This window comes from Mangifera indica, chromosome 6 (genome assembly GCF_011075055.1).
Source record: "Mangifera indica cultivar Alphonso chromosome 6, CATAS_Mindica_2.1, whole genome shotgun sequence".
NCBI classification, from domain to species: Eukaryota; Viridiplantae; Streptophyta; class Magnoliopsida; order Sapindales; family Anacardiaceae; genus Mangifera; species Mangifera indica.
In genome coordinates, this window is record NC_058142.1 from 3,708,700 (window position 1) to 3,828,134 (window position 119,435).

Sequence of the window (119,435 nt, forward strand, 5' to 3'; positions counted from 1 at the left end):
ATATAATTAGGTGATTTTAAAATATGTGTAATCAGGTGATTTTAAAATATGTGTAATCATATGATAAAAAAAATCAAATCACATGACAATACCTCATCTGTGTATATAAATTATGTACTAAAAATAGATATACATAATTTTATTGTTTATATATATGATATTTAACATATGAGAGTTTTTAGATACTTTACGTTGTGAGAGTAAAATGATATTATTTACATAGGTTTTTTTTCCTTCTCATTTTTACCATGTATTTCCCTAAGTAAATTCAACATTATTCAATTTCCGTCAACGCCTTCTTTAATCTATTAGGCTAAGTTCGTTTAACTACTGGTTACACTTGTATAACCCTTGCAGTGTTGATTAAAATCCCTGAAACTATTTTAATATGATTAATATAATTTATTTTCCAAAAAATAATGTGACAATTAGATATTTTTTCCCTTCCTCTTGTATTAGCTTGAACTTAACAATGTTATGTTTCATGTGTTAAAATTTTCTTTTAAATTCTTCATGATTTAGTAAAAGAAAAATTAACAAGTACAAATGTTTTGGTAAACTGAATCCCTCTTATTTTCTTTCTGCAATCATATTCATCCCGTGTTTACACTATTTGTTTGGTACAAGTAGGTTAGAAAAGATTGCCCCTGTGGATAATTTTCTTTGACATTACAACTATCACATGTGAACTCATGGATTCTCATAATTTAACAACCGGTCCTCAAAACCAAAGCATTAGAACCAAATCAACTTAAATTAAAAGAAATTGATTCAATTGAAATTTAAATAGAAAAAAAAAAACTTGTTTGAATTTGTTGTTATTTGGGTGGTAGACCACGAGCTTCTAGAATTTCTACATCTCATTCTTAGCAATGATTCGTCAATGCTGGTCTCTGCATGAGGGTTTTGATTTTTCTTAATATTATGCCTACCCACCACTCGCCCGTCTTCTTTTCTTCTTCTCTTTCTGCTGACAGCTACCATTTATATTCTTGTTCTAAAGTCTGACTTCTCTTCCTCACAAACCAGACCGAACCACTAATGGCCACCCTTTGAATTTCTTACATTCTGAAGCCATTACATTTTCTAGATCTTTGTCTTCTTCTGTATCAATTCATTTCATTTCTCAGAGGAAGGCAAATGAACAATATCTTCAAGAGCCCAGTTGATGCTTTTCTTTTTTCTTTCATTTTTCTTGCATGTTCGTTCGCTTATTTTTGCCATGGCGCTAACAACCTTACGAAAGGCCAGTCTTTAGAAGACGGGGGTGACACCTTGATTTCCGCCAACGAAATCTTCAAACTCGGATTCTTCAGCCCGGGAAATTCTAGTCTAAGATATATTGGTATATGGTATAACAAGATTGAGTTAGTAACGCCTGTGTGGGTTGCAAATAGAAACAGGCCAATCTCCAATGGAAACGGCACTTTAACCATAGATAACGATGGTAATTTGGTGGTTTTAGACGGCAATAGCATTCCAGTTTGGTCATCTAATGCTTCAATTGAGTCAAACAACACAGCTGCAACGCTTGGAAATGATGGAAATCTTGTTCTGTCAAGCAGTGAAAACATTGGTAATATGGGGAAGGCCTATTGGCAGAGTTTTGACAATCCAACGGATACGTATCTACCAGGCATGAGACTTCAGTTTAATCCTAAAAGTGGGGAGAATCGTGTTTTCACTTCATGGAAATCTGCTTCTGATCCTTCACCAGGAGACTACTCAATGGGAGTTGATGCTGAAGGTGCGCCACAGATAGTGATGTGGGAGCAATTAAAAAGGCGGTGGAGGACTGGGCAATGGGATTCTCAAATATTCACAGGGCTTCCCTTCATGGCTGCTTTAACAAATTTCATTTATGGGTTCAAGCTCTCTTCTCCTGCACCTGATGGAAGCATGTATTTTTCATATAACCAAATGAATTCGTCTGATTTGTTGAGGTTCCGTCTTACCTGGGATGGATTCGAAGAGCAGCTAAAGTGGGATGAGGGTAACAAGAACTGGACTGAGATACAGTCAGAGCCGCTAAACGATTGTGAGCTTTACAATTTTTGTGGGAATTTTGGGGTCTGCAAGGTAAATAGTTCTCCCAAATGCAGTTGTATGGAAGGTTTTGTACCGAAGGATGGGGAGCAATGGAAAATGGGAAATTGGTCCGGTGGATGTGTTAGGAGGAGTGAGTTGCAGTGCCGGAGGAATACTAGTGAAGCAGAGCAAAGCGGTGGAGCAGACGGTTTTAAAACCTTTAAGGGCATGAAGTTGCCTGATTTTTACACCGAAGGATCTGTGGGGGATTCTGAAACTTGCAAAGACAAATGTTTGCAGAATTGCTCATGTAATGCTTATGCGGATGTTGATGGAATTGGTTGCATGTTATGGCTTGGGGATTTGATTGATGTTCAGAATTTTGAAGATGGTGGAAATACACTGAACATCCGACTAGCTCATTCTGAATTAGGTAACTTTTTCTCCTCTGTTTAAGTTTGTTACTGTTAGTCTCTACTTCCATTGTCCTATTGGTGAATTTCACTTTCTTTTGAGAAATAGGAGGCAGCAGCAGATTATCCAAAGCTGCAATAATATCAATTGCCTTGATTGGATCATTCCTGGTGGCTTTATCTTTGTGGCTTTTGTGGAGATTCAGGGGAAAACTGAGAGGTAAGATAATTAGTATATTCCGCTGTCATTGCGAGAATAAAATGTTCTTTACTGGGCAGGCTGCAAGAAAATTATGTTGTTTTTTGTTATCCCTAACTGTTTTTTTCCTAATTCTTCTCATTTTTTATAATGTAGCCATTGACAAAGTCTCATCATTATCATGCTGCAAGAGCAACGGGGACGATCTGCCAATCATGGATGTGAGCAGGAATGAAGAATTCTCAACAGATCTTTCCGGACCAGCTGACATTCTTATGGATGTAAGTCAAGTAAATGGTGCTGATTTACCAATGTTCAATTTTAGTAGCATAGCAATCGCTACAAATAACTTTTCAGAAGAAAACAAGCTTGGGCAGGGAGGATTTGGTCCTGTCTACAAGGTAAATTTTTATATTGATCATGTCCATAAATACTTAAATTGCTGGTTGAGCTGATATGTACTAAAGATAAATTTATATCTTTTGCCAGGGAAAGCTTCCCGGGGAACAGGAAATAGCAGTAAAGAGGCTTTCAAGTAAATCTGTACAAGGCTTAGAGGAGTTTAAAAATGAGGTTATCCTAATTGCCAAATTACAGCACAGAAATCTTGTTAGACTGCTGGGCTGCTGCATTCAAGGAGAAGAAATGTTGCTAGTTTATGAGTATATGCCAAACAAAAGTTTGGATTTCTTTCTATTTGGTAAGTGTTTTTTGCCCCATTAGAGCGATTCGTTATAGATATTCCTTACGCTTCTGTATTCATGTTTGAATTTGATAAACATAATGTCAGACCCAGCAAAGCAAGCCCTCCTAGACTGGAAAAAACGTTTTGCAATTATTGAAGGAATTGCGCGAGGCCTTCTCTATCTTCATCGAGATTCAAGACTTAGGATAATTCATCGAGATCTAAAGGCAAGTAATATTTTGTTGGACGAAGAAATGAACCCGAAGATTTCAGACTTTGGCATGGCTAGAATATTTGGGGGCAATCAACATGAAGCCAATACAATCCGAGTTGTTGGCACATAGTAAGTATATACCATGCTTGCACAATTTAATAAGCGGCTTTCTTTTAACTAAATATCACTATGTCTTCCAATGCAGTGGCTACATGGCCCCTGAATATGCAATGGAAGGCCTATTTTCAGTAAAGTCAGATGTATATAGTTTCGGGGTATTGTTACTAGAGATCGTTTCTGGCAAGAGGAACAATAGCTTCCGTTCATCCGAATTCTCTAACCTTATTGGATATGTAAGTAGATTGAATTTCCTTTCTAGTTAAACTTAATATGATACAAGTAGCGAGTGACATAAACAATTCGGAATTGTTTTAGGCATGGACACTTTGGAACGAGGGTCGAGCAATAGAGCTGGTGGATCCTAGCATTCAAGATTCATGTTCTCAAAGTCAGGTGTTAAGATGCATACATGTAGGGATGTTATGTGTGCAAGATTCTACAATGCATAGACCAGATATGGCGAATGTGTTGCTGATGCTCGAGAGTCAAACTCCGACACTACAAAAGCCTAGAGAACCCACTTTTACATCTATGAAGCATTCCGTGGATGTTAATTTTTCCTTGGAAGCTCACGACACCGTATCCTCAAATGATTTGACTGTTACTATAGTATCTGGGAGATAGAAACTCCATGAAAATACAGATTCTTTTCATCATAAATACATACATAAATACATACATATATATATATAGGCACACATACAAGCTGTTTTATTCATGATTTAATTTCCAGATTTTTTTGTGGGTTTGGTTTTTCGTTAACAATGGTGTTATTAGATGGATGTTTCAATATCAAAAGAAAAAGAGACTTCGACATCTATTTGAGTTTAAGCTGGTTCAGGGACAGGCATGCGTGGATGGACGCAGGAAACCATCCCTTTTAACAAGACCAAAAATGTATTAGTAATGGAATCGAATATCTCAAATCAAGCTTGTAAGATATTAAAAATTTTGGATGTTATCAATACTCGAATTGCACGTTTAATTTGTGGAGGTATTTGTATAGAAGCCGAATGATTTTATTTATCAACTTTTCAATACAATCAGAAAATATATCATGTGTAAAATGGACAGCATATTGTATCATCTTTCTAAAAAATGCGGATTACACTTTTTATAAATACCAATTAGATATGATAATTTAACCTATAAAACTGAATCTTCAACCGATCTCTCACCATACAAGGGAAGGATTTTCTGATAAAAAAAAGAGTGAAAATATTTGAAATCCCCACAGTTAAGGACGGGACAGGGATAATGATAGATATATTTTCAATCCATCATTTCCCTAATCCCTTTCCTTTTCTCGATTTGTCTTCTCAATTATATATTTCTTAAACTTTATATATTGAATTATTTTTAAAAATTTTAAATTATTACAAATGTATTATAAAACTTAACAAATATTATATTAATTTTTTAACGGGAATGAAGTGAAGAAAGTGTGAAGAAATTTTCATGCAGGAATGGAAAATGAAGAAAAATTTTCCCTGCAAAGAGGGGACAAAAATTATCTGTCGTCTTTGTATCGAGAAGGAGGCAAAGACAAGAAACGTTTCTTCAATGACGACAGAAATGGGAATTAAAGTATTCGATCAACCCACTCGGTTGTCCTCTAGCACCAATTCTCATTCTAAACTGCACAATGCAACTTGCGATTAAATTATGGACATTGTTAGTTGAGACAACAACTTTTGGCTGAACACGATTTTTATATTCGATTAGTAAAGCCAACAACTAATATAATATTTAGGCAGCCAGATGACGATTACCTGGAGACAAAAAGATTAATATTAAACATGCAATACTTTAAGTAACACACAGCGAAATGACTGGACAATCTGGACAGGAAAGAAGAATTGTATTAAATTATAAAGCTATAAATTATGAAAGAATAGTTTACTTATGCCAACTAATAAGTTTTATATAAAAGCAATTTTTAGTTATATGTATCTAATTAGATATTTAAATAATATGTTATTATAATAATACGTTAATATATCATTTGAATATCTAATTAAATATTTAAAATTAGATACACTTAATTTTATAATAAAATTATATGTATCAATTTTGAATACATAAATAGATACACGTTTATATCTGTGATTAGATGATTTTAAATTAAAGATAAAATAACATTTAATTACATAATAATATATATAATTATATATAATTATATGTTTAAAGTGGATACATATAATATTGCTCTCAATTTTATTGTTAATATAAAGTTTAACACTGATTACTTGATTTCCATGTTTTCGGCCCCTTTGTCTTTCGTACTTCTTCGCATATTTTGGTTTATAATTGCTCTGAGGGCCATAGGACCTATTCCCACCCAAGTTTTAGTCAATTCCCAATTATTCACCGCGAGATTTCAAAATCTAAATACCTACCTATTATTCAATTTTAATTAGAATTTTTAATTAGTTATAAAGATAAAATTATTATTTTATCATTAATATTAAAATAAATAAAATTATAATTCATTTCCTCCCCAGCCCCCTTCCCCTTTCCCCTTTTAATTTTAAAAATTAATAATTTTTCTTCTACTTAAAAGATTGAAAACTTACATTTTACCTACAGGATTTAATCTTTTCAACTTTGGCAACCACTCTTGGAAGGCTATTGGCCGACCTTCCCACTACCTTCCTCTCTAGTGGTTTCTCAATATGGAAACCATCGAAAAGTTGACCAAAACGATTGACGATTTTTGTGACATCCGACCATTTGTGTGTCAATCAAACTATGCACATAGATGGCACTCATGTTTGTGCATCATCCAACTGACGCACAAATGACTATATGTCACACATATTTGTGCGACGTCGCACAAATCATTGGTCATTTCAATCAAAACTTTGATGGTTTTCACGTCAAAAAACCACCTAGAATGAAGGTGGTGGAAAGACCAGTTGATGACCTTCTCAGATTGGTTGTAGGATTTGCCAAAATCAAACTCTAGGAGAAAATGCAAGTTTTTCAATTTTTAGATAGAAAAAATGTTAGTTTTTTAAATTAAGAAAAAAAAATAAGATGTAATTTTATTTATTTTAATATTAATGATAAAATAACGATTTTACCCTTATAATTAATTAAAAATTTTAAAGAAAATTGGATGATGGTTGAATTTTAAAATCCCACAGGTGAATGATTGAAATGGACTAAAACTTCAGCCTTACTTTGAACGATTGATTATCCAGTGGACAAGGCCAAACAGTACTTTAGACAGAAAAATTTAAAGGATCAAAAAGGCCAAAGAACTATTTCCCACCCAAGGTATTTTTTTTTTCAAATTCCCCCCATTAACTTTGAAAATCCCATTTAACCACCCATGGGCCGTTAAACTTAACTGAGTCCGTTGATCATATCATTTTTCCCCTCAAACCCTAAAAACTAACACTTTCCCCCCAACCCAAGTTTTCAAAAACTGCATTCCCCCCCTAAGGTTTTCAAACCTTTAGATCCAATTTTTTCAACAACGATTGACAATCTCCAAACACCTACTCTTCCTCTTTGACGGCCTCTCCTTCTGGTCGTACACTTCCAAAGCTGTATAACGACGACACCTAGGAGGGGAAGATGTTGCACGGTCGGAAAGAGGAGACGTCGAGGAGAAAAAGACGTCACCTGGAGATTGTCGATCATTGTCAAAAAATTCAATCCAAAAGTTTGGAAACCTTACGGGAAAATTATTGTTTTTGAAAACTTGGGTTGAAGGAAAATTATTAGTTGTTAGAGTTTGGGGGTAAAAAAAATTAAATTTAAGTTTATTTTTAATATTACAAATAAAATGATGATTTTGCCCTTAAATTTGTCAACTTGATTTTTTTTTAACAGTTCATGAGTAGATAAATGGGTTTTTCAAAATTAACCGGGGGGACAATTTACAGAAAAAATATACCTTCGGTGGGAAATAGTCCTTTGGCCAATCAAAAATTATATGTACTTGTTTCAAATGTTGATAATGTGGTCAACTTAGCACGCACTTATTTGCGTGTATACTTGTTTCAAATCATCGTCAATGGCACACAACATTAAATCAAATTAAAGTCTTATCTTATGCCAATTGTGACTCTTGTTTTGTTGTTTTGCTGCAAGGGTAGGGGCCATGCAAGTTGTCCCAGCAGTCCAATTACCTGTCATTATACTTCAAGAATTTATGTATTAATATGACTAATATAAAAAAATAATGTTAAATACATTTTCTCATTTAAATATATGACACTAATTTCTGTAATGTTTTGCATTTTAATTAATTCACTGAGTTCATAATCTTATCAAATATATATGAGTGATTAATATTTTCCCACCTAAGGTTTTACTTAAAACAATTTTTTTTAACCCATTGGATTTATAAATTAAATCACATTTTTTTCACTCGAATACCTAGCTTTGTTAAACGGAATTAGACTTTGACATAATACAAAGATTACAATTACCATGTAATCTCTTTAATATTCATGTGATCTCTTTAATCTTTTCAAGAATCATCAATAGAATTGTATCCTACCATTTAAGCCAACTAGCTACTTACACAAGAAAGAGAGGAAAGGCAAAAAAAAAAGGGCAACTGCTACTGCAAAAACAAATATGGCCTAAGCTAAATGAACACTCAACTTTTTGTGTAAGATACGATAATTGATTAAGTCATTCTACCCAACAAGGGTTAATCAATGAGTAACACATGTATAGAATCATATCAGTAAACTTTAACAGCAAAGAACAAAGTCAAATACGAAGAAAGGACTTGCCAGCTATACCTAATTGGAAAAATAAATGTATAGATGTTCACACAAAATGCAACTGTGTGCACACATACAACATGGGAAATATGTGCATATGAAGAGCAAAATGTGATCACAAATTTTCATAGTTTGTTATATTCTTATAGATATATTACTATTGAGCATCCCAAATTGGTTGTCAATTAAATTGGGTTCGGGTATATACAGTGTGAAAGGTAGTCTCCCCATTTAAGATAACTTTTAAGGTAGAAAATACCTAATGGTATTTTTGTGGAGGATTAACAAGTGTTATCAAAACTTAAGATCAATCCCATCCAAGTTGATGGGAAGTCCCAAACCATGTGATTTCGGTTTTAATTTTTGTAAAATTCTATCCATAAAGGTCTAATTAAGGAGAGATTTCACATACCTTACTCTCTAATTAGTTTGATTGAAAGGAGATTGTTGGGTTGTGAATGGTGTTGTACCAATGACCTAATTTATGATTTAGGGAGAATTGATAAATATCTTACATTAGTTGAGAATCAAGTTCGGTATTAGTATATAAAGTGTAAAGAAAATGCTCATTTTTTAAACTAGTTTTTGGAGTGTAAGATGACTAGTAACATTTTTGGTAATACAAGATTGCATGCTTTAGCTCGTATAGAAATAATCAGATATTCAGAGTTAAAGTTGGATGACTATAATCATACGACATGTTCTCAATAGTTTTAGTTGCCTCACTTGCATGTGACTTGTCTTATGATGGAAAATTTTTTCTCGTTTGTGTGAAAATTTGTTTTTGTCTTCTACTTGCTAGAACTAATCTTCAAATCTAATCACGGAATATCAAGACAGGGATGGCTAAAATACAAATGAATGTTAGGTTATCTTCCTACTTGAAAAATACAAATGCTCCCGAACTCATAAGCCCAAGTTAAGCCCAGCATAATTCTGTCATCTCATGTGTTTTATTTTCATACAAGTTTGACTTAGGTAACTTTTGTCTTTTTTAAGGATCGTTCAAAGCAGAAATAAGAATGGCCAAGACTTAAAAAAAAAATAGAGGAAACGGCGAGTCCATGGCTCTATTTCTTTTTTGTTTTTCCATCAAATAATTACCCAAATGCTCGCAGGCTTTTGTGAGCGAAAGAAGGCTGAATGAAGAACATGAGGAATATGCCCAGGCGCCATTGCTACACCATTTTTGTATTCTTGACACTAATCATTTTCTTCCCAACAATTGCTACCTCTGCAGATTCCATAACACCAACTCAAAGCCTCACCAATGGCCAAACTCTTGTCTCTGAAGGTGGTGTCTTCGAGCTTGGACTTTTCTCACCGGACAATTCAGGGAAATGGTATGTTGGTATATGGTACAAGAACGTCCCTGATACAACGTATGTCTGGGTTGCTAACAGAGACACCCCGCTTGCAAATTCATCCGGAACCCTCAAAATCTACAACCAAAGCATTGCTCTTTTTGATCAAGGAGGGACAATTGTTTGGTCCTCAAATCAAACTAAGGCCGTCAACCCTGCTGCTCAACTTCTAGACTCTGGAAACTTTGTTCTAAGAGAAGATAATGGCAGTGAAATTCTGTGGCAAAGTTTTGATTACCCGACGGATACTTTGTTGCCAGGCATGAAGCTGGGGTGGGATCTTGAAAAAGTTTTTGAGAGGAATTTAACTTCATGGAAAGGCAAAGATGATCCTTCATCTGGGGACTATACTTTCAAGGTGGATTTTAATGGATACCCAGAAATTTTCTTGTTGAACAAACAAAAAAAAATGTATCGGAGTGGGCCGTGGAACGGGCTTAGATTCAGTGGTGTCCCAGAAATGGCACCTCTGTCTAACATGAACTTCGAATTCGTTATAGATCAAGATGAAGTGTATTATTCATTTAATGTAACAGACAAGAAGTTGTTGTCAAGATTGACGGTTGATTCATCCGGCCGTCTTCAAAGATTTACATGGGTTGAAGAGAATCAAGAATGGAACCCATTTTGGTACGCACCAAAAGACCAGTGTGACGATTATCAGGAGTGCGGTCCATATGGGATATGTGATGCAAATGATTCACCTGTCTGCAACTGCATGAAAGGATTTCAACCTAAAAATCCCCAAGCCTGGAGCTTGAGGCTCGGATCAGATGGGTGTGTCAGAAAGACAGAGTTGCAATGCTTGAAAGACAAGTTTTTGCATTTGAAGAATATGAAGTCGCCAGATACTAGCACCTCATTTTTTGACATGAAAATGACTCTGAAGGATTGTGAGGAGTTATGTTCGAGGAATTGTTCTTGTACAGCTTATGCAAACGCCAATGTAAGCAACGGTGGCTCTGGTTGTGTCATATGGACGGGCGACCTCCTTGACATGCGGAAATATGCAGAAGATGGCCAAGATCTCTATGTTAGATTAGCTGCTTCCGATATAGGTACCATTAAATCTCTACAATTCTCATATCATTTAGTCATTTTATATAATTGAATGTTCATAGTATTGGCCCATTTTGTTAAGAAACATAACTAGAAACAGTGAGGAGCTCTTAGCCGTTCAACTTTCCGTCACCTGAATCCATAAACATAATTCAGATTTGTGACCAGAAAGCGTTAAGATTGTCTGTGTCTGGGATGGGTATCCCTGATTTCAGGTGATCTGTGCGATAAGACAACTCACACAAACAAATTATATAAACTTAGTTGAATTAACTAAGGTGATCAGGTGATTTATTTATTTTTTAATTTAAAATTACTTAATCAAATATTATTATTTTTTGAAGTCCGGGGCCACAACAGAAGCTTGGTTGTGTACTCTGTGGGCCGACATATTTGACAGTAGAATTTTGCCTGGGGCAGGTCCAATAGCCTTTTCTAGGACTTAAACATCTAAGACGGGAAGAGGACAACAACTCTAGGGGTCCTACTGAAAAGGTTTTTTTATCAAACGAGTCCTTAAAGTCAACTCTTAGAATAATGGAGGGTTTTAAAGTGATAAAGATATAAGAAAGGTAGGTTAGCTTTTATTTATTTGTTGGTTTAGGTTCTATTCACACAAAACCCCACCCACCCACTCAATAAAATCTTATTTTTCTTTCTTGTATTTTTTCAAAAGTATGCATATTTTATGTGATGGTCAAAAATTTTGTGCCATTGTTTTTCTATTTTCTTTTATACTGGGGTGTTCTCTATTTTCTTCTATGTTTTGCATATAAATTGTTGATTAATTTGTTTCTGTGTTAACATTTTAAATGCCTACACCTTAAATTGTAGAAATCTTGGTTAGCAATAGGTCCAAAATGATACAATTGTAGGACCCAAACTGCATCCATACAGAAGAAAATAACACTATGGTTTGCACAACGTTGAATAATTAAACAACCATGTTGTCATGTGGCAAATTCTATTTCAAAGGGCAGCTTGAATCACTGACTTATTGGTTGTGTTTGAAAATATGATGGCCCCTCTGTCATTGAATTAGGTGTAAATGTTTCCGCATACATCTCTGTCATCTCGAATGGAGCACAGACTTGATGGCAGGAATAAATGTTTAAATTTTGAATTAAAAGAATACCAACCACCAATGTAGTGTGTAAGGTACTTTATTTATTGGGGTAGCATTAATCATCAAGCACGGCTGAGTTAAAGAATATTGTCAAATTCGCCAACCAAATTGATAGTGTCTGCTTTGAGTTTCATACGAAAAATCCTTCACTCGAAAGCATATCTTAGTAGCAATGCAAACCTAAACCTTATGAACTGAATTCACCAAGTCTTATACACTGGATTCCTGAATTTATTAGCTAGTAATAGAGATGCAAGATGTGACAAATATTATCTTTTTAACATTATAGAATTTGAAGAATTCTTGGTTGCTAAGAAAGGGTTGATAATGATGGTTTAGCCACAAACCCATCGGATTTTTTTTTTCTGCAATGTTAGGTCTATCGGCAATTTTATATATATATATATATATACGCATACATGGCATAGAATATCTGGTTTGGGTGGAAATGTTGAAAATGTTGAAACTTGCTCATTTATAATGTCAAAACAAACAACACTAATGCATTTTTTTAGGCCTAAATAACAGTGAAACTGATCACAAGCTTTGCATTTCAGGTGATGGAAGGAGTGCAATTCCTCTGATAATAGGCTTTACAGTTGGTGGTGTCATTTTGGTTTTAGGAGTCGTTGCCTTTTTTCTATGGAAAAGGAAATTGTTATTTACAGGAAAAGGGAAGACACAACAGAGAGGTAAAAAAGAATACGTTTCCATTTAGTGAAAATGAACATAAAATTGCAGTTACCCATTTTGTTTTTAAATACTCCTGTATCAGGTCCTCTAGAAAGAAGCCAAGATTTACTACTGAATGAAGTGGTTATCTCTAGCAAAAGAGACTACTCTGGTGAAAAGACAGACGAACTTGAATTGCCATTATTTGATTTTGATACCATAGCAACAGCCACGGACAACTTTTCTGAAGAAAGTAAACTTGGACAAGGTGGCTTTGGCAGTGTTTATATGGTAAATCCCATGTCATATAATACACTGTCCTGTACAAATTAAATGCTGTAATTTAGCTTATAGATATATCTTTGAACAACTCAGGGTAGGTTAGTGGAGGGTCAAGAGATAGCAGTAAAGAGGCTCTCAAGAAACTCTGGGCAAGGCATTGAAGAATTCAAGAATGAGGTCAAATTAATTGCCAGGCTGCAGCACAGAAATCTGGTTCGACTGCTTGGTTGCTGCATTGACATGGATGAAAAGATGCTGATATATGAGTACATGGAACATAGAAGCCTTGATTCTATTTTATTCAGTTAGTCCTCTCAGTACTTGATGAACTTTAAATTAGGCTATTTTTGAATGGCATTAGAAAAATTGATCTTGACTTTGGTTTACTTGTTTTGATTCAAATTTTGTTTTAGATAAAGCAAAAAGCAATCTACTGAATTGGCAAAGGCGTTTCAATATTATTTCTGGGATCGCTCGAGGACTTCTTTATCTTCACCAAGATTCTAGATTTAGAATTATTCATAGAGATCTCAAAGCAAGTAACATTCTACTTGACAAGGACTTGAACCCAAAAATATCAGACTTTGGCATGGCTAGAATATTCGGAGGAGATCAAACAGAAGCAAATACCAAGAGAGTGGTTGGAACATAGTATGTTTCATAAACTAGTTTTCTCTACTCATTTACAACACAGAATATACTTTACTCAATTTACTAATATAGTTTTATTTTTTACCTATAGTGGCTATATGTCTCCCGAATATGCAATGGATGGACTCTTCTCAGTGAAATCTGATGTTTTCAGCTTCGGAGTTCTGTTGTTGGAGATTGTAAGTGGCAAGAAGAACAGAGGATTTTACCACTCAAACAGCGAGCTTAACCTTCTTGGACATGTAAGTACATAAGTATCAAATAATTCTTCTATCAGTAACATGTTATAATTTGAAATAAAACTGAAAAATAATTAAAACTATCTTGTTTGCAGGTATGGAGAATGTGGAAAGAAGGAAAGGGGTTGGAAGTAGTAGATCCAGCAGTGGGCGATTCATATCCTGCACATGAAGTATTGAGATGTATGCAGGTTGGGCTGTTATGTGTCCAGGAGAATGCAGAAGAAAGGCCAAAAATGTCAGCTGTGCTTTTGATGTTGGGCAGTGAAACTGCAACAATGCCCCAGCCTAAAATCCCTGGATTTTGCCTCGGAAGAAACCCTCCTGAAACCGATTCATCTTCGAGCAAGCATGATGAATCATGCACAGTAAACCAGGTCACAGTTACAATGCTAGATGCTAGGTAGTGAAAGGAAAAACCTAATCTGGTAAATTGTATATTTGGAAAACTTTTGGAATTTTCTTTGTATATCTTCTGCCGTAATTTTTACTTTGGAAATGAGTCTTTGTGGTTTATCCCATAACAGATATCTTCATTTAATCTGTCTCAACAAAAATGAGCTAGTTCACAATGTAATATTTATTTCTCAGGGGGTCAGAATTTTGAAATACACACATATTCTTCATAAATGTCTCCTGCTGTCATGAATTGTATTACACTACAGAGCACCATAAATAGAGGAAGATTCAACTAGAAGCTAACTTTACTTCCCGATTAAATATCACATTTGATCCAAAAAAAGGCCTTCAATCTTTTTTCTTGTCAGTTATCTCTCATTTTTCTTTTATGCTTCTCCTTCACTCTTCCATTTTCTTTTGTTTTTCCTAGTCAATGAAGCCTGCAAATTGTCAAGACAAGTCTGACATTTAAAGCTTGAGCAAAGTCTCATAATCCTAATTATATGCATGATGAATCTTATGGAGTTTAGGTAGAAAAAAGAGAAGGAAAAACAACTCTCTAGCTAGAAAAAAGTGGGTAGAATTCTAAGAACAACTGATTAAGATGTTAAGAAAAATGAGACCCAGAATTTGAAAACAAGAAGTTGGAAACCTTCTATCAGTGTACTAATATCTTTTCAAGTGAAATTAAAGATCTTCATTGCAGTCAAGTTTTGGTAGGCCACCAAATATTGTGTATGGTTGATTTTAATTCATATGTTTGTTTATCTTAACATTATTTCCATTTAATTTATTTGAATAAAGTGCTTGAAGGTGATTACTCCAAGAGAAAATAAATTATTCTTACAAATTTCCAAGTGATTGCAAGAGTAGGTGTTGTAAACACATCATGTGTTTGAATGATTTCACATCTCTCTATCCATATTTTTCTTTGATCAAAACTGATTATTGTTTCAATCATGTAAGTATTCAAATGTATATTATGATCTTCTTCTATCTTTTGCGCTCTTCAATATTTCTGCTATGAACTCTCGCATTCATCTCCTTGACAATGAAGGACTGAACTGCAAACTAGCTCAAGCATAGGAAAATAGTGGCTTTTATTTTGTAGTATACTGCTTTTCTCCCTGAAAAAATCCTTGTAAGAAGAATATTTTAGGTCCTTGTTGGCCATACAATTGCCTCAATTGCATACAACTTAATCCCTGAAGGATTTTCAACCAAACATCCATTAATTCATAGACATATCGCCACTCCAAAAACGTCTGTGTGATGAAGCAAACACACAAAAAAATGTAACATTTTGGTCCAAAAGGACAATTCACTGATAAGATATTGTTCATTTTAGATATACAATCTATTAGGGGTTTGTTTTTATAATCTAAAATGCATCTTAACAGCTAAAAGAATCAAAGATTATTTAATGAGTATTATCTTAGTATCCCAAATAATTAGGAATGCATATACAAATCTAAAATCTAATTTGTGTTTGCTAATGTAAGATTTGCCTAGAGATATCACATTCATCCCCTTACAAGACTTAACGTCTTCTTTGAGATTTGTCCCATCGTCACTCAAAAAGACACATATGATAGATATGATACCATTTGTAATATCCTAATTCAATAGTGCAATTCATTGTCAACATATTATCCACTTTGGACACACAAGTCATCATGTTTATCTCATAGGAAAAAATGATTGATGTAAAATATGATCACAAAGCATTTTAATCTCTGTATACCCTGTTCTTTTTGAGCAACTTCTTTGACTTACAAATGTTTAAATGGAGGCTATTTTTTCTTCAAAATTAACTGTCGAATGACAATGGAATTCCAGTCATCTGTATTTTAGCAAACCACTCTGAATTATCTCCATTGCAACTCTTCGGAGAGAAACATTAACCTTCAATTCTTATTTGAATGTCAATTTGACATTTGGCTATTTCATGGCACTTTAATCAAATCAAACCATTTCTGGTTAGCTTCAGAAGTTTCTAGCTAAGCTGCCTTTAGTTTTGCATAAAAATTATGTACAATAATTATGAGTACTAATTATGAGTTGACAATAATATGCCAATATATAACAAGATGTTATTTTTTCTTTAATTTAAAATTATACAATCATATAGTGACACATCATTATCTTAGTTTACGTAGATTTATTATTTAGTTTCCTTCCAAAGTTTTACACAAATTTCTCGTACTACTTTTTTAAGTATTGTCATGTTACCTAGACATCAGTTCTAGTCTTCTAAACGTGTACAAAGGAAAATTTGAAGCTAGCATCATTTATCCCCTTATTTTCACTAAAAATAAAATATTTAGACTTCAAAAGTTAGTAAAATTGATAAAACATTAAAATTTTCAAATTCTTTTCTCATGCTTATAAAATTTTGATTTACCTAATATAGTAATTATAAGTTCGATCACTGTGTTTCAAGTTTATGGATGGGTCTCCGGTTAAAAAAATATAATAATAAATAACATACTTCTGATAATGTCGGTGGATATGCAACTTTGTCAAAAGATCTTGATTCAAGTAATTCCAGTTATTTTTATATGTACCTCGATATAGAGTTGCTTCATTAATTGTTTCACCCAAGTAGTATACTTTTCACAATACTAAGAATGATGTAATCTTAAGAATTGCAACAAATAAATCAACATGCCTCCGCAAAGAAAAATCTCATCCACAGTAATCAAATTTTCTAATAAAATCATGGTTCCAGTTGTTAACTTGACACTGACATATTCAACTTTTCCATCTTACAATATTAACTTTCTCCTGTTGTGTTGTAGTTAGGTGTTGCTCTTATTTCTATGTCACCGTCAACATTAAGTGTTTTATATAATTCCTGCCACTTAATTACCATTAAGAATGATATAATTTTTTATTTAAAGATGAAATATGAAGATGGATGAAAGTAGTGCAAATAAAAAAAAAATGCCTGATTTTCTTCATTTCTAAATTTTGATTGTTGCAGTTTCCATGTTTACTGCAGAAAACACTCTGTATGTTGCAGTAGCTACAAGGATGGTTCTATTTTTTCTTTTTAGCATGGTTTTGGTTCAAAATCTAGTCCCTCTCCATGGAATCTAAGTTTATATATTTGTTTTTAGTTTCCAAGGAGACGGAAAGCTGGCCCCATGACATTTAACTACTCCGCACTTTAATAAGACTTTGTATCCCTTAATTGTTCAATCATGAGTCTCAAGTCTTCGTCTTTTTTTCAAGTGGAAGAATAAAGTGCTACAGGCCAAGTTCTCTTTGCAGATGAGGCATGGAAAAACAAACTTATGGAAAATCTTAAGAACAGCTCTCCCTCTTTGGCGGTTTTCTGGTTTTTGGCATTCTTTCTTGCAAAGATCTCAATTGCAAGTGACACTGTAAGTCCAAAACAGTCCATCAATGGCAGCCAGACAATAGTTTCATCGGGGAAGAAATTTGAACTAGGTTTCTTCACTCCTGGCAATGCCAATGATCAATATCTAGGAATATGGTACAAGAATATTCCGGTTAAGACTGTTGTTTGGGTTGCAAACAGAAACAAACCCCTTAGAAATTCTTCTGGCATTTTAACATTCGGCAAAGATGGAATGCTGGTCATTCTCAACCAAGAAGGGGATGTTATTTGGTCCTCAAGTTCAACGCATACCGCAAAAAGTCCGGTTGCACAGCTCCTGGATACAGGAAATTTTGTTTTGAAAGATGCATCTGATAGCAAAGTTGAAAACTATGTGTGGCAGAGCTTTGATTACCCATCTGATACTTTGTTACCAGGCATGAAGCTTGGATGGAATTTGAAAACTGGCCTGAATCGATACTTGACATCCTGGAAAAGCTCAGATGATCCTTCATTTGGAAACTATTCTTATGGTTTAAATCGTGGTGGACTTCCTCAGTTTGTTCTAAGTAGAGGATCAACTGTGCTGTTCCGAAGTGGACCCTGGTGTAACACACAATTCAGTGGAGCTCCAGCTTTTATGGTAAACCCCATTTTAACACCAATGTTTATATTCAATGCTGATGAAGTGTATTATGCATTTGAAATCACAAAAAATGTCAGCTCAAGGTTTCTGTTAAGTCACTCTGGTGTAGTTCAGCACCTATCATGGAATGAACGGGTTGGTTGGTATCAATTGTTCACCGTTCAAGAAGACCGGTGTGACAATTATGGCTTGTGTGGTAGTTATGCCTATTGCAACACTGACAAATCTCCAAACTGTGAGTGTTTGAAGGGCTTTGTACCGAGATCATTGCAAGACTGGAAGATCTTCGACTGGTCAGGCGGGTGTGTTCGAAAGGATCCAAACATTTGCAGAGGAGACAGATTCTTGAAAATTACCGGACTGAAACTGCCAGATGCAATGCAATTTCGGGTGAATGTTAATATGACCATCAAAGACTGCAAGGCAGAATGCCTGAAGAACTGCTCTTGTGTGGCTTATGCACAACTGGGCAGCAGCAGCAGCAGCAGCGATGACAAGGAGTGTGTGACATGGTTTGGAGGCTTGATTGATATAAAACAAGTTGCAGAGAATGGACAAGATCTTAACATAAGAGTTGCAGCTTCTGAAGTAGGTGAGATTATTGTATATTTACCTCAAATGTTAAGTAGCACTTGAAATTATACTAATATCATCTCTCTTTTGGTCATCAGAATCTAATGCTGACACAAGTAAAAAACAAGGTAGTTTGGTTATTGTTGTTTCTATATCAGTGGCATCAGTAATGATCATCTTCTCTTCAATCAGTTGGTTCCTGATTTGGAAAAAGAAACAAATTGGAGGTATAAATATCACAGTTATAGACATTATGTGATACTTTTGATGAAATTTTGGTCTCTTGTTTTTCAACTCATTGATTAGTCCTTGTTCTGAAAAATAGGTAACCAGACAGACAATCCGATCAGCATTAGCATGTCTAAAGAGCAGGAGGATAATATTGATCTTCCTTTGGTGGAATTGGCCACTATTGAAGCTGCCACAAACTTCTTCTCTGATGCCAATAAAATTGGAAGAGGAGGATTTGGCCCTGTATATAAGGTAAATTTTCATTAGCATAATGGCTTCAGAAGAACTTTCATTTACCTTCAAATGTAAGTTCTTACTGTTTCACTTCTAATTTTACTATCGCTGTGTAGGGAGAGCTGCAATCTGGACAAGAAATAGCAGTAAAGAGGCTAGCAGAGAATTCAGGACAGGGTCTTAAAGAGTTCAAGAATGAAGTGATTTTGATCTCAAAACTCCAACATCGTAATCTGGTGAGGCTTCTTGGTTGTTGCATCCAACAAGAAGAAAGAATGTTGATCTATGAGTATATGCCAAATGGAAGTTTGGATTCCTTCATCTTTGGTTTGCATCTTAACTCTTTATAAAACTTGTTGCATTAGTTAACACTTCTTATTTTTCATTTACTTTGACAAACGGGATTTATATTCAATCAAGCTCTTAGTCCAAAGTTTATGTCACTGAGGCAGATGAATCAAGGCGTCATTTACTGAACTGGCAAAAGAGAGTTGACATTACTGTGGGGATAGCCCGAGGCCTTCTTTATCTTCATAGAGATTCAAGGCTTAGAATAATACACAGAGACCTTAAAGCAAGCAATGTTCTACTAGACCATGAGATGAATCCCAAAATTTCAGACTTTGGAATGGCAAGAATGTTTGGGGCAGATCAAACTGAAGCAAATACAACCAGGGTAGTTGGAACCTAGTAAGTGTATATAAGTAACAACAAAACTATGTGTATACATTTTTACTGATAACATATTATTTGTATACCTAATTGTATACTTCAAAGCACATGCACATGCTAGTTGTTTCCGATATTTATAGCTTTCAACTCAGCCTCTCAAACATCACTTTAATGATATTATGGATGCAGTGGTTATATGCCCCCAGAGTATGCAATAGATGGACATTTTTCGTTAAAATCTGATGTCTTCAGCTTCGGAGTGATACTATTGGAGACTGTGAGTGGCAAAAAGAACCGGGGATTTTTCCATTCTGATCACAAACTCAACCTTCTGGGACATGTAAGTAACAGTTCATTAATTTTGCTAAGTTGGGTATTCTGCATTATGATACATTGATTGAACTGGTTATAGGCATGGAAATTATGGAGTGAAGGCAGGGCCCTGGAGCTGGTGGATGAAGTGGTACAAAAAGAAGTTCCTGATTCGGAAGGATTAAGATGTATACAAGTGGGGCTTTTATGCGTCCAACAGCGGCCAGAAGATAGGCCAATAATGCCGTCTGTGCTGTTGATGTTGGATAGCGAGACTGTGTCGTTGCCTAAACCAGGAAGGCCTGGATTTTATGCGGAAAGGTCTTTGTCAGAGACAGATACATCGTCTCTTGGAAAACTGGTTTCCAATGAGATGACTGTTACATTTTTAGAAGGTCGTTAATTTTGCTACCTACTTTCATTTCTTGTAATTTGAGTTGGAACTTTATGAACATATTCTCCTGTAAGTAGCTGATATTGTGCTTATTGTTTAAGATGCAACCATTTTTAAATTAAGATTATCGTCAATAATAAGGTGTTGAATCTCATAAAATTATAATTAAAACTATAATACTCAGTATCATTTGAACAATTTTACGAGTTGTCAACAATGTTTAATCCTCAAAGTGATATATTCATTAAAACGTGGAAGAGTTTTCATTTAGTAATTATACATTCTTTAGTTTTTTAAACACAAAGTTAATTTTTTAAAAATACATTTCTAATAAAAAATTCAATGCACCAAAATGTGATTAAATTTATTCAATCGACATTTATTTTTTATTAGGTTTAGGATGAACAATAATTTAGAAAGTTCATCTATTTAAATATGATATTTTTTTTGAAAACCATAAATTAAAGGTCTTTATTATTATTTTTATTATTTTGTTTAAGTTTTAATAATATATCATTTTCCCTGTGTATAAGAAAATTAATAATGATGCACCAGAAATCTCTATATAATATAGTGTATAAGGTTTTTGTTATAAACAGTCCAACAGATATTGTCCGCTTTGGGCTTCAGACCCGTACGGTTTTGTTCCTAAAACGCGTCTGTTGAGTTAAGGGCTTCTGGCCCTTGTCTATATACACGCTCAGTGGACTGCACAGGAGTGATGTGAGACTTCAGGTCACAACACACCCCCCATCGCGAATCGTGCTGATAACGTGTTATAAACAACCCAACAGATATTGTCCGTTTTGGACTTTAGGTCCGTACGGTTTTGTTCCTAAAACGCGTTTGTTGAGTTAAGGGCTTCTAGCCCCTGCTTATATACACGCTCAGTGGACTGCATGGGAGCGATGTGGGACTTCAAGTCACAACACACCCCTCCATCGTGAATCGTGCTGATAACGTGTTATAAACAACCCAACAGATATTGTTCGCTTTGGGCTTTAGGCTCGCACGGTTTTGTTCCTAAAACGCGTCTGTTGAGTTAAGGGCTTCTGGCCCCTGCCTATACACACACTCAGTGGACTGTATGGGAGCGATGTGAGACTTCAGGTCACAACAGTTTTAAAATTATTATGATTATCTAATATTTAATAATATTAATTTGTTATAACATTTATTAAGATTTTAAGATGTAATTGTGTTGACCCGTTTAGTCTCAAATATATTTAAATAACTCAGAGTAAATAATTTCTTTGGGAGATTGATTTAAGGGCAAAAGGTTTATTCCCACCCAAGGTTTAGTGTAAATGGAAACTCACATCCACTAATTTTTTAAAATTTAAATATCATCCGTTTGTGAAATTTTACTGTTACTGTTAGAGATAAAATCATCATCTAGCTAAAAATATTTAAAAAATTGAAATTTTATCATATTTCTCTTTAGTTTAAAAATCTAACAATTTTTTCTATCTAAAATTTGAAAAATAACCATTTTCCCCCTGGGCTTTTTTCATCATCTCTCTGATAACCATTTGCCATCTCCAACCTTCAACTCTTTCCCTCCCAGTCACTCTCTTTTTCCTTTCCGACCGTACTTATCTTAGACGAAGATCGTTCGTCTTTATCTTCGACAAAGATACTCAGAGAGGGAAGGGAGAGTGATTAGGAGAGAGAAAGTCGATAGTTAGAGATGGCGAATGGTTTTGGACATAAAGATCTGGAAATTGAGGTAGAATAGGGATGAATCTAAAATTTTTTGGAAAGTTAAGAAGCAGTTATATATGAGAAAAAAATAACAGTTTGTAATTCTAGATTTAAGGGGGAAAGTTATTTTTTAAACCTAAAAAATATAAGATTATATGACAAAAATTTAAAACTTAATAATAATCATAAAATATGAATTTAAATAAAATTTTTAAATAATAATTTTACTTTTAATAGTAACAATAAAATTTAACAAGTGAATAAGTATTTATATTTTTAAAAATTAACAAATATAAATTTGGAGTGAGAATAAGTCTTTTGTCTTGTTCAAATACAATTTTAAAACATTTTATTGATTTAACAAGTGATTATTTTAATAGTCGCCATCGGGTGTTGTTGGCACATCAAAACTGCTTGTTCATCAATGGGGGCCCTTTAAGAGGTCAAAGACAACAAGTGGAAGACAGTGTACGCAAGTATGTTGTGAGAAGTCTACTCAATTTGTTTCATTCGACATCAATTATTACTTAGAGAATTGTTCATGCGACAATAATTCACTAATTATTTAATTTCCAGTTCAATTAATAATAATTTTTACCGTTTTCTTTTTTTTTTAAATAACACACATCCATAAATTTTATATCAATAAATTATAAAAAAAAAAAAGTTAGATATGTGTGTATATTTTATACTGTTTGATAATACTAATATATAAATAGTTAAATAGTTTATAAATTTTTAAATTATTAATATGTGTTTTAAATTATAAAATCTAAAAATAAAATCATGATACACGGTATATTTAAAATAAAAAATATTTTCATGATAAATCGGTCTATTAAATAAGGAATGTTACGTTAATTATTTAATATTGAACCGAAATTGTGGAATGTGGATTTTTATGTCATGAGTTTTATGAAAGTTCAATCGGAAATGTGGAATGTGGACTTTTATGTCATGAGTTCTGTGAAAGGAGACATTTATGACCAGTAAAAACACACTTCGAATGTAAAGAAGACCTCACTTTGAACGTAAAACTTTTTATTTACCTCACTTTTCCCTTGCCAATTTTTCCACAACTCTCTTATTTTTGTGGGGTTGTAATTTCTTGATCCATACATTTGGTTTAATTTAACATACTTAAAGATATTTAAGTGAAAAATATCTTCTTTTATTATTAACAAACCTTACCAATTTTTCTACAACTCTCTTACATTTGCGTTGGCATAATTTCTCGATCCATCATTTGATTTAATCTAATATATTTAAGTGTATAAAAGTGAAAAATGTTTTTATTTATTATTAACAACAAAAAAGTATTTAAGTGAAAAATATCTTTATTTATTAACATAAAAAAATATCGTTAATTCACTATTAAGAAATTATCTAACTTTAATAGTTAATTTACTAATCGTTTTGTTTTTTAATTTTATAAGTTAAAATATATTTTAATAGTTTAATAAGTTCACATATTATTTAATCAGTTTCATATTCTTATTTTTAAATTATGTAAGATATACATATATATTTAATATATTTTTTAAATTTTATTGATGTAAGATTCACTTAAAGATGTCATAATTATTATATGATCAAATAATTTTAAATTAAAAAATACTCAATTATATAATAATATATCATTATAAGGGTTGATAAAATAACAAAACTCTTTAACCCTCAAATTTGGATAATAAAAGAATATTCAATATTGTATGCAAATCTAGGAAGTGGACCTGGCAAGAAATTCTGACGTCAATCCAGCAAAGAGGCTAAAAGCTGTATATTTATAATGCTGCCTTTTTCACATTTGCTCTTCACATATCTGAGCTTCACGATCACTAAACTTGATGATAAGGAAAAGGTAGCCCACTCATTAATATAACAACTACTCCAAAATAAAATCTTTCAGAAACCAGATTGCGTCCATCAAATGAATCAAAATCGTCGACACGAGAAGCATCAAGCCAATTGGTGAATGATGGCTACGGTAAGACGCTTACTGAAAACTTTCCTTGTCTTCCACCTTCTGCATCTTTCGACTTCCATTGACACTATATCATCAACCCAATTCATTAAAGATGGCGATTTAATTATCTCTAGAGGCAAAATCTTCGCTCTTGGATTCTTCAGCCCTGGAAACTCCGTTAAACGCTATGTTGGAATTTGGTATTTCCAAGTTTCGGAACCGACGATTGTGTGGGTGGCAAACAGAGACAGTCCTGTCAACGATTCATCCGGGATCCTCTCAATCGACACTGACGGAAACCTCGCCCTGTTTGAAAGCAACCAAACTGTTCCTCTCTGGACCACCAACATTTCCGTCGTCCCCGAGAAGAACGCCGTAGCTCAGCTCTTGGATTCCGGAAATCTTGTTCTTCTTCAAAACGATACCGGCAAGTTACTATGGCAAAGCTTTGATTGTCCTACACATACTCTTTTACCATTTATGAAACTCGGGCTAAACCGACGAACGGGTCTGAATCGTGAGTTAATTGCTTGGAAATCCGCCGATGACCCTGGAACGGGGAAATTCTCTTACAGAATTGACCCGACTGGGTTTCCTCAATTGACTTTATACAAGGGTACAACGAAATGGTGGAGATCCGGGTCATGGACGGGTCAAAGATGGAGCGGCGTACCCGAAATGACTAGTAATTACATCTTCAACGTCACGTTTATTAATAATCAAGATGAAATCTCCATTGTTTACGGAGTAACTAAACCTGTCACTACGAGGCTGATGGTAAATGAGTCAGGCTTTGTTCAACGCTTCACCTGGAGTAATTCGGATCATAGATGGATCGGGTTCTGGTCCGCCCCGAAGGAGCAGTGTGATTATTATGATCATTGCGGGGCAAATAGTAATTGTGACCCATATCATGCAGATAAGTTTGAGTGCACATGCCTACCCGGATTCGAACCGAATAGTCTGGACGAATGGTACTTGAGAGATACATCGGGTGGGTGCAAGAGAAAGAGAGATATGTCGATGTGTCAAAAGGGAGAGGGTTTCGTAAAAGTGGCACATGTGAAGATACCGGATACGAATATAACACGTGTGGAAATGAGTTTGGATTTAAAAGCGTGTGAAAGGGAATGCTTGAGGAATTGTTCTTGTTTGAGTTACTCAAGTGCTTATGGTGAGAGTAAGGGAGGGATTGGATGCTTGATGTACCATGGAGATTTGATTGATACAAGAAGTTACACGAATGCTGCTGGTCAGGATTTATATTTGAGAGTTGATGCTGCGGAATTAGGTATTTGTCTATTTTCAACTAACTTATTTATTATTATTATTTGGCCAAAGAACTATTTCCCACCTAAATTTTAGTCACCCACTTATTGACTAACTTCTATTAAAGATAAGGATAAAATTTTTATTTTACTACTAAACCCTAAAAATTTATATCATTTTTCTCTTTTAGTTTTAGAAAATTAACAATTTATCCTATGATTAAACTTTCAAAAATTGATTTCCCCCTTAAGGTTTCAATTTTTCAAACAACTTCTCCCTCTTTGGCAACCTGCACCCTCCAGTCATCTCTCTTCTTTCTTTTGGTCTCTATCTTGTCGAAGAAGATGAAACTTCATCTAAATGAAGACAAATTGTCTAGACGAATCGTCGAAAATGAGAAATCGCCTTAGTTGAGCGACAATATGATCGAATCTTTGAACTATGATGAGACTGAAGTGATGATGGGACCGAATCAACAATGAGACTTGATCTTCGAGTGATGAAGATGACGAGACTAGATCTTTGAGCGACAAAGATGAGTTTGTTTAGATGAAGTTTCCTCTTCTCCAATGAGAATGAGACCGAAAGAAAGGAGAGAGACGAGTGGAGGTTGTCAGTTGTCAGTTGTCAGTTGCCAAAGAGGGAGAGATTGCTTGAAAATTGAAATCCTAAGGGGAAAATGCAAGTTTCCAAATCTTAGGTGAAATTTGGTTATTTTCATTTTAACTGTATATACTGAAAGATATTTTTGTTGTTTCACTTTGTAAGGATAAATATGTTATTTTAACCTTACCCTAATAGATATCAACCACATTTATGACTCATGAATGGGACTTTAGGGTTTTGAATTGGAGTGGGTGAAATTTTAGGATTAAACTAAACTTAGGTGGGAAATAGTCCTTTGGCCCTTATTATTTATTCTTGCACAAAAATGATTTTTTATCAATAAAATTATATATATCTATTATAAGTATACAAATAAATACATACTTAATATATATTATCATATGATTAGATGATTTTAAATTAAAAATAAAAAAATTTTATTCATATAATGACATATAAAAGTGTGTATATATTTATATATTCAAAATGTGTATACATAATATTATATTTTTTATTCATTATAAATACTAACTTGCCAAGTGACACCAGGATGTTTTATTTTCTCCTTAGTTTAAACAATACAAGCAGTCCGAATGCAATGGAAATTTCACATTTTTACATCCCTTGTTTACTTCACGAAGCAGAAATTACGTAGGATGTTTTTACTACTGTTTTTGGCTGATGTAGGTAGTAATAACATCCAATGAAATAGAAGTTAATTTTAAAAATCATCTCTCATAATGGTGATAATTAATAAATAATTATAGGTGTTTATTTATGAATTATGATTACATGAGTGATTTAGGCAAAATAACATTATTTTATCAATGTGCCACAAAATTCGACCATTAATTTGAATCATGAATTCAAATTACCAATTCAAATCATGAACTTAAGCGGAATTATTTTTTTTTTAAGTCATACTTAAGTCACCATTAATTTTGGCTCAACAAACTCAAATTGGATCATATTTCATTCTAATCAAACTCAAACGAGTGGATATTCAGGTTCAGTTCAATTCAAATCTACCTTTAATCCCCGTACTCGTATTTCTTGTTGTGCAATTTATAAAAGCACAAGCATTATTTTATTTTATTTTTTCATGTTGGGAGCTATGTAAAAGATTAAAAATTTAGATCAATCGAAATTTCCTACTAGATAAGATGCCATATATAGACTGAATCCAGATAAAAGAGTTCATCCCATTGCATGCCCTGATGCATTCATTCCAGCAATCTTAAATTTAAAATGTCTTGAATTTTTTTTTCTTCTGCTTAGCTTTGTATACGAAGAAAGGTTCACTCAGTAAGAAGACCATCTTGGCCATTGTCCTAGTCATTTCCGTTGCAACAATTCTCTTGGTAGCATTTGTTTTTTGGTTATTCAGAAGAAGAAGAAGAGCAGGTAATAAATCAAACTTCTTCAGCGTTTTCCTTGTTCTTCATTCTACCATATCTCTAGTTTTGAAAAATTTTGGTTAACATTATTTGCCCACGTCTTGTATGTCAGAGAAAGCAGGTGATGGCAAGAACATCGAATTTAACTTTACCTCAAGCTTAACACAGTTCGAAGACTCCATGAATGTGAATGAGCCAGATGGAAATAGAAGAGATTTTGATTTACCAATGTTTCAGCTGAGCACCATCGTCGAAGCCACAAATAATTTCTCTGTTGATAGAAAACTCGGAGAAGGTGGCTTTGGCTCTGTTTATAAGGTAACTGATTTGTATCACATTAATTTCTTTTTGTACAAAAAGTTCTGTTTTATGTTACACTCAAACTTAAACCCTAAATCCAATTGAAAGTGAAATGTTAGAACCATATATGATTGCAGGGTATACTTCAAAATGGAAAAGAAATAGCGATTAAAAGACTATCTAAATATTCGGGACAGGGAATAGAACAATTCAAGAATGAAGTTCTACTTATTGCAAGACTCCAACACAGAAATCTTGTAAGCATTTTAGGTTGTTGCATTGAAGGAGAAGAGAAAATGTTAGTCTATGAGTATTTGCCAAACAAAAGCTTGGACGCTTTCATTTTCGGTAAGTTAATTTCTCTTAAATCGTAGGAGTTTATTTCATTTTTTCATCATTAAACAAAATGACTCATAATATGGATTCAGATGAAACAAAAAGGGCAGGCTTGGATTGGAGTAAACGATTTGAAATCATTTTTGGGATTGTTCGGGGAATCTTATATTTGCATCAAGACTCGAGATTAAGAATTATTCATCGAGATTTAAAAGCCAGTAATGTTCTCATAGATGCTACATTGAACCCCAAAATTTCTGATTTTGGAATGGCTAGAATTTTTGGAGGAGACCAAATTGAAGCAAATACTAATCGTGTGGTTGGAACATAGTAAGTTCTCACCTAAAAGCCTTAAACCCTAAACTTCAAGTCCATATGATTTTGATTACGTTTCTCTCTTATACAGTGGTTATATGTCACCTGAATATGCAATGGAAGGACAATTTTCGGTAAAATCAGATGTTTATAGTTTTGGAGTTTTACTATTGGAAATCATCACAGGCAGAAAGAATAGTGGGTTTTATCTGGAAGATGCAGCCTCTTCAAACTTGGTTGGACATGTAAGCAAGCCAATATTCCATAAACCTGACCTTAATTTGTAAATTTTGTAACTCATTCGTTTTGATTAACGTGTTAGATTTGGGATCTATGGAGAGAAGGAAGGAGCTTGGAGATGGTTGATGAATTATTAGGAGAATCATACAGTACACAGGAAGCCTTGAGATGCATCCAAATTGGTCTTCTGTGCGTGCAAGAACAGCCAGCAGATCGACCAACAATGGCAATGGTTGCCTCCATGTTGGGCAACGATAAAGATCTTCCTGATCCAAAACGACCTGCATTCATTGCAAAAAGAGTCACCAATACTGATGAGAGCAGTGGAGGAATCAGCTCTGTAAATGAAGTCACAATCTCTATTGTTCGTGGTCGCTAGAACTTCAGGCTCTATCTCAATCTGTATGTAGAAGTGCCTCAAAACACGATGTATCTCTTTGAATTAGCGGTCACTAATTTATTGTAATTTTAGAAGGAAGATTAATAAAACTAATAGAATATTAAATATTATAAAGAAAAAGTTTGAGTTTAAATCTCTTTCACGTTTGTAAAACTTTCTAATCAATTACAAACGTTATTTTAGTAATTTAATTAATTTAATTAATATGTTTAAATTTGGTTGTAGTAATGTACAATATTTAATATCGTTTGTAAAAAGTTTGATGTTGTTCTACCATGTCAATTTTACCTTATATTGCATATAATTAATAATAAAATTATATATACATAATTTTAAGTATCTAATTAAGCATTTAGGTTATGTGTTATCATATGATTTTGTGATTTTGAATTAAAATAAATAATATTTAATTACATAATAATATATTATTTAAATACTTAATTAAATATTTAAAACTAATTGCATGTGATATTATTCTATAACTAAATATATGTATAATATTATATAGTATAAGGCATAATTCTATTATCTAACCTTCAAAATAAAATTATAAAGAGTAATACTCCAAAACGAGATTGTGTGTGACGCATATAACCTATCTAAACAATATAAAATTTTATATATTAAAAAAATTAGGCAGAGATGTTGTCTGGCTTTCCACCTGGTCTTTTGCTAGAATCCTTATCAATTCATAAGTGAAGCGTTAATTGCGAGTGTTAAAATGGGCAGCAATTTGCAAACCATTGAGATGGTTTTCAACTTTTTAGACGAATAATATTACGTGTATATACATATTTTTATATAATTTAAATATATAAATTATATTATCATATAATTATTTATAAATAATAAAAATTTTAAAAAAATATTATAAGTGGTGCTTTTCCAGCACATGAGAGAAAAAATATTATAGGGAATGCATTAAATGAAGATGGACACTGGAACGAGAGCAGTGGACTTTGCACTCAACATGTATTGTCAAGCAGGAAAATTTCCCTATACACCTTTCTCTCCTTTTAATAAAGAGATAACGCATTCCTTTCAGTCAGTTTATTATATTTTATTATCTATAATCCTTCTGACTTTTCCAATTTTGACTTATTTACTAACATTTATAACAATTTTAAACATAAAAAATATTAAATTTTTTAAATTAATTGGACGTATAAACTTATAATATAGTAAATGCTCTAATGCTCACATTTGCTCTTCACACGTTTGAGCTTTACAATCACTTCACTCGATGAGGGAAAAGTATAACTACTCTTAATAAATGAAATCTTTCAGAAACCATATTACTTCCATCAAATGAACCAAAATCATCAAGCCAATCGGTGAATGATGACCACAGTAAGACGCTTACTGGAAACTTGCCTTGTCTTCCACCTCTTGCATCTGTCGACTTCCACTGACACTATATCATCGATCCAATTCATTAAAGATGGTGATATAATTATCTCCAGAGGCAAAACCTTCGCGCTTGGCTTCTTCAGTCCTGGAAACTCCATAAAACGCTATGTTGGAATTTGGTATTACCAGGTCTCGGAGCTGACGATTGTGTGGGTAGCAAATAGAGACAACCCTGTCAATGATTCATCCGGGGTCCTCTCAATCGACACAAATGGAAACCTTGCCCTGTTTGAAAACAACCAAACTGTTCCTCTCTGGAGCACCAACATTTCCGTTGTCGCCACGAAGAACACCGTAGCTCAGCTTTTGGATTCAGGAAATCTTATTCTTCTTCAAAATGATACCAGCAAGTTACTATGGCAAAGTTTTGATTACCCCACAGATACTTTTTGACCTTTTATGAAACTCGGGCTAAACCGACGAACGGGTCTGAATCGTGTGGTAACCGCTTGGAAATCCGCTGATGATCCTGGAACGGGGAACTTCTCTTACCGAATTGACCCGACTGGTTTTCCTCAATTGTCTTTGTACAAAGGCACAACGAAGTGGTGGAGAGCCGGGTCATGGACCGGGCAAAGATTGAGCGGCATGCCCGAAATGACTATTAATTACATCTTCAACACCACGTTTGTCAATAATCAAGATGAAATCTCCATTGTTTAAGGAGTAACTGAACCTGTCACTACGAGGTTGATAGTAAATGAATCAGGATTTATTCAACGCTTCACCTGGAGTAATTCGGATCAAGGATGGGTCCGGTACTGGTCCGCCCCGAAGGAGCTGTGTGATTATTATAAACATTGCGGGACAAATAGTAATTGCAACCCGTATCACGCGGATAAGTTCATGTGCACGTGCCTACCCGGGTTCGAACCGAATAGTCCGGATGATTGGATGAGAGATGTGTCAGGTGGGTGCAAGAGAAAACAAAATATGTCAACGTGTCAAAAGGGGGAGGGTTTCGTAAAGGTCGCAAGCGTGAAGATACCAGATACGAATATAACACGTGTGGATTTGAGTTTGGGTTTGAAAGCGTGTGAGAAGGAGTGCTTGAAGAATTGCTCATGTTTGGGTTACTCACGAGCGTATGGTGAGACCAAGGGAGGGATTGGGTGCTTGATGTACCATGGAGATTTTATTGATACAATAAGTTACACGAATGCCGGTCAAGACTTATTCTTGAGGGTTGATGCTGCGGAATTAGGTATTTGTATTCTTTCAACAAACTTATTTATTATTAGGCTAAAGAAATATTTCCCACCCAAGTTTTAATTTACTTTTAAAAACGTCTCAAAATAATTAAAAAAAACAAATACTCATCTGTAAATTAGTTTTTATTAGAAATAAAAATAAAATCATCATTTTATTATTAAACTAATAATTTTTTCTATGATAAAAACTTTGAAAAACTATAATTCTCCCTCTCTCCTTAAGATTTTAATTTTTCAGATGATTTACTAGTATCCAATAGTTTGACAAATTCAACTGTTAGTTGAGAAGAAGTGTCAATGAGGGATTTAATGGAGAAGCACCCTTCGTTGACTCGTCTAAAGGATGAAGCATCATCCAGATTCGTCGTCTATATATGGACGACTATGCATCATTCATAAACGTCAATGAAAGTCGCATTGAGCTATCAAATTCTGGTGGAGCATCTGAAAAATTGAAACTCTAAAAAAGAAAATTATAAGTTTTCAAAGTTTTATTATAAAAAAAAATGATTAGTTTTCTAAACTAATGAAAGTAAATTATATAAATTTTTAAGATTTTAAGTTCAATAATAAAATAACTATTTTATCTTTATTTTTAATAAAAAATTTCTAATTAAAATTTGATTATAAATAAATTAGAGTTTTAAATTACCATCGATATATTTTTAAGATTTAATTAAAACTTGGGTCAGAAATAGCCCTTTAGCCTTATTATTATTATTATTTTACTTGCAGCAAAACATACTTTTTATTCGTTATGAATGCCAAGCGACACCAAAATGTTTATTTTTTCCTTGGGCCAAAAGACTTACTTCCACCCACGATTTGTTAAAATCGTAAATTAGTATTAAAACCCAAACACTTATTAGCATACTATTTAAAATTATTATTTAATCATAATATATTAAAAAAATATTTTTTATATTTTTCCCACTGTCAGTTAGTTGCAAGGTTTCGTCTTGAACCCATCTGCTTCAATAGTCGAAATCCGATTGTGATTTTTCTTTCTTTGCCCCCAGATGATCTCTGAAAACCTATTTACTTCAGTCTAGCATTTTCATTAGAGATGAAGACAACATTCTTGTTAGGCTACCTTTTGCAACTGTTGTAGCTCCTCTGATTAGGATCTTTGTCGTCCGACCACCATCCCTCCATCCTCCACCATCGTTTCATTTTCACTACTCCATTTGCGCGTGGTAAAGTCTAGTTTTGTTCGAAATATATATTGAGCTTATAAGTGTAAAAATTGAAACTCATGTTACATAAAACCAATTGACTTGTGTTAAAGTTCAATTCACACACTTATATACCACTCTTTTATGTTATATTCATTAGATGTGTGACTCTTTTTCTTTCCTTTTATTTGAGTCTCCAACACCCCTGCTTAAGTGTAAACATCTAGACTGTTAAACCTGTCGTTTGGCTCAGTCGGTTTTTGGTTGGGTGCATTGTCACTTGTATCCAGGAATATTTAGACTATTAAACCTGTCGTTTGAGTCGTGTTTTGATACCATGAACAGTGGATTGAGTCAAGATTGGGACTTAGCTAGGTTGAGGTTTGGGAAAATTTTCTGAAAAACAGTAGAGGAAATACGAAAAGAGAAAAAAAAAATACCTGAAAATTCCTTTTCTGCCTCTTTTTGGTTAATTGAACTCTTTTGTTTAGTTACAACACATATATATTCACAAGTACAATAGAAACACGTGTATATAAAGTGAACACACTTTTTGTCTAAGATTACTATTCTACCCATTAACAGTTGTACTAACATCGCCCCTTAAATTGAGCAATCTTTCAATTCTGCCACAACTTCAACTCACACTTTTAGCAACATATCTAACCATACCAACAAATGGTTCTTCACCTTTGCACAATTATCTTTGAGTAACTTCAATAGTTACCTACTTCACCATATCAATATTTGAACATCTGATGTAGTAATTAAGGCAGACAAAATTCAACAACCCAAAATTCAACAATGGCTGGCTAAATCCATAATGACTAAAATACTCAATAACAGTAGCTTTTAAATCACTGATGCATTACCCAAATATTAACAACTTCAACTGAGCATAGAAATAATTGAAACAATTACTGTTAAACAGTAAACATCACCTACTGAACATCACGTTCTGAAATGTCAGTGCTCCAGTAATTACACCACACATCTCCTTCTGAACAATTGATGTAATAACCAAATAGTAACAAAAATATAAATTGACAACTGTCTCAATGCTTACCACAACTGTCAAAACTCTCCCAATGCAATACCTTATTCAACTGCTAATACCAATAACCACATATGTTGTTATAATACAGATCTTCATACTATCAACCTTGTAGTAAGTGGTCTATAATGAGTTCAAGATTTATTGTCCAATCTCAAATAACAATAGTTTTCTAGCTTTATTTTCCTTCAGCTTTTGGTGTTCCCAGAGTATTATTATTACTCACAGTGGTATTTAAAGACAGAGTCTTATTGGACAATGATATAAAGTGCTCTAGACTGCACAAATTCAGAGCATCCCTCAAAGTTGTAAACTGTTCAGCTGCTAGAGGTTTTGTTAAGACATCTGCCTTTTGAAATTCAGTTGGAACATACTGAATGACAAGTTGCTTTCCTGTGACCTGATCCCTGATAAAATGGGCATCAATCTCAATATGTTTTGTTCAGGAATGATAAACAAGATTAGAGGCTAATGAACTTGCACTTTGGTTGTCACACCACACAACAAAAGGTGCAGAGAATTGCAGGCCCAACTCAGTGAATAGACTTCTTACCTATGCTATCTTAATGGTTGTTTGAGAGAGAGCCCTATACTCAGCCTCACTAGAGGATAGTGCCACCACATTCTATTTTTTTAGAATTCCATTGAATAAGATTTGGACCAAGGAAGAGACAATATCCAATGGTTGTTCTCCTATCATAGAGGTTGTTTGCCCAGTCAGCATCAGAAAAATAATTTAGCTGTAGCATGTTTCTTGGAATGAATTGTAAACCAAAACTCATAGTCCCTTTTATGTACCTAAGTACCCTCTTGTAGGCCTGCCAGTAAGTGTGGGTTTTTGCAAGAACTGACTAAGTTTGTTAACTGAAAAAGCAATGTCAGGTCTAGACAAAGTCAAATACTGCAGGACACCTACTATACTTCTATGTAAAGAGGGATCATCAAAGGCGTAACTGTCATCTAAAATCAGTCTAGAACCAGTTACAAATAGGGTTGTACAAGGTTTAGCATCAGCCGTTTTGGCTCTTGTCAACAGATCTTGAGCATATTTGGTTTGATTTAAGTGTAAACCAATGGTAGACCTTGTAACTTCAAATCCCAAAAAGTAATGCAGTCAACCCAATACTTTGAGAGCAAACTTTTCATTCAAGTGTTGAACTAAACACTTTACCAAATCACTATCACTTCCAGTTAGTAGTATATCACCAACATATACTAACACATAAATCACCTTGCCTTATTTGTTATATAAGAACAAACTTATGTCTATTACTGCACTTGTGAAACCCCAATCAACCAAGACAGTTTTCAACTTATCAAACTAGGCTCTAGGAGCCTGTTTTAATCTATATAAAGCTTTATTCAATTTACACACCAATCTCTTGCCTCTGCAGTCAATTGTAAAACCCTCAGGTTGATGCATATACACTTGCTCCTCTAAGTCACCATTTGAAAATGCATTATTTATGTTTATCTATTGAATATCCCAACCATAATGCATAGCTAAGCATAAAATTATTCTGATGGTGGCAGCCTTAACAACAGGGCTAAATGTCTCAAAGTAATCGACACCAGCAGTTTGTTAAAAGCCCTTGACAACAAGTCTAGCTTTGTACCTCTGAACACTACCATCTGGATTATATTTAATCCTAAAAACCCACTTACAACCCAATAGTTGCATATTAGCTATATGGGGCACCAGAGTCCATATGTTATTGGCCATTGAAGCATCATATTCAACTTTCATGGTAGTTTTCCACTCAGGATTTGATAATGCATCAAAAGCATTGGTAGGTTCTATGTGAACATAAGACTCAAGACTGGATGTTCTAGTAGAGGAGAAAATTGTTGGCTTGAATGAATTTAGGATGGCATAGTTTGGAGGTCTAAGTGTGCTTGTTTTGGTTCTTGACAACATATGATGTTGATTAGCCAAGGAAGGTGATGTTATTGTGGTTTCAATTTGTTGGTTCAAAGGTAAATTAGAAAAAGTGTTTAGGGTAGTATTATTGTGACTAGAAGAGGAAGGTTCAGATGGTTCAATGTTTTGTAAAGAGTTTGAAATGGAAGTAATTGGTTCAGACTCATGTGTAGCAAAAATATCATGTGCAATTGAAGAATCATACTGCATATGAGATATGTCAAGACTAGACACTGAACGCAATTTTGTAGTGCAGGATTTTATGTTGGCAGTAGGTTTAGATTTTGGTTCAGGAAGCTGTCAGCTTGTTCTATCTAACTCTAAAATGTTTATAGGTTGAGTAGTAGATTTCTTTACAAAATTATGATCACTTAGGAAAGGAAAGTTAGTTTCAAGATACTTCGAAGCTGGAACAATGTGCAACCTACCATTTGAATCAAGGCATTTATATCCTTTGTGAAGTAAGCGGTAACCAAGAAAGATGCACTTATTTGAGTGGTGAGAAAATTTATGAGAATTATATGGTCTGAGATATGGGTAAACTGCACAGCCAAAGACTTTCAATTTAGAATAGTCAGGTTGTTTTCCAAATAATTTGTAAAAGGGAGAGTCAAAGTTCAAAACTGATGAGGGCAGCCTATTGATAAGATAAACAGCGGTCTAAAAGGCATGCCACCGGAATTTCAGAGGAAGGTTTGTCTGTGCTAGCAAAGTTAGACTGTTTCCACAATGTGTCTATGTTTCCTCTTAGGGTTGCCATTTTGTTGATGAACATATGGACATGGGTGTCTAAATGCAATGCCTAGGCTGTTAAGTAATGGAACTAAGCTTTTGTATTCCCTCCCCTCCCCCCTCCCCCCCCCCCAATCTGATTGCAAACATTTGATTTTTGTATCAAATTGTCTTTCAATAAACTTGCAAAAGAATTGAAAAACAAATATTTTTTTAGATTTAGCTTTGAGATGGAATATTCGTGTGAATATACTAAAATCATCAATAAAATGCACATAGTACTTACAACCTTCAAATGTGGATATAGGGGAAGGACCTCATAGGTTAGAATGAATCAATTCTAAAGGTTTGTTTGTTTTTGAATTAGACTTGAGAAAAGACGATTGACTTAGTTTTCTGAGTTGGCATGCATGACAAAATAAAGCAACATCATGAGAATTAAAACTGTTATTCATAGATTTTAACACTTATACAAGAACTTTATTGTTTGGATGACCCAACCTAAAATGCCACAAATCTATATCTGTTTTAGAAACAACAAAAGACTTAAATGCACTATCTTTATTTCCTAAATGTAGACTGTCAGAGAGAGGAAAATCATTTAACATGGAAGTAACAAAACTATTCTTAGCGTCATCACAGTTGGATATAACACTAATTTCTTGAAACTAAAGAAGATCATGTTTTTGGTCAGGATCACAAGAAGAAGTTGAACAGATTTGAGTAGAAGGCATTGGCTTGACTCTATGAGTGAATTGGGAAGTTGTGCAGTTAGGAATGTGGAGTTGATATAGTCCATCTCTAAGGTGTCCTTGCAACAAAATTGCTTGAGTGCGTTTGTCCTTAATAACACAATTGTCAACATAAAATTTAACAACAACATGATTATCTTTGGTAATTTTAGAGATACTTAGTAAATTTCTGGTTATACGAGGCACACACAAGATTTTTTTAGATGAATGGCTTTAGAATGAAAATTATTGGGAACTAGAACATGACTAATATGAGTTATGTTCAGAGACTCACCGTTGCCAACTTAAAGCTGATCATTTCCCTTGTAGTTGGTTTTAATAGTCAGCTGAGAAAGGTTAGGTGTAACATGATCAGTGGCATATGAATCCATGTACCAAACATAATCTTGAGCAGTTGGATAGGTGGCTATTGAAGTTGGTTGTGTAATCTGTGCAGTGTATTGAGTAATGTAGGCTTGGGGACTATTGTTAGATGGGTGAGATTGATTTGTAGACAGGGTATTTGTATAAGATTTGCTAGGTTGTGATGGATGAGGTAGTAGTGGTGAGGTGTTTTGTTATGGTAAAGAGGGTGATATGGGTGTGTTAGGATAATAATATCCTGGGAAGTGAGAATTTGTAAGTGTAGGTTGAGTTGGAAGAGGATTAAAAGCTTGTTTAAACTCCGTGGCTGTTGGAAAATAGCCAAATGCACAGTATAAAATTGGGGTATAATAGATAGATTGTTATAGGTAGTGTTATACCTGTAGTAACACTGCACAATAGTATGCCCAACTTTATTGCAAAGTTGGCAAACTACTCGGCCTTTACCAGAAAATCTCCCTCTACCTTTCCCTATAGTTGAGACTTGTGGATAACCACCATGATAGCCAAATTAATAGGAATGGTTTACGGGATTCTAAGACTTCGGTTGAGGTGCTGGTCTAGGTTGGCTCTGTGGTACTAAGAATGTAGGCTCACTATAGTATTGCTCATAAGTTGGATCAATAGTAAACTGACTAAGCTGTCTATGAGAGTAAGCACTCACACCTACATTTTGAGGTTTAACTAAACTGGCAGTGTTGACATACCCATTATGAAAGTCTAAGGAAACTATAGAACTCAAAACCAAATTGGCTTTATTTAGTCTCATCTCATGCTTTTGTAGGATATACAAATCATCTTGTAGATAAAGCATCTCATGCTCTGATACTATGTCGGAAATAAATATTGGGTTTTTAAGTGTAAAGATTGAAACTCATGTTACACAAAACTAATTGGCTTGTATTAAAGTCCAATTCACAAACTTATATACCACTTTCTTATGTTTTATTCATTAGATGTAAGACTCTTTTTCTTTCCTTTTATTTGAGTCTCCAACAAGTTTTATAGCTCTATTTGTTTGGTTTTTTTATTTGTTTGGTTGTGGGTTAAAGTTTGCTTGAATTAATTTATGGGTTTGGAGTTGTTTGTTGATATACGGGAGTTTGGTTTTGGATGTTGTGGTGATTGATTCTGGCTTTTGAACGCACACTTCTCGTTTGTTGTACTGCTTGTGAAGCTACCTACCAAGTGTTTGTGGTGATTATTTTTTTTATTAACTGGGGCATCTGTATTTGTTGGATGGTAAATAAGAAATATAGTGATTAGATTCATAATCACTATATTAGGCAAGATAAAGTTTATAAGTGTGACAGAGATTCAAATTCAAACTTTTTTACTTTAAAAATTCTAATGTTTTGCCAATTTTGCTAATGCGTAAAGTGAGTGTTTGGTGATTTGCTTGTGAAGCTTGCTCATGGCAACCTCAATGCCTGATTTATCCACCACTTCCAAGCCAGTCGCTGCAACCACCATACCTACCATAGCTTATGCTTCCAAACCACTTGAGACGTCCACCAAACCTCTAGAAATTTGATGCAAAACTAGAGAGAAAGATGAACAGTAATCGGACGGAACAATAGCATTGTCGAGTAACGACCAGAGACAGACGAACAGGTCGGGCAGATGAAACCAACGTCCGTCTAGATTTGAGATAATTTTCAGAAAACCCCATAGATAAGTTTTCAAAACTTTAAAAAGAAAAATTATTAATTTTTTAATATAGATAAATAAAAAAATTTATTTATTTTAATATTATTAATTAAATAATATATTTATTTTTAAAATTAATTAATTTTATTAATTTTAATTATTTAATATTTAATATTTAACGATATCAATTTGTAATTTCAACAAATCTTAGATAGGAATAGCTTTTTTGGCCTCCTCATTCGTTAAATCTATACACGTAATTCCAATGCAATCCAAGTTTCACATTTTTACCTCCTTAGTTTACTTCGCAAAGCAAAACTCCTATGCTTGGCACCGAGTCACCCACTCTATAAAAAAAAGGGAAAAATACTATTTTCCATCCAAATTTTAGTCCAATTTCAAACCCACACCTACGGAAGATGATAAATCCAAACTCCCACCCATGGTTGAATTTCTGTTAATTTTTTCTATCAAAGAGAGGGGTAAAATAGTCATTTTACTGTTTATATTAAAAGTTACAAAGTTTATTACTTTTTACCCCCAGATTTTAGAAACTAATATTTCACCTTTACCTAAAGTTTTTAAACTTTAAAAAGTAACATTTTCACCCCTAAACCTAGAGTTTTCATATTTTTCAAAACTCAGCCACCCCTCATAACTTTCAAAAACAATAGCTTCACCCCCATTCTTCAACTTCATCTTCCGACGTCGTCTTCAGCTTCCTCCTTCTCTTGGTGTTACGATGGTGGTGCAATGAAGAGATCTTCATCTCCTCGTCGCACGATGCAATAAAGAGACGAAGAGATCTCTCTTTGTCACACAACCCAGGTGACGAAGGACGATGCATCGTCCTTTGTCGCTAGTCACATCATCCAGATGAGACGACAAAGGGCGACAAAGTGTCGTCCTTCGTCTATTCTTCTAGATCTGGATGATGAAGGTTCATCTTTCATCGTCCTTTGTAGTCAAAGAAGGGAGATCGGTGGAAAGAGTCAGCTATCGATGGTGGCTGGAGAAGGAAGCAAACCCTAAGAGTGAAATCTAAATTTTTCAAATATTAAAGTGTTAGTTTTTAAAACCTAGATGGGGGAAATGATAAAAATTTTGAAGTTTTAAACTTTATAGATAAAATGATGATTTTACCCTTATCTCTAATAAAAAATTTGGATGACAGTTTGGCTATGAGTGGGAGTTTGGGTTTTTTATCTCCCGTGAGTGTAACTTTGAAATTGGGCTAAAATTTGGGTGGGAAATAATCCTTTTCCCATAAAAAAAATTACAAAGGATATTTTTACTACTTTCTTGGCTGATGTATGCAGTAATATCATCCAATGAAATAGAAGGTTTTTTTTTTCTAAGCAAATAGAAGTTAATTTGAAAAAGACTAAATTACATTTTTCCCACGTTAAACCCTAGTTGGTTAAATAATATTTTTATTTAAAATAAAATATAAATAACATTTTTTTCTCCCAAAAAACTTGGTTAATAAAACAAACAGTATTAAAGAATAAAATTATTTTTTTATCTCTTTTATTTCAATCTTTCAAAATTGCCATATAAGTCTAGATTTGAAAAAAAAAATTAAATATAACATTTTAAACATCTAAATTATATAAGAAGTTTTTTATTCTCAATCATTTCACTCTTCACTCCTTATGTAAATTGTAATTTTTCAAAAATACTGGTGGTCTTTTTTGAAAATTTTGAGGGGTTATTATAAATTCAAAATTTTTTTTTGAAGTTTATGAAAATTTTAAAATATTAATCTTCGTCTGATAGTTTTAAAAATAATAATTACATTTTTAAAGAATTGAATAAAATACAACAAACTATAGATGTAAATATCATATTACAACCATTGAGGTCATATAGTAGTTTTAAAATATATAAGAGTTTGAAAAGATTTTAAAAATTTATTTGTGAGTTGTTAAACTTTTTAAAGTGTTGGATTGTTACATTTATAACGTTTAGATCTAATAAAAAAACTATTATTTTTTAAATTTTTTTTTCAAAATTAATAGAATATAAAATTATTATTTTGCCTATATAACATATGTTTCTTTTAGAAAGAATTTGATTTTGAGTAAAAAAGTGTTATTCATACCAACTAAATGTGAAAATGTATTTTTAAGTCAACCCTTGCGTAGAAAAATGTTATTTACTCTATTAAAAATCATCTTTCATAGCGGTGATAATTAATAAATTATAATACAATAAAACTATGTATACCTATTTTAGGTATATAAATATGTATATATTTATATATGTCATCACATGATTAGATGATTTTAAATTAATGATAAAGTAACACGCAATCATATGATGACATATATAAGTATATATATAATTATGTATCTAACATAGATACACATAGTATTATTCATGACAATATTACGACATAATTAATAAATAACAAGAGGTAATAATTTATGAATTATGATTACATGAGTGAACGGAGGAGAAAATTTTACAAATAAATAACAACATATGTTATTAGATCATTGGATGGTCTCCCATACAAGTAATTCTTGTTGTGCAATTTCTAAAAGCATAAGCATTAATAGTAAAGAATAATGTTATACAAATGTATTTTTAAGTATATAATTGAGTATATAGTTGATATGTCACATGTGATTTAGTGTTATTTAATCTTTTAATTCAAAATTCTCAATCATATGATGACACATCAAATATATACTTAATTGTGTACTTAAAAATATATACATATTGTTTTATTGATTTTTATTGTTTTTTTATGTTGGTAGGAGTTATGTAAAAGATTATACATGTAAATCAACCAAATTTCCTACTAGATAAGATGCCATATATATACTGAATCCGCATTAAAGAGTTCATCCGATTGCATGCCCTGATACATTCATTCCAGCAATCTTAAATTTAAAATGTCTTGAATTGTTTTTCTTCTGCTTAGCTTTGTATGCGAAGAAAGGTTCACTCAGCAAGAAGACTATCTTGGACATTGTCCTAGTCATTTCCGTTGCAACAATTCTCTTGGTAGCATTTGTTTATTGGTTATTCAGAAGAAGAAGAGCAGGTAATCAAGCAAACTTCTTCAAAATTTTCTTTGTTCTTTATTCTACCATATCTCTAATTGTGGAAAATTTTGGTCAACACTATTTGCTACTGTCAGTGAAAGCAAGAGATGGCAAGAATGTCGAATTTAACTTTACCTCAAGCTTAACACAGTTCGAAGACTCCATGAATGTGAATGAACCAGATGGGAATAGAAGAGATTTTGATCTACCAATGTTTCGGCTGAGCACCATCGTCGAAGCCACAAATAATTTCTCTGCTGATAGAAAACTTGGAGAAGGTGGTTTTGGCTGTGTTTATAAGGTAATTCATTTCCTCAAGTGTCTTAATTTCATCACATTAATATCTTTTTATACAATAAATTCCATTTTATGTTACGCTTGACCTTAGACTTTAAACCCTATTGAAAGTAAAACATTAAAACTTAAAACTATATATGGTTTCAGGGTATACTTCAAAATGGAAAAGAAGTAGCGATAAAAAGACTATCTAAATATTCGGGACAAGGAATAGAACAGTTCAAAAATGAAGTTTTGCTTATTGCAAAACTTCAACACAAAAATCTTGTGAGCATTTTAGGTTATTGCATTGAAGGAGAAGAGAAGATGTTAGTCTATGAGTACTTGTCTAACAAAAGCTTGGACTCTTTCATTTTCAGTAAGTTAATTTCTCTCGTATTCTAAAAGTTTATTTCATTTTTTCGTCTTTAAACAAAATTATTCATAATTTGGATTCAGATGAAACAAAAAGGGCAGCATTGGATTGGAGTAAACGATTTGAAATCATTTGTGGAATTGCTCGAGGAATTTTATATTTACATCAAGACTCGAGATTAAAAATTATTCATAGAGATTTAAAAGCTAGTAATGTTTTACTAGATGCTACTATGAACCCTAGAATTTCTGACTTTGGGTTGGCCAGGATTTTTGGAGGAGACCAAATTGAAGCAAATACCAATCGTGTCGTCGGAACATAGTAAGTTTCTCCGCTAAAATCTCTAAGTCCTAAACTTTAAACCTAAAAAAATTATAAGTTAAGTTCTTTTTTTATACAGCGGTTATATGTCACCCGAATATGCAATGATAGGACAATTTTCAATAAAGTCAGATGTTTACAGTTTTGGAGTTTTACTGTTGGAAATCATCACAGGCAAAAAAAATAGTGGGTTTTATCTGGAAGATGCAGCCTCTTCAAACTTGGTCGGACATGTAAGCAAGCCAAAATTCCACAAGCCTGACCTTAATTTGTAATTTTTTAACTAATTTTTTTCACAAATGTGTTAGATTTGGGATCTATGGAGAGAAGGAAGAAGCCTGGAGATGGTTGATGTATTATTAAGAGAATCATACAGGACACAAGAAGTCATGAGATGCATCCAAATTGGTCTTCTGTGCGTGCAGGAACAGGCAGCAGATCGACCAACAATGGCGATGGTGGTCTCCATGTTGGGCAACGATAAAGATCTTCCTTCTCCAAAACGACCTGCTTTCATTGCAACAAGAATCACCAATACTGATGAGAACAGTAGAGGAATCAATTCTGCAAATGAAGTCACAATCTCTATTGTTCTTGGTCGCTAGAACTTCAAGCTCTATCTCAATGTATGCATAGAGGTAAGTGAAAACATGATATATCTATTTGCATTAATGGTCATTGATTTATCGTAATTTCGTAAGAAATATAAACAAAATTAGTAAGATATTAAAATTTATAAAAAGAAAACTTAGGTTTCAGTGTTTTTCACGTTTGTGAAATTTTTAATTAATTACAAACATCATTTGTGGTAATTTACTTAATTTTATTAACATGTATAAATTTGGTTGCATTAATGTACAACGTTTAACATCATTTGCAACAAGTTTGATGTTGTTCTACCAAATCAGTTTTACCTTATATTGTATATAATTAACAATAAAATTATATATACTTAATTTTGAATACCTAATTAAACATTTAGATTATGTATCATCATATAATTTTATGATTTTGAATTAAAAATAAGTAATATTTAATTATATAATGATACATTATTTGAGTTCTTAATTAAATACTCAAAATTGATTATACATGACATTAATTTATAACTAAATATAAATATAATTCTATATATTGTAACGCACACTACTAATCTAGTCCCCAAAATAAAATTATAAAGAGTAATAATCCAAAAAGAGATTGTGTGCGAAGCATATAACCTATCGAAACGTAATAAAATTGTATATATTAAAAAAATGAATAATATTATATATACTTATTTTGAGTATATAAATAGATATATATTTATATGTGTCATCATGTGATTATATATTATTTTATCTTTAATTTAAAACTAATCAATCACATTATGACATATCTAAATATATACCTATTTATATATTTAAAATATAGACATATAATTTTATTGTGAAAAAATTAGACAAAGATGTTGTTCGGCGTTTCATCTGGCCTTTAGCTAGAATCCTCGTCACTTCATAAGTGAAGCATTATCGAACTTTCTATAAATACCTCCTTATGCTTGGTAAATTATATAAACTTGTTAATACAAAAGCTTCTCTCCCTCGTTTATAACATTTAGGCATAATTTTTTCTATAAAACTATATTTCCTATTTAAGTAAATGAGTGATTAAATATTAAAAATATAATAATATTTAATTATATAATAATATACGTAAATATATATTTATTTTTATATTTAAAATAGTTATTTATATTATTACTCTAATTCTTTTCGGTTCCTCTAATATCAATGCAGTGTAATTTCATCTATTTTACTTTCTATTTATCGTACATCCGGTCATCATATTAATAAGAAATATTTCTAACACCGTAAAATATTTTGTCAAATATCCATGTTAACATAAAAGATGTTTTTGTCAAAGTATAAAATGTCCAACAACACATTAAAATGATGACATCAACGTTTTTAATAGAAACAGCTGTCATGTGATACGCTATTTAACTACTGTGAAAATTAAGTATTAAAGTGATATTTTTAGTAAAAAATAATAAAAATTTAATTTTTTAATAAAATATTTAAATAATAATAATAATATCTCCGTGTATTATTATATCATCGAAAATTGTAATAAACTCATATATTTATGACTTTACTACTTGTTAAATTTATAATATTTTATTTTATTTTTTTATAAATTCCTACTGTTAAATCAGATCTTCCTCAACAAAAAGTAAGATTATTTTGTTAATTTATTTCTGCTTAGTTGTAATTCCTACCAAACTTCGTGACCTAAATTTGACCAAAACGAATATGACTGAAAAGTTCTAAATAAAACTCCAAGTGAAAAAAAAAAAAAAAAAGGCTAAAGGATAATTTCCCACCCAAGGTTTAGTGAATCATTAACTTTTAAAAACTCAAATATTTATTAATTTATTAAAATTTATTGTTATGAATAAGGGTAAAATTGTTATTTAGTTAAAAAATAAAAATAATTTATTTCTCCCTAAGTTTATAAATCTAAAATGTGCTCCCATAAAGGTTTGAAAAATCACCTTTTTCCCCCTAAGGTTTTAAAACTGTCATCAGAGATGGCAGAGTTCGCTGTCTTCGGTTGCATTCTCTCTCCCTTCAGCTTCTCTCTTCCTCTTGAACTAAGACCCTAAACCCTAGTCAGAGATCATCAATGTCAGACGCTGCTTCCACTTCTAGTTTCAGATCTCGGATCTCAACATCGCTTCCACTTCTATGAATCTTGGCATTGTTTAGAAGCATCTTCGATGAGTAGAAGCATAATAGAAATGGCTGAGATTCGTCATGGGATTGATCTGCACGACGGATCTTCGATGACGCTACTTCCATTGTCTCCTTCGTGGCCTCTTCGTGACTGCGTCTTCGTCATGAAGGCTAAAGGGAGCGTCGACAGATGGAAGGGCGACCAAAGAATATCATCTAAGAAGGAATGAAACCTTAAGGGGGAAATGACTATTTTTTAAACTTTTGATGAGAAAAATTTTGATTTATAAACTTAAGGAAAAAAATGTAATAGGTTTTTAATATTTTTAGTTAAATAACAATTTTATCTTTAATTTTAATAATAAATCTTAATAAATAGATAAATACTTTAATTTTTAAAATTTAATTAATAGAAATATAGCCTTTCATTAAACCTCCGTTGGAAAATAGTCTTTTTTGCAGAAAAAAAAAAACACAGGGGAAAGTTGACAAATAATTTTTACATCATCGAAACCAAAACCTTTATTTTATTCATAATATATAAAAATATATATATTATGTATATTTGTTCCTTTCTAGAAAACGTGAATTACTTTCTTATGTTTATATGCTTTTATTAAAATAATAAAAAAACACGTGGCAACAAACGGCTGTTTGGTGGGCACACCAATTAAGACTTTAGACAGTTGACTTTCAACAGTCACCACTGCTCACACAAGGGCAATTTAGTGATTTCCCTTTGCCAAAGATGCCTGCGATCCTGTTTCTCCTGTGACTGTAGTCTTATCCGCGTGCCACTCGGCCACTCTCCCTTCTCTCTTCATCGTTGAAACGGATCGCAGCATAATTTATGATCATATGTGAGATTCCAAAAATACCCTTTGGAGGTATGTCGCTAAAAACATGGCTTTTCTTGTCATATAATAAAAAAGGAAGGTTTGATGACTTTTTTGCCCTCTCAAAAGGAACCCTCTTTATTTCAGGCAAAAGTATCCAACAATATTCCTTAGTTTGCAAGTACAACGTCTAATTTTATTCCTTTTCTATGCTATTAAAATCCTATTTGGATTCTACTCAAATATTATAATCATATCAGTATTTTATAATATATAACATATAATATATATCTTATGATATAATAAATATATTAAAATATATTATATAAATATAATATAATAAATATAATATACAATATAATATATGTCCTATAATATGATATATATAATCAATAGAGATTAATACATCTTTTTAAAAAGATAATAATATATAAAAAATTTATATTTTTAACTATGATTGTAATATTTTTTTAAATAATAAATGTTAATTAAAATTTTTATTATTTTATTATATTTTATTTTTTGAATAATATATTTAAAATATAATATGATATATAATATAAAAAATTAAAATTTTAACATATAATAGCAATAAGTAATCCGATTATTATGTTTAAAAGTGTCATTTTTTTGTATGTAATTTAACATATATTAAGAACTTTTTAAATTTCGCTCAGTCGTTAAATTATTTATTGACCAAAATACCCTTCCTCACATTTTATGCAATTCTCAATCAGTGACAAGGACATTTGAGTCAATTTGTAAGTTAATTCTAGCCGAGTTTGTGCCTGAGCTTCTCAAAGCCAGGGTCCTGAATTACTTGACATATGAAACAAGAATTCTTCTCACCAACGCCTCTCAAAACCTTGTAAACCCTCCGGAAACTGAGTAGGAATCGAGTTGAAAAAATGGCGACTCAGTTCCCTGATGATTTCAAGTGTCCGATTTCCCTCGAAATCATGTCCGACCCGGTTATCTTATCATCGGGTCATACATTTGACCGTGTTTCAATCCAACGTTGGCTTGACGCCGGTCACCGTACATGTCCAATTACGAATCTGCCTCTGCCAGAACAGCCGTCTCTTATACCCAACCACGCTCTCAGATCTTTAATTTCCAAGTTTACCCATATTCCTTTACCCAATTCGCAATCCGACTACGCCAATGCCAACCCTCATACACTTATTTCCATTCTTACGTCTAAATCCTCTCCTATCCACTCCAAACTTGAATCCCTCTCCCAACTCGCCAAGCTCTCGAAACGTGACTCAGCTTCTCGGAGGAAACTCACCGAGTCGGGTGCCGTTTCGGCCGTTTTGAACTGCCTCAATTTTGACTCGGACGATTTTACTCTTCAAGAAAAAGCTCTTTCTTTACTACTAAATTTATCTCTCGACGATGACAATAAAGTCGGTATCGTCGCTGAAGGGGCAATCGGTCGGGTCGTGACTGCGTTACGGGGCGGGTCGCCCGATTGCCGGGCTATAGCAGCGACTATAATAACGAGCCTAGCTGTGGTAGAAGTCAACAAAGCGACGATTGGAGAATACCCATTGGCGATAGAATCATTAGTTGGGCTTTTGCAGAACGGGAAACTAATCAGAGAGAAGAAAGAGGCAGCCACCGCTTTATTCGCTTTATCTTCATTTCCTGGAAACCGGAAAAGGCTTGTGAATTGTGGGGCGGTGGTGATTTTGGTGCGAATAGCTGAGTCGGGGCTTGAGAGGGCCGTGGATGTGTTGAGTATTTTAGCGAAATGTAAAGAAGGAAGAGAGGAGATGATGAGAGTTGAAGGGTGTGTGGGAGTTTTAGTCGGGATGATAAAAAATGGGAGTTCAAGAGCGGTTCAGTGTTCGCTTTTTACATTGAATTGTTTGTGTCGTTATAGTGAAAAAATATGTGTGGAAGCGAGAAGAGAAGGGATTTTAGAGATGTGTATGAGGTTGGTGGAAGATGAAAATGATGATGAGAAGCTTAGGAGAAATGCTAATAATTTGATTCAAACGTTAAGTGGAAACCATTCTATGCAGTGATGGCCCAATGGAGGTGAGTTGGGTTTCTTTGTTCAAGGTAAAAAGAAAAAAAATTCTTGTTTACATTTTGTGCTTAATGGATTATATTTTGTTAATTAATAGTCGTTCATGTAAAAATGGGGGCTTAGAATTTGGTGGAATAGCCTTTTCTTTTTTAATCTTATTTTGTACATGAGAATAAATGTGTGGTTGGTGAGCTTCTCATCGATCTGTTCATTAGATGTTTCAATATAGAAAGTCTTAAACTGTTAATCTGAATTGTAATTTGCCACAAGTTGGAAACTTTACGTTTTGTTGGTGCATGACTTTTGTGGAATCCGTTTTCAGCTTTTTCTTTTGTATACTAAATTGTTTTCATTCATTTCTGTAACTGATAAGCCATTGAAATGAAAGTGAAAATGGAAAGAAAAGTAAACTCAAAATTCTTGCAAAACAAGCAAACAAACTTTTGTGTTGTCTTTGTTTTGCCAAAGTCAGTCATTTAAAAGAGCTACAATGAGAATAACACACAAGTGTTTTTACAATTAATGTAGTTGGTAATTTCAATGCTTGTGATTAATGAATGTCTGATCTATTTTTTGTTATTCCATACTATTCGGTTTGATTACGGTTAATGGAGTGAAGCGAGTGTTTAACTGCTTGTACTGCTTTCCTTATTATCTGGGTTGTGCAACACCTTCTTTATCTCATTCAACTGTTGGTTTTGTTATGGTGAGATAAAATTGGAAATTGGACTGTCAGGCATCCTCAAATAATTGAAGTGGATAAGTATTATTTTTTCTCTCTTCTATATCAATGACTGTGATTGGTAAGAAATCAAACATTTATTGATATCATGGTTTCTGCTGAGTTAAGTATTCATATTATATATTCTGCTAACTGGGATCTTGTTTAATTTGTTCATATGGATCTTCCTATTTGAAACTGAGTAAAAATCAGAATGTTATACTTTTCCTGAAATGGATCACTTAAATCAATGCCAATCACACTTCTGCTCTATGGTTTTGTTATTAGGGTTGAAAATTTTTTAGTAGGATTTGTTTACAATGAATAAAGTAAAACTGATTTGATTCCTTCTGCTGATGCTCTTGTATATTGGTGGTTTGTAATTTTAGAGGTTTAAGTTGGATAAACTTTGTTCGAGAGTCCCCACTTATTATGTATGAATTCTTGTGATAATATTAGGAGAGATCGAATTTGATGTTTATAATGATTTGATTTTCCTTCCATAATTTGGGAATTTTTTCTGAGAAAACAACTGGTGAAGTATCTGCTAAGCGAGGCTCTTGAATTGTCTATTATGATTAATTTTTTCATATTTCTTTCTCTCCGTTTGCTTGTATGTTTTGAACTCTAACTGTTAACAGATGATTGCAGGAATGCACGTTGTATAAATTGTTCTTGTCTCGTTGGGCCTTACGATTTGTTTTTGTCAATTATGTGACATGAAAGTCCTCTGTTTGGTTGGTAGTTGCATCTGGTGGGTTGTTTATGTTAAATTTTCCTGTTTGAATACCATTTCAATTATTTAAATAGAGAAAACAGGGGTGCCACCTCTAGTTACCCAAAATGGGCCAGCTTTCATGCTTGTCATAGTTCCAATATCTCTCCGTGTATTAAAATTGATGATTTTATCCATTCTTTGCTACTGGCCTGATGGTGATATGTTGGATAACCAAACTTTATTTAATTATTATTATAAGGTTTTTAATTATAACAGGAATTATATCCGAATTGAACCATCCGAAGGGCAGATGGTGATTTGTTGGATAACCAATGAGGAACTCCACCGCCCCTTTTGGGATTGACCCTACAATTAGAGGATTAAATAAGTCAATAATTTAATCTTAAAATATTATTAGAGAGGATTAGAACTATATTTTTTATGTATGGAACCTCTTTCATTGCCATTCAAGTTAGTCTCTTTAATGTTCTTGACTGGGCTACTTTTATTCAACCTGAGCAAAGATGTATAATTTGTACTTGAATGCATAAAATATCAGTCGTTAGTCCAACTTCATTAGAGCAATGGGTTAGGCATTTTAGCTGTGCCTTTGAAATTCGCTTTTTGACTTGCACGCTGAAGGAAATGAAGCTGTATAGGGTTGTTTGGTTCAGGAATTCAAATATTATTTTGATAATATTTTATTATTGATATAAGATAATAGATAATCTGATTATTAAATATATCTTAGATATTAAAAAATTATCAAATTAATTTTAATTTTATTATAATTTTATCTTAATTATAATTTTATTATAATGTTAATTTTTTTAAATTAAAGATTATCTAAGCGAATCACACCCTTACTGGGATACTTAATGTGGGATTAAGAAGATTAAAGTCATCTAAGTCACCATTCTTGTCCAAGCTGGATTCAACATCTGGTTTGATTGGTACTGTCATTGGCCTTGGTGTTGGTTCATGATTCGAAGCACTTCTGAATCCAACTCAGACCATCAAGACAGAAATGGAATCCAGGTTTCTGATTTGGTAATCATGTTTTTTTAACTTAATGGGGTCAAAAAAAACAAAAAAAAGAAATTGGTAGTATTGCACTTCAACATCAGCCCTTTGACCAGGTACCATATATAAATAAATGCATATTAATTTGTAGTGGTGCACCCATCAAGAGCAACAATGCTCCCACGAAGCTGTATCTCGAAAGCCCAATACCGACCTCCACAAATGCCAGTTTTAATGCGATGATTGTGGAGAAGAAGCTTCAGGTTTTTTGACCAAAGACATGAAATTTCAGATTTAGACTTTTGGTCTCCTTCCTTCTCTTGACAAGCAATTCTGAGTTGGAATAGATTATGATGAAAGGGTCATCATCTATGAGCATTCGTGCAGCAAAAGCCATTTCCCTTAGTAATTAACTTGTGGGTCCAAATCCAGAATGTGCTTGAGCGTGTCTATTAAAATTATGACCATTCATTAATTAACAAATAAGGATAATAATATGATTCATTTTAAGTACTCTTTTTAGCTTTCCCCATTTCTTGTGGGTGGACGGCCTATTATTTCAAACACCACAATGAAAGAAGAAAGTAGTTTGCTTTTGGAATTATTAGGTTTGGTAATGCTCCAACAGAAGAAGATTTCGATATAAAGAAATTGTTGCTCCTATGGTGGTAATAAAAATGATATGTTTGTAAAAACATTGGTGTCATCATCCCCATTGTGCATATAAAGAAGTTCAAAGTAATATCAACATCATGGGATACACATAGAGAGCCCATTTTTAGGCAAAGTTGGAGACACTAATCATAGGAGTGTGCGTGAATGGGATAAAATAGAGGGCGTAAATGTTTCGTAATAAGTTGAGAAGCACGCATTAAGGCAAAGGATATCTATTCAGATAGCTATATGTATCTAATTTTAAGTATTCAATTAGATATTTTGATATTGAATGCACATAATTTTATACTTTTATTTATTTATTTATTCTATCTTTAGATTTCTCTGTTTCACGCACACACAAACAATTACAAGTTTTCAACTTTCATTCTCTCATCAAAATCTTCTTTTAAGTTTATTCTAATAATAAATTTATCAAATTTTAATTAAAAGCCTTTCATCACAAACAATGATTTAGTTGAATCCATAATGCAATGTATGTGTCTAGGAAGAGTGTAAGAATGATGCACATATATTCAAAACAATTGGAAATTTATATAAATAGTTTGGCCGCCTGCATTTTTGTAATCTGAAGTCAGTGAAATAGATGGCTAAGAATTTTAAAAATCAATTCTCTAAAAAGAACATGTAACAATATAAATGAAAAATGAAGGATTTGAACCAATTTAATACACGACAAGATTAATCAATTTTCATGTATATATGCATGATGACCATAAAATCTGGATCCTGAAGGAAAAGTAGTTGACTTGTTGATATTGTACCAATCTTTCGAAGAATTTGTAAATTGAATAAATATTATTGATAAAATGTTATACGACATATAGTATTACAATATAATCTAAAATATAGTCTCAATCTTATTAAATTAAAATCAAGACTATTCGAATCAAAATATTGTATAATAAAGTGTTAGCTATAATCTTCGTATTATTATGATATTTCCTTATTATCTTTTTGCTTTTACAATAGGAATAACACGTCATTTAATTCTTAGAATTTTAGTATGTATCAAATTAATTTATAATTTGTGTTCCTTATAAGTTATATCACCGATTCTCACACATATTTATCGGGCAAAATAAAATTATGCAAAGTTTAAAAAAAATATGAACACTCATCAGTTTAATGAAGAAGTTCATAAGAAAATCTAATTAAGAAAATGATTATGAGGCTAACATTAATGTTGAAAAAAAAAGAAAATTGAGTCCACTCACGATGCATTTGACCCCATTAATCTCTTCGCAAATCAACAAAACTGAAATGACTCTATTATAAGTAAGGTCCCCTCCACTTCCCATTTATGTTTCATTCACTTTCACACTTTCTTCTTCTTCCTCTCAAACACAATACACAAAGAACGAGAAACAAAAACACTTTCTATCCATGGCAGTTAAAGTCTATGTCGTGTAAGTTTCAGTTTAAATATTTCTCATTGTTCTGTTCTTTTGTTTTAAAAGAGTTTCTTCTATGGACATGTTTAAAACTTTGTTTTCTTTGATCTTGAACAATTTTGTTCTTCACTTTGTTTATAATTATAATTGCTCAGTTTATAAGATCCTATAAGAATTGAAAAACTAGAGAAATATGATGATGCTTCATTCTTTCTCTGAAAACTTGAGAAATAGTTATACATGTGTTCAATAATACCTAGAATAATTGTGCATTTTCATGCACTTAAAAGCTTTATGTTTGCTTTAACAGAAGAAAAAAAAAGAAGAAAATGAATTGTCTGCTTGATTACATTGAAGGCTAAGAGATATAGTTCAATGCTATGGAGATAGAAGTAATAACAATAATTAATAATAAAAAGAAATAGGAGCTAGATATAACCATAGAAAATGGATAAGTGGATATTTATCATCGGATCCTGAAAATTGTGGCCTAAATAATTGCTATTTATGTGTCATTTTGTCTCTCTTTTTTGTTCTTGCTTATCGGGGAAGGCCTCTTTCTTCTTTCATTGCATTTTTGTCTTTCTTGGTTGAATTTTTGTAGGGTTCGATTAATGCTTTTCATGTATAATTGAGAAAGATTAGAAAGCTCATATGAATTCTGGTGTCAATTTTTCCCATATCCTTGATAAAGTGATTGTGAAACATGACCTACTTTTTGAATTTAAAATAATTGACAGTGAAATTCCATTGCAAGCTTTATAAAAACTCTGGTCCCATCATTTATTATTGTTGAGACTGGTTCATTTTATATCATTTTAATTAAAGTGCCTTTCATTTTCAGGATTGATGAATAAAAAAATATATCTTGATTTGATTTAATATAATTCAATCCGATTCTGATATGATATAATTCTTATTTAATTTGATTTGATCTATTTCTAATTTGATTTAATTTATTGTATATTATTTTTTTTTATTTGATATAATTATTATTCCATTTCAAACTATATTATATTATTGTTTATTATACAACATTTCATCAATAATTCTCACCCAACTCACAAATAATTCTTAATTCTTAAGCTTCTAATACCTTGCCATTTAGAAGCCGTAACTTACTTTATTGGATTAGTTTTATAAAGCTGAATTGTTGAAGCAATAGTAAATTTATACATTATATATTTTGTCTTTCATGATAATGAATTAACAGATCATAATTTCAACGATATTACTCTCGGAGCATAATGAATATTTGCTTGAATTATACAGTGTCGATACAATTTAATAGTATTTTTATCAGTATCAAAGTAAAACTGTAAAAAAGAAAAAGGGTTTCTGCTACAGTTATTATTCAATGTATGGACATGTTGCGAAGCTGGCTGAAGAGATAAAGAAAGGAGCTGCATCTGTGGAAGGAGTAGAAGTAAAACTATGGCAGGTCTGTATGTAACATTTTCTCTGTCATTTGTTTTAGATATTGTGATCTATAGATGAAAATATGTGATTTTATAGGTACCTGAAACGCTACCAGAAGATGTTCTTGTAAAGATGGGTGCACCGCCGAAGAGTGATGTGCCTATCATTTCACCTAATGATCTTGTTGAGGCTGATGGGGTTCTTCTCGGTTTTCCCACTAGATTTGGGATGATGGCAGCACAATTCAAGGCATTTATGGATGCAACTGGAGGTCTATGGAGAACTCAACAGCTTGCTGGAAAACCTGCTGGGATTTTCTACAGCACTGGAACACAAGGAGGTGGACAAGAAACTACCCCGTGAGTTTCTCCTTGGATCCTCCATATGAATTCATTTTTTATTCTTGTTGAGAATTTATCTAAATATTTTTCATTTATGCAGCTTGACTGCCATAACTCAGCTTGCTCACCATGGAATGCTGTTTGTGCCAATCGGATACACATTTGGAGGCGGGATGTTTGAGATGGAGCAAGTGAAGGGTGGTAGCCCCTATGGCGCTGGAACTTTGGCCGGGGATGGATCAAGACAGCCTTCTGAGCTCGAACTAGAGCAAGCTTTTCATCAGGGAAAGTATTTTGCTGGCATTGCTAAAAAGCTCAAGGCTGCTGCTTAAATTTCATTCACATTTGTATTACTTGATATTCATTTTTCTCTTGTTTAGAGTTTCTGTTTCTCGTTCTAAATAATAAACACTCTGAATAGTAGTTGTTCCAAACTTTCCATGTTATTTATTTTTCAAGACAATGGTGGAAGTGTTTTGAAGGATTTTATGTTCTCTCACTCTCTCTCGCTATCGCTCTCACTCTCATGGGCACACACATATATGTATATATCCAAAGATATTTCTGTTATATGGTTAATCAATAATTTTGCTTAAATAGGTTCAAAATAAGAGATTAATTAGTTTGTGTCAGAAATTTTCTTGATCTAGTCTAATATTGATTATAATTTTCATTTAATAAAAAATCAGGGGATTAAATAATCTAATAAAAGTTTACAAATGAGTTTTTTTGTGATTAATAAAGATAAATCTATTACGCTTCCTAATATTAATTAAACTCTTGATGAGTTAAATAACTTATTATATATATAAGATCATTTACTTGAAACTCTAATATAACATTTTTATTCATTGAAAACTGTTATTTGAAAAAGTTTCAAAAGAAAAAAAGACTAGTCATTACATTTAAATATTTTTCAAGTTTCGAGAGTTCTACGGATTCAAAAACTTGACTCATTCAAGCTTTTCTATAGTGTTATTTAATTCTCTATTATTATCTAATATTTTATATATTGTGCACATACAATTGAATTGTAGATTAAGCATTACATGTAACATAAGAGTGGGACAGGATAGGTTATAAAATTTGAATTCTGGAATTAACATTAAGGTTTAATGATTTTGAATTAACGATTGAAATCCAAATTAGAGTTGGGAATTCAATTTCAATTTTAGAGCTCTTGATCATTAAATCAAATCTTAGAATTAGGGTCAGTAATCTCAAATTTGATTTGTTAGAGATTGGATTTCAAACTGACCATGTGAATTCCATGTTCAATCTGATTTTCCAGTGACAATTAAACCTTGAATTAATTACCCAAGAAAACAAAAAAAACAAAAAACCTTGAACCGTGGTAAGCAATAGTCTCCTCTTCTCTTGTCGTGCTTTTCTAGCACAAATCCAGGCGATGGCACCACCTGGAACACCACATCATACGTAGGCCTGTTAATTGGGACGGACAAGACAAGTTTGATATCCGAATTGTTCGATCCAAAAGAAAACCATTCTTGGGTCAAACTAAATTCAAATTTCGAGCTACCCTAAATAAATTATTCATTAAATCATCGGCCTTGGACTCGAACAGACATTATAGGGCCTGAAAACTACATAATCATATATTTACACGTATCATCTTCTTACATTATAAAAACCCACTGGAGAGAAGGTCCACATATAATCAATAAAATTGATGCTACCAGTAAAATTATTTGCCAACCTCACTTAACATAATCATATATATTTACAGTGGGTCATCTTCTTTCAAGCATTTCGAATCTCTTTTCTGGAATCTTGATTGTTACCAATGCCATATGCTGTTGGAAACTACCAGCATTTGATTTTTTTAGTTGTTCCAATGATTCTTGTATTTGGAGCTACTATTTCAGCCACTAAAATGCATTATTTTTCAGAAGCTGCATTCATGTTTATTACTGTAAGAATTTGAATATCAATTTTCCAATTTCACGAGGAAGAAAAATTATTCATTCATAACTGTAATATGGGCAATTTGAATATCCTAAACTGGTACCTAGTGCTCAAGACAGGTTGATTTGATATTTTTCAGATAGAAGTGCCATTCTTGCTGCAATTTTTTTTCGTTTAATTATTAGCGTATGATCTTAAAATACAAAAAGGACTAGGCACAGTAGCAACTAGAAAGTCATGTGTGCTCCTTCCTGCTCATGTTGCATAAAGATGAGGTGGATTCAACTTCTACTAACACAAGAATTCTACATATGAAGATGATCGTATAATAAACACATAATTATTAGGAGAAGATTATCCCCTATAAACCGGCTGTAGAAGTCACTAAAAATTCTTATTTATTTAATGGGCTCTTTTTGGAAAAGTTAGTGTTAGGTGGTGGAGACATGAGATGGTAAAAAATTAAAGTCTTTATTCTATTAATTAATAATTAGGCCAAAGGACTATTTCCCACCCAAGGTATGTTTTTTCTGTAAATTTCTATCTGTTAACTTAAAAAAATGTATTTACCTATCTATAAACTGTTAAAGAAAACATCAAGACGGATTTAAAGATCAAATCATTATTTAGCGTTAGCTAATCGTAATTAAAAAGGTTTATTTTATATGTAAGTAGTAGAGGAGCCGGAAATATAATGTAGAGAGGTTAAAATTAAATAAAAGTGAAATGTAAAAATGCCCATTAAAAAATGATGAAATCTAAAAGGGCTTAATATGAACTTTTAAAGATTATTTTTTTGATATTTTAAATGTATTAAACTAATATATTTTAAAATCCAAAGAAGCTTCAAATCCCTTTCTTTGTTCTTTACAAAAGAGAAGTAACTTATATTTTTTACAACCAAGCTTGACCCCCCTGGGCCCTCCCTTGGTTGCAAGACTTTATTTGACTGTTGGAGGATAGACATTGGCTACAGAGCTTCAACTTTGTCTTATATCTTCAGAATTTTTAAATGAAACAAGGTATAACTTTTGAAATAGGGTTTACTAAAAAATAATTTTTAGTTTAAATTTTTTATTAAAATTTAATAAATGATGGTTTTTGTGTGGAGTGGGAAATTTTATTAATTTTTTTCTCAAAATAAAAAAGATATTATGCCTGTGTTTACAGATTTTTCAAAACATAAAATGTATTTTGTCCTTTAATAATGCAAAAAAGAAGTAAACCCCCCTATCTAATACTTTTTTTAGGTAAGTCCCCTATCCAATACTTATCTTTGAGTTAATGCATAATACATTGTGTAAATTATTATTTCTCATCCAAGATATGGCGAAGCTAAAAATCCCACCCACTAGATTCTTAACATAGATTATCACCTCAATTTTAATTCTGTTAATAAAATGAGGTTTCGATATATTGTCAAAAAGATAAATAACCATATAACTCCTAATTATTTAACATTTGTGAAATTACTATTTAACTCTAATCATAGTAATAAGTACTTTTATTTTATTCAATAATTGAAATAATACTCAAAAATTGTGGTCTAACGATTGTAATCATCAAAATCACACTAAATAGGTGCGATTAAAATTATACATTTTTAAATATAATTACGGGGAAATTACACAATTTTAACCGTAATTTTAAAAGAATCACACTTTTTAAAAGGGATTTGATGATTCTGACTGATTTTTTATTTAAAAATTTTGAGAGGTAAAATGATGTTTATGCATTGGGTTAGAGTTTATAGTTTAGAAATTCAATCAATGGAAACTTGAGGTTTTGCCAAAGCTTATATAGGAAATAGTAATTTTAAACATATAATGAGGACATTCTAATGCACAGTTGAACAAAACCCCAAAAAAAAGAGGCGCACATGCACTGATACATACAACAATCTCTGCATCCCTCAGCGAAATAATGATGTTTGTTTCTGGTTTGCCTCTCTCAAATTATCAGAAACCCTAAAGGCAGGGACAGTGGGCCACCCTGCGACTTCCTCAACAGGAACCAAAACATAAAAACAATAACACATGAACCAGAATTTCGATACAATAATATTAGTCACTTAACTATTTCACCATCTTCTTTTCCCTAAATGATAAAAGGTAGTGCCAGCGGCAGCGATAGCTAGCTATAGCTATACACAAACCAACAGGAACAAAATCCCTTTCATTCACCCATCTGCTAAATTCAGCTGCTATTATAACAACAGCAGCAACAATTATCTCTAAGCTAATGTATATTTTCGATGAATTTAGCACCTGTTCCTGTCCCTATCCCACCTGCCGATCAGATTTTATAAATATAATGATACTTTCATTATGGCAAACAACTATATATACAAAATATTTGTCATAAATTTTCTTTTTTAAGCTGTTTCTAATCATTTTCTACCTTTCATCATTCTGCTCGTAGCTGGCTTAGCATTGTTTGTCCATCCTTGAAGGATCACTCCTTTTTCTCTCTTTGCTTCCTATAGCATTTGCTCACAACTGGTAAGTTTTCAGTTATCTTTCTTTTTAATTAATACTGGTTATCAATTTGGAATTGGCTTGTTTGATATTTAATTAGTGGTAGAGAATCGCTTCATGCTTTTGTAGACCCACTTTAATTACTTAATCTCGATCCTGTCTTCTCTTCTACCAGAAAGTTTCTCCAAATGTTGGCGTCCAAAAATCAGCTGTTGCCGCGTTAGCAACTGGGAATGTGCTCGAAATTGGCACCAAACAAAGTCCTCGGCTCCTCAGATCTTGTTTTCCCACTTCTGCCTCGTTCACTATATCACTGTTCTGTAAAATTATACAACAACCATCTCAATAAGAATGCATTATACAATTAGCAGTTATTTTACAGTGTGATCAAACATTAAAGGTTTATAGATGTACCTGTTGTTGTTGAACCCAAGTTTCTTGCTTCATGTAAGGAGTAATTAAAATCTGTATTAGCATAAAATAAACATTCATTAGAACAACTACAGACTTCTTTATAATAAAGTGTGTGTGTGTGTGTGTGTATAGCACACGGCAACGTACACCAACTTGATCATGGAGGAACTTGATATAGTTAATAGCTTCATGGAGAACAGATGCTGTATCAGTCTGAGGAAAAATGGAAAGAAACAGTAACACTAATTAAATATGCCAAGAATAATAAAAGTTTTAAATTTTAGATAAATTAAGGAGATTGTTTTCATATTGTAGTTATTGAAAAAAGTTGAAAAATCCAAAAAATAACCTTTCCAAAGGGTGAAACCAATTGCTGGAGTGCAGTTATTCGGTCCCCTAGCTTCTCTTTCCGAACCTATAGATAACAAATCAGAATCCATTTCTTTAAAATAAAACGAATTAATTACGAGGACAAAAAAGTTTGAAGTTTCCTCTAGGCACAAACAAAAGGCCTTTTTTTAAATAATATATTGTACCTTAAAAGTGGGTAATGGAGATGGTGTTTCAATTCGAGGCCTTTTCATTGCAGGTTCACCGATCACTTTCTTCACCAAAGACCCTGCCGAGTCTCGAACTTCTTCATTGTTAGACTAAAACATGAATAAATAAAATAAAAACTTCAGTTTCGAAACCCTTGCCATAAATCCAATTATGGTGGCATCTTTGTAACATTATAAAATTAATCTACCTTAGTATTGAGGCTGTGACAATTGGGTTTCTCTTCAAGTAATGGTGTGAGAAATTGTGAGGGGGAAGAAGGAATAAACCCAGCTTTAAGAACATTTAAAGAAGTAGCGGAGGTGTTACAAAAGGGAGTGCAGTCGGGGAAGTGCACGCTATTTGGTTGCTGTTTTGGTGATGATTGTTTTAACAAGGTACTGGGAACAAATCTTGGTGATAATTCATTAGAATTTGTCCCATAATTTGGTGAAGACAAATTGCTGATTGAGGGGTTGTTGAAAAGAGGCTGTTCAAACAAATTATGCAACGTTGGTGTAGGGAACCCATATGAAGCAGTTGGTGAAGCCATGGAGAAAGCGGTGGAAAAGTCTGTAGAGTTATCCGAGTTGGTGGCAGACTTGAGTTGCGGTTGATCTAAAGAAAAGTCTTCATTAACGGACGTAAAGGGATTGGTGGAGGAATCTTCGGCTTCACAAGCAAAATTCTTTGGACTCCAATCCTTTTGAATTTGATGAGAAATGTCCACCCCTCCTTCCTGTCTATTATTCAACCTTGAATTTAGTATTAGTACTTAATTCTTCTTTTAACTTGTAGTTGAAGTTAGCAAAAACAATAATTGAATCAAAGACAAATACCAAACTTACAGAAAGGCTTGGTTCCAATTAGTAGAGGAGGAAGAAAGGCCAAAACTCCTCATTTGCAAGTTGGCGTCCATCAAAATACTGCTGCCTCCATTATCTGAATCAGTGTTCTGAGGCTTTAGAGCACTTTGGAAAACGATGGAGATATCAGCAGAAACAGAATAATTTGATTCTTCACAAGAACTTGTTGTTGTTTTAAAATCAACCATATCACTATTAGACCAAGGAAAGCTCCCCATATGAGATGCTGAACATGGGGAAAAGGAGCCTCTTGATGAATTCCACCATGTATCGCCACAAATCCCAGTCAGAAACTCTTCAGCCATGGAAAAAATTTAGTGATATATTCACCTGTTGGTTCAATATCTCTTCAACTGTTTACATATAATTTGAAAGGGTATCAATTAGGGGAAGGAGATATGCTATTTATAGATGAAACGGTTGAAGAGCACGGACCATGGAGATTACCCAAGATTAGTTGACATTTCAAGGATGATTGGACAAATAAGAGAAAGCATTTTGAATCGAATTTCCTTTACTTTCCTTTTCTTTAAAAAATTAAGAAAGAATTCTCCTTTTTCATTTTCTTTATTATTTTATTAAAATAAGATATATTTTTTCTGATATTTAACTTTATAATATTGTTCTTGTTATCCTTAAATAGAGGGACGCGGTATGATGATGATGGGCTTTGATCTGACTGCCACGCCATGTGTTGGACGATTCTTTGTTAATCAAACGGTTGGCATTCTCTTGATTGGTGTTATTGCGATGGAATGCTAAGATAAACCTGAAGACAAGGACTACCGGGGATTTGAGCAACCATTTGTGCATCCATGATATATATTAATTTACGTATAATAATTTATTATTACATAATTGAAAATTATTAAATTATAAAATAATATGTTATTATTATTATTATTATTATTTAAATTAATGTTTATTATAAATATATATAATTATTATTGGGGATTTATAATCCCAATTAGGATGATTGCAAAGTATTATAGACAATCAGTTTAATATGTCCCCCGCCACACATGGTTCAACAAGTGTGTGTGACCATCACTACTTTTTTTTTTTTTTTCTTGTTTTTACGTTCACGCTAATTACTATTATTACTACAATAATACATGGTGTAGAATAGGGATGTTGCTCGCACCTCAATTCATTTCAAGTGAGGCTTGGGTCGATAACTATTGTTTGATTTGGTTTAATTTGAAATTAAATTTAAAAAAAGGGTGGCTTAATTTGAAATTAAATTTAAAAAAAGGGTGGTTTAATTTATATTATGATTTAAATCTATTAAAATTATTTATTTATAAATATATATTATTTAATAAAATTAATAAAATTATAATTTTTAATAATATAATATAAATATAAAATAAATATGAAATATATATAATATACGTGTAAAGAGAACGATAGAATAAATATAAAAAATTTAAACAGTAAATTATATCAAATATAGGTATATATAAATATTTAATGGTCTATAAATGCAATTTCCTAAATAAATTTTTCATCTTGTCTATTTTATTTGTTAAATTTTACACTATGCTCCCAAACATAAATTTACAGTTCGTGCCCATTAACCACAGCACAAGAATGGTCATGTTGTACCTAGTAAAATAGCGTTGTGGTAATTTTTTTTAACATTTACTATGAAGTTTCTTTATGGATTCAAACTCTAGGTTTATCTTTGATTCGTGGTTGACTTGTGTTCCGATTTTCATTTTCGATGCTGATTTCTGCCCTATAGAATTACAGTTTGATTTGTATAAGGATTTGCTTTCATTGTGAGTTTGTAGAAAATGATTTAATGTCCATCTGGAGAGGAGTTTCCTCACAATATGAATCTTGAAATGTTTTTCACATGCTCTTCTTGTCTTCTTAATTTTCTTTGTTTTTGTAATTGTTTGTTCCCGGTAACCAAATTGCATCACCCCAACAATATTGTACATAAAATGCGAACCCAACTTTTTCTTTTTGGAGGGCCATAACGTAAGCTCTCATTATAAGTGAGAGCTAAGCCATTTTTATTCATATTCTGAAGACAAGAACAATAAAAGCACTTGCACATTGAGTTCAGCATATGGCATGATCAATCTTGAATTATTCAAGATTGTTTTAGTCAAGTTTTGCACAAAGTTGTCCCTAAGGTTAGTTTGGATGGTAAAGAAAATGAAATTCTCAAGAGAGAGGTTTAGATTTGAGACTCACTATCATAGCCCCAATCACCTAAGTCAAGGTTTACTTATTTAAATTGGTTGATTCAATCTTGAAAAGAATAATTTGGCTCGAGTGAGGCTCACCATATAAAAAAAAAAGTTTTGTGTAAAATACTACAATAGTATCTATATGTATCGGAGATTTTCTAATCAATAACTAGTAAATATGACTCACGTATTTACAAATGGTCAACCTTTTTAGTGGTTAGTATTTTCCTTATAAAGATTAAACGTTTTCTTTGCTCAATATTATTTACTTTTAACTCCAGAATTTGATTGTCAATTTAGAGCTGAAAGTTCAATTGGAAATTTTGGTGTAAGTAGAGGCAGCGCATGGGCTACATATAATATAGCTAAAACAGGCAGATTGACCTTATTATACTAGGACATTCTTGCTTTCATTTTTTATTAGACAAACGCATCCATCCAAACCTTTGGAGTTTCTATTTGTCCTTTTTTGGCCTGCGGAATGTTTCCTATCTATCTTCTCACATTGACCTCTTCGGTCTTTCTTGCTGATTTCACATCCGTGGTGTCATGTCTTCTGACTCTTACCATATACATAGAGTTGAGTTGTTGTTTCATACAGATATAGAAAATTAATATTAACTCTACTCATAGAGTTTGTAAGGCATTTATTAATGTAACCTTTAATTAGGATTAAACATAAGCCTAATGACTATTTCCCATATTCCTACCCTTAAAGTTTGAAAAAGTCAAATTCCCACTAATACGTTATATATGTATAAATGTATACATATCCGTAAACATAAGCATATGTGCCATGTAGAAATGACTGATGCAGTCCTTGGATGATCATGCGGTATAGAAGATGACAAAGAAGAAACAGGTAGAAGTAGCTGATTGGCCAGGAGGGAAAGAAAAGCAGAAGAGGATCACGTTTCAATGAAGTGCATAAACAAGACACAATGGAAAAGGTCCAAGAAAAAGGAATTAGAAAGGAAAATGCAAATAATTAAGAGATAAACAAATAAAGGGTAGCTTTGAGTTTGTGGCCATTAAAAGAAACGACTTCAATCCTTATCTTATATGAAAAGAAAATATTGTGAATGGTCCATGTGTTTCGCAAACTCAACATGCTTAACTTATAATTAGTCAACTTAATACTCACTCATACATGCACCATTAACAAGTAAAAGCCGCCCATTACATGTGTATGTGGATATGCTTTCAAAAGTATTATTATTTTTTATATCCATAAGAATGTGTGGATAATACATGCTCAACGAAAGAAATAATTAAACTTCTAAAGCAAAGTTTGCTTTTTCCTGCGGTCCCACAAGTTTGATTCTATATCATTCAAGACTAGCTTTGTATAATGGTGTTACTTGTTAAAATCCTTGTAATTCTTACCTAACTCTTATAAAAAATCAGCCAGTTGCATATCCTTTTCGCTTGTATATATTGAGAGTTAAACGTTTTCCAAATGTATTTAATTAGCACTAAAGGGAGACCTCATAAATTCAAAGAAGGACAAATCCTTAATCAATGGCTTTCTTCATTTAAGAAATGTTTCTAAATTAGTCTTCACACTTCTGGTGGAGTTGACATGGACACATAATTGACTCATGTTTTTCATGAAATATTATTTTCTTCGTCATCATATGTAGATCTCTCTTAAACCCTTTAATTATCTTTAAAGATATATATTAATTTATAATTTTTATTTACATTTTATAAATTCCTTAATTTATCAACATGAACTTGGCCGTCACATGCCCAAACTATATTTTTCTCTACTCTTTTTAAAAGAGCATCAAAATAACGAGATATGACAGAAAATTGAAGAGATTGTGAGGATTAAGTAACTTACCCTAGATGATAATAAAAACAAGCTTAAGATAATAATATCAATACGAGACCTTTTAGGGTTTTAAATTTTACGAGTTGAAGAGACAATTAAGCATGGGAAACAAGGTTAGATATTACACCGTGTCATCTTATGCATTGCATGATTTAAGTCAAATAATTAATATGTACATGATTCTCTTTAAGAGTCAACAGGGCTTTCTTCCAATAACTACATTCCAGTAGACTCTCAAAGGAAAGGTGAAACTGCTCCTAGATGTGAATTTGGTGGAATTAAAACTTATCGAATAGATAAAAGATTGTGATAGAACTTTACATAAGATTGTGAGCAACCAACAAAATAAGAGATGATTATGAGGTGGAAAACCACATTTTCAAATTGAGAAAATCATGGGGTTGCTCTACTAAGTTGTCAAATGTCGAATGAAACTCATACTGAGTAAGCCAGCAACCTAATTTTTAATGGACTTACGGGAAAACAACATCAAATTAAGCGGCTTAATTTTTGCTAAACCTAAGAAAATGTTAGTGTCTAGTTGTTTTTTACATTATCAAATATATATAAGAATAAAATATATATAACAATACTATATATATCTATTTTAAGTATACAAATAGATAAATATTTTTATGTAATTATATGTTACTTTATCTTTAATTCAAAATCAATCAATTGTATAGTGGCATACATCAAATATGTATCTAAGTATGTATTTAAAATAGATATCTATATTTTTATTAAAAATACAAGATAAGAAGCGTTTCAATATGCAAATTATTGAAGTGGTTTCTTCTTTATTAATAAAATAAAACCCATTTCAGATATATCCTTACTTGAACCAGCATTGGCAGTTAAGATTGGTTAAAGCAGGCAACTAGTTCTATACTAACATATAAGTTGGTTTTTCTTCCTATTTTTTCTTCCCTTTTCTCTGCAACTGTCTCCTATATAAAAAAAACAAGTTTTGTTGAACTTCTAAGATTTGGTCAAATAATTATTAATAATATAATGATGGATCCATTGGTCTTTTTTGTTGAAGTCATACAGCATCGCCAGATCCAGTTAGGCATTTTCTTGATTTTGTTGAACTGGATTCGATACTTTTGGTGATGTAACATGCACCTAATCTTGGAAGGACTTCATCAGAGAATTATAGAATTCAGAATTTAGTAGTTAGACTGCATCGTTGAAATTTGGACGCATATCTAATAAAGTCAATTGCAGGGCAGAATATATGGATGTTTGTAGGGGGTGACTAATTAATTATACATGCTAAACTTATTGACATAAACCTTAAACATATTAACCAACTTATTACAAGTACTGGTGAAAATATCTGCTCCACAATTTATATGTTAGAATCGATCACTAAAATTATATATATCTATTTTAATTATATAAAATGTATATACTTATATATACTATCATATGATTAAGTGATTTTGAATTTAAGATGAAATAATATTGAATTACATAATAACATATATAATTATGTATATATTTATACACTCAAAATAAGTACATATAATATTTCTCTAAATTGATATTCAACACTTAATTGTCCATTGTACGTGGGTAGCAATTAATCAATTTTATAGTTTACAATAAAAAAGAGAAAAAAAAAGAAAACTGAATGAATGGTCGTATCGAGTTCTTAAGTGTGTTACTCTTGGATCGACGAATCGGGCTACAGAAAACTTCATCTAAAACTGAAATGAAGTTATCTGAGTGAATGCTATGCCATAATGCCATAAATACGTGGGTCAGAAAGTTCAGAAGATTAGAAGGCAGTTCAAAAAGAAAACTTTGACCCAAATAACATAATTATTTCTGATAATTTTGGATTAAAAATAAAATTTTTTTAAATCATATAATAATACATTAATTAAATATTTGATTAAATATTCAAAACTAAATACACATAATATTATTCTTAATCAATTCTCCTACCTCTCTTGTGTGCCAAAATCAGCTTCTATTTATTGCAAATGGGACGTTGCTCTAAGGGCATTCCCAAATCCCAACAACTTTTGTCTACAGGAAAGAGCATACAGCTATTAGGCAAACTGACTCTTACTCAACATCAAATACTCAAGTATTCACTCTAATTTGCAGGAATAAAATTATGTACAAATTTATTCTTATAAATTGAACTGACAACTTGACGTTAAGTTTTGTGATTATTTATTTTTTTTCTCGTATCAAAATCATTCAATCAAAACCTATCAAATCAAATTGTATAAATAAGTTAATACTATTTGTTTGTCCATATATAAAAAAACGGTATCAAAACGATTCTTATACGGATTCATTCACCTACTAAGAATCAATCAAACTAAATCCAGGGATTATCCTCTTGCAAAAAAGAAATTTGATAGCCATAGCCTATAGCAAAAATAATAGTGACATTGAAAACCTGATGAAGCCTTGGAATAAATAAAAAATACAATTTGTAAAACTCATTTTCAATCCCAGACGAGATTTAATAATACAATTAAAACCAACAACCATTACACATCTTTAACTGCCCATATGGTAAGCTTAAACTATTTAATGGCTAAATTCTTATTTTTCTTTTTTCCTCTCTTTTTAAAACTAGTTTCAGGTCCTTCTTCCTCTTCAGCCTTCTGCTCAGCCTCCAATATGGCCAACTGTAAACCAAAGTTATCCAAGTCAAGTCTGTAATAATACTACTACATGGTTGATAAAACCCTCACATGTTCCATCGAACACTAAGTTTACCTCATCAAGAATTGGCTTAAGCTCCCTGTACCGAGTTTCAGCAAGATCAAAACCATCTTTACGAAGTTCCTGCAGGTCCAAACACACAAATGAACAGTTCATGATAGCTTTCATTTTTGCATTCATATATCAAGACAATACGATATTTTTATGATTTCAGTAATCTGATGGCTCACTACTTTCTTTCAGAGAAATACTAGGGTGTTTGATCATTTTGGCTTATCAAGATGAACGGTACCTCTTAAATATAAAGGCACAAATTACTGATGAATGAACCATAATTGATGAACATTATGTCCAATTATCTTAGAGACCTTATGCAGATGAAATGGTGTTCCCTCTCTTATTACTTTCTAATTCATTCATATCTCTAATTAGGGTTTTCATGGCATTGGGAACTACGTCGAGTGTGCATAAATTTGTACAGCAGCGGTTTATCAGCAAACACTCCCACATAACTATGAGACCACAAATTAACAAAAATACGGAACAAACAATCATTAAGGGAAAAAAACAGAAGATGTTTTCATAACTATTGACTCTACCAAGAGAAAACACAGGATTCGGAGCTCAGAAACATAGTAAGCATGATGACTACATGCCATGTTGCAGAAGGTGAAACCTGGGATAATTAGGTGCTCAAAAAAATTTGGTACAATAATTTGATGTTGAACTAAAGTAACTCAGGATCACAGTATGTGAAAAATTCCTTAGTTCCACATTTTCCCACCCTCACAAACTAATTAAAGTAAACCAAACTCAGAAAGAACTTGGAAGCTTAATTTTTCTCAATGATAAAGGAACTGGAGCAGAGTATGGTACATACCAATCATCTGATTAAAAGGATTTCAATCACTATTTTATTTAAAATGAGGAAAAAGAAGAAAGAAATAGACCTTTCCAGTGTGTTGAGTATGCTCATGGGCCGCCATTTGCCAATACAGACTTGTACGTTTATAGAAATCCTTCAAGGACTCTCCTGGCTGCACAATAAAATACATGAGGAAAAAATCAGCTCAGAACTTGATACAAGCTGAAGCTGCCATTTGTAAACAATTCAACTAAATTAACAATAGAAAGCTAAACCAGCCCTCATATTTTATGAGCTTGTGTAAAAGTACCATTGGAGTTTTTTGTGAATCTGAAAGGCCGAGTTTAGCTCTGATCTGCTCTATCCTGGCCCGTTTCTCTTTCCTTCGAAGACTCTTTCCCTGGCCCCTTATTATAGCAACAGCATCTCCCATTTGAAGAGAACCAGGAGTAGCATTCACCTAGACATGAAAGTAAAATTAAAATCAGATAAACTGGCACAGGTTCACAGGAATTAGTAAGCATAACATATATTTCAAAACACGTGCTCTCATGCCAATTTTTGTATCTCCTTTTCTTTGCAAATGATGCAATTTTCTTTCATCTAGCATAACACTAAACTTGTCATCTTTCTTGCTTCTTCTGCAGTAAAAAGTTCCTTCCACATGGTTTTTAGTATAACAAACTAATTGACAGTGGAATTTCCAATAGTGCAAACGTACCATGAATGATTTGAACAGAGTTAGGATAACATCCTGACAATATTAACAGGTGCATTTAGAAAATAAAGTATTTGAGAATTTCAAACACATAAATATTATATCAATTAATTGTTAGCAGCACCTCGCTACCGATAATATATTTTTCTCATGGGTGAGCATACTTTTGACATTTTTTTTTTCATATCTGAAAAAAAGGATCAATATTCGTATAGTTCTTCTCTTCTGTGAACTTTGTAATTTTTCTAAAATTTGAAACAAAACTTCTAGAACAAGTCTGTTATACAGGAAAATATTGCAAAAAACATGCAGCATGAAATTAAGCCAAACGTTTGGCTGATAGTAGAATTCTTGCTCAAAAAATCGAGGACTGGACTTAAAAAAATAATAATAATAATAATAAGAACATCACCATCTTAAATATTTTTTAGAGAAATGTTATGTGTATACACATTTGAGTACACAATTATATAGATGATATATAATCATCTAATTGGATGTTATTCTATATTTAATTCAAAATTACCCAATCACATGATGACACATTATCTGTGTACCCAATTATGTACTCAAATGTGTGTATGCATGGTTTCATTGATTCTTTTTATATATATTCTTAGGTGCTAATGTGATAATATTTTCAATACCTATGTTTAGACTTCTATAGCAAGAGAATCTAAATTTTGAAAATTTAACTGAGACACCAGATTTATCAATTCGGTAGATTTTTGTATTTCATCCTAAGGCTGTTCATGTCAAATGTTATCCACAAAGGTTGCCTGCATCACTATTAACTGATGCAGGTTGTATTAAATTGAGAATGCAAAGAGTATACACATATAAATTGAGAATTCTGCACTTATGGTACAAGAAAAAAACTTGTTATTGTGTTTTAGTTATTAACAAAGCATCACCTTCTTTTTAAAAGAACCGGTGATTACTTTTTTTTTTTTTTCTTTATAGATCATCTTATATTTGTTAATATTTAAAACTGACTTTTCAGATGTAAAATGTTAGAAATCATCATTTTCTTTGTATAAGAAGCCCCTTTTATATATTCCTTAATTGCATTTTTATTCATTGCTATCTTTTTTCTTTTTAAATGTAAGAATTTTTCATAAACTTAACTTCCAATGTATGCAACTGAGGTGCATTATGAACTGTCACTAGGTGATTATATATATCAGTGTTGTAAGTGCAAAATATTCAGTAATGTTCAATGCTATTAGATACTTAAAGGAATATATATTTGTCTCACAGTGTAAAACTGGAGCTAAATTGTTTAAACAACACATGATATTTGCTGAAACAGAAAAGCAAGAATAGGTACCTGTGCTTCATCTTCTTCATCGTCCTCATCATCATCATTCTCATCACTATTGCTGTCATCGCCATCGTCATTACTTTCATCATCTTCATCTTCATCCTCATTTTCATCATCCGATGCAACCCAATCACATTCTGATGCCTGGGTGAGAAAAGGAAGGCTCAATCAGGCTAAAGCATATTAAATTCAGTCCCATAAGTTCTAAAATGATGAATATATTTACACTTGAGATGATTAAGAAATTAAGTTTTGAATGTTGAAAAATCTTCACAAGATAAAGCTACATATAACCATTAAAGTTGGCTTAACTAGGTCATAACAATTCAGTGAATCTATTAAGCTAAACTTTCAAAGAAGTAATCACAAATCTTAAACTATGATTTGTTACATGGATTTTTGCACCAATTTAGCATACATCTAGTTTGTGCCACTTAGGCATCATGTAACACAGTGGTGAATGCAAACCACACCTCCATTTTTTATTTAAACTACTAAAAAATAAAGCAAATCCTAGAGAATACAAGTGATCCCTAATATCTCAAGGCTGTCCTACTTCATATATGCTGCTGAACTCCCAATACACCAGAGCTTATCAAGTTAAGATCTGTCAAACCACAACATTTAATTCAAAAAAAGCAAAGCAATTAACGTCTCCAATATAAGGGAAGACACTACAGAAATGCATATTGTACAAAATTAATAATGCAGCATGATTTTTTTTCACTGTAAATCACAAATTTTCTTATGATTTAAACTAATTCCTAAATGGCCTTTTCTAAATCTCTCCTCTATCTTCGCTATTCAGTACCCCAGATATATATAAAATATCAATCTATCTAGGATAAGAAAATCAAAGCTTGAGACTCCCGGACTGCATAAAACCCAGAACAAAAGCAAATAACCTTAACTAAAGAATGGCAATCCCAAACTATAAATCGCATAACTATAGGCAAAGAGCATGATCTCATGGCAATTTTAAGGAAGGATATCACAAACCGTTATGATGCACTTCCATTCATCAAGTTTGCTGAGATTCAGAGAATACATATCATCAAGTGTAATTTCTCGATCATTAATCTCCATCATTCCCCCATATATGTATAGAGTATCCTTCCCGACAACCATGCATGAATTAATTCGTCCACAGGGCTTCCCTGTCTAAAAGTTTCCATAGATTCATAAATTAAAACAGGCAAATGGAAATGCAGAAGAAAATTTTCTAATACAGCACAACAAACCTCTGATAAAACAGAATTTTGCACATCCAATTCAGTCTTAGATTCATAAAGTGTTCCATCAGATTTATTAGCTGACCTACCACCATCAATGGTCATGCTTGCAGGCATATGCTCAGATAGTTCATCCATGCTACTTTCAATTTCATCTGCTGCTTCTTCATGGTTCTCATTCTTGTCAATCACAGCAAAATCTTCTATTTCAATTGGATTTATTTTATCACCAAGATTTGAACCATTTGGCTTCCGTTCAGAACTCTTCTTTAACTGCTAAACAACAATAATAAGTAATCGCAAATATAGAATGTCAAATGAACCTCTTCAAAACTATTTCTTTTCTTTTTACAAAAAGATATATATATATATATAAAAAAAAAAAAGAAGCTTCTAAATAATACAATATTACAATTTAAGAAATAGGAAAATGAAAAAGAACTCTTTCTTAGAGGAATCAATGTCCAGGTTTACCTTGCATTTTGTTGGCTTCTCTTTCCTCAGCTCCAAAGGATACCTACATCCAAATCCAAAAGAAGTCTTTTCTTCAGTTCACTCCAACTAAGATATCACACCTCAAAACTTTATGTGGCCTATACTCAAAATCAATCTTAAGTGCACCATACTGCAGAAACATCTGGCATCATTACAATTCATCATGAGGTAAACTATGAAATTACCAACTCTTTCTTTGCAAACCCAATGAAACTTTAAATTGTGAAGCATTTTTACAAATAATGAAAGACCTTATCCCATAACACAAATGCCTTCTCAGATGAATTGACAAGCACTCATAATCTAATATATCAAGGGATGATGAGGAGAAAGGAAGGGGCAAGTTGAGGGACTTACCAGCGATGATTGTCTAATTGGAAGCCATAAAGTTCATTCAAGAATAAGCTCATTAGGACATCACCTACACAGATAAATGAAGTTACAAATATAAACAATGATGAACTCATTGAAAAGCAAATCTGCAAAGTTAGAAGTAACATATCTAAGTTAATTAAGACTTAATCAACAAAACATGCAGAAGGAAAAGCTTACCTTCCCTTTCCATATCTACGACACCCCCAAATAGCACAGCACGCTTCTTATGAACACACATGGAAAACCCAGCACGAGGCCCAGGAGGCATCCCACTTTTCTTCACCTAATATTGAGGAAAATATAATGTTTGCAGTGAAACAATTTGACAAGAAAAGATATCCCACAGAAAATTGAGTTGCCATGAGAGAATATTCCATTAAAAGTAGAGCAGTGTAAAAAATTGCTTAAAACCAATTAATAATTTGAAGAAGATTAGTATGAAGCTAAGCAAACAAATGCTAATATCCAAATATTAGAATCATAGTTTTCCCAGATGCCACATCTCTCAGATATAAAAATACGATACTGAAAACTTGAGTAGCAGATACATAAACACATAGAGTGCAAGAAGAAGGCTACTTCAACTCCCACAAATGGAAATCTTATTATAATATGAAGAATCAGAAATCATGCTAGACTCAAGCCATAAACAATCATTTATTCAACCTGGTTGAGCATAACTGCTAGCAAAAGCCTTGAGACACTCAAGGGTGAAGATTGTAGTTAAATTGTCATCGGTGTGATAGTTTTGTTTGTTCAGCAAATATCTGGCATAAATTATGATATATTTGAATAACACAAACATACAGAAAGAGAGATAGCAAGAAAAGGCATAGACATAATTCATACAAAACTTGCTAAACACAAATCAGTTAAACATTCAAAAGTGTCAATCATATCTCATTGTAGTGAATAAAGTACACCAAAGCTGAGGAATGACATTATATTATCATCAAATTAAGGTTAGAATACTAAAACTTGCAATCCAAGGCAGACCAAATTTTAGTTTCGCTGAAATGAGTAGATGATTAAAGATATCTTCATTAAAAAATAACAATGATGGTCCCCTGAATTATAAAAACAAGATGATCAGGACATATACACAAATATTTAAAGTATCCCAAGATCAGAAGATGTTTTTTCAGTGCTTACATCAACTGTCATATTTCATTATATGATTATCAACAGCATTATCTGAGCTCTATGTTAACATATTATTACAGAGAATTAATCGAGAGGCAGTATATAAAGTTTCATATATGGGGGATACTATTCTTGGACTCAATAAATTAACTCTGCCTCCAAACTTAACCACCAGGAATAAAAAAGAATACAAACCTTGTTCCATTCCCAAGTCTTAGGATCAAGGGACCACAAGTCTGAGTGAACAATTCCTTTCTCAGAATCATTCTTGTCAGATAAAACTTCTTTGGAATATCCACCATATAAAAATATCTGCAAGAATTAATGTAATTAGTACAGGTGTCATCAGTTTATAATCTGCATAAAGAACTATAAGTTATACTCAGAGGAAGAACTAGGACCTAACTTAAGCATATTTAACTTTATGAAAATAAAAGATACAATAAGCAATCAAAAACAAAAGAGTAAGCAATACTACTAGCAAATAATGAATTGTGTAAAGGAAAAACTGTTTAATAGTTCCTACTTCTCCAATCATTAGAGATGACAATAAGAATGTATTTGCAGAACGTTAAAAAACCTCTGAAGATATACTAAAATAAATTATCTTCAAGTCCATCAAATGTAACAATCCAATTGGTAACCAATGCCCTAAGAACTTGCAACAAAGTTTAGGAGACCAAAGCAACCCGTAATAGCCATTAATCAGAAAAGAATACTTATGTACAGCTCTGCAATGGTTCTAACAAGATGAATATAAGCCCACTCACCTCATCCTGATAGACAAAAATCTGAAAGCCACTCCGGGCACTTGGCCACATGGAACCAAGCTTAGGTTTGATTTCTTGCCACTACAATGCAAAATCACATTACTTTCAGTGAAGCATACCATAGAATTTAGAAACATTATCATCACCTCACAGTAGTATCTTACACAATGACGCTAAATATATTCACCTTGAATTGGTCAAGGTCAAAGACATACAAATCATTGTAATACCTGCACAGGATTTAAAAAAAAATAACTTTTAAATGGCATATTTTAGCAATATCAAATATTATATCAGCATTAAAAGCTCCATTTAAACTAGTGATGATACATGCTGCAAGTAACAATCATAAACATTAGACCTCAACATGAAACTCCATTGAAACATTGAAAAGATTCTGTTACGACCCAGTATACACACCCATAAGAAGAAGGAAAGGATTGGGAATAGAGGGGGCACAAACTCAAGGCAACAACCTGGACACACACAGGTGTCATTCACTCTAGGAAAAGCTGGACCACCTGAAGAGGAAAGCAACATGGCCAGTAGGGAGAAGAGCAGTTAGAGAATAAGATGAATAAAGCTGAATGAGGAAGAAAAGACAGCAGCAAGGAATCAAGAAGGAAATCAGTAGAAAGAGCGAGCTGGCCTCTCGAATGCCAAGCATGGGGATGGGATTATTTTGATTTCATTTTACCAGTTGATTGTAAAAGACTGTTTAATCAGAATATACTCTTGGCTCCAATTAATATTAATAAAAATATATTCTCTTCATTTATTCTTCTGTGTATCAGTTTATGTTTGTGAAGTGTGAGTACAGGTTTCAGCTCTGGTGGAAGAGGAGTGGAGTTGCAGTGTTGAGAAGAAGGAGAGTGAAGTGATTCCGGGTGACCAGGTCCCTAACAGATTAGAAAACTTTTCCAGCCTCCACATTTTGGAATGGATCTGTCCAGAATTTTGTTAAATTTTTAATGGTGCCAAATTATTGAAATATCAAACGTTGAGAGGAGAAGAAAACAGATCAATAATCTCAGTAATGTTAGTTGAACAAACTCACCAATAAGACTTAAGCAACAAATCACCATTATTCTATGTGGTTGCTTTAGATTATAAAAGTTAGTCTTTACAAATAAATAAAGTGGCCTCATACACATGATGATATAGTCATTGTTACAATTAAAATGAACCGAATCCTTCCAAGAAAGGCATACACTCAATTGTAAAATGTAAACACAAAGGAGGAGAAAGAACTCGTTGGTCCACCAAATAAATAAAGATGCACTGTAAATCCAACTTTTATAATACATATGCCACTACTCACCCCTAGCCACCAGTTAAATCCCTTACCACATTGCTAATCAATTGATCCCAAGCTCCTATGTCAGTTTGTTCAAATCTACATACAGTCTTTAAGAACAGCAATTAGCTAAAGCAATTTTCCTCAAAAACTATAATAAAATTCAATTTTTAAAATAATTTAATGTACATGAAGCCAGACTGTGTACTTTGCCATATTTGTTTGTTTCAGATAAAATATCATCCTCAAAGCAATCACAAAGAACCTAAGAAATGCATTGGTCTCTCGAGAAACAGTGACTGCTTCAGGAAATTATCATAAAGAAACAGAACTACAGAAGAGTAAAATTGCAATAAAATTGTCCATAAAAGATTGCGACAGAATGTAAAATTCAAACAGACATAGACAACCAAAGCCAAGAGTATGAGTTATAACCACAGAACTCTTAACAAAATTTTGCAAGGACCCATCAACAACCTTACTTCTCTAAGAGTGTCATAGAAGCCACCAAAAACAATAATCTTGTGCTTGTATAAAACCTGTAAAATAAACAAGGACATAAGAACAACAATACCAATAATAATAATATTAAATAAGCAGGAATAGAGTTTTTGGAGCTTCAGCACTTCTTCAGAACTAGTATATAAAATTAACTACTAAGCCAGAAAATTATTGACAGATTTTGGACGAAACAGAACTTAGAATAGGGTGTCTTCCCTTTCTACAACTTTTTCACTTTAGCATTGCACCTAGTGCAATTAGCTAGGGGGCATCAAGGGTTTTCACATTTGTGGAAGTGAAGAATCTAATTTGAAATCTTATTTACACCAATTTAGCCTTAGAGCTGATATATTTGTTTCTAACTTAAGTAGCATTTATCAGTAGTAACCATACATGGCAACAACAATATGAAGTTGATATATTTACCAATAAACTTATGAAAATAACATTTTAAAGAAACCTGAACTTACCATACGGTGACCTGACCGTGGACTAGGACACCCCTTCAGATTCAGTTGTTCCCACTGATTTGTCTTCAAGTCCAACATCCAAAAGTCCTGTAACAACAAAAATTCAGAGGCAACACAAGATAAAAATAATTGAGATAAAAACTTAATCATAAAAATGAAAGCAGAAGAAGCAAGATGACATAGATTTCACCTTGTAGTGATGGAACCTTTCTTGATTTGGGGATGTAAACTCACCACCTACCAACAAGCAGTCAAGCACATACATTTCAATGGGTAATATGAAAAACCCAAGAGCTACTAAGAGAAAAAGTTTGTGAACATAATAAGCCAAAGTTTTGTAAAGTTTACCAAAGATGTAGAGATAATTTTTCCAAGCAACTGCCTGATGAGCACTACGAGGAGGCGGACTGTTGGGGCTCGAAATCAACTTCCACTCCTGCTTCTCCACATCATACCGATAAAGATCACCATACACAAATGTCTGTACCAATCAAACTTTACGATAATTATTTGCACTCAGAAATTGCAACATCTATTTACTGGAAATATACTCATATAAAAAGGACTACGAAATTCTAACCTTGTTGCCGTTGTAAAATTCACCTCCATAAAGTATTAACTCAGTCTCTTTCGATGGATTTATGTTGAGCTACGCAATTGATCAACATAGTCATTTTAAGAAAAGAAACTGAACGAGTTCAAAACGATAAATAATATTCTGAGAACCACAAGTAAGAATATTACTGTACAGTTAGACCGACGAGATGGCGCGGGGACATTATCTTCGATGTGAACCTCTTTCTTCTTAGCTTCCTCCTTCTGAATACTCAACTGTTAAATAAAAATAATTGAACAAGTTAAGAATAGGAAAGTGGAAAAAAGATTTTTTTTTGCTAATAAATAAATAAAATAAAAGTAATGTACAAGAATGGCGTCAATATCATCTTCAGGAGAGAGTTTCTTGGACTCTCTTCGCGCTCTCTTTTCTTCAGCTTTCACTGTCTTTCTCTCTGTTTTTTCTTTGCCTTTTCCAGGTTTTTTGTTTTTCTTCCCCATTGTTTTCTTCAATTCTTCGGAAACCGAATTCACACTCTGCTTCGAGAGCTGGCAGTGCGGCCGACGGGAGAGAGGTAGAGGAAGACCGGGGGTTTAAATGATCGTATTGCTGCGACGCCGTTTTGGTTTTCACAAGTGGTGTTGTTTATGGTAGAAGCTTTCAAGGAAAAATATACCCAGTTAAAATGCAAGGTAACACGCAAAATATTTTAAAATAGGCCAAATGACTATTTCCCACCCAAGGTTTGATGTTTTTTTAAGTTTCCACCCTTTAACTATGGAAACATCAAACACTCATTCATGACCGGTTAGATTTAACAAAACTCTAATGGTGGTAAATTTAATCTCATTTTCCCCTCTAAAAGTTTAAAAACTAACATTTTTTCTCTAAGCTAAGTTTGAAAAGATCGCATTTCCCCCCTAGGGTTTATTTCCAAACCCTTTCACTTTCTCCGATGCCATCACCGACCGTCTTCCCCTCCCGATGGTTTCTCTTCCACCGACGGCCCCCCTCAACTCTTGCACTACGCATCCAACGTAGAGAGAAGTCGTCTGGGAAGAGAAATCATCTTCCCAGACGACGAAGACGAGATTGATCGATCTCGTCTTCGTCGTCTGGGAAGACGAAGAACCCTCAACGAAGTTCTTCGTCTTCCACGGCTTCTCCGACTCCGATCGGACGTCCAAATAGGAGGAAAGAGATCGTCGGAAGGAGAGAATGCTTCGGGAGAGAGAGGTCGTCGACAATGGAGCCGAAGATGTCGTCAGAGATTTCAAAATGAAACCCTAGGGTGAAACTGCGATTTTTTAAAATTTAGACTGGGGGAAAATTTTAGTTTTTAAAGTTTAGGGGGGCAAAATTAGATTCTATTTTATTTTATTTTTAATATTATAGAGAAAATTACGATTTTACCCTTACCACCATTAGGGTTTTGTTAAATCTAACCGATCATGGATGGGTGTTTGGTGTTTCCATAGTTAAAGGGTGGAAACTTGAAAAAACATCAAACCTTGGGTGGGAAATAGTTGTTTGGCCTTTAAAATATATATATTAAATAAAAATTAAGTTAATTATATTATTAATATACAATATAATTAACCAATCATAATAATTATTTATATATATATCAATTTTATTAATAATAATAGTATTTATTTTAAAATTTTTTAAAATAATTTATGTTTATGGTGATTTTTTTATAATAAATGAATACATAAATTATTCTAATTCTAATATTTTAGTAAGAGTAGAAGTCATTCTGCAACAGATTTTAATTGACTTTTAACATTTCTTCAATTCATCTCTAACAAATTTTACTATAGTAATATTTCTTAAAAAATTCAGGTTAGTATGAGTTGATTTTGTATCTATCCGAGCATGATATAATTTAGTTTTGAGTTGTATTGGGTTGTCCAAACTAAATTTTATATAAAAATAACTCAACCTTAATACGATTTATTTTGTTTCGTATCATATCATATTAAATTAATAGGTCATATTAAAAATTATTAGTTTTATATGGTTATCTCTAACTTAATTTAATTTAAAAAATGTGGATAGTTCGGGCTTAACAAAATTACCCTACACAAAAATTCAATTTCTATTCATTACAAAAATCAATCTTTATATTTCAAGCATGATTTCTTATTAAAATTTGGATGGTTCAAGATTTCCACATTCAAAGACGAAGATTTAATGTGTATTTGGAAGCTTTATTTGTCGTACTTATCCATCTTCACACCACTCACCTTATATATAAGCTCATTTTGAATGCATCTCATCAAGAATTTTGAAAAAAAATGTTAGTGCTTTAGAGTTTTGAAAGGGATGGATTCTATTATTGTTTTGGTGGTTAAAATTGTGAATGTTTTGTTAGGATTTAATAGACTAGAAGTGTTTTTATTGCATGAATATTGTGTTGAATATGCATTCTTTCAAAGAGAAGGGATGTTCTAAATCAATCCAATGTTACATGCATGCATGAAACCTCTACCTCTGAGGAAGCTCCTCATGAGCACATTAAGAATCTAAGTGGGCAAAGGTGGGAGAAGGTGAATGTATGCAGAGCTGCAGACTGTTCCTCATCTTAAACTAGAACTAAAATCACATTGAATCTTGCTAGAATGTTGAATTGTATATATCAACATGGAGATGGGCATGGTGTTCAAGAAAACAGAGGCCAAGGATTTTGAGTTGTATTGCATTTTAATCTTGGGTAAAAGTAAGGTTGACAAGGTCGTCAATCTGTTCTTTTACGGATATGCAATTCAAAATTTGAGTTTATTATCAATGTTTTTCAATTAAAAACTCTTTATTATTACTCGTCAAACCTAATCTTTTTACCAAATATAAAATTATCTAATTATATGAAAATATATACATATAATTAAAATTAAATGTAAAGTCCACAGCTTAACCTATGGACAAAATTTTGGGAGGAAGATAAATTATGTTGTCTTTCAATGGGGTGATGTCTACATAGTAATTCTAAATGCAACATATATGAAAAAAATTAGAAGAAGCTTAAAAAGAAATCCAAGTTTTACAATTGTTTATAGAGGCTTGAATGGGAAATATGTTACACCTCGATAGAAAACTTCTTGACTTTGTAACTCATTAATGGTCCCTGTTTTTAATAAATTGGAAGACTAATTAAAATATTAGCATTTATTATATCTAAGAAAGTGTATGATTTCAATGTGAAGGATGTTGGTCCATCCAACGTAGTAAATAATGCAATACAACAAACAAAGGCCTAATTTGCAACATTTAATACCACACTTTCCAACGAAAATTGTCTTAATTTTAAATTACCATTGATTTGTTTTAGATTTAGGATGACTATTTATATAATTTTATCATATTTTTTATATACAAAATAATTATACTATAAAATATACAAAGTTTTTAAAATATTTTTATTATTGAGCAAAGTTTAAATCGGTATATTCATAATTGTTCATGCATAAATGTATAGAGTAAGTGATAGCCTTCTGAAACCACCGAGGGGAAAAGCAAGGCGGAAGAACATGGGCCTCCACCGTTTTCATGCAATAGCTTAGAGCATGTAACTGCTGCTAACTCAAAGGAGTAATTTGTTACTTTTTAGAAGTTTCTAAATATGAAGTTATAACGTTCGGGTGAACATCTACTTGAAATAAATAGGTAAGGGTGATCTTCGATAGAGCTAAAATTGTAAATTTAAATGACATAAAAGTCCAATTCAAGCAAGAGAGAAAATGTTTGAATAGGGAGAAAGTAACACCTCGAAAGAGAGAACTTCTAGACACTGAAACACATTAATGGTCCCTGCTTCCAACAAATTGGAAGAGTAAGGCGGCACTGTTAACAAAAATGTTTTCCTTTCTATGTATGAAACATGTAATTAATTTCAATGTCAAGGATGTTGGTCCAAGCAGCAATCAAAATTTACCTTTCATTTGGAGGCTCGTACACCCCACTTTCCAAGGAAATATGTTAAAAATAATCAGGTTTTGACTAAATATAAATTGTTAATCATTTGAACATGGGAAGTTTTTGTTTGTTTGTGTGGATTTGACATGGGTGTTGTGGAAACTTAGAAATGCATTGATGAATGGAACTGGCGCTCTAAGATTGACAGTGGTGTGATGTAGTGACCCCCGCAATGACCGTGCTCTCAGCTGCATGGCTCGTTGAAGTAGTCGGCTGTGAGAAGACTTGACACTAAACACTAGTATTCTTTAGAAACATCTTAATGCGTGTAAGTGTTCTCGGTTTATGCAATAACTACATATATGCCCACAATTCAAAGTCTCGATTTTGTTCATTGAGTTGAAAAACTATGGCATTTTGATTCTTAATGTGTAGCCACCAAGACAACTAACCTTGAAATAAACCCATGTACGTTGTCATTGGGTAACTTACTCATGCATAATTTTTGATATTGTCTTCTCGAGGATTAGTATTATATCCATTCATATTATAGTTTAGATTTATTGATTTCGTCCTATATATTTGAACTTATTAAAAGAGTAATTTTAAATTTTAACCAATTTTTGTAAGAATGATTTAGTTTTCTTTTAATATTACCCTTAATTTTATTACACAGGTTATTTGGTTGGAGCACTCTTAATAATCAACAATATATCTATGAAACTAACAATCACATATAATCACCATTAGCACACCCGTACACGATGTATGTCTAAACCTTTGTCACGTGGTGAGAATATACTATATATATATATATATATATATATATATATATATAAAATTATCAGCTTCTGCTTCACCTTTTTAATGAAAATATATATTTTTTCTTTGTAAAGCATTTCTTAGACTTCTATTTTTATTCTATTATGTCTAGTTATCATCTTACTTATTGTTTTTACATAAAGTCAAGAGAAAATTTTGGTATTTTAGTTTTAGGAGAAACCAATGAAAGCATTCATCGTTTGTATATGGAATCATTTAGCTGAAATCTTGTTCTTTTATTGGTTTACTTTAAAATAAAAGAATAACCAAGTTTCATTGAAATCTCATTAATAAACTTTATATATTATGTACAGCTCACATTGCAGTAAAACAGCCATAAAAATTTGGGTCAAGAACAAAGTTTTGGTAAATATCTAGCTTTGCCTGGAGTAGCTCTTGTTACATCTTCCATTTCCGTCTGCATTATCCTGCAGGCTTTCTCCAATTCCTTCATCTTCCACTTCATTCCATGAAAATGATGTTCAAGCTCCTCAGTTTCCGTACGCTGTTTTGCACATATTAAAATATGCGAGGCATCAGCTTTCCTTTTCCCAGCCATTAATGCCTTAACGCCCACAGGATTGATGGTGACAACACTTTTTGTTTTGGGAACTAATTTGTATTGTTCATTAATGAAAGACTTGACTGCTATTTTTGATGGAAACCTTGAGTTTTGAGCTATGTGTTTCAATGCTTCAGTCGAAAGCTTCTCATAGTTCAACGTTCTGCAGACTCTCAATTTTTCTTCTTCAGATAATCCAGAATGAACCTGCTCGAAAAGTCAGCACAGATGTTTAATGCTTGAAACAAAAAATATATACACCACAATAATTGAGTTGTTAGCCTCTAAACGGTAACTTGATTGGCAAATGAGAGAATTCCAAACATAAAAGAGAGGATTTAAATCCCCTTGGTTAAACTATTGATTTATCTAGCCAAGTGGTCACGGACCTAGAGTTTTATCTTAGTACTTAATTTACCTGAACATAGAAGTCTATGGCGTGGTAGAGTCCATCATGAGATTCTCTTGTGGAATCTGGCATCACTCTCAGTAATTCTGCGAACTTGGAAGGCTTTAAACAAGAATCTGGAGATACTTCAGCAAGGTATGAGTCTATTAAGCCGGACACTTTGTTCGATTTCATGGATACCCAGTTGTCATTTTCAGAGAGGAAAGCTTTAACAAGCCTCAAAACTAAATTCACATCGTAAACATAATCCTTTCCGTGTGGCGCTGGAATTAGCAGATAGTCAAGTGTTGCTTGATCTAGTTGTGAACCTATCAGATTTTCCAGCTTCTTTCTGTAATGTTTGCTGATGTTCAAGCTTGAGGCCACTCGAAAAATTTCGAACAAGTGCTTGAAAGAATGAGATCTCCTATCAAGTAGAGAAAGTAGACTTATAATTACCTCTGCAATATTGCGCTTCTCATATGGAGAGGCACTGAGAAATCTTGATCTCTGATTATAGAAGAGGAACTTGCAAATTATGCTGTGGTCAAAATTCCTGGAAATCATCAGCTTGATTAACTTATCTATTAAATCCACCTTTAAAAACAGAAGATCTTCGAACCACCATGTTTTTTGAGAGTGTTTGTCCTTTGTGCTAACGCTACTCCTGAAATCATCAGATGAGAACTTAGTAGAATTCTCCGAGAAAGATGCACATTTGCTTGACGCTCCAGGGAAATCAAGCCTTTCTATAAGACAACATAAGATTTTGTCAAGTATGAATGGTGAAGACTCTGCAGTGGAATGTAAATCTTGGCACTGCTTCAAAGCTTCCAGGAGCTCTGGCCAAGTCCAGTGATTAATTTCCTCGAGAGGAATTTCAATTTGGTCAATCAAATTGGGTTTTCCATGGCTATCATTAGAACCCATCTCCATGAAAATTGCAGCGGAACTTAGAAGGAAAATGTTCCGGGAAGTTATCTTTGTTTTGCCACTGTTGTAGCAAAACCTGGTAATGAGTTCAAAACCCTCTGCGCCTCCTGGAAAGTCATTGAATATCACTTTCAGTTTCCTTGTTTTTCTGCTCAATTTATCGAACAATTTGCTGAATCTGCCTGAGAAAGATGCAAGAATTCTCTGCCAAAATTCAAAACCAGTTAATGAAATGTTCATTCAAAGATAAAAGAGTCCCTAAATTTCAAATTACTAATACAATAAGAGAAAGTGAAATACGCAACAGAAATGTACCCAAGCTTTAGTGTTTACTAACTAAAAAAAAAGCCTTAAATGCACCAAACCAGACACTGGAAATTTGAATGAAATTTACTGTTACAGGAAATTATGGTAAGATGTTGCTATCAACAATAAATTCTGGGAGCTGTACTTGCACTACGCTCCTGTCGTTTGCGGCAGAATAAAAACCAGTGAAAATAATAGTTAACTGGAAACTAGAAATATGACAAAATATATCACTAAATTTCCTTTCGCCCTAATACAAGATTTTTCCAAAATTAAATGCTTTTATAGAGTAGGTATTGATTGAGCACAAGAAAAAGAAAAAGAAAATTGCTTCTGGTGATTGAAATTCAATGCAAAATATCATGATGGCCAAATAAGAGAAAAAGGAAACTAGAACTAGAAAGGAAAAACTACCATGCTGCTGCAAGCAGCTGAAAAAGCTAAAGAAGACGATAGGATAAAAATCTTAGTGAACTGAGCATGAAAGAGAAACAAACTAAAGTCACTACCTTGTCCACCATGAAAGTCTCTTCGCCATTAACGTCGACCTCGAGATCACAACACACTTCCATTGTTAATCCGAAGAAAAGAAAGAACCAGCTTGGTTTTTGCTGCCAACAAGTTGAGTGGCTTTAATTTATGCGGCTCAAAAAGTTGGGAGTCAGAAAACCATGAAAAGCATTTTCAGAAGAACTCAAAAAGGAGAATAAAAATGAAGGAATATATATACTGTGAGACTGGAGAAGATGATGAAGGGTGGAAGATGATGTGTTAGAAAGTATTAATATTGTTTGGTCAATTAGCAAATATAAAGTGAGACAACGTAGGGAATAAGAAGAGGAAGCATTTTTAAAACAAGAAAAATCCAGTGCAAGGACATTGGAGCGTTCCTCCGACTTATCCAGTGATGAAGCTGCCAAAGTTTCGCAATCTTTTGTAACTACTTTTAATCGACAACCTTTTTCTAATGCGCACTGAACATTAAACGAACCCACCATACAATAGCACAGGTGTTTTTCTAATGTGCCGTGATGATGTGAATGATTGTTGATGTTTTACTTAATCCAAATTACTAGCGTCGTGTGCTCAATAATTCATACATACGTAGAGACGGTAATTCGGCCCACAAAACTAGATTTTCGGTATATTCCTCCGTGAGCTTTTAACCTATCCCTCCAGATAAAGAAGAGATTATCTAATAAAGATAAAAATAAGATGATTAAAATTTTTGTAATTAGAGATAGAGATAAAAATTTTTTTGATACATCTCCTCTCTAATCCATCTTATCTCCTATATATTTTATAAACTCTTATATATTAATCACTTTTAAAAGCTTTGAATTATTATAAATAAACTCTTATACTTAATTAATATTTAATTATTTTTTTAATGAAGATTAAGAGAGAAGTGTGAAATTTTTTTTCCACGTGAACAGAGAAGAAGAAGGGAGAGAAAATTTTTGAGATAAAGGTTCTTTGATATGCCCATTTTCCACCCTACCAGTCCAGTTGTCCACTCTATATACATGTGGCTCACACAGAAATCGAAGATTTTGCTTATATTATTTCTTAATTATGTGCTAATTTTACTTGACCAAATCTCCTTTGCCTTTTCCGTTACTTATGGCGCCAATTTTTGCAGTAGCTAGCTTGACTTCAGAACGGCTTCGTGCAGTGGATGCTGGATCCCACAAAGAGAGTATAAGAGAAATGAACTAAGACGCATTTCATGGCACAAGATAAATAAGATCAATAAGCCAACACAGTGTAGTCTCTTCTTCACCAAACAAGGAAGGATTAACAGGCGCCTTTTTGACTAATAATTTCAATGCTTTCAGTCGTACCCACTATTATCAAAATCTGCTTTTAAGCTCGGTTCTTCCAGAACCCACCGCCAAACTATCTACCGACTTCACCTAATTTCCCAAAAGATCCTGTAAATTGCAGTTTCAAGTTGACATCTCAATAGGAGATCAAATGAAGTTAAATTAGTTTTAACCTTCACGAACATGAAAGAATGCAGGACATGAGTAAAATATCACTCTCTTGTATCAAGAAAGAATAACAGTATCCTACACAGGTATTGTTTTCAATTTCAAGCAAACTTTATCCTAGTAAAGATGAGAAATTTGAAAAGTTATTAATAATTTAAATGGAAAGGGAAAAAAGAAAATGGGGCTCTAAAGAGATGACATTGTTCTTCTTAGAAGATAGAAATGATCTGATCGGAACTTATCTTCCAAGCAAATAGGAAAAAAATTGTATAAAACTCTGTTGAAGTGCAGCAAGACAAAATCACAGCTTCAACTCAGCAGACATTCTATTCTTGATCACAGAATATTACCACTCGGAAAGCCTATCCTCTAATCACCAAAGTGCCCAATTAACCATTAAACCACTCAGAATCAGTAGCCATTAATTTGAGCCCTCGGGGTTGGCCCCATCAACCGGGAAAAAGGCATTTGAGTCCGGCCAGTAAGGCCCCTTTGCCCAGAATATCGATCATCTGATTTTGGATCGGAGAATGATCTTGAAAATGCTTGAGCAAGCTCTACAGCTGAAGCAACTTTTCCATATCGCATACCAATTGCATCAGCAGACAATGGTTTGGGCTGCTCCACTGGTTTGCGCCATGTTTCTGGTGAAGAATGTCTCTCATGCTGTTGCTGGTTTTGCTCCCTTTCAATCCCCCTGTTGTTCCTTCGATTCTCATTTCGCCAATTACGCCTCTGCACACCAACTCTGTCAACATCTATATGAGGATCCTTTCTCTCAAATTTCCTACCCATCCGCTGATCAAGAGGAAGATTTTCAACTCTTCCACTTTGGCGAGTAGGATTAGCATGCTCAGGAGCCCTTTCAAACTTGCCAATATTATTATGTTTACCCCTAAAACATAATGATTAAAAAGCTTTGTAAAAAAATGATTTAATCTTCCAACAGAAGTGATTCAAATTTTACACTGTCATTTAGATTTAGAATATGGAAATACAATTGTCCTAAAATATAAATGTAGAGAAATTAAATACCTATCAGAATGTTGACCCAAATCCTGATTATTGATGGCAACATCATCAATCCCTCGCTCCTTCAAAACCTGAGAGAGTGATTAGAAAAGCTATCAGACTTTATATATTAACCCAGAAAAGTTGCAGGAAAGAATTAAAGGTGGAAACATTCACAAATTGGTAACACTCAAGAATTTTCTTTTTTTTTTTCCCCTTATTATTTATTCTTGAAGGGTGGGTGTGGGCTAAAATCTTTGGTTCTGCATTATGACATTGGCACAAAGACAACAACATTATGAAGATATAATGAACAATTTTTTATATTATTTTCCTCCCAGCATCTGAAGGAATATATAAAGGGTTTTCTCTTTTATGAATTCAGTTTAGTATTTGGTTTCATTTCATCTTAGAATTATCACAAACACATTTTCCTTATGGATCTACTGCCGAAGTCTCAAAGCAAGATCTTAGAATTGCATGCGTTTATTAGGCTTATTTTCAAAAAATTAGGAAATTATATTTAATAAAAAATTGTCCAGGTTATGTTTATCTTAGAAATTATATTTGTTATGATCATGGTTATCCTAAGAATTAGGTATAGCTTGATTATGTTTATCTTCGAGAAGAATAGAGCATTTGAAAAGAATTATAGCCAACAAAGATAAGTACAAAGAGCATAAAATGAAATTCAAAGGAATACGGAGGAGAAGAGAATTCTAGAAATGAGCTAAAGTAGCATATATATTACGTAGAGATGGAGAAGAGTAAAGATAGAAAAGCAATACAACAAGTAGGGCTGGATTCGAGCCGAGCCAGCTCGAGCTCGGGCTTGGCTCGGCTCGGTTCGAGCCCAAAACGAGCCGGGCTCTGCTCGGCTCGATCGAGCTCGAGCTGGCTCGGCTTGGCAGGGCAGATTTTTTTAAAAATTTTTTATACAAAACGACGTCGTTTTGATCCATATATATACACAAAACGATGTCGTTTTGATATAAAAAACGAGTCAAACCGAGCCGAAAACGAGCCGAACCGAGCCAAAACAAGCCGAACCGAGCCAAAAACGAGCCGAGCCAAGTTCGGCTCGAGTTGAGCTTGAGCCGAACTTGAGCCTCCCTTAAATAAAGCGAGCCGAGCTCGGCTCGAATCCAGCCCTAACAACAAGTAGAATGGAAAGAGTGAAGAGAAATGGGAGAAATAAACAAGTCCCAACTTTATACACTCATATTCATAGCTCTTTAAAGGTCAATTACATCAAAGCCTATTTATAATGGAAAAAAAATCCTAATGGTAAGCATGATTGAGAAAAGTTAATCATATTAAAGATAATCTTATCAAATAATATATCGACATCTAAGTGTTTAGAAACCTACTCACAACCTAATTGAATATATAGTAGTATATTAAAAATATAAGGTTCTGGGTTTAGCATCAATTCTAGTAAAGTTGTCACCAATAAAGGAAGAGATTAGTACTACCTAGTTTGATGGATCGACACCTATACATAATTTTAAAGCCTAACACATTAGGAATCAATTTTTGCTGGGTAGAGGAGAATGAAGCAAAAATAATGATGCTTATCTAGGAACATGTTTAGGAAATAATAATTTAGGAATAAAGTTTATCTTGATAAAGCTTATCTTAGGATTTCTAATTGTATAGATTAGGATTTTCTTAGAATTAGATCATCTTGTTTATTATAGAGCTTAATATTTCATTGGATTGGATTATATCATATTTATTCATTTATGCCAAGCATATTAATAGGCTTTATGTAAATGATGAAGTAGCTTATTTCATGAATAAAAATTATATCTCTGTTTTCACCCAATTGCCTATTATGTTCTCTAATCTCTACTTTTTCTATTCTATTTCCTTGTTTTCTTACTACAGATTTTCTAACTAGTACACAAATATATCCACTCACCAGTTCACGAGGACGAGCACCACCAAACAATGCATTTCTGCACCAGAAAGATTTATAAGCAGTATTACAAATATCCAATAAAATAGGACAGCATAAAGAAACCATTACAGAGCATATTTTAGCATCAAATAAACAGGAAAGACCATAAAATATTCTTCAAGACAAACATAGATAAAAACAAATTAGAAACAAAAGAAATCAGGTTCAATACATCAAAGGAAATTGAATTCCATCCTAATGATAGGCATTATCCAAAAGAATATGCCAGATCAAAAAAATAAACAAAAATAGTTAATGAAACCGTACACAATAGTTTTATCCATTCTAAGCTAAAAATATTATTATCAATAGCATCAAACATTTACTGACATTTCAGAATAATTTCTTTGAAAAGTTTAATAAACTATCCTCAAATGTAAACACTTCGTTTACTCAAATATATCCACCTCTATAATGTTTCAATTTGTCAATGCTGGCAAAACCAATCACGGGAAATATAATTCAAATTGAGCCTGCTTCTATAAGGACCAAGCACTGATTAAAACCTATTAAACAGTATTCAACGAATCATCTCATTCAAAGTTGTCACGTTCTCCTTAATGATTAAGTATGTTAGCTCTATTGGCATAAGTATGACTCAAAATCCTTCATTAAGAAACCTAACATCAACTATTTTCATTTTTCAACCAAGATCATGGGAGGGAAAGAGAGAACCACAGGTATGTATTTAATTCCTAGGTTCATGGACTGTTAAGAATGTTTCAAAATAATTTTTATTTGATCTATTAAAAGTTTTAAACCCTAAACATTAAGAGCACCATCAATGATTTGAATATAAATGAAAAATATCAAAAAGTGCATCATTTTTTCACGCCACCAGCTTGCTATAATGCACATAGCAGAAAGAAATGCAAGCAGAAAAAACAGAATTCTCCCAAAAAGCTAAAGGGAAGAATGAAAATACAAGTCTACTGATTTTGAGGGATAAAGACCATTTATGTAGTCTTTATGCCTCAAAATCAGTATATCAACTTAAAATGGTGATTTAAATTTTCATCTTTTGATTTGAAACAATCTCCTGGTTTGTAAACGTGAATTTACAATTAGTTATTTTACAGGTCACATTATTACCTCTTCCACCGTTGGACTGTGATTTATAAATGACTATAAATCAATATCTCAAATTAATTTAAGAAAAAATTGAAGTTAACATAGCTAGGGCTGGATTTGATCTTGGCCAAGCCCGAACAAAGGCCAACATGAGATCGGCTTGAATCCAATAGACCCAACTCGAGATTGGCTTAAGATAAATAAGTTGAGGCTCAAACTTGGATCGAAAGAAATTTAAATTTGTACTTGATCCAAGCCGAAGTCAATGATTGGTCAGCAAATTATATACAGTACATCCTTATTGAATATTTCACCCAGAAAATGCCAAAAAGAAAGGGAAAGAACTAGATATACAGTTTTAGCCCTAGATAAAAGCAAATATCCACAGCAAAATATAAATTGCAAAAGCAGCATAAGTTATCCATAGTAATAAAACCAAAAATTCAGGAAAGTAATAGACACAATCAGCATTCTGTTTGTGCTACAGAAACCTTTCTCAGCCATGAACGATGTGCAGTACAAGCATCTAACTGAAGTGGGGTTGGGGGGGTAGGGATTACAAATCAGGTTAACGTCTACATCAGTCGATTCCAAGTACAAATCCTCATTCAAAATTATTATACTGGGAAAGCAAACATACAATTTTAAGATTTGTCTCTATTCATCACCTTATAATAAAAAAAAATAGATAATACAAGTAAAAAAAGTTTCAGAAAACATAACTGACCTTCCCCTTTGAATGTTCTCTTCTAATTGCTCAGGAGGTTGCGACCATGGCTTTAAACTTAACTTCTGGCGCTCTACTGCATGGCTCCCAACATCACTGCCAGCTAAATCAGGATTTGAAGGATTCAGGTTTCCAAGCACACTGCTAACAGTTTCAACATGACCATGGCCAGATTCATTCAAATGAGGATACACCTGTGTTCACCAAATATGTCAAAATGAACACAGTACGAACTTCATACAAATAAGAAGGGATCTTCATATGATATTTAAATTAAGACCTGCTTAGGATTGGCTACATTTGGTTCTGAATTCTCCAATGGCCTTGATCTGGGAAGCAACTTCAACTTAGGCCGTTCTGATGCTTCTGACTGCAGCAAAGGAAGTGATTCAGGCCCAATAAATTTGCTATCAGAACTACTAGATTGAGCCCTGTCAGTAAAATGTTTATATTTCCTCTCTTTTACATCCACATAAGTAGAAGCACCAGATCTCCCATAATCCAATTCTTCCTTTCTACCACCCTGTAACGATTCTTCAATATTAGAACCTCTTTCCACATGCCCAGCCAATGTTGCATCTGACCATTCACTCCTCCCGACAACATGCATCCTGTTGTAGGCATTATCCTCATGGCCGGTTGGATGTGATCCATTATCTGTTACTGAAAACTTAATAACCTGAACATCTGCTTGATACTGAACTGACTGCTTCGACCGCCATCTACCAGAAGAAACCTTTTCAAGCGCACTTGCATGAGCCAACTTTGAAACTGCACTTTGCCCAGACCATCCAGATTGCACAGGCTCAGTAACACCCATTGCCATCTCCTTCCTTGCAGTCCAAGCATTTGGATGGGACCCAGGAACCATCTGCCCACTATTGCCTCTTGAATTTGGTGAATTCACATCAACACGTGTTTGCTCAACTACTTGACCCCCATTTGAAACCTGTGATCCCAATCCCAGTCTGGCCCAACCTGGCATCCTTCCAGTAGACACAGACTCTGGCTTAAGCTCCATACGACTAGTTGGAACACTAAAACTGTCATCACTAACCGTTCTACGTGGAGCCGAAACGCCATCTAAGGGTTTTCTCTCATCCTCTTCAAAATTTCGACCAATTTGCACGGCATTAGCAAGAAAAGGGGTTTTATCATCAAAATGCCTAGTTGCCGGAGAAGAATTGGGGCGGGGGCGATGATCAGACCTGGTAATAGGGTTACCCCATGATGTGGATCGATCATAACCAGAACGATCCATAGGCCTAACAATACTGTGCAATAAAAAACAACAAAAAAATAAAGTAGGGTTTTATAACTAAGCAGAAGCAGAAGTGTGAAACAAATAATGACAACAAATAGATATGATCTAAAGGTACCAAAATGAAAGAAATAAAGAAGAACAAGAAAAAGGAATTGGGGCTTACACACCAGGAGCGGAAGGGAGAGGAAGATCAGAGGGAATAGAACCTCCATGAAAATCTTTGAGAGTCATAGTATTGCCGGTGAATGCCTTCTTCTTCGACATTCTTTTTTCTGTCTTATGTATAAATTATGTATGTATGTATGTATGTAAAGATGAGTTGCAGTGATTAATCTATTATCAAGAATTTAAAAACAAAGATATTGAAAGAAAGAGATGAGCAACCCCGAACCAAAAAAAAGAAAGAAAGAAAATAAAAGAAAAGAAAAGAAAAAAGAGAAGAAGAAGAAGAGAGAGAGAGAGAGAGAGAGAGAGAAAGAGATTGAAGGTGTTGAGTTGGGAAAAACGGGTTGCCGCTCCACCCTCGCTCACAAGCTACTCTCTAGTCTTGTAAAATACGAATGCCATTAATCTAAACTCACCTGTTCGTTATAGTCTCTTTCTTTCACTTTATTTTAAGAGATATTTATTAAAGATATTATTTTATGATTTTTAATCAAAAAAGGCAAAATTTTTAATAGGTTCAGAAAATAAACAGATGGAATATCAATTTAGTGGAGAGGGTGATTTAGTCTAATCATAGTTAGATTAGTGATTAAACTAATTAATTATTAAAAAATAATATTAAAAAAAAAATTTCCCCAAAAAATGAAAGGTGAAAGATTATATTAATAGATAAATAATTCATTTACAAATACTGTGAAAATCTTTATTTTATAAGCTTATATAAAGTATTTGTTTATACTCATTTTTACCGAAGAAGTCCATTTAGATGTAAATGGGCTCAATTGAAGAAGTAGGTCTATCAAGCTTCAAGTCACAGAAAATCCCAAAATTTCATGAAGACCTCTTAGGCCCAATTTAAAAGTTACAATTTTTATATGTTGCATCTCACTTGGGAGTTCGGGTAGAGAGGCCCTAGCGCATCCAATGATTCGTTAAATCAATATTTTTAAAACTCATGACAATAGTTAAGTCGATTATTATTTTATTAATTTACGGTAGATAATTAATAAGTTTAATTTATTATAAAATTATTATATATTTTTTTAATAATATCAAATATTTATAATATTTTTTAAATATAAAATATAATTTCAAATATGTTAATTAAATGATTGATATTCCATTACATAAAACGCTTTTAAATTTTAATAAAATAAAATTTGTATAATATTATATAAATTCAGTTTTTTTAGTTTTAAATAATTTTTCTGATTCAAAAGATTTATCAAATTTGACAGAATTTCAAACATGTTAATATTTATATATACATTAAACTGAATTATGAAATTAAACTAGATTATAGATTGATTTATGATTTAATTAGTTAAATCAGCCAATTCCATTCAGTTTTGAAAATATTATGTTAAACTAAAATATTGTTTTGAATCAGGCTCAGCTAAGACTGTCTAATTACATAGTTTGGTTTTTTTTTAAATGAGAAAATTTTATGTTACTTATAATAAATAGAAGAGTGATGGTTTTTTGGTTATTCCCCTATTATTGTATGTTATTGTATCTCGAGAAATAATTGTTATTCAAATTTTTGAGGACTTAAGTCAAAACGAATCTATTTTAAGAAAATGGTGTGTTACATATGCATTGATAAACTATAATTTTTAAAAATGTTGAAGGTATCAAAGAAATTTTTTAGAGCTCTAAAAATTTGTAAAAAATTCATAAATGTTATTGAAAATTTAAAATTTTAATATATCTCTTAGTAGTTTAAGAAAATAATAGTTATACTCAAAAAAATATAATTACATCTAAAAATATTAAACTAAATATAACATTTTAAAATTAGTTAGATTTTTAATATTTTTTAAGAGTTTATCCGATAAATTTTTTAATGTGTAAAGATATATTATTAATTTAATATTTATAGAAATATTAATGATAATGTCATAATTATAATAAAAAGCAAAACAATTACTTCTAGAAAAAACTAAAAATAATTTGTTAACGATAAGATATAATCGGTGAAAATTTAGTTTTTAATTTTAAAGGGTAAGAATTGTGTTTCAACAAATCTTGGGTGGAAAATGAACAGTGATACAAAGGAAAAATCCTCTCTTTGCTCATCAAACCGACGTAAAATTAGGAGTTTCAAGTTTAAGTTAGGGTTTCCAAGTTTCCTATTAATTTGTATGAGAATGTAAGTTATATTTTCAGAATTGCGCATCTACCTTTTATTATTTTTTTATTTTTTTGGGTAAATCTTCCACCTTTATATTTTAATATTTTAATAAGTAATACGACAAGGATAAAGGGATTTATTTTTTTTGGGTAAGTATAAAGGGATTTTGTTGTTTATGCAACCACACGAGGGTTTTTTTTAAATTTGATTATTTAATTAACAGGGAGTATTATTATTAACAGTAAATAAATTAAATATTTGGAAAAAATCAAATGTCAATCATGCAATGTTGTTACATTAATTTTATTTATACATAAATCTATTATTATTGTTTTAGTTGTTGTTGTAAAAGGTGAGATGGATATTTGGTTTAATGAAAAAAATTAAAGTCTAACCAAAATCTTAAACCATCATAAACCCTAAATCTTAGAATTTAATTTTAAATCCTAAATTAGAAATTTTAACTATGAAAAATTATTTCACAAACCTCAATCTTAAACTTTAATTTCAATAATAAATCCTAAAACTTCAATTTTAACTCTGAACCCTTAACTTGTAAACACTAAAGGTTAATCATTTATTTGGGCTTTATTTATGTCGATTGTAATTGTGAATGATGATTGAGAAAATAATGAAAGAGAAGGCGAGGAATTGATATATGCACTTAGACGAAAATTTGATGTACTAAAAAGGTAGTTGCTATAATGAAACATGTAGTCTTTCCTCAATATATTTTGTTAGTCAAATTATCATCAATCTTGCTAGTTAATACAATGACATTCGGTAAAGCCTTTTATAAGATGAATATTATTAATACTCTCTGTTAGGAGAAGTGATTTTCAAAATTAATAAAAATTATCATGAAATGATAACATACTCTTATGAAGGTTATTCTCAACTCAAAATGTGAGCGAGAATAATCAAGGGGATTTCAATATGAATGCCACCATTCAGATTCAGACAGTGGCTGATAATATTGGTACTAATCATACTTTGCCTAACAAGAAATGGGTGGACGTAAAATTTGTTCTCCCAGATAAAACTTATCTAAAATAAGATGTAGTATTTGTACTATATTTAATTGTAACCCCTCATTTTAGATCTAACACCATTAAATATGACATCAAAATTTCCGGTGTAATGTCCATGTGTGGAACATTTTACATAAGATATTCAAAACAATTAATGGCACTAAGACTTTACTACTATACAGTCCATGTTCATATGGAGCACAGAAATTCAAGTTAATGGGAGAGACTCTATTATCAGATGGTCCCTTGTTCCTACTGAACCAAATCTAAAGTTTTTGTTGGGATTGTAGTATTCATTGAAGCAACAATTGGCTTAGTAAAAGACTATAATTTCATAACGAAAACAAGTTGTTTGGTGGATCTTTTGTATTTTTTTATTCATCTCTCATTAGATTTTCTCCATGTTTTCAACGTATTGTCCACATTAGGTTAGAATTTAAGGTTTGAGTTTTTAATTATGATTTAATCTTAACATTTAAGGTTAAGATTAAGATTTATAAACTAAGGGTAAAGGTTAAGGTCTACGATTAATGTTTAAGGTTAAAGTTTATGATTTAAGAATTTTCAATGGTAACTTTTACAGTTAAAGTCTTAACAGCTAAGTTTTAAAATCTTGATACCTTGTAATATTTATGTAATTTATTTTACACTGAATAAAAATAATTTAAAATTTTTGCAAAATCATGTCAAATTTTCATTGCACACAAAATTTTATATACTTACATGACCCTCACAAATCTGCATAAACCGTTCCACATTTTAAAAATCTTCCAACTAGCTCCCTGAAACCCGAAATTTCTAAAATTCTCAAGATTTTAAGCTATTAACATGTAGCAAAATATAAAAACTTTACAAAATTTCCCTCAGCCCAAATTTCTAAATATTGCATATGCCATGTAAAATCTTACGAAACCCCACCAATTTTAAATTCTTATAAATAGCCTTCAATTCAAAGTTTAATTATTCAGTATAAAGTTTAGCATAAGCGTTAAACTTTTGGACAATCTTTAGTTTTTATATTTAGCAGTCACACACCCTTAAAAAGGCTAGTGAAATTTTCATAAATTCATATAGTTTAAAATTTTGCACTTACCCTCATCCCCAAAGTTGAAGAAGTTTGTTTCAATTTGAAGTTTGATGTATACACTAAACTTCTCAAAAATACCTAAAACTCGTGAAAATCTCACAATTTTGAATATTTTTCTTACAACACAATAATCAATTAAATTAAACTTAAAACACAAGTAAATAATGATCTTCAGCCCACCCATCTTCTTCTACAGTGCTCTCTCTCCCTCTCAGAGCATCTCATTGAACGAATGGTGGTCGAAGCCTAGTCTGACACAAACGTTTTTCGATCTCTCCCACTTCGTTGGGTCGATTCATCCTCTATCGTAATTGATCGATTTCATTCAAAATCGATGCTCTTCATAGGCCAACGAAGAGTCCAAAACCAATTTTGTATGGTTTTGTCTTCATTCAGTTTAGTCTTCATTTGATTTCTTTTGTTTGAAATCGATTGTTTGTCATTTGTTCAAAATCAATTCTGGATAGGTAGGCTTTGACCGCCATTTGATTGACAAGATGCTCTAGGAGGGAGAGAGGGAAGGAGGGAGAGTGCCAAACAGGAAGATTGGTAGGCTGAAGAAGAAGCTGACGATGAGAAAGATAGCTAGAAAAGCTTTTAAAAAAAAATCTTAAGGGGAGAAAGTATAATTTTTCAAAACTTAGGAGAAAAAATTATTAATTTTTAAAACTAAAACAATAAAATTTACTATTGTAAGTTAAATGATAATTATATATTTAAAACTAATAGATTTTATTAACTTTAATAGTTAATTAATGGGTATTTTGATTTTTGAAACTTAAAAAGTTTAAAGATACACAAAACCTTGGGTGGGAATAAGTCTTTTGGCCAAATTATATATGAAAGAGTTCACATATGAAAGTGTTTATATAAAAATTTGTTCATAAAGTATTATTCTTTATGTGATTTATTCAACCATGCACATTATTATTTTATGAATACTCGACTAACATAACTTATATTCTCATACATATTAATTGGAAACATGGAAACTCTAATTTAAAAACTTGAAACTCATAATATTATATAGGTTTGATGAGTAAAGAGAGGATTTGCTCCTTTGTGTCACGGTCCTGAACTCCAAAACCATCTCCATTCTGGTAAAGACAATGCGTCACACGTGCACAGTTTGTGATAATATTCACAAATGGTTTCAGCGAAGATGATTGGGTGAAACAATGCCCATTAATATTTATCCAACATTTATTTATCTTCTCTTTAATATGGCTCCGAGCTTTCTCCTCTGATACATCCAATTCTCTCATATAACACAGGATGGATGAAGCAACATCACCTCTCTCTAGCTCAGCCTGTTACAATTTAATTATAACTTAATTAATCATGTTTACTTTCAGTTAATTTGAGTGAAAGGATTATTTAATTATACCGTTGAAGTGCCTAGATCATTGCATTGCCGAATTACTAGAGATGAATTGTACAGGAGTTCCTGGTTGTCCCAGAGAAAATGTGCCGTTTCCTCTGTGTCCTCTTTCATTGTTGAGAAAAATGAATGGACAGAAAGCAGCGGGCCTGATGAAGAAATCCATGCATTATTCAAATACTCCTGTAGAGATGGAGTATGTCCTTCGTTGCACCACTTTGCTTCCACTAATAATGATTTACAAAAATCAGCCCACTGCATAACATAAACAGATACCATTTTTATTCATCAATAAATCTAATAACATTGACAGGCTCGGTGGCCAGTGCTATTAAGTGAACATTAATTACTAGAAACTTTCCAAATAACAGGATGAGATTCAAAATTCAATACCGCTTTCTTCAAATGGGCTAAGGCAGAATCGCTCCAGCCTTTCTCCTTCTGAATTTCATAAGCCATTTCGTTGGTAGTGTCATACAGTGCTTGAAAAGATATCTTCATACACTCTGGCAGGTGCTCAATTTCCTTGGAATCCCATCTGAATTGTTTTAGTAATAAATTAGATATTTTTAAAGAAGTAAAGATTTATCTTTGATTTAATGGCCCATTTTGTATTTCCTGACTACAAAAACAATACTAACCTATCAACAGCATTGGTGAAGTATTGCAGTTCTTGCAATGAACCATAAATATCATAGATATCATCTATCACCAGTATGAAGATAACGACTTTTGTGAGCCATTTTCTAAAAGATCTGAACTCCGTGTCATAAAGAAGGCCCACTGCGCACATGAAGCTTTCAACCAGTCGATCCCTTGAGAAGTTTAGATTTTCAATCAGGCCCAGATTCCTCCACCACCTAATTAATGTCACAAAAGAACAAAACATTACTTTTCATCACCCTTATTCATAAAATTTATATATAAAGAAATAGTTTACAGACTTCACTCTCATGTACCTTGAAACCTCCCTAAGATCATTTTGGAGTGCGGCTTGAACCCTAATAAAGTTAAGTTTTGCCAACTCTAATAAACTTGTGTTCATCATTTGTTTGTTATTCTCATAAGCGTTTATGTGCCATCTGACTTCAAACCACGGCACTCTTCGATGCAATGGAAGTTCCAAAGCACGGGCTATTTTCTCGGCAAGTTCACTATCCAAATTAGTAGAACAATGGATATATTTCAGGGTTCCAATTGAGAACACTTTAGCCTTGTCCAAAATGGTTTCACCTTCTAAAGCCAGATGGGAGGCTTCAAAAAGTTCGATCAATCCTTTAGCATCTCTACATTTTGCCGTTGACAATGAACCCTTTTCATCCACGAAGCCAGTAAAGATATCTGAAATACAAACCAACCAAGCGGTTCTTAGAGATTGAATTTCTAGTGTTTTTTCTCAGTCTAATTTTACAATGTATAAGAAATTCTTACCTTCTGAAATTTCATAGCCATGCTGCCTGAGGAGCCTAAAGCATAAAGCAGTAGTATAAAGGTCCTCTTCTACACAAGAGTTGTTATTCTGAATAGAAGCTATGTTATCTAAAGCTTCATGAATTTCCTCCTCAAAGAGAGTGGACAGGCCGAGTTTCCAGATGTTGTCAATCAATTCTAGCTTTGCTAAAACGTCTATGGATTCACCAAACAAGCGTTTCACCTTCTCTTTCAACGTCTGATCCCGGAGTTTATATCCCTCTTCCTGCTAAACACATCACACAGTGAACCCCGACGTCAAAAAAGTTACACATATCTAATTAATTATAAAGTTTACAAAAAAAAAAAACCTATGGGTGGTGGGATACAAATCAGACCTCATATTTGGTATCAAGAGACTGTATAAAATCATATTTCCAAATGCTTGGTTTATAACTGGAAGAATTATTTCTGGGCTGTATAATATCTGAGGCTTCGGGCTTCAGCTGGCAATACAGATTTGGTTGTTGAGAAAGACAATGTTTCGTTTGTTCCATGGAGATTGTTCAAGAAAGTAATATGGGAATAGGAAAGCTAAAAAGTGATGGATAGCTGCTGGTCGTTAGATGATTTGCATGCTTCACTAAGTTACATATATATAAGCAACTGTACCAGTTTCGTAAAATTAATTGCAGTTAAGAATGAACTTTGATCTGTAAAGAACAGTGGCATGAAACATGAAGGGATGAAACTTAATTGTTTTTCTTTTGGGAAATTGAAATTTTTAGCATTATTTCAATCCGTATATACATATATATTACTTATTTCAAAACTTAAATAAATATATCACAACAGTAATCTACTTTTCTAAAATACGCCTCTTGAAATGAATCATACATAAATTCTCTCTTTTTTTCTGTAACTTTTTCTCTTTTATTCTTTAACTTTCAAGTGAGGAAAAAATCAGACCTCAACTATTAAAATAATCAAAAAAATCATTTGATAAGGTTTAACCGAAAGAAATGAAGTGTTGATGTTTAACTGGAAAAAAAAGTTATTAATTATTATTAAAAAAAAGTTATTGGAAAATAAAAAGCAAGGTTAAAAGGGTTGGCGCCAACCCTTCAACCTTGTATTAATTAAAAATGGTTGGCCTAACGCCAACCCTTACCCTTGCTATACCAACCCTTTTTTAAATTCGTACTATTATGAATAATTTTTTTTAAAATCTCAAGTATTTTAAGATAGAATAATGGTCTTTTTTTGATTATTTTTCATTTTTTCAGTTAAATTCTATCAAATAATTTTTTTTTATCATCCTAATAATTGAGGTCTGATTCCTTCTTCATTTGAAAGTTGAGAAAGAAGAGAAAAAAAGAAAGAATTTCTACAGGGATCATTGAAGAGAGGTATTTTAAAGAAGTAGATTACTATTGTAGTATATTTATTTAAGTTTTGAAATAAGTGACATTAAAATAAGGTTAAAATTTTCAATTTCCCTTTTTTTTTTTTCTCTAGAAAAAAATGAACAGAGCAGGTTAAATTTCAGTTAAGTTCCTGTCCTACCTGCAAGGTACATTTAATATTAAAAAAATCACAATCTTGACTCAATTAGAATTTGGAAAAATCATTTTCTGCAAGATATCGAATTTATAAAAAAACAAAAATCAAATACTTAAAGTCTATCTAAAAGACTTTAAGTATTTGTAATTCAATTAATCAATTATCATTAAAAATTCATATTTAAATTTTTTTAAAAATTGTTTTACAAAAATTTTTTCAATTTTTGTAATCTTTTTCTTCAATTCAAAGGTATCAACTTTTTTCGTTTTTGTAAATAATATTACAATCTCATTTATATTTGTCTTATTTTTTTGTTTTTGTGAAATTTCTTATTTTTGTGAATAATATTACAGCCTCTTCCAAACTTGTCGTAACTCTTGCTGGCATTCATAAACTAAATATACATAGAGATTATCTTTAGTTTGGTTTGGACAGAAGATGTTGTGGACCCATTAGGTTTACGTATTCAAATTCTTTGGCTGATGCCTTCTTCTCTCTACTGGAGACGTGTCTTGAAAATTTTGCCACTCAGATTATCTTTTACGCATGGGCAAAATTAAATTGCCCTTACAATGGAAATATCATGTCCTCAATCATATAATTATGTAACACGTCAGATCAAATAAAAAACTTTGAAATATAAATTTAAGATATATAATGTTGAATTATTGAGTTTTTTTTTTTTAATATTGAAAGAATGATTTTCCTTCAAGGATTTTTTTTTCGAAGTTGTTTGAGGTGTTTTTTTTTTAAAAGTATTTTGTTTCCTGATCTTTCCATCTTTTATATTCTGATCGATTGTGCTAGCCAAATTCATAAACACATTGAAAACATAAAATTATTTATTATTATTTTCAATATTTATTATAATAAAATAATGTTATGCTCTTAAAACTTCATTGAAAATATTTTCACACCTCATATTAGTCCCACCCCAAACCTAAGTTTGGTTTACTCCCAAATTTATATCTACAAAATTTCAAAAATTTAAATATCTATACTTTAATTAAAATTAAAAGTAAAACTATTATTTAATAAAAAAATAAAAAATTAAATTTTTATTTTTATTTTTTAATTTAAAAAATTAATAATTTTCCTTCACCGGAAAGTTTAGGAAATTTTTTTTTTTCTTAAGTTGCTTTCATCTTTCTTTAACAACCCGAATTTGACCGGCCAATTTTGTCTTCCCATCTATGGATTGGTCGACTCTGAAACAATCACTTTAGAGACCTACGTGATAAATGAGAAAAATGAATCTATAAAAAGACAGGGTCCACCCAAAAAGCCAATCAGCAGAGAATTCAGCTACGTAATTTGTGTCAGTAAATACCAATATTTTGGCATTAATGAATGAAGGACCTTCACAGGTTGCCATAACTGACCTTTCACGGTATAATAATTTTTTCTTTTAATAATTTGAGGGTTACTTTTTCCATTTAATTATGTTTGAATTAATTACACTAATTAGATAAAAATAGGAAAAAGGATAATTTTTTATGTAAGTTTTACTCTAAATTTAAAATCATATTTATGATAGATAAAAAATTTAAATATTTATTTATAGATTAATTATTATTTAAATTTTCAGTTAGAAGTAAAGATAAAATAGTCATTTTATCCATATTCTTTAAAATCTTGAAATTTATATAATTCTTCATTTTTAAATTTTAAAAATTAATACTTTAGCTCACTTTTAAAGTTTAAAAAGTTTAGATTTCACTCATAAAAGTTGTTTCTTTCTCCAACTATCATCATTTCGACTAACAGTTGACACTTTTTATTGATCTTACAGATCTAACTATGAAAGACGATGAAACGTCGTCCTTCGTCGAATCTTTCTGATTTTGATGGTGTTTCATTGTCCTGAAGGGTCAACCTTCGTTACAGAAAACCTTTGTTTTTTCTCAATCGCCAACTTGTTCCCTAAACCACCAGAGAAGAAACTTAGAAATGGGAGAAAAGTGAATTTTTCAAAATTTAATTATGAACTGTAAAAGTGATTTTTTTTAAATTAAAAGAGAGAAATAATATAAATTTTATTGGTTTTAAGATTTATGGATAAAATGTTAATTTTATCTTCACTTTTAATTAAAAATTTGAACAATAATTAGCTGATAATTTAGTATTTAAATTTTTTATCAATTATAAGTATGATTTTAAATTTAAATTTAAATTTAGATTTAAAAAATTATGTATTTCTCTATTTTTATATAATTAGTGTAATTAATTCAAACTTAATTAAATGGAAAAAAATAACTCTCAAATTATTAAACAACATGTGAAGATAATGCCAAAATGTTGGAGTGGGGCTGCGTATCTTGATATTTACTAACGCAAATTACGTAGCTGAATTGGCTTTTTCGGTGGTAGGTCTCTAAAGTGATTGTTTCCTCGCCATGTGTAATGTCTGGTTTATGACGTAACTTCTTTTTATGACTAAGACATTACGTCATGATAATAATGATAAGATTTTCATCGTGATTATCAAATTACCAAATATTATTATATAACAAAAATTTAATTTTTTATATTATATATTAAATAATACATCGTATTATATAATATAATTTTTAAAAAATAAAATCAAAAAATATTATAAACACTCTCAAAATTTAAAAATTTTTCATTTATACCAATAGCACATCATTATTTTTTTTAAATATATTATATCATAAGATACATACCTAAATATAAGATACATCAATTATATTATTTTAATTTAATATATCTTATAATATATATATATATTTTTTCTTTTTATATTACACCATATATCATATATATATATATATATATATAAAAAAGTATGATTTTTATATCTCCATAAGTTGGTTTCTTAAAAAAATATAAAGGGTAAATATCCTTACATATAAAACATATTTTAATTCAATAAAGGGATCCCGAAAAGAAAAAAATCTACTACTACTATTAGTTAAATCTTCTCTTATCAAGATGGCTTTAATATATTTTATGATAATCAAATTATATATTATATTGTTTATTAAAATTTTAATTTTTTATTTAGTATATTATATCATATCATATGATACAATTTTTAAAAAATAAAATATTAAAATATTAATAAAATAATAAAAAATTATAATTGAAACGTTATTATTTTGAAAAATATTATAAATATTTTAAAAAATTTTAAATTTATCGTATATATTATCATTTTTTTAAAGTGTATTCATTTGTATAAATAAAATGTATCATATCATATCATATAATACGTCAATTGTATCATATTAATTAGATATACTTTATAATATATTTTTTTATAATACCGTATCGTATTATAGGATACGAATAACTATAGTATAAATATATCAAAAACATGTTTAAATACTGTTAGATTCAAACAAATATTATGTATCATTCATTTTTTTTTTTCATATTGTCAGCATTCAATTAAAAAAATACAAATTCTTAAAAGAAATGTTAGCCTAGTTGAAGAGCAATTCAGTAAGATGAAAACTATCCATCAAACGAAATAAACATTTAAACATCGTTATAAACTCTTGAAAAATTTGGCAAGCCACCTCCTCTAAACCAAACGTGAAAATCTTCTTAGAAATTAATGTTTCCTTGCCACATCATCCATATAATTTGGAACTTCAAATTTTCTTTACAAACCAACGTGAATGTAGTGAGTATAGGCTATGAATTTCTTGAGTTGTCACGTCTGAACAATATGAAACATTGTCTTTCGTTAAATTTTTTTAATTTGGATGACGTTTTATCGTCTAGATCTAGACAATGAATGATCATCTTGTGTCATAGAAGATTTTCGTTTCTTCCCAAACATTAACCAATTTTCTAAGCCATCGGAGATGAAACTTGGAAACGAGAGAAATTTTTTTTTTTAAGTTTAATCATAAGAGATAAATGTGTGTTTTCTAAAATATGGAAGAAAATGATATAAATTTTTTAGATTTGAAGGTTTATGGATAAAATAATTATTTTATCTCTACCTTTAACAAAATTTGGATAATAATTAATTTATGAATAAGTATTTAGATTTTTATCTATTATAAGTATAATTTTAAATTTAAAATAAAACTTAGGTGAGAAATTGCCTATTTTCCTATTTTTATCTAATTAACGTGGTTAATTTAAACTTAATTAAATCAAAAGATAACTCTCAAATTATTAAAAAACAATTATTTGACTATGACAGGTCAGTTATGGCAGCATGTGAAGATCCTTTATTCGTTAATGCCAAAATATTGGAGTGGGGCTATGTATTTGGATATTTTACTAACACAAATGACGTAGTTGAATTCTTTGCTAATTTGTTTCTGGGTGGACCTTGTCTTTATATAGATCTGTAAAGCGCTTGTTTCCTCGGAATGTGTGATGTCTGGTTTATGACGTAATTTCTTTATGAGTCATACGTCATGGTTAAGATCATATTAATAATATTAAAATTTTTACATCATACTAAAAATATTAAGGTTTTCTTCGTTATAATCAAATGGTATATTATATTATATATTAAATTTTTTTTTTTTTTGTATTTTACATTAAGTAGAGTATTGTATCATATTTTATTATATGATACAATTTTTAAAAAATAAAATAATAAAAAAATAAAATTAATACATCATTTAAAAAAATATATTAAAAATACTTTTAAAATTTTAAAATTTTTTTATTTAAATCAATATCATATCATTATTTTTTAAAAAAATATATCGATCCATATGATAAAATGTATCGTATCATAAGATATATATTAAATTGTACGATATGTCTATTGTATCATTTTAATTTGATATATCTTATAATATATATTATTTTCTTCTTATATTGTATCATATATGTATTGTGTATTTTTGTATCTCCATAAGTTGGTCTTTTTAAAAAGTAAAAACCCTAAATAACCTTATATATAAAACATATTTTAATTCAATAAATGAATTCAAAAAAAAAAAAAACCAACTACCTCAAATAGTTGAACCTTCTCTTATCAAGATGGTTTTAATATATTTCATAGTAATTAAATCCTATATTATATCATATATTAAAAATCTAATCTTTTATATAGTATATCATATCGTATTATATAATAAAACTTTTAAAAAATAGAATATTAAAACATTAATAAAATAATAAAAAATACTATTGAAACATCATTATTTTAAAAAATATCACAAACATCTTTGAAAATTTAAAATTCCTCATATATATCATCATTTTATTTAAAAATATATATTGATCTGTATCGTTGTATCGTATTAATTCGATACATCTTATAATATATTTCATTTTTTTATATCATATCGTATTATAGGATACGAATAACTATAATATAAAAATATCAATAAAATGTTTAAATACTGTTAGATTCAAACAAATATTATGTTTCGTTCATTTTTTTTCATGTTGTCAACATTCAATTAAAAAAATACAAATTCTTGAAAGAAACATTAGTCTGGTTGAAGAACAATTCTTATTTCAATTAAACTTAGTAAGATGAAGATTGTCCATCAAATGAGATAAACATTTAAACATCGTTATAAATTGTCGGCAAATTTGGCAAGCCGCCTCCTCTAAACCACACCGAAAAATCTTCTTAGAAATTAATGTTTCCTTGCCACGTCATCTATATAATTTGGAACTTATAAAGTTTTCTCTGTAGGTATTAGGAGGAAATTTTTTTCTTTAGGATAGGAAGAAGATTTTTCTTCACCAGAAAGGAATAAGAAATTTTTGTCGTTCTCATAATCGAAACATGAATTGATATATCTTGTGAGACAAAGATGGGATTGAGATCCCTTTCCTATCCTTTTTTGTTGTCATCCATAATGCTATACCAAATTTATAAAACAAAAAAATCAAATAATGGATAAGATTCTTATGTGTCGTTGTATCGTATTAATTCGATATATCTTATAATATATTTCATTTTTTATATCATATCGTATTATAAGATACGAATAACTATAATATAAAAATGTCAATAACATATTTAAATACTATTAGATTCAAACAAATATTATGTGTCGTTTATTTTTTTTCATATTGTCAACATTCAATTAAAAAAATACAAATTCTTGAAAGAAACATTAGCCTGGTTGAAGAGCAATTCTTATTTCAGTTAAACTTAGTAAGATTAAGACTATCCATCAAACGAGACAAACATTTAAACATCGTTATAAACTGTCTGCAAATTTGGCAAGCCGCCTCCTCTAAACCACACGGGAAAATCTTCTTAGAAATTAATGTTTCCTTGCCACATCATCTATATAATTTGGAACTTAAAAAGTTTTCTCTGTAGGTATTAGGGGGAAATTTTTTTCTTTAGGATAGGAAGAAAATTTTTCTTCACTAGAAAGGGATAAGAAATTTTTGTAGTTTTCATAATCGAAACACAAATTGATATCTCTTGTGAGACAAAGATGGGATTAAGATCCCCTTCCTATCTTTTTTTGTTGTCATCCATAATGCTATACCAAATTTAAAAAAACAAAAAAATCAAATAATGGATAAGATTCTTATGTGTCGTTGTATTGTATTAATTCAATACACCTTCTAATATATTTCATTTTTTATATCATATCGTATTATAAGATACGAATAACTATAATATAAATATATCAATAACATGTTTAAATACTGTTAGATTCAATCAAATATTATGTGTCGTTCATTTTTTTTCATGTTGTCAACATTCAATTAAAAAATATACAAATTCTTGAAAGAAACATTAGTCTGATCGAAGAGCAATTTTTATTTAAGTTAAACTCAGTAAGATGAAGAGTATTCATCAAATGAGATAAACATTTAAATGTCGTTATAAACTGTCGGCAAATTTGGTAAGCCGCCTCCTCTAAACCATACGGGAAAATCTTCTTAGAAATTAATGTTTCCTTACCACGTCATCTATATAATTTGAAACTTAGAAAGTTTTCTTGGTAAGTATTAAGAGGAAATTTTTTTTTTTTTAAGATAGGAAGAAAATTTTTCTTTCTAAGAAAGGGATAAGAAATTTTTGTCGTTCCCATAATAGGAATGCAAATTGATAACTTTTGTGAGACAAAGATGGGATTGAGACCCCTTCCTATCCTCTTTTGTTGTCATCCATAATGCTATACCAAATTTATAAAAAAAAAAACAAAAAAAATCAAATAATGGATATAATTCTTATGGCCGCCAACTACCATAGCAGTGGCCGGCTTTTATTTTAAGTAAGAAAATAGCTTAGTCTATATGAAAGACTTTTAAGTATTTGTAATTCAATTAATCAATTACCATTAAAAATTTATATTTGAATTTTTTTAAAAATTTTCTTACACAGATTTTTTCTTTTTTTATTTTTCCGTCAATCGAAAGATATCAATTTTTTTTGTTTTTGTAAATAATATTACAACCTCACTTATACTTATCCTATTTTTTTCATTTTTGTGAATAATATTACAACCTCGTGTACACTTGTCCTACCTCATGCTGGCATTCATAAACTAAATATATATGTGCAGATTATTTTCTCATCAGTGGTCCATCAAAACATATTGTGAGGACAGAAGTTGTTGCGGACCTGATTGAATTACAATATTCCACGTCATTGTGCTTTCGTGGAATTGTTAATTGACAGTGGACCCGTTAGGTTTACGTATTCAAATTCTGTGGCTGATGCCTTCTTCTCTCCATCGGGGACGTGTCTTGAAAGCTTTGCCACTCAGATTATCCTTTAAGCACAGGCAAAATTAAATTGTGTGGAAATATCATGTCCTCAATCATATAAATATGTAGCTTCCGCATGAACCTTTAAATTATAATACGTCACATCAAATAAAAAACTTTGAAATATAAATTTAAGATATATAATGTTGAATTATTGACTTTTTTTTTTATATTGAAAGAATGATTTTTCTTCAAGGATGTTTTTTTTTCGAAGTTGTTTGTGGTTTTTATTTTTTTAGTATTTTGTTTCTTGATCTTTCCACCTTTTATATTCTGTTCGGTTGTATGAACCAAATTCATAAGCACATTGAAAATATAAAATTATCTATTATTATTTTCAATATTTATTATAATGAAATAATGTTATGTTCTTAAAACTTTATTAAAAATATTTTCACATCTTATATTATTCTCACCCAAGGTTCAATGTATTTCATAAACTTGTACTCATAAAGTTTTAAAAACCTAAATACTTATTCTTTTATTAAAATTAAAATTTTATCTTATTTATCTCTCTTAATTTAAAAACAAACAATCTCCCCTTTTCATAAGTTTGAAAAGTTCACTTTTTTTTATAAATGTTTTTTTTTCTTTCCCCAATAATCGGAATCTGATTGGTCAACTTCATCTTTCCACCAATGAATTGGTCAGCTCTCCCTCTCTACGTCGAAATAGGTCGAAGTCAAAACCGTTGTAACTGCATTCAGACGCATCATTTGAAACTGTTGTAAAAGTGTCACTCCTAATTCAAATGACGTTCGTTTGCTCCCATCAAAATTGGTTGAAACCAAAATGGGAGTAGACACCAATACCAAAAAGCTGACGAATGTCGAATGACGCATCTAAATGGAGAGCATCTGAATCAAAAGCAACCAAATGTCGAATGATGTGTTTGAATCGAGAGCAATCGCTTTTGGTTAAGGGAAAAAATGAGATAAAATTTTTGTTCTTTTAATATTTTTGTTAAATGACAGTTTTGTCATTAACTCTCACAGAGAATTTTAACAGAATGATATGTATTTAAGTTTTTGAAATTTTGTAAGTATGAGTTTAGAAATACACTAAACCTTAGGTGGGAATAAGTCTTTTGGCCTTAATTTAATGATAAATAATTATAAAAAATAAATTTAAAAATTTAAAACTATCATCAATGCCAAATGTCACTAACAAAGATTAAAATCACATTAAAATTATATGATTCATTCAAAATCGTAGTATTTTAATGTGATTCTAATCATGATTTTAGCTATAAGCAATATAATTATGAGTTTGAGACTGATAAAAAATGTTAGAGTTTTTATTTTTCTTAATTAAAGATAGGGAATCTAATTGATAAATTTTGTTTAAAAAAAACACGTAATTTATTTGTATTTTAGAGGTATAAATAAGATTAATCTTATAATATTATAAATTTTACAAATTAACAAAAATATTTTTTAACTATTAAAATGGGAAAGTGTCATTGCAACGAAAAGCACGTGGGGGGAATACTCGTGACAAAATTAAATGTTACACCATCCTCAACCCTATCATAGGATAACAAGACTAAAGATAGACTTGGGACTTCCAAATGTTAAGTGTCCCACTCAAGATGCAACTAAATTAAAATTTGTAATTGTTTTTTGGGAATTATTATCCTATACTTATTTTAGCTTCTCTTTTACAAGTGCATTATTCTGTAGTCTTATGCATAGATTAAAAACCCAGACTAGACTGTCAATCGGGTCGATTTGACTGAAAGTTTGATTTATTGTTTTTTATTTAATTTATCTTTTGTATTTTCTAAAAAAAATAAAAGGTTTTGTAATTGTTAAAATATGAACCGAACACCTTATCCATTAATATAGTATAGTTATGTCATCAAATTTAGGTTATTTATATGTTAAAACAAATAAGATCATATATTTTTATCTAATCAGTGTAATTAATTCAAACTTAAGTAAATGGGAAAAAATCATTCTCAAATTATTATACTATGACAGGTCAGTTATCTCAACATGTGAAGATCCTTTATTCATTAATGCCAAAATATTGGAGTGGGGCTACGTATTTTGATATTTACCAACGCAAATTACGTAGCCGAATTCTCTGTTGGGAAGAATGAAAGTACAAGTCTACTGATTTTGAGGGATAAAGACCATTTATGTAGTCTTTATGCCTCAAAATCAGTATATCAACTTAAAATGGTGATTTAAATTTTCATCTTTTGATTTGAAACAGTCTGATGGTTTGTAAACGTGAATTTACAAGTAGTTATTTTACAGGTCACATTATTACCTCTTCCACCGCTGGACTGTGATTTATAAATGACTATAAATCAATATCTCAAATTAATTTAAGAAAAAATTGAAGTTAACATAGCTAGCGCTAGATTTGATCTTGGCCAAGCCTGAACAAAGGCCTACATGAGATTGGCTTGAATCCAATAGACCCAACTCGAGATTGGCTTAAGATAAATAACTTGAGGCTGAAACTTGGATCGAAAGAAATTTAAATTTGTACTCAATTCAAGTCAAAGTCAAACTTAAATGTTCAAATCAGATCAAATTTAAGTTGGTTTTTATAATACGCACATTTTTTAGCTCGAGTTTGATTTGTTTAATCTAAGCTACGATTCAAACTCCAAGCAACTCATATCAAACCCAACCCTAACCATAGCCTGATCCATCATCCATCTATCCATCACGCCTAAATCCACACACGCTTACATCCACACCTACATGCATGCATGACTGGTCAACAAATAATCTACAGTACATCATTATATATGTATGTATGTATGTATGTATGTATGTATAGCAAGTCCACTAAAAAATTCTTGGTAGCTATGTAAAATGATGTGAATCATATGCCAATGATTGGTCAGCAAATTATCTACGGCACATCATTATCGAATATTTCACCAAAAAAATGCCAAAAAGAAAGGGAAAGAACTAGATATACGGTTTTAGCCCTAGAAAAAGGCAAATATCCACAGCAAAACATAAATTGCAAAAGCAGCATAAGTTATCCATACTATTAAAACCAAAACTTCAGGAAAGTAATAGACACAATCAGCATTCTGTTTGTGCTACAGAAACCTTTCTCAGCCATGAACGATGTGCAGCACAAGCATCTAACTGAAGTGGGGTTGGGGGGTGGGGATTACAAATCAGGTTAACGTCTACATCAGTCGATTCCAATTACAAATCCTCATTCAAAATTATTACACTGGGAAAGCAAACATACAATTTTAAGATTTGTCGCTATTCATCACCTTATGATTAAAAAAAAAAAAGATAATACAAGTAAAAAAAGTTTCAGAAAACATAACTGACCTTCCCCTTTGAATGTTCTCTTCTAATTGCTCAGGAGGTTGCGACCGTGGCTTTAAACTTAACTTCTGGCGCTCTACTGCATGGCTCCCAACATCACTGCCAGCTAAATCAGCATTTGAAGGTTCAGGTTTCCAAGCACACTGCCAACAGTTTCAACATTACCATGAACAGATTCATTCAAATGAGGATACACCTGTGTTCACCAAATATGTCAAAATGAACACAGTACGAACTTCATACAAATAAGAAGGAATCTTCATATGATATTTAAATTAAGACCTGCTTAGAATTGGCTACATTTGGTTCTGAATTCTCCAATGGCCTTGATCTGGGAAGCAACTTCAACTTAGGCCGTTCTGATGCTTCTGACTGCAGCAAAGGAAGTGATTCAGGCCCAATAAATTTGCTATCAGAACTACTAGATTGAGCCCTGTCAGTAAAATGTTTATATTTCCTCTCTTTTACATCCACATAAGTAGAAGCACCAGATCTCTCATAATCCAATTCTTCCTTTCTACCACCCTGTAACGATTCTTAAATATTAGAACCTCTTTCCACATGCCCAGCCAATGTTGCATCTGACCATTCACTCCTACCGACAACATGCATCCTGTTGTAGGCATTATCATCATGACCGGTTGGATGTGATCCATTATCTGCTGAAAACTTAATAACCTGAACATCTGCTTGATACTGAACTGACTGCTTCGACTGCCATCTACCAGAAGAAACCTTTTCAAGCGCACTTGCATGAGCCAACTTTGAAACTGCACTTTGCCCAGACCATCCAGATTGCACAGGCTCAGTAACACCCATTGCCATCTCCTTCCTTGCAGTCCAAGCATTTGGATGGGACCCAGGCACCATCTGCCCACTATTGCCTCTTGAATTTGGTGAATTCACATCAACACGAGTTTGCTCAACTACTTGACCCCATTTGAAACCTGTCATCAAGCTTCAAGTCAGAGAAAATGAAAATGTCATCAAGACCTCTTAGGCCCAATTTAAAAGTTTCCTTTCATCAACCCTATTTATTTTCTAATTGGAAACTTGCGGATCCAATTTATTAAGTCGATTATTTTATTAATTTAAGGTAGATAATTAATAAGTTTAATTTATTATAAAATTATTATATATTTTTTTAATAATATCAAATATTCATAATATTTTTTAAATATAAAACATATAAAATATAATTTCAAATATGTTAATTAAATAATTAATATTCCATTACATAAAACTCTTTTAAATTTTAACAAAATAAAATTTGTATAATATTATATGAATTCGGCTTTTTTAGTTTTAAATAATTTTTCTGATTCAAAAGATTTATCAAATTTGACAGAATTTCAAATAAATCAATATTTATATATACATTAGACTGAATTATAAAATTAAACCAGATTATAAACTAGTTCATGATTTTAACTAGTTGAATCAACCAATTCAGTTCAGCTTTAAAAATATTATGTTAAACTAAAATATTGTTTTGAATCACGCTCAACTAAGAGTGTCTAATTACATATTTTGGTTTTTTTTTTTAAATGTGAAAATTTTATATTACTTATAATAAATAGAAGAGTGATGTTTTTTTTGGTTATTCCCCTGTTATTGTATCTCAACAAATAATTGTTCAAATTTTTTAGGACTTGAGTCAAAACGAATCTATTTTAAGAAAATGGTGTGTTACCTATGCATTGATAAACTATAATTTTTTAAAATGTTGAAGGCATCAAAGAAACATTTTGGAGGTTTAAAAATTTGTAAAAAATTAATAAATATTTTTAAAATTTTAAATTTTTAATATATCTCTTAATAGTTATAGTCAAAAAAATAGAATTACATCTAAAAAAATTGAACTAAATATAACATTTTAAAGTTGGTTAGAGTTTTAATATTTTTCAAGAGTTTATGTGATAAATTTTTTAATGTGTAAAGATATATTAGTAATTTAATATTTATATAAATATTAATGATAATTTCATAATTATAATAAAAAGCAAAAAAATTACTTCTAGAAAAAACTAAAAATACTTTGTTAACGAAAAGATATAATCGGTGAAAATTTGGTTTTTAATTTTAAAGGGTAACAATTGTGTTTCAACAAATCTTGGGTGGAAAATGGTCCGTTCATAACCGTTTATTTTTACCCCTTCGGTTTCATGCCATCGCGTTTTGGAAGTCCTCAGGCAGCATGGCTATGAAATTTCAGAAGGTAAGAATTCCTTATACATTGTAAAATTAGACGGAGAAAAAACACTAGAAATTTTATCTCTAAGAACCGCTTGGTTGGTTTGTATTTCAGATATCTTTGCTGGCTTCATGGATGAAAAGGGTTTATTCTCAACCGCAAAATGTAGAGATGCTAAAGGATTGATCGAACTTTTTGAAGCCTCCCATCTGGCTTTAGAAGGAGAAACCATTTTGGACAAGGCTAAAGTGTTCTCAATTGGAACCCTGAAATATATCCATTCTACTAATAATTTGGACAGTGAACTTGCCGGGAAAATAGCCCGTGCTTTGGAACTTCCATTGCATAGAAGAGTGCAGTGGTTTGAAGTCAGAGGGAACATAAACGCTTATAAGAAGGACACACAAATGATAAACAAAAGTTTATTAGAGTTGGCAAAACTCAACTTTATTGAGGTTCAAGCCACACGCCAAAATGATCTTAGGGAGGTTTCCAGGTACATGTGACTGAAGTCTGTGAACAATTTTTTTTTATAAATTTAAGCATAATGTTCCTAAAATAATATACATATAATTACATATATGTATACGAGTGATGAAAAGTAATGTTTTGTTCACTTGTGACGTTAGGTGGTGGAGGAATCTGGGCCCGATTGGAAATCTAAACTTCGCAAGGGATCGGCTGGTTGAACGCTTCATATGTGCAGTGGGTCTTCTTTGTGAGACTGAGTTCAGCTGCTTTAGAAAATGGCTCAACAAAAGTCATTGTCTTCATACAGGTGATAGATGATACCTATGATATTTATGGTTCACTGCAAAAACTACAACACTTTCACCAATCCTGTTGATAGGTTAGAATCCTTTTATACAGGAAATACAAAAACCGCCATACAATCAAAGATAAATCTTTTCTTCTTTTAAAATATCTAATTTATAAAATTTCAGTTGGGATTCCATGGAAATTGAGCACCAGCCAGAGCGTATGAAGATGTCTATTCAAGCACTGTATGACACTACTAACGAAATAGCCTATGAAATTCAGAAGGACAAGGGCTGGAACGATTCCGTCTTACCCATTTGAGGAAAGTGGTATTGATTATTGAATCTCATCCCCTAATTTGGAAAGTTTCTAGTAATTAATGTTTACTTATAAGCACAGGCCACCGGGACTGTCAATTTCATTATATTTATTGATGAATAAAGATGGTACCTGTTTATGTTATGCAGTGGGCTCATTTTTGTAAATCGTTATTAGTGCAAGCAAAGTGGTGCAACGAGAGACATAGCCCATCTCTACAGCAGTATTTGAATAATGCATGGATTTCTTCATCAGGCCCGATGCTTTCTGTCCATTCATTTTTCTCAACAATGAATGAGGACAAAGAAGCAATGGTACATTTTCTTAGGAAAAACCAGGAACTCCTGTACAATTCATTTCTAATAATTCGGCTATGCAATGACCTAGGCACTTCAACGGTATAATTAAACAATCCTTTCACCCAAATTAAGTGAAAGTCTGTTCTTGTTTAATATGATAAACATAATTAATTAAGTTATGATTAAACTGTAACAGGCTGAACTAGAGAGAGGTGATGTTGCTTCATCCATCTTGTGTTATATGAGAGAAATGGATGTATCAGAGGAGATAGCTGGCAGTCATATCAAAGAGATGATAAGCAAAAGTTGGACAAGTATTAATGGACATTGTTTAACCAAATCGTCTTTGCTGAAACCATTTGTGAATATTATCACAAACTTTGCACGTGTGGCACATTGTCTTTACCAGAATGGAGATGGTGTTGGAGTTCAGGACAGTGATACAAAGGAAAAATCCTCTCCTTGCTCGTCAAACCTACGTAAAATTAGGAGTTTCAAGTTTAAGTTAGGGTTTCCAAGTTTCCTATTAATATGTATAAGAATGTAAGTTATATATGTTAGTCGAGTATTCATAAAATAAAGCAATGGTGTGTATGGTTGACGAAATCGCATAAAGAAGAATATTTTATGTTATTTTTATATAAACTCTAGAGTATATATTATGTATTTTAATTAATTGGATTGACTTAAATTAAAAATGAGGGGTTTTTATTTTGACCCTCCTGAGGTTTAATAAAATATAGAAGTTTCCATTAGATTTAAAAAATAGCAACAATCACCCTATTGATATCTAAAATGAGTAATATTATATGTATCCACTTTGAGTACATAAATAAGTATATATATATATATATATATATATATATATATATATATGTGTGTGTGTGTGTGTGTGTGTGTGTGTGTGTGTGTGTGTGTGTGTGTGTGTGTGTGTGTGTGTGTGTATGTGTCATTGCATAATTGATTGTTATTTTTTTCTTAATTTAAAATCACCTAATTATATGATGATATATATCAAATATATATTTATTTTTGTATTTAAAGTAAATACACATAAATTTATTCATCTAAAATATGATGGGTTAATGAATATTTCCATAATTGCGCATCTACCTTTTATTATTTTTTTATTTTTTTGGATAAATCTTCTACCTTTATATTTTAATATTTTAATAAGTAATACGGCAAGGACAAAGGGATTTTTTTTTTGGGTAAGTATAAAGGGATTTTGTTGTTTATGCAAGCACACGATGGTTTTTTAAATTTGATTATTTAATTAACAGGGAGTATTATTATTAACCGTAAAATAAATTAAATAATTGGAAAAAATCAAATGTCAATCAGGCAATGTTGTTACAATAATTTTATTTATGCATAAATCTATTATTATTGTTTTGGTTGTTGATGTAAAGGGCGAGATGGATATTTGGTTTAATGAAAAAAATTAAACTCTAACCAAAATGTTAATAAAATATCATAAACCCTAAATCTTAGAATTTATTTTTAAATCCTAAATTAGAAACCTTAACTTTAAAAATTATTATGTAGACCTTAACTTTAAACTTCAATATAGATCTCATCCTAAAACATTAATCATAAATGATTCTTTATTTCCTTATACCGTAACTAAAAACTTAAATGCTAAACCTTAAACAATAATGTTAAACCCTCAATCTTACACCTTAATTTCAACAATAAACCTTAAACTTCTATTTTAACTTTAAACCCTTAACTCATAAATACTATTTTAACTTTAAACCCTTAACTCATAAATACTAAAGGTTAATCATTTGCTTGGGTTTTGTTTATTTCGATTGTTATTGTGGATGATGATCGAGAAAATAATGAGAGAGTCAAGGAATTGATATATGCACTTAGACAAAATCTTTGATGTACTAAAAAGGCGGTTGCTATAATGAAACATATAGTCTTTCCTTAATATATTTTGCTAGTCAAATTATCATTAATCTTGTTAGTTAATACAATGACATTCGGTAAAGCCTTTTATAAGATGAATATTATTAATACTCATTGTTAGGAGAAGTGATTTTCAAAATTAATAATAATTATCAAGAAATGATAACATATTCTCATGAAGGTTATTCTCAGCTCAAATGTGAGCGGGAATAATTAAAGGGATTTCAATATGAATGACACCATTCAGATCAGACAGCGGCTGATAATATTAGTACTAATCATACTTTGCCTAACAAGAAATGGGTGGACGTAAAATTTGTTCTCTCAGATAAAGTTTATCTAAAAGAAGATGTATTTGCACTATATTCAGTTGTAACCCCTCATTTTATATCTAACACCATTAAATACGGCATCAAAATTTCCGATGTAATGTCCATGTGTGGAACGTTTTACATCAGATATTCAAAACAATTAATGGCACTAAGACTTTACTACTATATGTCCATGTTCATATTGAGCACAGAAATTCAAGTTAATGGGAGAGACTCTATTATCAGATGGTCCCTTGTTCCTATTGAACCAAATCTAAAGTTTTTGTTGGGATTGTAGTATTCATTGAAGCAACAAGTGGCTTAGTAAAAGACTATAATTTCATAACAAAAACAAGTTGTTTGGTGGATTTTTTGTATTTTCTTATTCACCTCTCATTAGATTTTCTTCACGTTTTCAACGAATTGTCCATGTTAGGTTTGAGTTTTTAATTATGATTCAATGTTAACATTTAAGGTTAAGGTTAAGATTTGCAAACTAAGGGTTAAGGTTAAGGTCTACTATTAATGTTTAAGATTAAAGTTTATGATTAAGGAATTTGCAATGATAACTTTTACAGTTAAAGTCTTAACACCTAAGTTTTAAAATCTTGATACCTTGTAATATTTATGTAATTTATTTTACACTGAATAAATATGATTTAAAATTTTTGCAAAATCATGTCAAATTTTCATTGCACCCAAAATTTTATATACTTACATGACCCTCACAAATCTACATAAACCCTTCCACATTTTAAAAATCTTACAAGTAGCTCCCTGATACCCTAAATTTTTAAAATTCTCAAGATTTTAAGCCATTAACATATAGCAAAATGTAAAAACTTCACAAAATTTCCTTCAGATCAAATTTCTAAATATTGCACATG

The 119,435-nt window shown here is 31.9% G+C and overlaps 12 protein-coding genes and 1 pseudogene across 18 annotated transcripts; 7 read left to right on the forward strand and 6 right to left on the reverse strand.

The window, feature by feature from the left end:
• The first annotated feature begins 973 nt into the window (after positions 1–973).
• On the forward strand, positions 974–4,683 carry LOC123218436 (G-type lectin S-receptor-like serine/threonine-protein kinase B120). The gene is made up of 8 exons (XM_044639896.1): positions 974–2,461; positions 2,551–2,661; positions 2,797–3,041; positions 3,130–3,340; positions 3,431–3,668; positions 3,745–3,892; positions 3,975–4,238; positions 4,437–4,683. The coding sequence occupies exons 1-8, from the start codon at positions 1,141–1,143 to the stop codon at positions 4,482–4,484; spliced, it is 2,586 nt and encodes an 861-aa protein (XP_044495831.1). The 5' UTR covers positions 974–1,140; the 3' UTR covers positions 4,485–4,683.
• A 4,765-nt stretch (positions 4,684–9,448) lies between these two features.
• Positions 9,449–14,318, forward strand: LOC123218251 (receptor-like serine/threonine-protein kinase SD1-8). The gene is made up of 7 exons (XM_044639555.1): positions 9,449–10,829; positions 12,514–12,648; positions 12,732–12,919; positions 13,004–13,214; positions 13,324–13,561; positions 13,653–13,803; positions 13,896–14,318. Exons 1-7 carry the CDS (start codon positions 9,551–9,553, stop codon positions 14,205–14,207), a joined length of 2,514 nt encoding a protein of 837 aa, XP_044495490.1. The 5' UTR covers positions 9,449–9,550; the 3' UTR covers positions 14,208–14,318.
• A 3,086-nt stretch (positions 14,319–17,404) lies between these two features.
• LOC123219233 (G-type lectin S-receptor-like serine/threonine-protein kinase At4g27290) lies at positions 17,405–20,747 on the forward strand. Of its 2 annotated transcripts, XM_044641061.1 has the most exons (8): positions 17,405–18,188; positions 18,441–18,783; positions 18,863–18,991; positions 19,090–19,247; positions 19,346–19,556; positions 19,682–19,919; positions 20,091–20,241; positions 20,314–20,747. In XM_044641061.1, the coding sequence occupies exons 1-8, from the start codon at positions 17,499–17,501 to the stop codon at positions 20,614–20,616; spliced, it is 2,223 nt and encodes a 740-aa protein (XP_044496996.1). In that variant the 5' UTR covers positions 17,405–17,498; the 3' UTR covers positions 20,617–20,747. The 2 variants fall into 2 exon arrangements, with proteins under 2 accessions (XP_044496996.1, XP_044496995.1); XM_044641060.1 differs by having other exon boundaries at positions 17,405–18,783.
• A 3,376-nt stretch (positions 20,748–24,123) lies between these two features.
• Positions 24,124–44,157, forward strand: LOC123219232 (G-type lectin S-receptor-like serine/threonine-protein kinase At1g11410). 3 transcript variants are annotated; one of them, XM_044641059.1, is made up of 7 exons: positions 24,124–25,568; positions 27,431–27,556; positions 27,662–27,867; positions 42,909–43,119; positions 43,200–43,437; positions 43,517–43,670; positions 43,746–44,157. In XM_044641059.1, exons 1-7 carry the CDS (start codon positions 24,287–24,289, stop codon positions 44,040–44,042), a joined length of 2,514 nt encoding a protein of 837 aa, XP_044496994.1. In that variant the 5' UTR covers positions 24,124–24,286; the 3' UTR covers positions 44,043–44,157. The 3 variants fall into 3 exon arrangements, with proteins under 3 accessions (XP_044496994.1, XP_044496993.1, XP_044496992.1); XM_044641058.1 differs by lacking the exons at positions 42,909–43,119; positions 43,200–43,437; positions 43,517–43,670 and adding exons at positions 27,987–28,197; positions 28,278–28,515; positions 28,592–28,745 and having other exon boundaries at positions 43,746–44,146; XM_044641057.1 differs by lacking the exons at positions 42,909–43,119; positions 43,200–43,437; positions 43,517–43,670; positions 43,746–44,157 and adding exons at positions 27,987–28,197; positions 28,278–28,515; positions 28,592–28,745; positions 28,823–29,213 and having other exon boundaries at positions 24,125–25,568.
• Positions 44,158–47,772: 3,615 nt separating this feature from the next.
• On the forward strand, positions 47,773–49,325 carry LOC123219395 (U-box domain-containing protein 8-like). Its single transcript, XM_044641341.1, has one exon. It carries the CDS (start codon positions 47,899–47,901, stop codon positions 49,021–49,023), a length of 1,125 nt encoding a protein of 374 aa, XP_044497276.1. The 5' UTR covers positions 47,773–47,898; the 3' UTR covers positions 49,024–49,325.
• A 4,110-nt stretch (positions 49,326–53,435) lies between these two features.
• Positions 53,436–55,813, forward strand: LOC123219396 (probable NAD(P)H dehydrogenase (quinone) FQR1-like 1). Its single transcript, XM_044641342.1, has 4 exons — positions 53,436–53,574; positions 54,907–55,000; positions 55,075–55,337; positions 55,420–55,813. Exons 1-4 carry the CDS (start codon positions 53,552–53,554, stop codon positions 55,649–55,651), a joined length of 612 nt encoding a protein of 203 aa, XP_044497277.1. The 5' UTR covers positions 53,436–53,551; the 3' UTR covers positions 55,652–55,813.
• Positions 55,814–59,292: 3,479 nt separating this feature from the next.
• LOC123218637 (transcription factor bHLH112-like) lies at positions 59,293–61,914 on the reverse strand. Its single transcript, XM_044640148.1, has 7 exons — positions 61,522–61,914; positions 60,885–61,416; positions 60,673–60,786; positions 60,486–60,551; positions 60,284–60,349; positions 60,137–60,187; positions 59,293–60,040 (listed from the first exon to the last, which is right to left on the reverse strand). The coding sequence occupies exons 1-7, from the start codon at positions 61,842–61,844 to the stop codon at positions 59,891–59,893; spliced, it is 1,302 nt and encodes a 433-aa protein (XP_044496083.1). The 5' UTR covers positions 61,845–61,914; the 3' UTR covers positions 59,293–59,890.
• A 6,075-nt stretch (positions 61,915–67,989) lies between these two features.
• LOC123219451 (kelch domain-containing protein 4) lies at positions 67,990–78,668 on the reverse strand. 2 transcript variants are annotated; one of them, XM_044641429.1, is made up of 20 exons: positions 78,389–78,668; positions 78,209–78,295; positions 78,045–78,113; positions 77,813–77,945; positions 77,655–77,701; positions 77,465–77,551; positions 76,971–77,032; positions 75,384–75,426; positions 75,197–75,277; positions 74,622–74,738; positions 73,461–73,566; positions 73,266–73,329; positions 72,888–72,930; positions 72,423–72,689; positions 72,181–72,342; positions 71,188–71,325; positions 69,450–69,599; positions 69,225–69,311; positions 68,329–68,397; positions 67,990–68,237 (listed from the first exon to the last, which is right to left on the reverse strand). In XM_044641429.1, the coding sequence occupies exons 1-20, from the start codon at positions 78,518–78,520 to the stop codon at positions 68,133–68,135; spliced, it is 2,049 nt and encodes a 682-aa protein (XP_044497364.1). In that variant the 5' UTR covers positions 78,521–78,668; the 3' UTR covers positions 67,990–68,132. The 2 variants fall into 2 exon arrangements, with proteins under 2 accessions (XP_044497364.1, XP_044497365.1); XM_044641430.1 differs by having other exon boundaries at positions 72,423–72,686; positions 78,389–78,667.
• Positions 78,669–83,028: 4,360 nt separating this feature from the next.
• LOC123218578 (BTB/POZ domain-containing protein At3g22104-like) lies at positions 83,029–85,901 on the reverse strand. Its single transcript, XM_044640069.1, has 3 exons — positions 85,456–85,901; positions 83,738–84,844; positions 83,029–83,526 (listed from the first exon to the last, which is right to left on the reverse strand). The coding sequence occupies exons 1-3, from the start codon at positions 85,516–85,518 to the stop codon at positions 83,107–83,109; spliced, it is 1,590 nt and encodes a 529-aa protein (XP_044496004.1). The 5' UTR covers positions 85,519–85,901; the 3' UTR covers positions 83,029–83,106.
• A 1,074-nt stretch (positions 85,902–86,975) lies between these two features.
• On the reverse strand, positions 86,976–93,517 carry LOC123218732. 2 transcript variants are annotated; one of them, XM_044640320.1, is made up of 6 exons: positions 93,140–93,517; positions 91,993–92,977; positions 91,713–91,906; positions 89,876–89,912; positions 87,976–88,043; positions 86,976–87,835 (listed from the first exon to the last, which is right to left on the reverse strand). In XM_044640320.1, exons 1-6 carry the CDS (start codon positions 93,238–93,240, stop codon positions 87,352–87,354), a joined length of 1,869 nt encoding a protein of 622 aa, XP_044496255.1. In that variant the 5' UTR covers positions 93,241–93,517; the 3' UTR covers positions 86,976–87,351. The 2 variants fall into 2 exon arrangements, with proteins under 2 accessions (XP_044496255.1, XP_044496254.1); XM_044640319.1 differs by having other exon boundaries at positions 91,993–92,986; positions 93,140–93,515.
• Positions 93,518–98,343: 4,826 nt separating this feature from the next.
• On the reverse strand, positions 98,344–100,793 carry LOC123218733 (alpha-farnesene synthase-like). Of its 2 annotated transcripts, none has more exons than XM_044640322.1 (7): positions 100,583–100,793; positions 100,206–100,470; positions 99,734–100,115; positions 99,416–99,634; positions 99,168–99,312; positions 98,781–99,029; positions 98,344–98,703 (listed from the first exon to the last, which is right to left on the reverse strand). In XM_044640322.1, the coding sequence occupies exons 1-7, from the start codon at positions 100,739–100,741 to the stop codon at positions 98,416–98,418; spliced, it is 1,707 nt and encodes a 568-aa protein (XP_044496257.1). In that variant the 5' UTR covers positions 100,742–100,793; the 3' UTR covers positions 98,344–98,415. The 2 variants fall into 2 exon arrangements, with proteins under 2 accessions (XP_044496257.1, XP_044496256.1); XM_044640321.1 differs by having other exon boundaries at positions 100,206–100,473.
• Positions 100,794–112,124: 11,331 nt separating this feature from the next.
• LOC123218906 lies at positions 112,125–113,704 on the reverse strand. The gene is made up of 4 exons (XM_044640559.1): positions 113,357–113,704; positions 113,033–113,275; positions 112,754–112,893; positions 112,125–112,152 (listed from the first exon to the last, which is right to left on the reverse strand). The coding sequence occupies exons 1-4, from the start codon at positions 113,702–113,704 to the stop codon at positions 112,125–112,127; spliced, it is 759 nt and encodes a 252-aa protein (XP_044496494.1).
• A 769-nt stretch (positions 113,705–114,473) lies between these two features.
• Positions 114,474–116,867, forward strand: LOC123218912 (annotated as a pseudogene).
• The last annotated feature ends 2,568 nt before the right edge of the window (positions 116,868–119,435 follow it).

Coding starts and splice junctions, on each gene's coding strand:
- LOC123219233 (XM_044641060.1), top strand. CDS start 17,499: ATGGAAAATCTTAAGAACAGCTCTCCCTCTTTGGCGGTTTTCTGGTTT. Junction 18,784..18,862: donor AGTTGCAGCTTCTGAAGTAG/GTGAGATTATTG, acceptor TTTGGTCATCAG/AATCTAATGCTGACACAAGT. Junction 18,992..19,089: donor GAAAAAGAAACAAATTGGAG/GTATAAATATCA, acceptor TCTGAAAAATAG/GTAACCAGACAGACAATCCG.
- LOC123219396 (XM_044641342.1), top strand. CDS start 53,552: ATGGCAGTTAAAGTCTATGTCGT. Junction 53,575..54,906: donor GCAGTTAAAGTCTATGTCGT/GTAAGTTTCAGT, acceptor TTTCTGCTACAG/TTATTATTCAATGTATGGAC. Junction 55,001..55,074: donor TAGAAGTAAAACTATGGCAG/GTCTGTATGTAA, acceptor GTGATTTTATAG/GTACCTGAAACGCTACCAGA.
- LOC123218906 (XM_044640559.1), bottom strand. CDS start 113,704: ATGACAGGTTTCAAATGGGGTCAAGTAGTTGAGCAAACTCGTGTTGAT. Junction 113,276..113,356: donor ATGCCTACAACAGGATGCAT/GTTGTCGGTAGG, acceptor GAATCGTTACAG/GGTGGTAGAAAGGAAGAATT. Junction 112,153..112,753: donor GAGAACATTCAAAGGGGAAG/GTCAGTTATGTT, acceptor GCATGCATGTAG/GTGTGGATGTAAGCGTGTGT.
- LOC123219395 (XM_044641341.1), top strand. CDS start 47,899: ATGGCGACTCAGTTCCCTGATGATTTCAAGTGTCCGATTTCCCTCGAA.
- LOC123219451 (XM_044641429.1), bottom strand. CDS start 78,520: ATGGGGAAGAAAAACAAAAAACCTGGAAAAGGCAAAGAAAAAACAGAG. Junction 71,326..72,180: donor AATGGAAGTGCATCATAACG/GTTTGTGATATC, acceptor TTTCTCACCCAG/GCATCAGAATGTGATTGGGT. Junction 68,398..69,224: donor ATACTCAACACACTGGAAAG/GTCTATTTCTTT, acceptor TTGGACCTGCAG/GAACTTCGTAAAGATGGTTT.
- LOC123218637 (XM_044640148.1), bottom strand. CDS start 61,844: ATGGCTGAAGAGTTTCTGACTGGGATTTGTGGCGATACATGGTGGAAT. Junction 60,552..60,672: donor CTCCATTACCCACTTTTAAG/GTACAATATATT, acceptor TGTTATCTATAG/GTTCGGAAAGAGAAGCTAGG. Junction 60,188..60,283: donor TCCTCCATGATCAAGTTGGT/GTACGTTGCCGT, acceptor ATGCTAATACAG/ATTTTAATTACTCCTTACAT.
- LOC123219232 (XM_044641059.1), top strand. CDS start 24,287: ATGATGGCTACGGTAAGACGCTTACTGAAAACTTTCCTTGTCTTCCAC. Junction 25,569..27,430: donor AGTTGATGCTGCGGAATTAG/GTATTTGTCTAT, acceptor TCTTCTGCTTAG/CTTTGTATACGAAGAAAGGT. Junction 43,671..43,745: donor CTTCAAACTTGGTCGGACAT/GTAAGCAAGCCA, acceptor CAAATGTGTTAG/ATTTGGGATCTATGGAGAGA.
- LOC123218436 (XM_044639896.1), top strand. CDS start 1,141: ATGAACAATATCTTCAAGAGCCCAGTTGATGCTTTTCTTTTTTCTTTC. Junction 2,462..2,550: donor ACTAGCTCATTCTGAATTAG/GTAACTTTTTCT, acceptor TTTGAGAAATAG/GAGGCAGCAGCAGATTATCC. Junction 2,662..2,796: donor ATTCAGGGGAAAACTGAGAG/GTAAGATAATTA, acceptor TTTATAATGTAG/CCATTGACAAAGTCTCATCA.
- LOC123218732 (XM_044640319.1), bottom strand. CDS start 93,240: ATGTCGAAGAAGAAGGCATTCACCGGCAATACTATGACTCTCAAAGAT. Junction 91,907..91,992: donor ATGTAGCCAATCCTAAGCAG/GTCTTAATTTAA, acceptor TGGTGAACACAG/GTGTATCCTCATTTGAATGA. Junction 89,913..91,712: donor GAGAACATTCAAAGGGGAAG/GTCAGTTATGTT, acceptor TTTCTGGTGCAG/AAATGCATTGTTTGGTGGTG.
- LOC123218733 (XM_044640321.1), bottom strand. CDS start 100,741: ATGGAACAAACGAAACATTGTCTTTCTCAACAACCAAATCTGTATTGC. Junction 99,635..99,733: donor GATCTTAGGGAGGTTTCAAG/GTACATGAGAGT, acceptor GACATTAATTAG/GTGGTGGAGGAATCTGGGCC. Junction 99,030..99,167: donor TAGCCCATTTGAAGAAAGCG/GTATTGAATTTT, acceptor TATGTTATGCAG/TGGGCTGATTTTTGTAAATC.
- LOC123218251 (XM_044639555.1), top strand. CDS start 9,551: ATGAAGAACATGAGGAATATGCCCAGGCGCCATTGCTACACCATTTTT. Junction 12,920..13,003: donor GCTTTGGCAGTGTTTATATG/GTAAATCCCATG, acceptor TGAACAACTCAG/GGTAGGTTAGTGGAGGGTCA. Junction 13,215..13,323: donor CCTTGATTCTATTTTATTCA/GTTAGTCCTCTC, acceptor ATTTTGTTTTAG/ATAAAGCAAAAAGCAATCTA.
- LOC123218578 (XM_044640069.1), bottom strand. CDS start 85,518: ATGGAAGTGTGTTGTGATCTCGAGGTCGACGTTAATGGCGAAGAGACT. Junction 84,845..85,455: donor AGACTTTCATGGTGGACAAG/GTAGTGACTTTA, acceptor GAATTTTGGCAG/AGAATTCTTGCATCTTTCTC. Junction 83,527..83,737: donor CCATAGACTTCTATGTTCAG/GTAAATTAAGTA, acceptor CTTTTCGAGCAG/GTTCATTCTGGATTATCTGA.